Genomic DNA, 144179 nt, shown 5'->3' with positions numbered 1-144179 from the left:
GGGCTGATAGCAAAGTCTCTGTCATGGGCAAAGGAAGAGTCAATATTCTAACAAAGAAGGGGGAGAAGAAATACATCTCAGATGTTTACTTTGTCCCTAGTTTGAAGCATAACCTCATAAGAATTGGACAACTCATGAAAAAGGGCTACAATGTCTTTTTCAAGAATGATGAGTGCACAATTTTGGATAGACCTCCAAGGAGACAGTTGATTGCAAAGGCTTAGATGATAAAAAATAGAATATTTACCCTAAAGATAAGATTTGATTTGAAGGAAGAAGGTGCACAAGGATAACTATCAATGAAGTCACAAGAGGATGGAAGAAAAGATGCAATTGTTACACAAGTAGACTATCAGGGATAGGTCAAAGATGAAAATTGGCTATGGAATTTGAGATTTGGTTATTTCAAATTTGGAGGTTTGAATTTGTTGCATAGAAAAGACATGGTGAAGGGTTTGCCACTTAGAGAAAAACTAAACATCCTATGTGAAGGATGTATCTTGGGCAAGCAACATAGAGAAACATTTCTACCAGGAAAGTCAATAAGAGCAAAGTACCTTTGGAGATTGTCCATTCAGATTTATGTGGACCAATGCAAACACCATCAATTGGTGGCTTCCATTATTTATTGACCTTCATAGATGACTACACAAGGAAGACATGGGTTTATCTTCTAAAAAATAAAAGTGAAGTGGTTGAGAATTTTTTCCAATACAAAGGTCTTGTTGAGAAGCAAAATGGACACTACATCAAAGTCTTGAGGACTAACAGAGGTGGCGAATACATCTGAGATGACTTCCTTCGATTTTTGAGGGAGCATGGAATTCACAAGCAGTTTACAATAAGGTATACAGGTCAGAAAAATGGTGTCGCGGAGAGGAAGAATAGGACCATAATGGAAATGGAAAGGAGTATGTTGAAGTTAAAACATTTGCGAAATAATTATTCGGCTAAATTTGTCGCTTACGCAGTGTATATCATAAATAGATGTCCAACCAAAAGTGTCAAAAATGTGGTTCCTGAATAGGAATGGAGTGGAAGAAAGCATAGTGTCATTCACATGAGAGTGTTTGTATGTGTGCAATATGCACATGTCCCGAATGAGTTGAGGAAGAAGTTGGACAGCAAGGGGTAGAAATGTATATTTGTTGGATATAGTGATGAATCCAAGGCATACAAGCTCTATAATGCATCAACCAAGAAGGTCATAATCAACATAGATGTGTAGTTCATATAAGAAGAAGCACGGGATGGAAGTTTAGAGAAGACAGTAAATGTGAAAGCATGTATACCACATGATGACAAAGAGGAATTAACAATAGCAAGAAATTCCCCGAGAGTGGCTCCCTCTACTCCTATTCAAGTGCATATATTTCGATCTATAATACCTAATGCTCCTTTGAAACCATAGTACCTTTAGTTATTTGAAGATCTCCCCCTACCCTCTCATCTAGATCAGATCCAGTTCTTGGGGTTTGACTACCACTATCTAGATCACATCCAACTGTCGGGGTTTTGTTGTCATACAAGTTAGATTCAATAGTTAAGGTTTTCGTAGTGCAGATCAATCTCTTTGTGCAATGATTATTTTGGATGCCATAGTCCAGATCATATTCTCTTAACACATTCTGTGGTACCAATACCTTGGGGTATTTGTTGCTACATTCCAGGCCTGATTTTCATACGATATTTAGCAGTATCAAGCTTTCTGTAATTTGATAACTATAGTATTGATCAGCTATGAGTAAAACTCCTTTTAAAGTTAAAAAAGAGTGTATGGGGCCATCTCAGGATGCTTGCAAGATACCTAACCCGTAATATTTGGGATGACAAGTTTGTCGTGATGGTATCGTTCACTTGTAAGCCCCTAATTTTCACGCGGTCCCAAATTTTTCCCGACATGGCTTCAAGTAACCCATGTCAGTAGAATCCTGAGCTTACCCTGATTACAAACATACTACTCTTAACGAAGCTTAAAACTTTCCCCATGCTAGTGTATGCTTGGTACCAAGTCTCAAGTTACGGTTGTGGAAAGGGTTGCCGAGAAGGTCAACAACCTCGAGAAAAAATTCAATGACTTGAAGGACTCCATTAAATCCTATCTTGCACAGGCATTGGTTGCTATAAATACACCTTGTGAACCTATGAGGGAATAAAAGAGTGTTGATGCTCACATATATGGAGAACCCAACCATCACATTCATTTCCATGGAGATCACCACTCTTTGAGCTACCTAGACATGTACAAATTTGATGGCTATAAGCCCATAATATGGGTTGCAACAATGGAACAATATTTCCTCCTTAATAGTATCTGGGGGGATGGAAATAAATTACATGTGGGAGCCCTTTACTTGGTCCAAGAGAGATGGAAATGTTGGTAGTGGCATCAGAAATGTTATCAAAGGAGGCCAACTTAGAACATGTTCTCAAAAGCCATTTGTGACTACTTTGATCAAGAATCTCCCTTTTTGGGTCATCTCACTAAGCTCAGGAAAATATGTATATTAAGGGACAACATTGCAGCTATTCAACAATTGGTCATACATTAAGTCCTTGGTTTTCCAAGGTATATATTGTAGTTCATGGTTGCTTGGTAATCCTTTATGCCTAGATTACCCTCTTTTTGATTTATTTTTGTGTTAATTTCTAAAATTTATTATCCAACATGGAAGAAAAAATTCTCCCACTTCACCGTTTGCATAGAATGTAAAATAATCCTCCACTTCCACTAGAGGCTACTCCTGGCCATCATAAAAAGCATAAGAAGACACAAACTACCAAATCAGGAAATTCGCGAACTACTTCTGGTCCTCCTCCTAAATCTAATAAACGAGAATCGTCTTTCCCTTTAAGTACTGAGTCTATGATCACCTCTACTCTAGCTGGTGAATCTGACCTAATCGAAACCGAAGCCCTTGAAACCTTATTGCCTTAGGTTATTGAGTCTGGCTTTCCTGAGTCATATACATAACTTCTTGAGGTTGTTTAACTTGATGAACCTCATCTATCTTCACCTGTTACTTTAGGTCATTCCCCCTCTCTTCCTTTGTCTTGTACAAAACCTCCAACTATATATCTTAGACCCGATGATGAACCTATTCATATGGACTTGTGAGTATTGAATAAATCCTGCAAGAAGAACCTCATCCATCTACTCCTGTTCATTGGAGTGGACTTCATTTTTATCAGAATGATCCTCTTCCTCCTCTTCAAACTCTGACGCAAAATCCTTTACCTGATTCTTTGGACTTACCCACGGATTTTTCAAGGCATTCTTCATTGGTATTGTTAACCATAATTATATTTAATTCGATTTCCCAACCTGTGCCCACCACTATGGTTGAGACACTGAATTTTGTTTCCTCATCCATGTTTGCAACATCACTAAAGGAACATCTATATAGTGGTTTGTCTATCCCACCCAGTTATCAGTCTTTATCTGGTACCTTCTCTAGTGCAACCTCAAGTCCTTGGACCTCTCCCATGTCATCCACTACGGAAATTCCATTTGGTACTTATCTTATGAACACTACACAACCTTCTCCTTCTCCTCCGCCTACACCTACGATTGGAAAACATATTGGCCCTTATGTTAGTGAGAAAGGCTACCTTCAATAGCCTAACTCTCCTTATGTTGGGTAGCCTCCATCTGGATCACAATTGCCTCCATCATCCCCTCCTCTTATGGAAGGGGGGAAACCTATTGTTGGTATGCCTCAAGTTGTTTATAATCCTCCTTATCTTGGAATAGTTGCCAATGTTTTTCAACCTACTTTTCCCATCCAACCTAGTTCATTTTGGGACCAATTGTTGAATTCTCAACCTATGCCATCTTCATCTCAAACTCCTACTCACCCATCTGTACCTCAACAAGTTCAAATACATGTAAGTAAACCTTCATAGGCTATCGTTTCTTCTCAACCTATCCCATCGACAAATGTTGCCCCTCGAGTTCCACTTACCCAGCCTTTACACGGTACCTTATAGTTTTAACCACTTGGGAAAGCTACTCCTCAAATTCTGGTAAGACAAAATGTGTATAGTATGGCACAATCCCAATCGAACCCACCTTATGTCGGGATGATGCAAAATCTCACAGAGCAACAATATAACCTTATCAAGGCATTCCTCAAGTTCCTTCTCAAGGCCCACATATCCAAACTCAACCATTCCAACCTTTACAAGGTTATCCTGGTGCTGGTCAACAAGGTTACACATATGCGGGTTACCAAAATATTCCTTATGTTGGTTCCAAAATTCTTCTTTATCAGAACCTTCCTTATCTGGGAACGCAAGTACCTATTTCTCAGTCTATTCCTTCTTATCCAAGCTATCTTGCACCGAATTTTAACCGAAAATTACCGTTTGTGGAAACTCCCAAATTGTTAGATTCGACTCAGCTTACCAACAAACCGATAGCTCATTTGCCCTGGTGGTCGATAATTTCCACCAACTTGCCATTTGATATTCCAAAATTAAATGGGAATCCTAGAGAAAACACGCCAATGCATATCATGATATATCATCTATGATGTTCTTTGAACTCCCTTAATGATCATTCCATACGATTATGTCTTTTGCAACATACTCTTACACCTACCGCAACTAAATGGTAAATTGAGTTACCTAGAGGTTCATTTCATGATTTTAGTTCATTGGTTACCACCTTCCTTACGCATTTTCAGTTACACTTCTGATACGAAATTGGAATGGAAATTATAACCAACTTCAAACAAACTAAATCCACTCACATTTCAAATCACATTCATGAGTGGTGATGTCATCGCCGGTTGGTTAAGACCTATATTATGGATCAATTTCTAGCGGAATGGTTTATTGAATCCCCATTTCCATCTCTCACACAGGATGTAGTTAAAGGAAGAGTCGTGACTAAAGAAGAAGTAATTGCTCATGCTCAGTATTTTTACCTCATCTATACCTAATCTGGCACACTCTCTGAAAAGATACCAGATGCTCAAAGAAATTCAAATGATATTCCTTCCACTCTTGGTAAAGAATCTCAAGTTTTTGATGGCATCATTGGTTCTTCCAGTTTGTAGACAATGAGAAAGCCATCTGGTAATTCTCTCGTGGTTTTTGCCGAAAACTCTTCGTCCAATCCTCCTACGGCTTCTTCTTTCAAGATAAATGTCGTTTCATCTAAAAAAGGAAAATCTCAATAGAAAACAGGAAGCGAGAAGAAAGGAAAATGTAAAAAGAAGAAAAATCCTTCAGTGTAGGATAAGCAAACAAATGGGTCATCTAATAAGAAAAAGAGCCTCATTACCCATGATTGATCTGTAATGAGGAGCACTTTACTCGTGACTGTCCTCACTACACTGAAGTGAATCAATACTTAAAATATTCCACTTCTCTTTCTATGTTGACCTATCCATTTCCAGATTAGGAGACCCATATGGTTGGTCGGGACCCATCTTCCTCTAACACGGTTTTAATGCTCTCCTCCATGAAGCATAAATCTGATGTTATGGTGGCTACTCGGAACAAGGACTGTGGTAATGTGAATCCCCCAAATGGTCATGCTACTAATCAATCTGCCAATTCAACATCACCTCCATCTAATCCTCCTATGCCCATGATTCCTACGAATTTGAATATTAAGACTCCAAAATGCGTTGTTCAAAAATCTGCCTTCAATCCTCATGCCAGGGCTGCTCAAAATTATAATGTAGTTGAGGAGTTGGCTAAGTATCCATCAACTATGTGGACCCTCAAGGTTTGCAAAACTTACCTTCCAATAAAAAGGCTTTGCTTTTAGCTATTGGATGTGTGGATCCATCGGATTCCAACCTAGTCATTTTCATTCATGAAAACTAACTCCACACCTTCCAACCCAATTAGCTTTTATCATATAGTTCGTCGTCCGTGGTAGTAACATTCATCGCTTTATTATGGACAAGGGAGCCTTGACGTGTATTATGTCTATGTCTTGCTGGAAATCAATTGGTTCACCTCAACTGATGCAGTCACCTACCACATTGAAGGATTTTGATGGGACAACATATAAGCCTTTTGATATTGTAAATTGCTTACAAGTAGAATTAGGGGGAAAAATGTATCCATAGAAGTGGAAGTTATTGACGGACCTATTGATTATAATATTTTATTGGTTTGTATATGGGTTTATGCTATGGACAGTCGTTTCGACTTATTTCCTTATGATCACCTTTTCTCATAAGGGCGGGATTACGGCCATTGACCAACTCAACTTTTTCACCTTCAATTATCATGTTCATGCTACTGATCTACATTCCTATCATCATGTCATGGTTGGATTGTTGAATGACTCCTCACTCATGGGAACCCTTTCTCTTCCTCCTCCTCTTGTCCTTGACAGCTCATCTTTAGCTGCTTACATCAATATCATAACATCTTCTACTTTCTAGGTTGATCCATGGATTGTACCAGATGAAACTTACATCCATAGTTATGGCAACGGAATGTTGCTTATCCCTATTGAACTAGATTATGAAGTTATCTATTTGGCTTGTGTGGCTCAGACCTTTTCTTTGATAAATTGGGTTCATCGATCATTGGATTATGGCACATCTTCTCATCTAATCTCTGGCATATTCTCTACCGATGAGAGCATCATGGATTTCATGATGCGAGATGATTCACAGTGGTACGACCATCACCATTGTTCCTCCTTACCAGATTCCATTAAGGATAATCTCAGTGATGTGTATCTACCCAATTTTGTCAAATCTTTTATGAGTTATGTTTCTATTCACGAAGTCAATTATGAGAATAATCTCTTGAATATCGAAGAGACAATACCTCTTGATATGTCTGTTAAGCTGGGTTTTGTTAAAAATCTACACATTTGTGCATCTTGCTGTCCATCTGAGGTCAAGACTTATAAATCTATTTTTAAGGAATTTTGTGAGGTCTTTGCCCAGACTTATGAAGAAATATTAGGTATCGACCCAAATATCATAGTGCATGAGATCAAAATGTATCCTAATTCCAAACCAGCCTGGTAGCACCTCCGTCCAATCCATTTGAAGAAGGCTGCCGAGATAAATAGTGAAGTTAAAAAAAATCCTTCATGTTGGTTTCATCTACCCCGTTCCTCTCACCAATTTGGTATCAAATATTGTGCATGTCATGAAGAAACAAGGGAAAATACAGGTATGCATCGATTATCGAGATGTGAATCATGCTTGTACAAAGGAAAATTACCCAACCTCATTCATCGAAAATATTGTTGACGACTGTTCCGGTTGTGAAATCTATTTGTTCATGGATGGTTTCTCCAGATATAATCAAATCAACATTCTCCTAGTGGATCAACCTAAGACTGCATTTATTTGTCCCTGGGGTACATTTTCCTACCGAAAACTCCCATTTGGTCTGAAGAATGTTGGGGCCACATTTCAACAGGAAATGGATTATGCTTTTCATGATATTAAACATATCGTGCATCCATATTTGGATAATCTCCCTGCTCATTCCAAGTATCAGACTAATCCCTCGATGCATCTTAGGGCTATTTTCCTACAGTGTAAACACTATAATATTTGACTGAACCCACACAAATGTGTGTTCTACGTTATTTATGGTTTGATTGTCATTTATATTGTTTCAAAACATGGAATTTGTATCAATCCTATGACAGTACAGGCAATCATTGATTTTGTTGCACCTTCTTAACTTGTTCAGTTACAACCACTTCAAGGGAAAGATTACTTCCTGCAACGTTTCATCCTAAGTCATGCTGAGATGACCAAAGGATTCACTCGCTTGCTTAAGAAAGGGGTTCCCTTCCATTGGGATAACACATCTCAGAAAGCGTTTGATTCCCTGAAAGATTTTCTGATTTAGGCATCTATATTATATCCCCTGATTACGAGTGTGACTATTTCCTGTTTCTTGTCACTCCCATCTCTACTATAACATTGGTATTGGTCTAAGATGACAATGTAGGGATAGAAAACCCCATTTATCATTGAATTCATAATCTCAATGATACCGATATCAAGTATACCCACATAGAAAAGTTGGCATTGGCAGTCATTCAAGCCATTCAAAGGTTTCACCATCACATTTTGCTACAGAAAACTACGATAGTTTCAGATTGCAACCTTATGACATACAATTTGTTACGTCAATTTCTGGGGGGAAATAATTTTAATGGAATGTTATCCTATAAGAGTTTTACTTGAAATTCATCAAATCCAAGTCGAAAAAATCCTAGGTTTTCTTAAGCTTATATGTGACTTTCCTTCCCCTAATTCTAAATCAACGTTTGATGATTCCATCCTTGACGAGTCGTTTTTTATTTTTTCATCCGATCCATAGTATGGAGACATTCTGACTTATCCCCAGACCCAGACTTTCCAATCTGAGACCTCTCTCTTTGAGCAATGACATATTCAATACCAAGCCAAGAATTACATCATAATTTGCGACACTATTTATAGTCTCAATATTAATATGATTTTATGAAGGCTCCTCATGCATGAGGATGCCCAAAAAGTCCTGAATGAATGCCAGTTGGGGACATGTGGCGGTCATTTATTTGGCTACGCTACTCTGGAGAAGATCTTACGCACTAGTTACTTTTTCCCTACCATTTTTCGAGACTGTATTCTCACTGTCCAGAAGTGTCATGCGTGCCAAATTTATGATCATAAGACCCATGCTCCGCTTGCTCCATTGCATCTCGTTATCAGCATCGAACTGTTTGTGAAATGGCATCTAAACTTCATGACATGTAACCCTCACTCGGGCAGGGAGCATGGTTATATCATTGTCATAGTATATTATTTTACTAAGTGGGCTAAGGTGATGCCTACATTTAACAACACTGGTGAAACGACTGCATATTTCTTTTTCAATCTCATCATCGCATGGTTTGGTGTTCTGGAATCCATAGTTATAGATCACAGAAAATATTCTTGTAATCATATGATGATCGAATTGACGGCTAAGATGGGAATTTCAAATGAAATTTCCACTCCCCACTATCCTCATGTTAATAGACAAGTTTAGGGTATCAATAAAGTTCTTAAAAATATACTTCAACATATGGTAGGGATGCATAAATTAGACTGGCATTTGCTGCTTTATGCTGCCTTGTGGGCATATTGAACCTTAGTAAGGAATACTACTGGATTTACACCTTTTTAGTTGGTTTATGTCCTAGAATAAATCCTTCCAATTGAATGTGATATTCCATCACTGAAACTAGTTGTCGAACATTTTCCTGCCACTTATGTAGAAGAGGAACATCTTTTACATTTGACCCCATTAGATGAGACACAACGTGATGCCACTATAGCTAATGAATCTCATAAAATACGTATAAAGGCAAAATACCACAAAAGTTTAAAGCCTTGTGTATTCTCATAAGGATACCTTGTTCTTTTATATAACCAAGAACTTGATAAGTTAGGCTCGGGAAAGTTCCAACCTATGTGGTTGGGTCCAAATATTGCCAAGTGTGTCCTTCAAAAAGGGGCATATGAGTTGGTTGCATTAGGGGAATTTTGAGGTCTAAAATCATCCTCCTAAGAAAAATGTACAACCAAAATAAACTTTATAATAACCAATATGATTCAAGATGATGATTTCAACCATGGGGGATAATTCACCATTTTTGGAGTAAAAAAGTAAAAAGATTAAAAAATAATAAAATAGTGAAACTACTTTTTCAACTCATATTTTCAACTTATATCCCTAAGGTTTTACTCAAATTTAAAGGAGTACTTGTTGGATGCAAAATTTAATTCCTCGTCCAAGGAGTACCCATTTAGCATACTTTCGATGGACCCTGATACAAGAAAAATGAGAAATACATGAAAAAACATGATTGCAATCATGCTTTTCATGTATTTCTCATTTTTTGTGTAGTAGGGTCCATCAAAAGTATGCAACATGGTTACTCCTTGTATGAGGAATCAAATTCTGCATCCAACGAGTGTTTCCACTCAAAATTTGAATAAACCCATAGGGAGATAAGTTGAAAGTACGAGTTAAAAAAATAGTTTTTTCTTTTTTCCCTCTAAAATTTGATGATGTAATCAAATATTATTTATTATTTCCACTATTATTTTATAATCTCCGTAGGAGGCCCATTTTATACCTCAAAATTCCCCTAATTATTTCGATGGGATGCCACTGGCGCAACCTAGGAATGGGTTGTACCTTAAAAAATACTATGCTTGATCTCATGCATAATAACACTTTGTACATGTTGTCTATAGGTGTGTTGAGTGTGTTTGTGGTGTTTTTCTTTAGATTCTTCTAATTTTTCTTTTCATTCCTTTTACATTTGGTTTGTAGATGTCAACGTCCCTTGAATCGTATTTTGGTTATGTTTATGGTGCTAGTCGTAGTACTCCGAATCTATCCTCCACATCATGGGATATCTTTGCTCCAAGTGGTGAGTTAGTGAGTCTACAAGGGATTTCTATTGGTCACTCTACCAAAAATACCATTAATTATAACACAATGATTTCTCATTTTATTTCATATGGTATCCATCATTTAGTCGTCATACTTGACTCACAACTCGTGGTACTACAACTTTCTAATATTTGTTCAGTTAGAAGTCCTACCACCTTGTGTATGTTTTTAATGGTTCACCTTCTAGAAAGGCATTTCGATTTCATACAATATCAACAAATTTCTAGAAATATGAATACATTGACAGATGCACTTGCTAATCATGTTTTAGATAGACATTTGCAACAAATGTGAATAAATTTCAATAAACATCACATCATTGAAACTACAATAGGAACATGGAACCCTTGAATATATATATATATATATATATATATATATATATATATATATATAAAGTTTGGTTTTACAAAATTTATGTCCAAGACACATATGACCACATGGCCCATATACAAAACTACATGCAAATATATAAGTACACTAATCAAAGTGCTCATTATAACAAGCCATTGCATGAGCTATCTTATGCAGTAGCTGACCAATATGGTTAGGCACTCTGATGGTGTGTAGCTGAAGTCACAATGGGACCTGTTCGATCGTGGTCTCATCTATATTGTGATTCAATGCCTCCATGTGATACTCTACCTTAGTCAGGATCTTAGTTGCATTTTATTCTCGTAGCAAATCTCGTCGTACTGTAGCAACCTATTCTGGTTCTACTACTGGTTGTGGTTGTTCTGCTGCGTGATGGATATATGAAGTACCTAATAGTAAAACAGGCCCAATATCTATATGACAAATCAATAGTTTAAGTCTTGGAAACATCAAAAAACACAAAAAAAATTGTAAAACTTTCAAAAATTCAAATGGTCAAAATGTCTTACCTTAGAAAGCGCGAGGTCAAGGTCATCGCGAAAATCCATCCCTACGTATAGATAATCATTGGCCATAATGAACAGTGTGCACAACGATCCAAATAAGTCTAGTGAGAACCTAATCGCTGATAGACTTGCATGTCGGTTTATACAATCAATCCACCTCATCATCTATGGTACCCTCATATCAATGAGCTCAAGTGTAATATGTTGAGGCTGAAGTAGTGGAATTTGTTATAGGGCAAAAGAGACTAAGATAGAATTGTCTCCAAAGTTTTTCAACTTTCCCTTTCTTTCTTTAGTAAGTTGCTCTTTCATATTGACCAATACCTCCTCACTCGAGCTGAAGACAAATGGCTCTAAGCACTCCACATCATACTACATGTATGACCTGTTGGCTACATGGAGTGTTGAGCTACCTGCCAATCTGGAAATAATGAACAAGATCATTCTTAAGGGAAAATTGGGTACATATTTTATATTGATCTTTCTGTATCTAGTTGGTTTGGATCAACGTTTGCAATAAGTAATTATATAGTCTTTCATTGTTTCCCCATCCCTTCTCCCAACTAGGAGAGATATGGGGGCACCTCTCCTAGATAAATCGGTCAGGAAATATATCTCATCTATTGTGATATTGAGAAGATGTTCTCCAAACAGGAATGCATGTGCTTTCACATCCTATGCATGAAAAATATATTCTAGTAGCTCCTACCTAGTAGTGACAACACCTGAAATGATCAATCGGATTGAGTGCAATAAGTTGTATAAAATCAAGGGAAAATACTACTCAGAACTCTCTGTTAGCTCTGCTATAAACTTCAGTGCTTAAAATGTCAAATTTAGGACTGATGGTTGGTTTGTGCAGAGAAAGGTGCTCACAGAAGTCACTTCTCTTCCTTTTTCTTAAGTTTCCTCACACTTTCTTACCCTTCATAGTCTTTGTTTCTTCTCTAATAGTCTTCATTCCCCGCTTTCCTCCATTCTCCACTTAATTCCTTTACCCTGCTGCCTTTGTTTTATCTTTATAAACTATGTATAGCTCCTTTTCTTTAAGCCCCAGGCGCTAAACTTATGAGCCCGCGCCCACGTGGCCCACCCCTCCATAACCCTTTGCTGCCTTTTTCACACACGTTAAACATCGTTCTCTTTCCCACTGTTGATCGTGTCTATCGTGAAATCTAACGATAGTCGCAAACCCCGATCGCGCGACTTGCATGCGCGTTAACCCGTGGGGGTGGTGGTTTTTGTCCGCCACGCATCGTGAAACAACTGGATTGCGCTGTTGCATACGGATACTGCCGAGCCTCAGTAGGCGGTGCAGGAAAACCACCTGCCGACTGAAACCGCCTGTCCCCCGGCTGTTAAACTCCGCGCAACTTTCGCTCCCGATCACCATCGGATCTACGCGTCCAGATCTAACGGCCCTCGTTGCTCCATCTACGTGTCCTCCAGATACTCCCTGTCAATTGATCACAGTCATTCATCCTTTCGATTTGACGGCCCACACCGGTTTGACCCGCATCTGCCAGATTTTCCCCTCTGATAGATCCTAGTTGTTGATTTACACAATCCAATGGCTGAGCATTTTCCCCGTCACACTCATGTCTCTGCTATTCTGTTTTTTTTCATAGCTTGGCTTGAGCTCCCGAAGGACGAAGCCACCAGCTACCTGTACCCCGCATAATAAAGTTTCAACAACTGCAATTAACCAGCAACATGGTCAAGAAGGAAACAGGAAAACCTTGAGCAGATAAACGAAGTTATTAGTTATGGAGCTCCTATCAGTCAGTACTCCATTTTCCCGAGAAGGACTGCAGAACACCAGAGAAGGTTGAATTCATGCGCAGACACAGTCAGATCATGGTAGAGGCCCATTCCAAAGAGTTAATATGGTTGTTGGCCCATTATTATCCTTCCTCGTATAACACAGCAGAGTGTTTTTGTAATCAACCTCTATATATATCCAGAAGACAGAACGTAATGGGTTGATGAATGTTATTTTGTTGTAAGCTTCAACTTCTGGAGACTGTAACTACTGTTATACCTGCAACGTCTGGTCTTCATTTTTAGCTAATGAAAGCTTCTTTTGTTGTTAATTGCTCACTTTCCACTTCTTCTTCTTTGTTCCAGGCTGTGCCTGTTATGCATTTATTCATGTGCTGTAGATGTTTAGCATTAGAGGGGTTGTCATCCCACCTATGTGTTAGAATCTAGTGAGTATTATTGAATGTGTATCGTTTCTGTTGTTTTAATGCCAAAGAGCTGTCATCCTGTCTGTGCATTAGGAGATAGATTTGCAGACCTCTTTACTGGTTGCAACTGGCCATCACAGGGTCCTATGCATCTGCTGGTGTGATTAGTATTCTCCATCATCACATTTTCTTTAAACTTTGAGTAATTGGTGGTCTAAATCCTTGTAGTCTAAGGGTGTTCACCCATGTCTAGGGTTAAGCATAGTAGAAGTCGTTATCTGGCTTGAATATACAACATTTCTTTCATTCATCCACCATTTTACCAACATTTTTGTTGAGTTTGTAATGTTTCGGAGCATCTCCGATATACAACCTAGGAGAGTTTCTTGGGGTGATAACATTAATTAGAGCCATTGTCGAGGAGAGGAGAATTGAAGCTCAGCTTCCTTGGGAAAATGACACAGTTACAGATTTTGATGATAGATAAGGTCTGGGCATAGTTTTTGGTTGTAATCATCTACCTGGCGACTCCACATTGAAGTTCTGGCATAGCTGGTGAAGCATGCTTAGAGAAATCCTTAGAAACCATCAGTTGAATGAGTGCCTGATCCTGAGAAGATCGTTCAGCAAAAGGAAATATCACAGTAAGGAGCAGCAGGACTAGGTAAGCCTTAGAAATTCCATATATCTCTGTTAGTGAAAGTCACCCTCAGAGATTCATAAAGCTCCTTAGTTACTCATTTCCCTTTTGGACCTCGGTTCAAAAAAAGCATCCATGTTGTCCATCATATTCCTCTATTTCTGTCATTATTTTCATTGATTCATTCCACTCAGTCTACCAGTATCCTTCCACTTACTTCAGTCATGGCATGCCAGCAAGATCTTACGAAGATAGAAAGAATAGTTGCTGTTATATATGGACCCCTGGTCTTGCCTATCGCTTTGAATGCCATGCCTACAGGAGATTATCAAGAATTTATGCCAAAGTTTACTGGTGCAGAAGGAGTAACAACTGAAGAGCATTTAGAGTCCTTTTATAGCTATGCTGATAACCTGGATATCAATGAAGAGGATGTCTGGATGAGGATTTTTGTCCAAAGTCTAGATGGGGAGGCTGGAAAATGGTTTAGAAATTTACCCCTTAGGCCTATTGCAGACATTGAGGCCTTAGATGATGTATTTTTAAGGCACTGGGGGAATAATAAAGATCTTCTCTATTATCATACTGAATTTGGGAACTTGCAGAGAGAAGATGGTGAGCTGATGTCTGAATTTAACATCAGATTCAATCATAAGTACAGCAGAATGCCAACTGAAGTAAGACCTACCCCTACTTCTACCATACTTACTTATGCTAATACCTTTGATTCTCAGTTCTGCCTGCTGTTAAGAGAAAGACTATTTACTTCTTTGGTTGATATGCAAACTGCAGCCTTTGAAGTAGAATCGAACATTCTAGCTGCAGAAAGACTTGAAGGTGATGTTGAAAAGAGAAGACAGGGAGGTGAATCCTCATCATCCTCAGAGCCTGAGATTGATGAATTAGCCAGGATGATTGAGTTTTTAGCCTCTGAATTTTCCAAACTAAAGGCTGAGTAGTATTTTGAGGAAGCAGGAGCTCATTGTTCCATTTCCTTTTCAACTCCAAATCTATACAGTGGAGCAAATGAGCATTTGTAGATTTTGCAAAGAAATAAAGCTACAAGTGAAGATAAAGGGGTGAAGACCCTTTTACAGAATATAGTCATGGAAGAAGAGCAGCCTGAAGAAGAGGAGGAGGTCCATGGTTTGGAAGGTGCTCCTTTCCTAACTAGAGCTGCATATGAAGAAGCATTATCAAGAGGCACTGCTTGTTAGTTTGTTGTGCCTGCAGAACAACAAGCTTATCAGCAGCAACAATCAGTAGAAGGCACCTTCATCCTCCAAGAATCTGTGCTCGATGCTAGCCCATCTTCACATGGCTATGCAGATCTGCAAATTAGCCAATCTGTTATCATCCCCAGCACAGTGATCAATAAGGGAGAAGAAAGCTCCCCATCATCTTTTGTCCCTTTGTCTACTCAAATGAAATTCCCTCACAGTTGCCCCTTGAACACTGAGGCAGGAAATAGCTCAATTCTCAAGGCTGAGACTGATCACCTCAGTTTTGATTTTCTGAAGCCTGCTCAGGTGGCCTCTACACAGACTGAAAGGGCAGCTTATCAGATAACAGAGGAAGAGGATGCTCAGTTTTGGGAATCCTCCTTGGATGAAGATTGTTCAAAGCAAGATACTGGAGCAGATAATGTTTCTGTGTTCCCTACACATGAACATATTGGTGCACCATTCATATTTATTATGCAGGTCACAGGTGACAAAGATAAGTACACAACAACAGTGGTTATTCAGCTGGTGTACAAAGGCTCCTGTGAAGAACGTCGAAGGAGGAAAATACACAGAGGGGAAATGAAATTTGACCAATATCTACCTCTTAAGCTTAAATGTCCTAAATTGTTTGAGGTAGATGATCAAATCAATCCTGTTTTGCAGCTCTATGATGAAGGGGCTGAGAGCAGGAGAAACAATTTTGATGGCCTATCAGTTGGCCAAATTTTGAGTAATTGTGTTGATTGTCAGCAGTTTCTTTTTCAGGTTTTAGTGTATACTTGGTTTGACTCCATGCCCAATGGATACTAGGCATAATTTTTAAAGCTGGTTTTGTATGAAGGCATTGGTATGCAGGTTCTTGAGACCTCACAGGGAGGATCTCATCCCCAGAAGGAGCCAGTGTTAGCTCTGCTATAAAATTCAGTGCTTAAAAGGTCAAATTCAGGGCTTATGGTTTGTTTGTGCCGAGAAAGGTGCTCACAGCGGTCGCGTCTCCTCCTCTTTCTTTGGTTTCCTCACACTCTCTTACCCTCCGTAGTCTCTATTTCTTCTCTAATAGTCTTCGTTCCTCGCTTTCCTCCATTCTCCGCTTAATTCCTTTACCCCGTTGCCTTTGTTTTATCTTTATAAACTCTATATAGATCCTTTTCTTTAAGCCCCGAGTGCTAAACTTATGAACCCGCGCCCACGTGACCCACCCCTCCATATCCCTTTGTCGCCTTTTTCACGCACGCTAAACATTGTTCTCTTTCCCACTGTTGATCGCATCTATTGCGAAATCTAACGGTAGTTGCAAACCTCGATCACGCGATTTGCGCACGCGTTAACCGTGGGGGGAGGTGGTTTTTGTCCGCCACGTGTCAAGAAACAACTGGATCGCACTGTTGCATACGAATACCGCCGAGCCTCGGTAGGTGATGCGAGGAAGCCACTTGCCAACAAAAACTACTTGTCCCCCAACTGTTAACCTCTACGCGACTTCCACTCCCAATCACTGTCGGATCTACTGCATCCAGATCTGATGACCCTCGTTGCTCCGTCTACGTGTCCTCCCGATACTCCCTGTCAATTGATCGCAGCCGTTCATCCTTGCGATCTGACGGCCCACACCGGTTTGACCTGCTTCTGCCAGATTTTCCCCTCTGATAGATCCTCGCCATTGATTCATGCAATCCAACGGCCGAGCCTTTTCCCCGTCACAGTCATGTCTCTGCTATTCTGTCTCTGTTCATAGCTTTTCTTGAGCTCCCGAAGGACGAAGCCACCAGCTACCTGTACCCTGCATAATAAAGTTTCAACAACTGCAATTAACTAGCAACATGGTCGCGAAGGAAACAAGATAGACTTGAGCAGATAAACGAGGTTATTAGTTATGGAGCTCCTATTAGTCAATACTCCATCTGCCTGAGAAGGACTGTAGAACACCAGAGAAGGTTGAATTCATGTGCAGACACAGTTAGATCATGGCAAAGGCCCATTCCAAAGAGTTAATATGGTTGTTGGCCCATTATTATCCTTCCTCGTATAACACAGCAGAGTGTTTTTGTAATCAACCTCTATATATATCCAGAAGACAAAATGTAATGGGTTGATGAATGTTATTTTTTTGTCAGCTTCAAATTCTAAAGACTGCAACTACTGTGATACCTGCAGCGTCTGGTCTTCATTTTCAGCTAATGCAAGCTTCTTTTGTTGTTAATTTCTCACTTCTCACTTCTTCTTCTTTGTTCCAGGCTGTGCCTGTTATGCATTTATTCATGTGTTGTAGATGTTTAGCATTAGAGGGGCTGTCATCCCACCTCTGTGTTAGAATCTAGTTAGTATTATTGAATGTGTATGCATGTTTCTATTGTTTTAATGCTAGAGAGCTGTCATCCTGTCTGTGCACTAGGAGATAGATTTGCAGACCTCTTTACTGGTTGCAGCTGGCCATCACATGGTCTTGTGCATTTGCTGGTGTGATTAGTATTCTCCATCATCACATTTTCTTTAAACTGTGAGTAATTGGTGGTCTAAAGCCTTGTAGTCTAGGGGTGTTCACCCATGTCTGGGGTTAAGCATAGTAGAAGTGGTTATCTGGCTTGAATATACAACATTTCTTTCATTCATCCACCATTTTACCAACATTTTTATTGAGTTTGTAATGTTCCTGAGCATCTCTGATATACAACCTTGGAGATTTTCTTGGGGTGATAACACTCTCGTTGTTGAAGGTAGATGTGAAATGGTAAATATGAATAGTCATTTTGTATATTTATGGTTGTTTCTTCCATTGTTTTATTCACATTCAATGTTTTTACTTAGTAACAACCTATTTTTACCATGAAATATGTATGTTCAATCCTTTTGTGATGTGCTGAGTAGGTCGACACTTATTTGATGGATATTGCCATGTTTTGAATAGATCATTTTTACCAAGGAGTATAAGTTTATTAGTTTTTCGGAATCCTTAAAATTATGAAAAAGGAACCCCATGGATTCCTCTATTAGCTCTTTTTAGAGTACCAAAATATGAAAATATTGTCGAGCACTTGTCTTTTCGAACTCATAAAAGTAAATGAAAATATTTCTACTCACTATAAGTTTAACCCTTTTCTGGATTGAGATAGACTAGCTATGACAAATGAATACCATAGTTGAGCATGGCTAAGAGGTTCTCTTGGGTATTATTTTCTAGCTTTTTGGACCTAAGGGACTATCTGCGAAAAGGAATATCTAGAGTTTTCTTTTCCTCCTCTTTTTCAAACTCTTTAAACATGAAAAAGATGTTGAGTTTTACCTTCGATGGACTTGTTAAAACATCAAACAATGATGGAATCATTGTTTATGATGGGATCAAACTACTCCTTATCTGGGTTTATTAAATATTCTCATAGGGATTCATTTGAAGGATGAACTTACAAATCAAGCATATGTTATCCTCCTCAATGTTGTTAAAAAATGAAGAGGCACTGACCAGTATGGTTGGCGAAATTAGGGAAATAGGGTACTCCATTTTCATAATGGCAGCAAGTCACTTTTGAACAAGAAACACTTCCACTTCATCTCCATGGCTATTAGATTCATAAATATGCTTGTCATTTGGTTTATCATACCATTTCAAAGTCTGAACTTTTGGTTTAGGGTCAATCTTTCCAACTCCATTCAATGTCACTGCTGTGTTCAAAAGAATTCATCTAGTTAATATCTACTACAATACTCTTAAGCCTTCATTCCATGTCTTCCTTTTCTGATCCAGTTTTGTATCAGCATCATTATGATCATTCTGTCTCAAATCATGATACTTGTTTCATGTCATTGATGGGGGATACATCAAATCCCTCCTACAATAGGTCGCTTCCTACCAAAATCAACTCATTATCTAGGAATATGACCTAGAAACACCCCTTGGTACCTTGGTGCATACATACATCAATGGAAAGTTTCCTCTCCCTTGGCAACAGGTTTACATCATTGGCCTTTGACCAAAATATTTTGTGTGATGTTTGACATCAACTCATTTATTCACACCATACAATTGTACTAGAGTACCTTGAGAGCCATTAACATCATCAGTCGTTTCTCTTTCGTCTATTAACAATTTACATCATTAGCTGGTAATCAAATGGTTTCAACCATGTTTGACTCCAACTCATTGATTCACATGGTTAGACTCATACATTTGTTGGTCACATAAACGAGATAGAATACTCTGGATCTAGTTTCATCCATCTGGGCTGTGATTTCAGGAGTAATACAAAACCACAATGTATGATGGCTATGATCATATAGGCATTCATCCATTCATGGGGCCACCATCAGTCATCTATGAACGTGTAAGTTTACAATTTTACATGTAATGTTAGCTTATGTGCTAAGCATGGGTATGCCTCCCTTAGAAAATATTTCATGATATAAATGTATTGTAACAGAGGATGATCTCGTTGATTATTCTTGATCCCGACATGTCACAAGGTAAAGCACTTTAGTCATCATTTATCATTTCTGACTTTCCACTTTAGGGGGAAATCCATTATAGGCCATTTTGTCACATCTAGTCAATATGCATTCCACTGGATCAATCAACATCCTTTGACCTCCTTCTCCTCATCATAGCACAAATATATAAGAATGACTCATTCTTATCCCTGAGTTTTTGCCTAAAAGCACCTTGTTTCAATCATTTTCAAGACCAACACTCCCTGGCCTCCTATTGGACAGCATAGAAAACTAGGTTTCTCCATTGTGGACTGCATTGATCACCTACAAGTTGCTCCACTGTGAACCTATGTTGGATCAAGAAATTCAGGAAAAGGGAAGAGAATCCCAAATCCTCTTCTTCCAAAAGCTTCCAAGATGTGTTGTAACCATTTATCTCAGATAAAAGTCTTCAATCCTATCCTATCCTACCTTAGATTTTTCATCCATTATCCCTTGATCTCATCCTCCCACCAAGAGTGGATCGCAAGCCCTAATTCGTAAAAGGATAAGAATTCATGAACCACCTCCTTCACCTATATATTTAATGCCATCCATAGTGAAGGGGTTACATTTTAGAGAGTGGTTCTACCCTTATGCTTTTGATGTGAGAGATATTTGCACATGCATTAGGGTGATTAGTGGTCCACTTTGTGACAAGGAAAGGAAAATTCAACTTGGAGGAGACCTTTTATAGGATCAACGCCTATTTTTGGTTGTAACTCACTCCATTTCTATTAATGCAAAGAGTTCCGTTTTCCTATATATGATGTTATGGTTTCATATATTTCAATACCATTTTGATATATTGAATAAAGTGATTAGATGATGCTAGATAGGTTTCGTGGATTATTGGCTTGTGTTATCTGACTGTGCAAGTTCTAATAATAACATTTGGGGCTAGGATTGGAACATTCAAGCCAAAGAAGGAGTGAAGCATACGATGGATCCCAGGTAGGCTTCATCCCATTATCTATTTACTTTAAGGAAAATATTAGTGCCTTTGTCTTTCTATTGTTCTAGGTGAGTCCACCAGGCCTAGGAAAGATACTTCTATCAACGGTCATAGATTACGCATAGTAATAATCTTGTATAAAATATCAATATAATATATAACGTATAAATTTGAATTTCAAATAAGATTATATATATATATATAATTTTTAGTAAATAAATACATATATATTTTAATTTTAAATAATAGATATATTATATACATGAATTTCAATACAATACATGTATTATATATGAGAATGTTAATATATGTACCTATTTATTAAACTTCACTTGAAATCCTGAAAAGTTGTGTTATTAAGCATCGAAAGCTTCAAGGAGAGAGAACCCTGGTCACATCAAAAACACGATGAATTGTTGAGCGTCGAAGTTTATGATCGATTGGGTTTCAGGTGTGGAATGTCTCAAAGGTTAACTGCTATGAAAGGCCTCATGGACTGGTATCATCAACACGTCGGACAGAGTGCAAGACATCCATTTTATTGGAGTCATTGAGGTTATGAAGGGAGTTTTAAAATTCATTGCCACAAATATTTATTCATGTTAATGCGGTTTTAATGATACGTTTCATGCTGTAAGGACTTACACCATTTACATTTTTTATTAATAATTGAGTGGAGTGAATAAGAGGTGAGATACGATGGGTAGGTTTGTTAATTGTTTATTTAATTTTGTTATTTTATCATTTAGTTTTAGCTATTAATTTTTTAATTAACATATGTTTAATTTTTAACTTATTATAATAATAATTGTAACTTATAATTGTAATTATTATTTCAAAAGAAATATTTTGTTGTATTGGCTATAACAACCCTCTAAAAAATTTCATTCGCTTTCTTTTGGAGCCTCCCTCCTCAAAATATTAGCAGCATGTCTTGCATGTATTGCATGTTGTGTTTTGTTAAAGTTTATCTTTCACTTTCCAACTTGTGTTTGCTTACTTGTTATGTTGACCAACCATATGATGACCCCATGATTTGGTTCACATTCATTTCTTCCATTGTCTTGGAAATCTGTGCAATTCCTAGAGGGCAACTAGCCTTGCACTGAGGAATTGTGCAGAGCAACCCGATAGTCAGCCTTGCTCTCTAGAAATGCGCAAAGATGTCCGAAAGATATCCTTGCTCAGAGAAATTTCATAGAACATCCAGAAACTAGGCTTCATCTCAAGAATTTCGTAGACCCAACTGACATCTTGTCTTCAGTTGGGAAATTGCATAGAGCATGAGAGGCAACCAGAGCCATTCAACCCAGCAATTGCACAAAAGAATTCCATCAACTGTTATCCAATGCATGTGCCGAAAAGTTTCCTGGTTTCCTCTATAACTACGCAATGTCCCCATGTACGCATGGTAGCCTTTCTCGAAAAAAAGAAAAAAGAAAAAAGAAAAAAAACATCCCTAAAAAATAGGGGTCTATTTTTAGCACTAGGAGTTACATGCAAGTTGATTTTAGAAACTTCCCGCCACTTGTCACTTTTTTCTAGATTTTTGGTATGTGTGTCATAAACCTTGAATCTACCAAATATATTTAAATGATGCCACATAGCTCATTCTACACATTTCATCTTGGCCCTCTAGAATTCCGAAGGTATTCCAGCACAATCGACACAACTTTTCCGGGTAAGTTTTTCTTTTCAAGCCTTTTGCCATTTTTTCTTTTGCTTTTAGTTCCTTGGCTTGTTTGAGTGCTATTTTGTATGTTTTACTGAATGAAAACTGGCGTTTTACTTTGTTTTAACTTGTAGAAGTCATGTTTCAAGTTTTGCATTGTCTCTCTTAACTGTCGCATGCATAACACCATTTTTTTGCACTAACGGTCATCGTTGCAGTGACCCTCTCCACCAACTTCATTTTTCATCTATTTGACTGATTCTTGCATTGGTTTTGATTACATGAACCATAATTCACTCATATCTACACCATCCTTTTCTCATGAATTCAGATCTACTCATTTTCGAGTTGCCCTTGGGCAGATTTGAGCTACCTTGGCTGAGATATTGCATTGCCCATCATGCACTGTGCATTCTCAGAACCCAAGGCTCTGCCTTGGCTATAGGAATTTCAGAGAGGCTGCCTGTCATTGGCCTCTAGCTGTGCTCTGTGAAGTTCTGGGAGACAGTGCCCAGTCTTTCCAACTAGGATTATGCAATACGCAATCCCAACCAGCAGTCAAGCTGGACGATCTGCATATTGCGTAATTCCAGTCCACAGTCAACCTAGATGGAATGCACTCTGTAAAATTCCAGTCAACAACATGTATCGCTGACAGTTGAGACTGCACAATGCATAGTTCCAAAGGATATTCTCTCAGTCTCTGAGATTCTCTACTACATAATCTTGCCTAGCAGTCACCCAACTTGTTGCATGATCGATCCGTGAAGTGCTTTGCAGTTTTAAATTGACATTTTCTTGTTGTGAGTGTCCACTCTGTCTCCAAGTACATCAGTTGTTGATCAGTCTCTCAGCAGTACAAGCATCACGGTTTCAAAGAGAGTGGGATCAAAGGATATTGTCGAGAGCAGCACTGGAGACGTAGTTGAATAGGTGTCAATGAACTTGCCCATCTATGCAGACACATAGTTGTTCGTAGAGAAGGACATGAAGATCATATGGTAATAAATAAAGGACATATTTGTAGGTAGTTTCACGGAAGATCTGGAAGATCGAAAAGTCTATGTTAACATTCACAAGTTAGGTTTGTAAAATTTCACATGAAGGTACCCCGCCTTCTCGTGTATGGATATGATTCACTGGATTGTCTCACATACTAATCTTGAGACGATGACATTGAGAAATACTAGTGGAACAAAAATTTCCACCTTTAGGTCAAAAAAATATCGTCATATGTATCACTTTCCGTAGCCAATGAACTACATGGATGCACTATTCTTCACTCCCAACAACAACATAAAATTTAGAGATATAATGAAGCGTTGGTTAAAAGAGCCATCGAAGTTCAGGACGACACCCATCCAAGTCTAAAAAACGAAGTCACTCAGGAATGATTACCAACTCTTGGTCATCTTTGCATATCTCCTGTATGGCCAAGAGAGCACGAAGACGTTCCTGCAGAGTTGGGTTATTATGTTAGATCAGTTGGAAAATGAAGGAAGGCCTTTAAACTGGTTAGACATGTTGGCTCTTCTGCTGAAAGTGCACATGTTAAATGCCTGCAGTCCGCCTAAGGATGGACAATAAAGATTCTATATTTTTTTATGCTTTCTTGATGCAATTTGTGCCCAATAGTAGTTCCCTAGCATGGGTTGGACTTGGACACTTGCGGAGGAAGTTGTGAATGTTTATTGCAAGTTTCTCTTTGAGCGCAGCTATTGAGGAGTCATGGCGAGGCTGTCTAACCACTTCATTTCCCCGCTATACACGATGATATTTGAACGGGATCCACCTTGCAGGTCCCAGGAAGCGATGCAGGCATTTCTTAACATTTCATATTGGTATGCCTCACCCGGTGGTGCCTTCATTAGGATGTATGGTGTGAAGAAACCTCTGCATAAGCTACCAGTTTTTGCCATTGAAAATATGGTCATGCAAGAGGTTGCATACCACATCTCCATAGGGTTATCAGTGGGACTCCATAGGAGGAAGAAGGCACCATGGCCTACTCTTCCTTTGTAGATTGGGTTGCATGAGATCCATACCTTGAAAGATGCAGATGTCGAGGTCGAAGACTTGAAGAAGTTTGGGTTTGGCACCAAGAGTTTCAATCCATATGATCATCATCACATATGTAGGAACCACTGTGTGAATGTGTACTTCCCATGGGTCTTGTTACAGGTCTATTTGGGCACATCACTCCCGTCATTCAGATCAGTACCTTTAGGGCTCATCAAACCCTAATTCTGTTGCTACATGCCCTAGAAAATTCATCACATTGAATGGCATTGTCACACGGAATAAGTCGACCTTGCAGACAAGATAGAACTTCCTAGAATCTAAAGAAGACCTAATGACAAGCAAACCAACCAGACACTATCTTTCTCTAAATATTCTTTGATAAACAATAGCAAACAAGTGTTTTTAGGGCCTACCTTAGGTCCAACGCAAGCTTGTGGATGCCCTCACTCCTTTGATCCAAATGAGCTCCTTTTCGCGAATCTGCAAATACAAACAAGGCAAACAAATTAAATAGCACCTGAAAAGCCAATTGCATAAAACATATTTGACATGAAAGTCAAGGAGTCCATGAAACAAATAACATAAGATACTTATTGAGAAAAATGAGTTTGATTGTATTAATTCAAAAGAAGAAGAACCTTACAACCTTTGCCTTGACGCTGTACAAGCTCCTCCCAGGGTCCAGCAAGAAGTCTCCTCTACTTTGACAAGTTTCACTCACTCCCCAATGAAACCAAAAAAGGTATGTGATCTCTCCTCTTTAGGCTTAACTAGGAAGTCTTGATTTCACCAGCATTTACCCTCAAAAAATGTTCAGCTTCTAACCTATCCAGCAACTAGCCCAATGCTTGTATTTATAGTGCAATGGAGGGAGGTTACTAGGTCCTCCTTCAAAGGGATAGATCCTCTCATCAAGGGATTAGCTCCTTCTCTTTTGGGATGCATGAACCACCTCAGAGCGAACAATCCACGTCAAAATTCCTTCTAGAAACCTCTGGAATTAACCCAAAGTGAGTTTTCAAAGATAAAACTTGCGCCTTTTGACTTTCAAAGGGGTCCGCACCTACACCGTTAGGGACAGAGCGGGCAGGTATGCAGCTTTTGTACACAGAAGGTGCGGGACCACAGGTGACCATAAGAGAAAGTGCGGAACCAGAGTTACATTGATTTAAAATGTATTTCTCTCATTTCCAAAGCTTGATTTGAAGAGCTAAGGTCCGAGACTTGCTTAGGAGGACAGTACAAGTGATGATAGACCCATACTGACTGTAAATAATCATGGTGACAATATTTTTGTGTAACAGATTGCCCCCTAAAGTGCGAAGTCTGTAGTAGATGACAATTTCTTATCATTTAGGAAGAGTGAAGTACTTTATCATTTCGAGGATCATCTTGTGGAGAACCCGGTTGGAACCTATAAAAACATTCAATGCAAGATATATATATGAGATCATATCATCGCTGAGGTAGGCATTCCCATACTCAGATAAAAACTGACTAGAAACTAACTACTGTTCTGATACAGGAATGATCTTGTAAAACATCACAAGTATAAATTCATGTGGACACAGTATGGGCGCAGCCATCTGTTTATGAATAGTCCATGATATAATGAATACAAAATTCCTCGCAACCTGGATTGTGGAAACTAGATCCAGGGTCTTCATTTCTACTTCCCGAAACAGTACGATTCTATCCATGCGAATGAATGTGTTGATGTCGAACATGGTAGAAACCACTTGATTACCAGTCAATAATGTAAACTGTTAAAAAGTGTGAGAGAAAGCACCAGTAATGTCAATGGCTCTCAAAGTACCCAGTACAGTCCATGAGATGCGAATAAATGTGTTGATCTCGAGCATGTCACAGAATCCTTTGATCGAAAGTCAATGATGTAAACTGTCGTCAAAGGTGAGAAACCTGCCATTGATGCATGCAGATCTCAAGGTACTGACGATTCCTAGATCATCTTTCTAGATAATGAGCTGATGTCGATAGAAAGCGATCCGTCATAGGCAAGCCCACAACACGAAATCATAGATCAAGTTGAAGAAATTTAGTTGCAAGGACTGACTCAGGGATGGTCAAGATGGATGACAGATATTTTGCAGATGAATGGCTTATTGGCAGTGACCTCTTGAACACATAACGACATGACAGATGGTTTGGTGACAATTGACCCAAAGTTAATACACAGAAATCGGTTGAAGACTTTCAATGTGGTTTGATTAACTGTTAGGCGACGGATTTCCAAACCCAGGTGAATAAAAGTGTCGTGTTCAAGAGTGGTTGCAAAGTATGACAACCAGGCTCATTTTTCTCTCTTTTCCCCCACCATTTCTGGCAAGTACCTCTTTATTTTTGACAAGCTTGAGGAGGATAACATTTGCTTGATTATAAGCTCATCCTTCGGATGAGTCCAACTTATTTTAAATTCGAACCCTAAGAAGGAGTGGTTCGTTCCTGTTTGTAATTGAACAGGTCCTTTACTAGGAAATTTTAACGAGTCCAGTATAGGAGAAACTCGGCATTTTTCAATTTTAGAGAGTCTGAAAAAACTTAAGAAGACTCCAGGGTTGACCTTTTTCGTAAATTTGTGTCTCCCAAGCCCGAAAAAGTATAAAATAATACTTGAGAGAACCGCTTGATCATTACGACCAAGGATTACTTTTCATAATTAGTGCCCTTGATCCGAAAAAGTAAAAAAGCGATCAATGACACGTCGTTTTATAACCAATATCGGATTTGAAACGACAAAAATCCGGCAATCTTTTAATCTTTTTACGGTCAGAAAAAGAGCTGTAAGTGGACCGTCTTTCTAGTTCCGTTTTAACGAGTTTAAAAAGAAAAACTCGGCGATATTTTCATGTTTTAGGAGTCAGAAAAGAGCTTAAAGGTGACTCTACATGTTTTTCTGTCGAAAATGATAGATTTCACCTGAATAATCCTTTATTCTGTGCAAAAACACAAACATTACTCATACCTATTTGAAATGGATAAAAACATCGCAAAATACCTCTTCAAAGTGAAACATAAACAAATTTGTGATTTATTTACTCAAAAAACTTATAAAAAGGGCCTTTGTCAATTCATTTTTACCGTTTGAGTTTGGGTGAGAAAATAGTGCTTTTGCTCAGAAAACTTCCCATGAAGATTGCGGAAAATTCAACTGTCGGAATCGAGCGCCATCTTCTCCAGGTAATCCACATCATCCTACTCTTCATTTTTAACCGTTTAATTTTTTGTTTTAGTCCTTTATTTTCATTTTTGGGAGGGTTTCTAGGCGCAAAACCCGCGCGCAGGGGCCCGCAGGTTTACCATTGCGGGCCTGCGGACCCCAACTTTTTCTCCATTGGGAAAAAGCTCGGGGTCTACACCTTCCGTGTAGACAAAGTGCGGTCCCACACACCGTGTCTAACCTGGAGGGTGCGTACCCCGCCACAAGGGTGTTGAACCCAAAAATTCTCAAAAATGGACCAATCAAAATATTTTCTAGCAATTTAATTAATCTTTATACTTGATGAAGAGAGTACATAATGCTAGATTGGCGTGAACAAGAGCACGAGGACGTGGATGCTGCCGCATGGAATCATCAGCCTTTACTTGATCCTTTGAGGGCGTGCAGACTGTACAAATTCTGGGCCATTCCTGGCATGAGGGCTCAGGTGGATTTCTTACAGTGGCTGGTTGACAGATGGAGCATACAGGACCAATGCTTCTTCATTGGTGGCCACCAGCTCGAAATCGAGTCGGCGGACATATATTTCTCGACTGGTTTGCCTAAGAGAGGCGAAGGCTTGACTCTGCACGGGACTAGGCCAGGTGGCCAGTCTGTCGATAGCCTCCGGCTAGAGTACTGCAACAGCCAGGCTAGAGACAAAGGGATAGACATAAAGACGATATCCCATCCTGAGCTCATGGTGATTGCATTCACTGTCACCAGACTTTGCGGAGCTGCCGCATTACATATTGCCACTGAATCCCAGATGCGTATGGCAGTTGATTGCTTTCGAGGCACCATCTTCAACTGGTGCGATGCCGTGTTGGCCAATGTGAAAGGCCAACTGACCAGGGCCAAGAACGGATGACTAAAGACCTTTGGTTATGGGGCTTTGGTCATGAGCTTTGGCCTGGAGAGGGTTCCTATGCTGATCCCACAACACCTTACTATTGGAGCCTGGCTTCCTCGAGAGCCCAAGCTGATGCGATGGGTCGCAGTCATGGCCCGTCACCCAGACGAGAGGACAGAGGTTGCTCGCTTCAAACCTGAGTATTTCCAATGGCTGGAAAACCAGGTCTTTTCCATTCAGGACTTCCCTTACGCTGGGATAGATTTTCGTGGTGACCCAGACATGGTTCTTCCACCAGGAGAGCAGTGGGACGAGTCAGGTAAAATCCTTTTCAACATTTTTACTATTTTAATTTTTTTGTTATTTTCCCGTCGTCTCAAAACTGATAGTAAAAATTTTAAAATGCAGATGTGGGTCCACAGCGACCAGCCGCTCTCCGGCCTTTCGAGAGGAGGCAACCAGTTGCACCCGTGCCAGCCCCACAGGATGAATCAGCAGAGGTTTTGGCCAAGTTTGAGGGTCATCTAGAGCGCTTGATAGGAGATATTCCTGAGACCACTATAGACGACATTCCTCGTTGACTTCAGTGCTATGTGATTGGGGTCCCGGGACCTTTTAGGAGGTTCCTTTGCAAGGTGGCCCGTGCAGTGATTTCTTATAGAGATCATCACCAGTGATAGGATGATCGCCTATTGTGGGCACATGTGACATTTTTTTTTTTTGTACTTATCATTTTTTCTGATCATAAGGTGTTTTTCAACCTATGATCGAAGACGATGTATTTTTGACACACTCCTATATATATATATAACTATTAGCAACTTATCTTGTTAATCATGTTATGGAATGATTTTAAATTTACATGTATGATTATTGCAAATGTCTATTTAACATTCGAGAAGCAATTGCATCTGCTAATGTATTTAAAGATCTCGGAATATGCTGATATTCAATGTAATCAAATTCACGTTCCAAGAGACGCACTCTCAAAAATAATCTTAATAACACTGGATTTCTAATGGCATACACTCTATTAAGCTGTAATACAATGAGTTCAGAATCTAACCTCACTATCAAACTCTGAATCCCAAATGAAATAGATTCAGACAATAACTCAATCACTGCACTATACTCGGCAATGTTGTTCGTTGTTTGACCGAGGCTTACCCCATGCATAGATACTAACTCGTCACAGGGCGAATAGATAACCCAAGCTGCGGAAGAGATGTTGTGTGTATTACGACAAGCACCATCAGCGAAACCAATGTATGTTTGGAGAGGCATCGACATCTGCAATATCAAGAGTAAAACCAAGATAAGCAGGAATAATGACGAAAAAACACTCTCTAAGCTAAGCACACTGTTTAAACTAAAACACACCAGCTAGAAAGAAAAAATATCCTAACTAAAAATCTCCATACCCATTCTTTTAAGCATAATACCTCTTCAAGTAAAGGCCATTTCTGGGTTTACCCAAAGAGTCCCCATCAAAGTCTACCAATTCATAAGCCCCTTTGGCTAGCTTTCGCTTGACAAAATAGGGACCATGCCACATAGGAACGAATTTTCCAGCGCCTAATTTATCATTAGCTTGATCATAAACTAAGACCAGATCTCCTTCCAAAAAATTTCGAGGGGTCACATTTCGATCATACTGAGCTTTCATGCATTTTGCGTGAGTCTCGATTGCCAATGCAGCATCACGTCGATTCTCATCTAATTGAGCCAAGTATAACAAATGCTTTTCCTCTTCGGGAGTGGCTGGAAGTAATTCGATGGCCATTTGCAGTGACGGGATTTCGCATTCAATGGGTAACTCGGCTTCCAAACCATAGACTAGTTGGAAAGGAGTGAACCCTGTTGATGTTTTTACTGAAGTTCGGTACGCCCAAAGCGCTGAAAATAGCATGTTGTGCCAATTCGACCGATGAATCCCAATGATTCGTCGGATCATGATAACTAAAACTTTGTTGATGGACTCAACCAGACCATTCGCTTGTGGATAATAAGGGGTTGAACTATCGTGACGTAAACCAAGCTGGCCTGTAAGTTTGGTCATCATAACGTTTCGAAAATGACGCCCATGATCAGTGATTATCGCTTGCGAGACACCAAACCTAGCAATTATATGATTGAACATGAGAATTGCAGCTGTCTTGCCGTCTGCCTCGAATGTAGGCATTGCCTCGGCCCACTTAGTAAAATAATCTACCGCAAGGATGATATACGCATGCCCCCCGGCCGAGTGAGGGTTACATGTAATAAAATCGATACCCCATTTGGCAAAAGGACCAACGACAATTATAGGGTGGAGAGGAGCAGGTGGAGCGCACATCTTACGATAAAAAATCTGGCAGTTGTGGCATTTTCAGACCGCCGTGATACAATCTTTAAATAAAGACGGCCAGAAGTAGCCAGCGCGCAATATCTTTTGGGCTGTGGCATACCCAGAAATATGACCGCCACACGCTCCAGAGTGACAGTCATTTAGAACCCTTTCAGCTTCCTCGTGAGTTAAGCAACGTCGAAAAATAGAATCCGCCCCACGGCGATAAAGAGTATCTCCAATAATTCTGAATTGTTGGGACTGGAATCGAATTTTCTGACGTTTTGACCTTGAAATTTCCGGCCGAAAGGATTGGGTCTGGAGATAAACGATGATATCCCCATACCACGGATCTAAAGTGCTGATTAGAAACAAGGATTCGTCCGCAATGGGCTCCTCCGCCACAGTTTCCGTGTCAGCACATGGGAAGTCACACATTAACTCCGCAAAAACTAAAGATTTCTTAGACTTAGATTTTTCAAATTCCAAGTCGAACTCTTGCAGGATAACGATAGAGTACTTGCCCCCTAGCAATTTCTTGGTCAAAATGTAGATCATAGGGTTGCAATCCGAAATTACCGTAGTTTTACATAGTAGAATGTAGTGACGAAAACGTTGGACAGCCTGAACGGCTGCCAATGCCAATTTCTCCACATGTGAGTATTTTAGCTCAGTTGGATTTAGCGTGTGACTGAGGTAATATATCACATGTTCCATTGTGAATTCATCTTCCTGAACTAAGACCATTCCAATGGTGGAATGAGAGGCGGCGAGATACAAGAAGTAATCCTAGTTGTAATTGGGAGGATGCAACAACGGTGCATGGGTCAACGCGTGCTTGAGTGCATCAAAAGATTTCTGAGCTATCTGATCCCAATAGAATTGAGTGTTTTGCTTCAACAACCGGGTAAAACCCTTTGTAACCTTGGCGTAGTTAGGAATGAATCGTCGTAAAAAGTTTGCTTTCCCCTGCAAACTTTGCAGTTGGCGAAGACTCGAAGGAGGAGGCATTTTGATGATAGATTCAACCTTCGAGGGATCAACGCGAATGCCGGCTTTCGAAACTACAAATCCCAGCAATCGACCCGTTTCTATACAGAAGACACATTTGTGTGGGTTCAACTGAATACGATAATGCCTACACCTCATAAAGATTGCTCATAAATGGACGAGGTGATCAGCTCGATGTAATGAATGAGCAGGCAAATCATCGAGATACGGTTGCACAATGTGCTTGATGTCATGAAACGCATAAGACATCGCCCTTTGAAAAGTTGCTCCGACATTCTTAAGCCCAAAAGGTAATTTGCAATAAGCAAATGTCCCCCATGGACAAATGAAAGCCGTTTTTGGTTGATCGGCAGGTAGAATGTTGATTTGATTGTATCCGGAAAAACCGTCCATAAAGGAAAATATTTCGCTGCCGGCACAATCATCAATGATTTGATCGATATAGGGGGTTGGGTAATTGTCCTTTGGACAGGCTCGATTAATGTCCCTATAGTCGATGCATATTCTTATTGTTCCCTGCTTTTTGTTAACCGAACAATATTCGATACCCAATCCGTTAACGGGATCGGATAAATGAAACCTGCTTTCAACAATTTTTCAACTTCTGCTTTAATTGCAGCAGATTTTCGTGGGTGAATCTGACGTAAACGTTGCCGGACGGGTTTAGCGTCCGGGTAAGTCTTGATTTCATGAACAACAATCGCGGGATCAATTCCTAGCATTTCCTCATAGGACCAGGCAAACACGTCGTGGAATTCTTGAAATAGGGCCTTATATATTTGAATTTCATCATTTGTACACGAGGCACCTATATGAATGTTCTCAACAATTCCGGGCTTAACCGAAATGTCAATAGGAATAGTTCGAGATGTTTCCAAAATTTAACTCTGAATCGGGATGTTTCATTGGATTCTGAGGTTCCTTGACATATTCAGTTGTAAAAATTGATGAGAAATCATTTTCAAAACGATCATCCTCAGGTAAAAACGAAGATCTGTGATGGAGATCTTCCCATGGTAAATCATCTACACATAGGATTTCACGAATTCGCTCATGAGAGTGAACAAGTTCAGAAAACGTAGTTAAATCCGAGGTTGATGTGAAAAGTGATTCCTCACGGACCACATTCATTAAGTCATTTTTGGTTGAACACGGGTCAGCAAAAGACTGCACGGCTTCATAGGCAATTTCATATGGACTCCAAGGCATGGAATTGCCAAATGAGTCTATCTCAGATTCAGAAGGGACGATCCAAGGATCACCATAAACAATGGTGTCTGATGTAATCATATGAATGGTTGCGAATGAAGATGATGCATTGATTGGAGGAAAAGGAAAAGTTCCCCGTAAACCGGCATCTTTAACTAGTCCTACTCCAAGATCCTTATATGGGATAGTCGTTTTACCAACATGCTGAATACTCTCCGAAGAGGCTGGGTCGGATGAAAAGTAAGCCAGCTGGTCTATTGTTACGATCTTTCCATTGTGTGGAAACTTTATTACTCGAAAGACCGATGAAACAACCGCTGTCATAGCGTAAGACCAACTTCGACCCAAGAGAAGGTTGTAATCTAGAGGGGCATCAACCACCTCCACATCTAGACTAACGGTTTTTCCTTAAACCCCTATAGGAAAATCCTGTAAAATGCCAAAAGGATGAAACCCACGGCCATCAAAGGACTTTAGAATTGTCGGGGATTGATTTAGCGAAGGAGAACCAAGTGATCTCCAACACTGTATCGACATAATACACGTTGAGGCTCCCTCATCAATTACAGTCCGATGAATAGGCCTGTTTTTTACTATCACTGAAATCTGGAAAGCCATTTGATGAGGCAAACGTGGTGTACTATTTTCTAGATCGAAAATTATTAGGTTCGGGTCCTGAACATCAACAGCTCCTATAGCCGACAAAAGTAATTTACGTTGTGCTGGGCATGATTGCAGCACTTCCAAAGCCGACATTTCCGAGGGTGAAACAGCTAAATCCTCGACAATGTTATAATTCTGAGCCGCTCTCGCATGTGGATTGAAAGTTGACTTTCGAAGTATACCCTTGGCGGGTGGTTTGATTACCAAGTCTGGATTAGGTTTCTCGATCTGTAGTGGATCGGAACCGGGAGCTGAGGTTGATGGATGAGAATGAGAAGATTCTGCTTCTGTACCATCAGAAGTCGCAATCCTAACATGGGACATCATAAGTATGGGTTCTTCATTGGCAGTCGAGGATGAACCTATCATCTTACTGTCTTGAGCCGGAAAAGGATCCTTCAAAACAGCAGGAGTTTGGGAACCCTTGACAATCTTCGCAACCTCTGCACAATGAGGGCAGTCTCTTGTAAAATGTTCATCGTCACAAATGAGACAAGGATAACGAGGTTTGCGCTTTTCGTCATTGGATTCCGCCTTTTCAGGTTTCTCCTTTGAACTTTTGTCTGTTTTATTCTTCTTCTTTCCTTTCTTTTTCCCACCGGATTTTTATTTGGCTGTAGATTACTCTACAACGTGAATATCGGCGGAAATCTCTGCAGAAGAATCTCCTGTTGGGGAATCAGGCAAGGTTATAATAGGGGAAGAATTCTTGGAAGACTTCTTCTTACTTTTAGTGTTAACCGTGCCAATCATACCATCAGCGGCATGAGTTCCCGAAGGAGCTGTAGCGATTTGATTTTGCTTGGGAAGATTGGGAATTTTTTCGTGTAACGTACCCGACTGAGTATAGACCAAGTCAAGGTACTGTGCTTGAGAAATCACTTGCTCCTCAGTAACAACTTTGGCTTTAGCAACATCTTCAGTGATCTTTGGCAACAAAGATTTTACAAACCACTCAGCCAAGATTTGATCCGGAATAAATACCTTCACTAAACGTCGTCGACGTCTCCACTCGTGAATATGATCTGAAATGTAAGTTGATGTTGATTGTTTTAGCGAAGTTAACAATTCGCTGCCATTTTCGTATCGGACTGGCAACTGAAAATGAGTTAAAAATGAGGTAGCTAACTGACTAAAATTATAAAAAGTGCCCCGCGGTAACTCAATGTACCACTTGGCCGCGAGACCAATTAGAGTGCGCTGGAAAAGTCTAAGACGGATTGAATCATCTATGATGGAGTTAGACGCACACCAGAGGTGGTAAGTCATCACATGGTTCGACGGGTCCTCTCCTGATTTACCTTCGAATTTGGGAATGTCACTGGGCAACTTATTCAGCATTGGCGGCCAAAATTGAAGATAATTAATGGGATCGTTCGTTAGGCGCGACAAGTCAGGTAAGTCCAAAGTTGCGATAAACGGTAACTGTCGATTAGGATCCCTAAAAATCTGGGTCATGAGACCAGCCCCAGGAGGAGGATATCCAGGATAACTAGGAATAGGAATCGCGTTCGGGATATTGTATCCTCCCGGAAAACCAGGATTAACCGGACCGTACTGGGGTTGTTGAGGTTGTTGATAAGTGTACCCAGGATACGGTTGATACTGATAAACTGGCTGCTGGACAGCAGGACCGAATTGGTACTGTCCCTGGTACGGTTGATAGGTGAATTGTGGTTGACTTGTGACAACCGTACTTAAACCAGGTTGTCCTACAGGCATCTGAACCGAAGTTTGAATGGTAGATCCAGACGGTGGTAAAGATGTCTGAGGAGTAGATACAGGAACAGTAGAAACCGGAGCTGTCGATACTCCAGAAGTAGGTGGGGTAGATTGAACAGATGTAGCAGCAGTTGTAGCAGTCGTTTGAGGCGGAGTACGAGGTGTACTGGGCCCAGGATGAGAAACTACAGAAGGTACAGAAGTTGGAATGTTAGACTGGACTGGTTGCTGGGGTTGTCCAGTTTGAGATGACAACTGTACACTTGGCTGCAACACCTGTTGGGTTTGCGATGGATCCCACACTATATTCATTCCGGGGTACTGACCCATAACAGGTTGAGAATACTGAGGACCATAATCGGGTTGAGGGTAGGATTGATAATTGAAAGGTACATTTCCCCTTCCTTGAACATACGTTTGACCTTGGGGTGGTTGGAAACCTTGGTTCGAGTATTGACCTTGGGGTTGATACCCTTGAGGCACATACTCATACTGGGGTTGACCTTGAGGTATAAATTGATACTGAGGTTGACCTTGGGGTACATATTGAGTCTGGGGTTGACCTTGAGGAATGTACTGTCCCGTAGGTATGTACTGTCCTTGAGGTTGCCCCCCAGATGCAAATTGTGTACCTTGAGGTTGCCCCCCAGGCGTTAATTGAGGCTGCCCCCCAGGCGGTAACTAGCCACCTTGAGGTTGAGGGTTAGGAATAGAACCTGACATCATAAGAATGTCTTCTATGCTCAATGGCTTTGTACCATTGATTCCAGTTAATAACCCTTGTTCAATGGGTTGAGGAGATGCTCCCAAAAAAGTACCAGAAAGAGACTGATACCCAGAGGGAACAGAAGGATCGCCGTACAAAAAGGATTCAGGCGATTGAGTAAACATGGACGACTGTCCTGCCATATTGACGGGAGTATAAAAACCTCTAGGTGTTGAGTGATAAGGAGCACGAGGTGGTGAAAAACTTAACCCTGAGTTTTCTAAATAATTAGTCAAAGAAAGATACCAAGAACTACTCCTAGGTGGACTGTAAAAAATTGATTCACACTCCCTTAGTTCAATGACAGGTTGATTTTCAGGGATAGGGATGCCTACTTCTTCTTCTTCTAGAGCAAGTTCTTCAATAGAAATAAGTCCAGAAGGAAGATCTTGAGTGATTACTCTTTCTACCCTAGGTGAACCAGGACCACTAAAAGTTGGAGAAACAAACCCCGATGTCGAAGTAGTAGCAAATTCACTTTCAGGCTCGGATATTTCGGGTTCTTCACCTATATCACTAGTAGATGAAAAGCTACCAGCGATTTCGGAGACAGACACTGACTGTGGATTATATTCTGCTACTGGCGTTTGAAAATCAGGATGTACTATCAAAGAAGATTCTCCTTCTTCCGGTGACCCAACTCTAGTGTCTCTAGGAGTTACAAGGACTTTTAAGCCTTCAAGTTGGCTCGGTACTTCCTCAGGAGGTTGGCCCCGAAGTCTACGGGACTTCCTCAGTAACTCAGCCACGTTTATAATATCAGGAGACTGGCCCCGAAGTCTACAGGACTGTCTTGGTATTTCAGCCACAGTTAAAGACTTTTAACTACTTCACACGCAAACAAAGTAAAATCTCAAAGAAAAGCACCTAAAGTCTCTAAAGAACCAAACAAATTTGAATCACACGCCTAAAGAATCTAGGAGATCAAACACACACAAACAATAACTTTCTGGACCGAAAACATTAGTTGGTGATGAAATCCAACGTCGCAGAGTTCAGTACAAAAATGGCGGTTGGAACAGTTACCTCGGAAACCTGCTTAATGAATAGACTGGCACAAGTTCCTCCACTTAACCGTCTCGAGTGAAGTGAACCCCCCAGAAAATCCAAGTGAGTCTAGCCGACGTCTACTCTAGGTATAGTGGGATCTTCCCACCACTGTCACCTCAGGAAGAGTCCTAAAGAATATGGCCACTAAGGTTACCAACTGAGACAAATACACCTGGGGGAACAGTCTACGATCCGATACGCATGCAAGGGCAGAGTAGCAAGCTCAATCCCCTTGAAGGCTCCTTGACATAATCCAAGGTTTACCAACAAGTGACCCCAGGCTCCTCGACAATGGTTAATCCGAGGTTTACCGTTTTTAATACGTGAATATCTGGCGTCGTTCCCAATGAGGAAGGATTGATTCCCACACTGGTTCGGACACGATCTCGTGCTTCTCCTTTAAGAGGAGCTTTCCCAGAGCATAAATGCAACAATTGGATTTATTCCCTACCACAAGATACTGCTACTTGTTTGTTTTTACTGTCTTGGAGAGTTAATTACTCTCCTACTCCAAGACACTAGCCTAAGCTAAGTTGGTGTATCAGAGCCCTAGAAATAAAAATGTTACTAGGTGAATTTTACTTTAAGCGTTAATTTTAGTGGTTTTTGTTTAAGTCCAAAGGTGCGGAGATGAAACTCGTGGTATGAAGACTCGACTCAAAATCACTAAAAATGCACCTAAGATGATCTAAACAATCTTTTTCTCTTCGATGAACTTCTAAACTAAGAAAGAGTTTGAGAATGCAAATACTTTGTAAACACAAATCTTTCTCAATTAAACAAATTAAAAGAAGAGCTTTTCCTTTCCAAAGCACTCAAAACGAGACAACTAATTATTTCACAAAAATTTCCCTTTTTCGTTTCAAAGCACTCAATCACTACAAAAACAAACTTTTTCCAAAAGAGATTTTTATATATTTTTTGCAAAACACTCAAAACTAATGAAAATGACTAACTTTGAGATCTACAAACTATAAAAACCTATTTGAAGTCAAAGCCTACTAAAAGTCTTTTTTAAGGATGTTTTACTCAGCTAGATGCAAGCTAAGGACTAATTCATGCAGAATCACAAATCAGTCAAGAACAACCAATTTTGTTTTCTTTTTGAAAATGAAAATCCAAACTTTCAAATACAAGCTTTTCGAAGTTTTGAAATGAGAAAATACAAAGCGGATTCCTCAACAAGGGGAGATTTCATACATGGTCAGACTCATAAGAAGGCTGGTAGACACTAAGGTGATCTGAAGTCCCTACAACTTCTAAGCTCAGAGCCACTACACAACCAAAATGAAAAACAAACCCAACAAGCAAAACTCCTAGGAATTTCACTTAAAACCCTAACACTAGTGAAATTAACCAAGGAAAGTTTTTGACAGGGTACACACAGGTCTGGGCAATGGCTAAAACCTATAAACAAATTCTAAACTGATAAAAAAGAGAAAAATTTAAAATTTCTCAAAATTTTGACAGGGTACGCAAGCAGCCTGTTTACATAGGTGCATTCACACTCTGTGTACAAAGCAAAAGCGCGTACAGGTACGCACTGTGTTTAACTCAGAGGGTGCGTACTTCTCCCAAAACTATGAAAAATAAAAACTAACTCAAAATTAACTAAATCCACCCAATCCCACAATCATCAAGTCAAAAACAGAAACAAAAAATACAGTTTCTCAGGTCAAAGTATAAACAAGGAAAACAATCAAGTTCCCAGTGGAGTCATTATTTTGTCACACAGAATAAGTCGACCTTGCGGACAAGATAGACCTTCCTAGAATCTAAAGAAGACCTAATGACAAGCAAACCAACCAGACACTATCTTTCTCTAAATATGCTTTGATAAACAATAGCAAACAAGTGTTTTTAGGGCCTACCTTAGGTCCAATGCAAGCTTGTGGATGCCCTCGCTCCTTTGATCCAAATGAGCTCCTTTTCGCGAATCTGCAAACACAAACAAGGCAAACAAATTAAATAGCACCTGAAAAGCCAATTGCATAAAACATATTTAACATGAAAGTCAAGGAGTCCATGAAACAAATAACATAAGATACTTGTTGAGAAAAATGAGTTTGATTGTATTAATGAAAAAGAAGAAGAACCTTACAACCTTTGCCTTGACGCTGTACAAGCTCCTCCCAGGGTCCAGCAAGAAGTCTCCTCTACTTTGACAAGTTTCACTCACTCCCCAATGAAACTAAAAAAGGTATGTGATCTCTCCTCTTTAGGCTTAACTAGGAAGTCTTGATTTCACTAGCATTTACCCTCAAAAAATGTTCAGCTTCTAACCTCTCCAGCAACCAGCCCAATGCCTGTATTTATAGTGTGATGGAGGGAGGTTACTAGGTCCTCCTTCAAAGGGATAAAGCCCTCCTTCAAAGGGATAGCTCCTCTCATCAAGGGATTAGCTCCTTCTCTTTTGGGATGCATGAACCACCTCAAAGCGAACAATCCACGTCAAAATTCCTTCTAGAAACCTCTAGAATTAACCCAAAGTGATTTTTTAAAGATAAAACTTGCGCCTTTTGACTTTCACAGGGGTTCGCACCTACACCGTTAGGGACAGAGCGGGCAGGTACGTAGCTTTTGTACACAGAAGGTGCGGGACCACAGGTGACCATGAGAGAAAGTGCGGAACCAGAGTTACATTGATTTTTAATGTCTTTCTCTCATTTCCAAAGCTTGATTTGAAGAGCTGAGGTCTGAGACATGCTTAGGAGGACAGTACAAGTGATGATAGACCCATACTGACTGCAAATAATCATGGTGACGATATTTTTTGTAACAGGCATTGTTCTTGAGAGTTTCCTAGCCTGAAGACATCCTCAAATGACGCCTTGAGGGACCAGCAAAACCTTGGTCAGGGTAAGTGTGCTACAGAGCACTTAGGCCCATTCAAGCCTACGCTGCAGAGCACCTAGCCCCACTTTGACCTGAACTGGGCGAGATTGAGTGAAATCTTCATAGGGTTCTGGGAATATTCTTCCATTCTAGACCATTCTAGAAGATTCCCACCTTTTATCCTCTCCTATGAGCTTGAAATTGGATAGGGAATGAATCAAATAACCTCCTATCCTCTCATCCCTTCATCCATGGAAACTAACTCCCAAATTGTAAAGCCATTCAATGCCCAATTTATGACAAAACCACCTCCATTTCCTTATAAATTGAGCACTCATCATAGTGATCAGGGGTTGGACTTTGAGAATTTGTTAGGAGATAATGTTGGTTTGAGGTTTGAGATTGTAAGAAAGTATTGTTATGCTGCTGGAGTGTTGTGCTTTTGGTGTGATGAAGGATGGAACTCAAGCTAGATGAGTGACATGGGATCAAACTTCTTGGTTGTAACCCTTCCTTCTACTTGATAAATTTGTTTACACCTTGTCATGCGGAAAGAGTCAATTTTGCGGACAAAACCGACCTCCCTAGAAACTAAGACGTTTTCTAGTGACAAACAAAACAATCAAGCACTATCTTTCCCTAAATATGCATTTAAAATAAAAGCAACCAGGTGTTTAAGGCTTACCTTTAGTCCAACGTTGTTTGTAGCAGCCAAGCCTCTTGGATCCAGATGAGCTCCTCTCCTTGAAACCTGCATACACAAACAAGCAAACGATTACATAGCACCTGAATAACTCATATAATAAAACATATTCATCATAAAGACCAAGGAGTTTATGAAACAAATTATATATAACAACTTGTTGAGAAAAATGAACTTAATTGTATTAATTGGAAACAAAAGAAACCTTACAACCAGTGCCTTGGTGTTGTGCAGGTCCCTCCCACGGTCCAGCAAGAGTTCTCCTCTACTTTGATCAACTCACCCACTTCCAAATGAAGCTAAGAAAGGATTGGGATCTCTCCTCTCAAGCTCTATAAGGGAGTCCTAATTTCAGCAGCATCTACCCTTAGGAATGTTTAGCTTTCAACCTCCCCTCCCTCTGGCCCAATGCCTGTATTTATAATGCTTTGGAGGAAGTTAAACAGGTCCACCATCAATGGGATAAGCTCCTCTTTCAAAGGGATAGCTCCCCTCTTCATGGGATAAGTTCCTCTTTCATTGGGATGCATGAACCATCTGGAGGCGCTCAATCCACGTCAAACCATCTTCTAGAATGCTCTAGAATCGACTGCAAGTAAGTTTTTTGAAGTAAAACTTGCGCCTTTTGACTTTTACAGGGGTACGCACCCACCCCTTTACAGACAAAGCGTACAAGTACGCAGGTATTATGTACTTGAGGTGCGTGCCCGCAGGTAAGAGTAAGAGAAAGTGCGGAACCAGAGTTATATTGATTTTTTAAAGGCTTTCTCTCTTTTTTGGAGTTTGACATGAGGAGCAGAGGTATAAGACTTGCCAAGGAGGACAGTATGGTTATTGATGGAGCCATACTGACTGCAAATAGTCATGGTGACAAATTTTAGTGTAACAGATTGCCCCCTAAAGTGCGAGGTCTGTAGTAGATTAGGGTTTTATATCATCTAGGAAGGGTGAAGCACTTTATCATTTCGAGGATTATCTTGTGGAGAGCCCAGTCGGAACCTGCAAATATTCAACACAAAATACATATATGAGATCATATCATCGCTGAGGTAGACATTCCCATACTCAGATCAAAAACTTAACTAACAAACTAACTACTGCTCTGATATAGGAATGATTTCGCAATACATCATAATCATAGACACATGTAGACACAGTATGGACGCAGCCATCTGTTTATGAATAGTCCACAATATAATGAATACAAAATTCCTCGCAGCCTGGATGGCAGAAACTAGATCCAGGGTCTTCATTTCTGCTTCCCGAAATAGTACGATTCTATCCATGCGAATAAATGAGTTGATGTCGAACATGGTAGAAACCACTTGATTACCAGTCAATGATGTAAACTGTTAACAAGTGTGAGAGAAACCACCAGTGATGTCAATGGCTCTCAAAGTACCCAGTACAATCCGTGAGATGTGAATGAATGTGTTGATGTCGAACATGTCACAGAATCCCTTGATCGAAGGTCATTGATGTAACCTGTCGTCAAAGGCGAGAAACCTGCCATTGAGGCATGCAGATTTCAAGGTACTGATGATTCCTAGATCATCTTTCTAGATAATGTGCTGATGTCGATAGAAAGCGATCCGTCGTAGGCAAGCCCACAACACGAAATCATAGATCAAGTTGAAGAAATTTAGCTGTAAGGACTGACTCAGGGATGGTCAAGATGGATGACAGATATTTTGCAGATGAATGGTTTATTTGCAGTGACCTCTTGAACACATAACGACACAACAGATGGCTTGGTGACAATTGACCCAAAGTTAATACCCAGAAACTGGCTGAAGACTTTCAATGTGGTTTGATCAACTATTAGGCAAAGGATTTCCCAACCCAGGTGAATAAAAAGTGTCGTGTTCAAGAGTGGTGATAAGGTTTTTCCGAGACAGAGTATAACAAATAGGCTCATTTTTCTCTCTTTTCCCCCACCATTTCTGGCAAGTACCTCTTTATTTTTTACAAGCTTGAGGAGGATAACATTTGCTTGATTATAAGCTCATCCTTCGGATGAGTCCAACTTAGTTTAGATTCAAACCCTAAGAAGGAGTGGTCTGTTCCTGTTTGTAATCGAACAAGTCCTTTACTGTGAAATTTTAACGAGTCCAGTATAGGAGAAACTCGGCGTTTTTCAATTTTAGAGAGTCTGAAAAACTTAAGAAGACTCCAGGGTTGACCTTTTTCGTAAATTTGTGTCTCCCAAGCCCGAAAAAGTATAAAATAATACTTGAGAGAACCGCTTGATCTTTACGACCAAGGAGTACTTTCATGATTAGTGTCTCTGATCTGAAAAGTAAAAAGCGATCAAGGACACGTCGTTTTATTTCCAATATCGAATTTGAAACGACAAAAATCCAGCTATCTTTTCATGTTTCTACGGTCAGAAAAGGGCTGTAAGAGGACCGTATTTTTAATTCCGTTTTAACGAGCTAAATAGAAAACTCCGCAATCTTTTCACATTTTAGGAGTCAGAAAAGAGCTTAAAGATGACTCTGATGTTTTTGTTTGTAAAAAATGACAATTTTCCTGAAAATCCTTTATCCTGCACAAAAACCAACACATTACTCATACCTGTTGAAGATAGATAAAAATACTTTGAAAAATACCTTTTCATGGTGAAAAATAAACAAATTTACCATTTATTTACCCAAAAAACCTATAAAAAGGGCTTTTACCAATTCATTTTTACCATTTTACTATTTGAGGAGAGAAAAAGGGCTTTTGGCAAGAAACTTCCCGTGGACATTGCGGAGAATCCGACCGTCGAAATCGAACGCCGTCTCTTCCAGGTAATCTACAACATCCTCCTCTTCAATTTCATCCATTTAGAATTCTTTTTTAGGCCCCAGATTTCATTTTTGGGAGGTTTTGTGGTTTCAAAAACCGCCTCTCGGGGTACGCAGGCACCACACTAGGGACCCGCGTACCCCGACATTTTCTCAGTTGGAAAAATGTCAGGGGCACACACCTTGCCTTTAGGGACCCTGCGTACCCATGCTCTGTTCCTAAAGGCGGGGTGCGTACCCCGCGCAACGAGTTTTTAAACCCTAAATTCTCCAAAATGGACCAATTTTTTTTTATTTTATGGAATCTAATGGATGTTTTATGGTATGTAGATTGTTCACCATGCTTGATTGGCGCGAGAGAGAGCACGAAGATGTTGATTTGGCTGCCATTAATCATCAACCGTCAATTGATGCTTTGAAGGCATGTGGCCTTTATAAATACTGGGCCATACCTGGCATGAGGGCCCAAGTGAGCTTTCTAGAGTGGCTGGTAGAAAGATGGAACGTTCAGGACCAGTGTTTTTATATTGGAGGGCACCAGCTTGAGATGGAGCCGGCAGATATCTACTTTCTCACTGGTTTGCCCAAGAGAGGCGAACACTTGACTCTGTTCGGGACTAGGGCAGGTGGCCAGTCTATCGCTAGTCTCCGACTAGAGTGGTGTAACACTCAGTCTCAGGAGAAGGGGATAGAAATCAAAACTATATCCCGTCCTGAACTTATGGTGATTGCCTTTACAGTTACCAGACTTTGCGGGGCTGCCGCTTTACACATTGCCACTGGATCCCAGATGCGGATGGCAATTGATTGCTATCGAGGTACCATTTTCAACTGGTGTGATGCTGTGTTGGCCAATGTAAAAGGCCAACTGACTAGAGCCAAAAACGGACAGCTAAAGACCTTTGGTTATGGGGCTTTAGTTGTGAGTTTTGGCTTAGAGAGGGTTCTGATGCTGATCCCACAGCAGCTCACTGTTGAGGTTGGGCTTCCTCGAGAGCCCAAATTGATGCGATGGGTTGCGGTTATGGCCCGTCATCCTGATGAGGGGACGGAGGTTGTCCGATTTACTCCGGAGTACTTTCGCTGGTTAGAAGACCAGGTCTTTTCTATACAGGATTTTCCTTATGCCGGAGTTGATTTTCGTGGAGATCCGGACATGGTTCTTCCACCGGGAGAACAATGGGATGATACAGGTAACTTCATTTTTCACAAGTTTTTTAAACTATCTATTATTTTTGTTTGTTTTATATCGTCTCAAAACTGATAGTAATAATTTTCAAAATGCAGATGTAGGCCCACGTCGTCCAGCCAATCTCCGGCCTTACGAGAGGAGACTACCAGCTGCAGCAGCACCAGCCCCACAGGACGAGGCCACAGAGACTTTGGCTGAGTTGGAAAGTGACCTAGAGCGTCTTACAACAGATATACCGGAGACTACCATAGATGACATTCCAATCAGGCTTCAGCGCTATGTAGTCGGGGTCCCAGGACCTTTTAGGAGGTTCTTGTGTAGGGTGGCCCGTGCAGTGGTGTCATATAGAGATCATCACCAGTGATTGGATGGTCGTTTTGTAGACACATGTGACATTTTGGTTTTTTGTACTTATCATTTTTGCCGATCATAAGGTGTTTTTCAACCTATGATCGAAGACGATGTATTTTTTGACACACTCCTATATATATATATATATATATATATATATATATATATATTATTACTTGTAAATCATGTTATGGAATGGTTTTAAATTTACATGTATGATTATTGCAAATGTCTATTTAACATTCGAGAAGCAATTGCATCTGCTAATGTATTTAAAGACCTTGGAATATGCTGATATTCAATGTAATCAAACTCACGTTCCAAGAGACGCACTCTCAAAAATAACCTTAATAACACTGGATTTCTAATGGCATACACTCTATTAAGCTGTAATACAATGAGTTCAGAATCTAACCTCACTATCAAACTCCGAATCCCAAATGAAATAGATTCGGATAATAACTCAATCACTGCACTATACTCGGCAATGTTGTTTGCTGTTTGACCGAGGCTTACCCCATGCATAGAAACTAACTCGTCAGAGGGCGAATAGATAACCCAAGCTGCGGAAGAAATGTTCCGTGTACTACGACAAGCACCATCGGCGAAACCAATGTATGTTTGGAGAGGCATCGACATCTGCAACATCAAGAGTAAAACCAAGATAAGCAGAAATAACGACGAAAACACACTCTCTAAGCTAAGCACACTGTCTAAACTAACAAACACACCAGCTAGAAAGAAAAACTATCCTAAAAATTCTCCATACCCATCTTTTAGGCATAATACCTCTTCAAGTAAAGACCATTTCTGGGTTTACCTAAAGAGTCCCCGTCAAAGTCTACTAACTCATAGGCCCCTTTTGCTAGCTTTCGCTTGACAATATAGGGCCCATGCCACATAGGAACGAATTTTCCAGCACCTAATTTATCATTAGCTTGATCATACAATAACACTAGGTCTCCTTCCGAAAAATTTCGAGGGTTCACATTTCGATCATACTGAGCTTTCATACGTTTTGCGTGAGTCTCGATCGCGAATGCAGCATCACGTCGATTCTCATCTAATTGAGCTAAGTATAATAAACGATTTTCCTCTTCGGAAGTAGCTGGAAGTAACTCGATGGCCATTTGCAGTGACGGGATTTCGCATTCAATGGGTAGCACAGCTCCCAAACCATAAACTAGTTGGAAAGGAGTGAACCCTGTTGATGTTTTCACTGAGGTTCGGTACGCCCAAAGCGCTGAAAATAACATGTTGTGCCAATTCGACCGATGAATACCAATGATTCGTCGGATCATGATAACTAAAAATTTGTTGATGGACTCAACCAGACCATTCGCTTGTGGATAATAAGGAGTTGAACTATCGTGACGCAAACCAAGCTGGCCTGTAAGTTCCGTCATCATAACGTTTCGAAAATGGCGCCCATGGTCAGTGATTATCGCTTGTGGGACACCAAACCTAGCAATTATATGATTGAACACGAAAATTGCAGCTGTCTTGCCGTCTGCCTCGAATGTAGGCATTGCCTCGGCCCACTTAGTAAAATAATCTACCGCAAGGATGATATACGCATGCCCCCCGGCCGAGTGAGGGTTACATGTAATAAAATTGATACCCCATTTGGCAAAAGGACCAACGGCAATTATAGGGTGGAGAGGAGCAGGTGGAGCGCGCATCTTTCGATCAAACACTTGACAGTTGTGGCATTTTCGGACCGCAGTAATACAATCTTTAAACAAGGACGGCCAGAAGTAGCCAGCGCGCAATATCTTTTGGGCTGTGGAATACCCAGACATATGACCGCCACATGCTCCAGAGTGACAGTCATTTAGAACCCTTTCAGCCTCTTCGTGAGTTAAGCAACGTCGAAAAATAGAGTCCGCCCCACGGCGATAAAGAGTATCTCCAATAATTTTGTATTGTTGGGACTGGAATCGAATTTTCCGACGTTCTGACTTTGAAACTTTGGCCGAAAGGATTGGGTCTGGAGATAGACGATGATATCCCCATACCACGGATCTAAAGTGCTGATTAGAAACAAAGATTCGTCCGCAATGGGCTCCTCTGCCACAGTTTCTGTGTCAGCACGCGGGAAGTCACACATTAACTCTGCAAAAACTAAAGATTTCTTAGACTTAGATTTCTCAAACTCCAAGTCGAACTCTTGCAGGATAACAATCCATTTAGAGTACTTGCCCCCTAGCAATTGTTTGGTCAAAATGTAGATCATAGGGTTGCAATCCGAAATGACTGTAGTTTTACGTAGTAAAATGTAGTGACGAAAGCGTTGGACAGCTTGAACGGCTGCCAATGCCAATTTCTCCACATGTGAGTATTTTAGCTCAGTTGGATTTAACGTTCGACTAAGGTAATATATCACATGTTCCGTTCCGAATTCATCTTCCTGAACTAAGACCATTCCAATGGTGGAATGGGAGGCGGCGAGATACAAAAAGTAATCCTGGTTGTAGTTGGGAGGATGCAACAACGGTGCATGGGTCAACGCGTGTTTGAGTGCATCAAAAGATTTCTGAGCTATCTCATCCCAAGAGAATTGAGCGTTCTGTTTCAACAACCGTGTAAAACCCTTTGTAACCTTGGCGTAGTTAGGAATGAATCGTCGTAAAAAGTTTGCTTTCCCCTGCAAACTTTGGAGTTGGCGAAGACTCGAAGGAGGAGGCAAATTGATAATAGCTTCGACCTTCGAGGGATCAACGCGAATGCCGGCTTTCGAAACTACAAATCCCAGTAATCGACCCATTTCTATACAGAAGACACATTTGTGTGGGTTCAACCAAATACGATAATGCCTACACCTCATAAAAATTGCACGTAAGTGGACGAGGTGGTCAGCTCGATGTAATGAATGAGCAGGCAAATCATCGAGATACGGTTGCACAATGTGTTTGATGTCATGAAACGCATAAGACATCGCCCTTTGAAAAGTTGCTTCGGCATTCTTGAGCCCAAAAGGTAATTTGCAATAAGCAAATGTCCCCCATGGACAGATGAAAGCCGTTTTTGGTTGATCGGCAGGTAGAATATTGATTTGATTGTATCCGGAAAAACCGTCCATAAAGGAAAATATTTCGCTGCCGGCACAATCATCAATGATTTGATCGATATAGGGAGTTGGGTAGTTGTCCTTTGGACAAGCTCGATTAATGTCCCTATAATCGATGCATATTCTTATTGTTCCCTGTTTTTTGTTAACCGGAACAATATTCGATACCCAATCCGTTAACGGGATCAGATAAATGAAACCTGCTTTCAACAGTTTCTCAACTTCTGCTTTAATTGCAGCAGCTTTTCGTGGGTGAATCTGACGCAAACGTTGCCGGACGGGTTTAGCATTCGGGTAAGTCTTGATCTCATGAACAACAATTGCGGGATCAATTCCTGGCATTTCCTCATAGGACCAGGCAAACACGTCGCGGAATTCTTGAAATAGGGCCTTGTATGTCTGAATTTCGTCATCTGTACACGAGGCACCTATATGAATGTTCTCAACAATTCCAGGCTTAACCGAAATGTCAATGGGAATAGTTCGAGAGATGTTTCCCAAATTCAACTCTGAATCAGGATGTTTCATGGGATTCTAAGCTTCCTTGACATATTCAGCTGTAAAAATTGATGAGAAATCATTTTCAAAATGATCATCCTAGGGTAAAAACGAAGATCTATGATGGAGATCGTCCCATGGTAAATCATCTATACACAGGACTTCACGAAGTTGCTTGTCAGATGAAACAACTTCGGGAAATGCTATTAACTCCGAGGTTGATGTGAAAAGTGATTCCTCACGGACCACATTCATTAAGTCTTTTTTGGTTGAACACGAGTCGGTAAAAGACTGCATGGCTTCATAGGCAATTTCATATGGACTCAAAGGCATAAAATTACCAAATGAGTCTATTTCAGATTCAGAAGGAACGATCCAAGGATCGTCATAAAAAATAGTGTCTGATGTAATCATATGAATGGTTGCAAATGAAGATGATGCGTTGATTGGAGGAAAAGGAAAAGTTCCCAGTAAACCGGCATCTTTAACTAATCCTACTCCAACATCCTTATATGGGATAGTCGTTTTACTGACATGCTGAATACTCTTTGAAGAGGCTGGGTCGGATGAAAAGTAAGCCAGCTGGTCTATTGTTACGATCTTTCCATTATGTGGGAACTTTATTACTCGGAAGACCGATGAAACGACCGCTGTCATAGCGTAAGACCAACTTCGACCCAATAGAAGGTTGTAGTCTAGAGGGGCATCAACCACCTCCACATCTAGACTAACGGTTTTTCCTTCAACCCCTATAGGCAAATCCTGTAGAATGCCAAAAGGATGAAACCCACGGCCATCAAAGGCCTTAAGAATTGTCGGGGATTGATTTAGTGAAGGAGAACCAAGCGATCTCCAACACTGTATCGACATAATACACATTGAAGCTCCCTCATCAATTACAGTCCGATGAATAGGCCTGTTTTTGACTATCACTGGGATCTGGAAAGCCATTTGATGAGGCAAATGCGGTGTACTATTTTCTAGATCAAAGATTATTAGGTTCGGGTCCTGAACATCAACCTCCTATAGCCGACAAAAGTAATTTACGCTGTGCTGGGCATGATTGCAGCACTTCCAAAGCCGACATTGCTGAGGGTGAAACAGCTAAGTCCTCAACAATGTTATAATTCTGGGCCGCTCTCGCATGTGGATTGAAAGCAGACTTTCGAAGTATACCCTTGGTGGGCGGTTTGATTACCAAGTCTGGATTAGGTTTCTCGATCTGTAGTGGATCGGAACCGGGAGCTGAGGTTGATGGATTAGAATGAGAAGATTCTGCTTCTTTGCCATCAACAGGACTTTTACTACCATAATCTTGCGATCGAGTCGCAATCCTTACATGGGACATCATCAATATGGGTTCTGCATTGGCACTCGAGGAAGAACCTATCATCTTGCTATCTTGATTTGGAAATGGATCCTTCAAAACAGCAGGAGTTTGGGAACCTTTGACGATTTTCGCAACCTCTGCTCGATGAGGGCAGTCTCTTGTAAAGTGTTCCTCTTCACAAATAAGACAAGGATATCGAGGTTTGCGCTTTTCATCATTGGATTCCGCCTTTTCAGATTTCTCTTTTGAACTCTTGTCCGTTTTATTCTTCTTCTTTCCTTTCTTCTTTCCACCGGATTTTGATTTAGTCGTAGATGATTCTACAGCGTGAATATCGGCGGAAACCTCTGCAGAAGAATCTCCTGTCGGGGAATCAGGCAAGGTTATGATAGGAGAAGAATTCTTGGAAGACTTCTTCTTACTTTTAGTGTTAACCGTACCAATCATACCATCAGCGGCATGAGATCCTGAAGGAGCTGCAGCGATTTGATTTGACTTGGGAAGATCAGGGATCTTTTCGTGTAACGTACCTGACTGAGTATAAACTAAGTCAAGGTACTGTGCTTGAGCAATCAATTGCTCCTCAGTAACTACTCCGGCCTTAGCTACGTCTTTAGTAATCTTCGGTAACAATGATTTAACAAACCATTCAGCTAAGATCTGGTCCGGGATAAAAACTTTCACTAACCGCCTTCGACGTCTCCATTCATGAATATGATCGGAAATATAAGTGGATGTCGATTGCTTTAACGAAGTTAGTAACTCCGTGCCATTATCATATCTGACCGGCAACTGAAAATGAGTTAAAAACGAGGTAGCTAACTAGCTAAAATTATAAAAAGAGCCCCGTGGTAACTCAATATACCACTTGGCCGCAAGACCAATGAGAGTGCGCTGGAAAAGACGTAAGCGGATCAAATCATCTGTGATGGAGTTAGACGCACACCAGAGGTGGTAAGTCATCACTTGGTTCGACGGGTCCTCTCCAGATTTACCTTCGAATTTGGGAATGTCACTGGGCAACTTATTCGGCATTGGCGGCCAAAACGGAAGATAATTAATTGGGTCGTTCGTTAGGCACGACAAGTCTGGTAAGTCCAAAGTAGCTGCCGATTAGGATCCCTAAAACTCTGGGTCATGAGACCAGCCCCAGGAGGAGGATATCCAGGATAACTAGGAATAGGAATCGCGTTCGGGATATTGTATCCTCCTGGAAAACCAGGATTAACCGGACCGTACTGGGGTTGTTGAGGTTGTTGATAAGTGTACCCAGGATACGGTTGATACTGATAAACTGGCTGCTGGACAGCAGGACCGAATTGGTACTGTCCCTGGTACGGTTGATAAGTGAATTGTGGTTGACTTGTGACAACCGTACTTAAACCAGGTTGTCCTACAGGCATCTGAACCGTAGTTTGAATCGTGGATCCAGACGATGGTAAAGATGTCTGAGGAGTAGATACAGGAACAATAGAAACCGGAGCTGTCGATACTCCAGAAGTAGGTGGGGTAGATTGAACAGATGTTGTGGCAGTTGCAACAGTCGTTTGAGATGGAGTACTAGGTGCAATAGGCCCAGACTGAGAAACTACCGAAGGTACAGAAGTTTGAATATTAGACTGGACTGGTTGCTGGGGTGAACCAGAAACTAAGGGTTGTCCAGTTTGAGATGACAACTGTACATTTGGCTGCAACACCTGTTGAATTTGCGATGGATCCCACACTATGTTCATTCCGGGGTACTGACCCATAACAGGTTGAGAATATTGAGATCCAAAACCGGGTTGAGGGTAGGATTGATAATTGAAAGGTACATTTCCCATTCCTTGAACATAAGATTGACCTTGGGGTGGTTGGAAACCTTGGTTCGAGTACTGACCTTGGGGTAGATACCCTTGAGGCATGTACTGATACTGGGGTTGACCTTGAGGTATAAATTGATACTGGGGTTGACCTTGGGGTACATATTGAGTCTGGGGTTGACCTTGAGGAACGTAATGTACCGTAGGCACGTACTGTCCTTGAGGTTGCCCCCCAGATGCAAATTGTGTACCTTGAGGTTGCCCCCCAGGCGGTAACTGGCCACCTTGAGGTTGAGAATTGGGAATAGAACCTGACATCATAAGAATGTCTTCTACGCTCAACGGCTTTGCACCATTGCTTCCAGTGAATAACCTTTGTTCAATGGGTTGAGGAGATGCTCCCGAAAAAGTACCAGAAAGTGACAGATACCCAAGGGAACAGAAGGACCGTCGTACAAAAAAGATTCAGGCGATTGAGTAAACATGGACGACTGACCTGACATATTTACGGGAGTATAAAAACCCCTAGGTGGATAAGGAGCGCGAGGTGGTGAAAAACTTAACACTGAGTTGTCCAAATAATTAGTTAAAGAAAGATACCAAGTAGTACTTCTAGGTGGACTGTAAAAAATTGATTCACGCTCCCTTAGATCAATAACAGGTTGATTTTCAGGGATAAGGATGCCTATTTCTTCTTCCGGAGCAAGTTCTTCAATAGCTATCAAACCAGAAGGAAGATTTTCGGTAATTACTCTTTCTACCCTAGGTGAATTAGGAGCACTAGAAGTTGGAGAGACAAACCCCGATGTTGGAGTAACAGGTTCAGATATCTCAGGTTCTTCGCCTATATCACTAGTAGATGAAAAGCTACAAGCAAGTTCGGAAACCGAAATAGCTTCAGGATTATAACCTGTTTCTAGAGTTTGGTAATCAGGATGAACAACCAACGAAGACTCTCCTTCTTCAGGTGACCCTACTTTACTGCCACTAGGAGTTACGAGGACTTTCAAACCTTCGTAATGGCCCGGGACGTCTTCAGGAGGTTGGCCCCGAAGTCTACGGGACTTCCTCAACAAATGAGCCACGGTTACAACCTCAGGAGACTGGCCCCGAAGTCTACGGGACTGTCTTGGTAATTCAGCCATAGCTAAAAACTTTTAACTACTGCACACGCAAACAAAGTAAAATCTCAAAGCAAACCGCCTAAAGTCTCTAAAGAACCAAACAAATTCGAATCACACGCCTAAAGAATCTAGGAGATCAAACACACACAAATAGTAACTTTCCGGACCGAAAACACTAGTTGGTGATGAAATCCAACCTCGCAAAATTCAGTACAGAAATGGCGGTTGGAACAGTTACCCCGGCAACCTGCTTAATGAATAGACTGGACCAAGTTCCTCCACTTAACCGTCTCGAGTGAAGCGAACCCCCCAGAAAATCCAAGTGAGTCTAGCCGACGTCTGCTCCAGGTACAGTGGGATCTTCCCTCCACCGTCACCTTAGGAAGAATCCTAAAGATTATGGTCACTAAGGCTACCAACTGAGACAAATACACCTGGGGGAACAGTCTACGATCCGATACGCACGCAAGGGCAGAGTAGCAAGCTCAATCCCCTTGAAGGCTCCTTGACATAATCCAAGGTTTACCAACAAGTGACCTTAGGCTCCTCGACAATGGTTAATCCGAGGCTTACCGTTTTTAATACGTGAATATCTGGCGTCGTTCCCAATGAGGAAGGATTGATTCCCACACTGGTTCGGACACGATCTCGTGCTTCTCCTTTAAGAGGAGCTTTCCCAGAGCATAAATGCAACAATTGGATTTCTTCCTACCACAAGATATAGCTACTTGTTTGTTTTTACTGTCTTGGAGAGTTAATTACTCTCCTACTCCAAGACACTAGCCTAAGCTAAGTTGGTGTATCAGAGCCCTAGAAATAAAATGTTACTAAGTGAATTTTACTTTAAGCATTAATTTTTATGGCTTTTCTTTAGGACAAAAGGTAGCGGAGATGAAACTTATGATGTGTAGACTCGACTCAAATCCACTAAAAAGATGCACCTAGGATGAAAAAACAATCTTTCCTTTTCAATGAATTCCCTAGCTAAGAGAGTTGGAGAATGCAAAATTTATAAAGACAACTTTCTTAGCAATGAAAATCAAAGAAAAAATCTCTTTATCTTTTCCAAAGCACACAACACAAGACCACTAATTATTTCACGAAAACTTCCTTTCTCTTTTCAAAGACTTCAAACGCTACTAAACAAACTTTCTTCAAAAGAGATTTTGTATTTTTCCTATTTTAACAAAGCATGTAAAACTACTTAACAAAAATCAATTTTAAGATCTATGAAAATCTAAGAGAAATTTATCTAAAAACAAATCCAATGAGGTAAAAGCCTACAAAATATAATTCCAGGTTGTTTTACTCAGTTACAATTTAACCAAGGACTAATTCATGCAGAATCATAAATCAGTCAAAAACAAAAATAAAAAGCTCTTGTTCTTTTTCTTAAGAATGAAATTCACAGCTTAACAAACAAGCCTTCTCGAAATTCCGCAAAAAGACAACACAACGGTAGGTTTTTCAAACAAAGTTGGATTTTATGAATGGTCTAACTCCTAAGAAGACTGAAAAGACCAGGGATATCCAAGGTTCTTACAACTTCTAAATCTAGAGTCACTACAAGACCAATACAAAAATCAAACCTAGGGCTAGAATTTCTATGAACTTAACTAAAACCCTTGATGCTAATGAAACAAGCCTAGATGAAAACTTCTGACAGGTAACCAGTGGATCTGGGTAGCAATAAATAAGCTATAAACAAGATCTAATAAAAAAGAAAACAAAAATTGAAATTTTCTAAACTTTTGACAGGGTACACAGGCAACCCATTTGCACAGGTGCGGCCCCACTCTGTGCGCAAAGTAGAAGTGCATACAGGTACGCACTGTGCTTAACTCAGAGGGTGCGTAGTTCTCTCAAAATCAAGAAAAATAAAAAACTAACTCAATCCTAAGCTATTATACCCAAATTCACAGTCAATCAGTCAAAAACTAGAAAGAAATCAACGTTTCTCAAATCAAAGTATCAATCAAAAGAGAAATCAATCAAATCCATGGATTCCCCAGTGGAGTCGCCATTTTGTCATGCGGAAAGAGTCAATTTTGCGGAAAAAACCGACCTCCCTAGAAACTAAGACGTTTTCTAGTGACAAACAAAACAATCAAGCACTATCTTTCCCTAAATATGCATTTAAAATAAAAGCAACCAGGTGTTTAAGGCTTACCTTTAGTCCAACGCTGTTTGTAGCAGCCAAGCCTCTTGGATCCAGATGAGCTCCTCTCCTTGAAACCGGCATACACAAACAAGCAAACGATTACATAGCACCTGAATAACTCATATAATAAAACATATTCATCATAAAGACCAAGGAGTTTATGAAAAAAATTATATATAACAACTTGTTGAGAAAAATGAACTTAATTGTATTAATTGGAAACAAAAAAAACCTTACAACCAGTGCCTTGGTGTTGTGCAGGTCCCTCCCAGGGTCAAGCAAGAGTTCTCCTCTACTTTGATTAGCTCACTCACTTCCAAATGAAGCTAAGAAAGGATTGGGATCTCTCCTCTCAAGCTCTATAAGGGAGTCCTAATTTCAGTAGCATCTACACTTTGGAATGTTCAGCTTTCAACCTCCCCTCCCTCTGGCCCAATGCCTATATTTATAATGCTTTGGAGGAAGTTAAACAGGTCCACCATCAATGGGATAAGCTCCTCATTCAAAGGGATAGCTCCCCTCTTCATGGGATAAGTTCCTCTTTCATTGGGATGCATGAACCATCTGGAGGCGCTTAATCCACGTCAAACCATCTTCTAGAATGCTCTAGAATCGACCGCAAGTAAGTTTTTGGAAGTAAAACTTGCGCCTTTTGACTTTTACAGGGGTATGCACCCACCCCTTTACAGACAGAGCGTACAAGTACGCAGGTATTATGTACTTGAGGTGTGTGCCCGCAGGTAAGAGTAAGAGAAAGTGCGGAACCAGAGTTATATTGATTTTTTAAAGGCTTTCTCTCTTTTTTGGAGTTTGACATGAGGAGCAGAGGTATAAGACTTGCCAAGGAGGACAATATGGTTATTGATGGAGCCATACTGATTGCAAATAGTCATGGTGACAAATTTTAGTGTAACACACCTCTTCCCATATTCTTGCCTTTATGTATGATGATTATATGTGTAAATGCTTTCGATTCCATTTTCTTATAGTAGATAGATCTCTTGCTTTGATTGGTTTTTGTCCTCTATTTATGATTGCAGGTACTTATCAAGTGAATTTAGTTCAAGAAGGAGTGACAGGAGATATTCAAAGGAGAAAAAGGGAAGCGAAAGATAACAAGTAGGTCCCTTGTCCTATTTTCTTCTATAGAAAAAGGTTAAACTCTTTAGATATTTTGTTCTAGGTGTAGCTGCCCACCTAGGGAAATTGTATTTATCCGTAGATGCAAAATTCCAGATAACAAATTGGCGACTTTGCTGGGGAACAATCATCGTTTCGGGTAGTTTACCTTCATCCTAGTACACCATAGTAGACTTTTCTTCCCTTCATTGATCTTATTTCAGCCTTTTTGAAGTGTTTTTTGGTAAAAATTGTGCTTGAAAGCCCCTAGAATGGCCTCTCTGGCACCAACGCAGGCTTGGTCATGACATAGAGCACTGTAGAGCACCCTTGGCTTGAGGATAGTGCTCTGAAGCGCACTGTCTCCCATTCAAGGCTGCGTTGATCCTCCTTAGGTAAAAAATCCCACTGTTGACTTGATTTTTCCCAAATTTCCTTATGTTTTTGCTTGTTGAAAGATCAATGGTTGTTGTGTCTCTAAGATCAATTTGTGTTTCCTTTCCTAGCCATACTTTGGCCTTGATTGTTTATTGTTTCTTAAATGATTTCTTTATCACTATCAATTCATTGTCATAGTTAGTTTATAGTCGATTAATCTTTTCTCAAAAGAAAGCGTCGTAAAAGTCTTCATTTCTTTCGAAAAGGAACTTTCGTAAAGTCTTCGTTCTTGAAGAAAGATTGATTGATTGTATGTGCATTAGTTTCCTTTTGTTCATTTCAACATTAAGGTATTTGAAAAGAGAAACTTGCATTGTGCATTGAAAAAGTTTGAGTGTGCTTGTAGGAATAGTTTATGGAAATTGCATTAGATGTGCTCTTTGTTCTTTGATTAAAAGAATTTGATTGCTCTATCCCTATTATCTAAGGTTTTCATTGTTCAAATTGAATGAAAATAATGCTTATAATATTAGTTGCATTCTAGGAATTTCAAATACATCACGTGGTGAAACTTGAAAGACAAATTCTTAATCAAGATCAACTTAAAATTAACCTCAATTAACCTAATGTAGCATTGTCACCTAATGCAAAAAATTTGGAGGTTCTAGGCTAGAGACATGTCTTGGCGTTGTAAAAAATAGCAGCTGTCGCTAACTTGTCTGCGATACATTCCGAGGGTGATACCTCATTCCACATATGTGAGTATATCGTAGCTCATCCATGTACCTTCAGGTATATAGGACGATGTTACAGTATGAAAAGTATAAAGGAATGCTCTCAGTTTCACATTAGACAGCGCTAATACGGATTGGGCCTCCATGTACTTTCGGGTATATATGGGAGGAAAAAGCTAGGTTGTAATCCATCCTTAGGTAACCAAGTCAGCTTCCTTGTACACTGTGATACATCGAACATAGCATTCGGGGAGATTGCCTGCCCGTACTTCACAATTTGCCAAGAGGTATTCTGCTGTCCACAGTTGCTTGGTAATCCTTTTGCCTAATTTACCCCTTTTTGTTTTTTTTTTTTTGTAATAAAATCAATCAGAAATCATGCAGGAACATCAACCCTTACCCCATCATTTGCGGAAGACAATGAGTAAACCTCTTGTACAACCCAAAGCTACACCTATCCGGTCAAAGCAGTCTCGTTTGACTAAATCCAGTACATCCAAAACTTTTGGCTCTTCATCTAAATTACCAGAAACACCTATACCATTAAGTACTATGACTGTAGTTACTCCTACAATTACTGGTACATCTGTTACTGAAGTGGAATTTCCACAATTACCTGAGGACACTAGAACTGAATCTAGTGAAACGGTAACCCAAGTTGTTCAACAGGAAGTTGATTCTCAACCCAAAGTTGTTCAACAAGAAATTACTTCTAAACTTGAATCTGTTTAACTAGAAGTTGATCCTAAACCTATCATTGTTCAATCAGAAGTTACTTCTGAACAAAAAGTTGTTCAAGAAGGCCAACCTAAACTTGTTGTTCTTTTACCAGAACACTTGATCTTGAAGTTGAACAATTAGAATTTGTTACCATAGCGGAAGAATATCGACCAATACATCCTCAGACATCCGTAACTGTCGAGACTTCCTCTTTACCTTAGGAGAAAATACCAGAAATATATTATAGACCTGATGGTGAAATCCTTCCACCTGGTTTGATTTCGATAAAAGAGGAACCTGAGGAAGAAACACCCAAAACTCCATTCCATTTTGGAACTAGACTTTATCTTTATCCTCATACTCCTAATTTTACTGTTCCTTTTGATCTTGATTACTTTCAGACACCCATTGATTCGTCAGGAAATTTATTTGGACATTTGACTATGGTAGAGTCAACATCCCAGACTGTACCATCTGTTACAGCTACGGCAGAATCTTCTGTCGCAACCTCTTCTATGTTTACTACGACACCTGAGTCACATTTGTATGGTGTTCCGCCAGTCCCATCAGGTTACCAATCTTTATCTGGAACCCACTTAGGTGTTTCTTCTAGCCCTTGGTATTCACCTATGTCCTCTACAAGAATTTTATCTAGTTCTTCATTAACAGATACTGAATAGCTGGACCCATCAAGTCAATATCAAGCTAGTTCATCTGGTTACCATCTTATGTATTTTCTTTACACTGGACTACACCCATATGGAGAAAAATATGAAAAATCTCCTTATCCTCCATTTTCTAGGGGGAAACCATATGTCAGTATGGCATCGTCTTTAGTTCAGCCTGGAATGACTGTCTGTTAATGGAAACCAACAATGCCCACTTAACTTAGGCTTGTGTATCCATCAAAACCTATGCAATCTATCTCATCCATACCTACAATTCCTGTTGTTATAGCTTTACCATAGTCACAAGCTCAGATTGTTGTATCTCAACCTGTGCAAGCTGGTCCTTCAACCTCAGACCCCCAAGTTTTAGGTTTACAGATTCAGCCTTCTCAGTTAGTTTTACAACAACCACTTGTGCCTGGAGTCCAACAACCTCAAGCTAGTTTACTACTCAGACTTACACTGGTTTAGTGTATTCACAACCTGGTCAAGCTTACATTGGTGGGAAATAACCGTTAAATCAACAGCCATTGTATCAACAACAACAACAATTTCTTCAACAGCCTTGGCAGCCCCAATATCAACAACATCAATTCCAGCAATACCAACCTCATAGTGGACTTGGTCAACAATCCTATACTAGGTTTGGTCAACAACAAGTTTATCCAAGTCCTGGTCAACAAGCCTATGCTGGGTTTGGACAACAACAAATGTATCTTGGTGCTCAATAACCATATACCGTATTTTCTCAACAAACTTACCACTATCAAGGTTACTACCATCAGATGCCTTATGCTGGTATGCAAAGGCCTATTGCCCAGGGAATCCCATCTTACCCTGGATATGCTCAACCTGAACTCAATAGATGGTTGTCTTTTGTTGCAACACTTGAATTACCAAATCTAAATCGGCTCACCAATGATCCAATTCCTTATGCACCTTGGTGGCTGGTGATTCCTCATAAATTACCCCTTGATATTCCGAAATTGAGTGGAAACCCTAGAGAAGACCCATCCAACCATGTCATGACTTTTCATTTATGGTGTTCATCAAACTCCTTGAATCATGATTCAGTTAGACTATGTCTTCTCCAGAGAACGCTTACTAGTCCAGCTGTGAAGTGGTACATTGAGTTACCACGAGCTTCTTTTGATAACTTTACATCTTTAGCTAACATGTTTTTAACCCACTTCCAGTTACCCATACGATATTAAACTGGAATAGAACTACTGACCAACTTTAAACATACTACTGCTACTGATATCTCTGATCATATTCATGAGTGGTGTCGTCGTCATCGAATGGTCAAAACTTATGTTCCTGATCAATGTTTAGCTAAGTGGTTTATAAAATTCTTGTTGCCATATATCACCGAGGATGTGGTGAAAGGTGGAGTTTTCACTAAAGAGAAAGTAATTGCTCGTGCCCAATATTTGGACATGATTTATACACAGTCTGGCACGCTCTATGGAAAGATCCCAAATGCACCCCAACTAGCTTTCATTGTTCCTCCACCACCATCGAGTAAGGACTCTCATGCCGGTGACAGTGTGATTAGTTCTTCGAGCACACAAACGACAAGTAGACCATCTGGCCAAACACTTTCCATTTCCAATCAAACTTCAAATGCATCTGATAACACACTTGCTTCCGAAATTAATGTCGTGTCATATGAAAAAGGCAAGAATTAAAAGCAACCAGGAAGCAAGAAGAAGGGGAAGAACAAGAAGAAACAAAATAATTTCCCTCAAAAGAAATCATCTAATTCCTCTCCTTCTGCTAGGAAACCTTGTTACACATACTTAATTTGTAATGATGAGCACTTTACGTGATATTTTCCTCGCCGCCCTGAAGTCTCAAAGATTCTTAAGACTTCTAGTACATCCACAGCGTTGACTGATCCTTTTTCGAACCTGGAGACACATATGGTTGCTACAGACCATGCTTCCACTTCCCAATTGATTATGCTATCTGCCTCTAAGCCTAAAATTGATGTTTTGGTGTCAACATGAAGTAAATATTATGGAAATCAACCGTCATCGTCGAATAACCAAGCTGATCAACCTAATCCTTCGACTTCAATTTCGTCAAATCCGATTCCACAAGCTATTGCACTAGAGTTAACATTAAAACCACCTAAGGGAGTTGTACATAAATCAACATTTAACCCTCCAGCTCGAGCAGCACAAAACTATAACATAGTAGAAGATTTGGCTCATTCACCTTCTACTATGTTGACGCTTGAGGTGCTTCAAAATTGTCCCTCCCAGAATTAGGATTTGTTGTTGGCAATTGGTGGAATCGATCCAACAGATTCCAACCTTGTGGTTTTCAACCATGCGGGTTATACGCCACAGTTATGAGCACAATTAGCATTCCTGATTCAAGTAAATGCCTTGAATAAACTTATTCACTGAACTATTATTGACAAGGGGGCATCTACTTGTATTATGCCAATGAATCGGTGGAAAACACTTGGCTCATCACCTTTGTCACATTCACCAACAATGTTAAAGGCTTTTGATAGTCACACATATACACCTTGTCGAATCTTGAGTAATCTGCAAATTGAACTAGGGGGAAAAATAGTAACTGTTGAAGTTAATGTTGTTGATGGACCCCTTGACTACAACATTTTGCTATGAAGACCATGGGTTTATGCTATGGCTGTTTGGGTTTCAACATACTTTCGTACGATCGCATTCCCTCATAAAGGCGGAATCATAGTTATCGATCAACTCGCCTTCTTTACCTCTAGTTCATAGGCTACTCGAAGCATTCTGTTAGTTCAAGGACCCCGCTATCTCTTCAAAACATTGGTGTAGGTCTCTTCAAGGATTCTTGCCTAATGGGTATTTTTTCACTACCGTCACCATCAAACATGGCGGAAGTGGAAAAATTTGAGACTTGCCACATGATATCTTCCACTTCATATAATTTAAGGAATATTACCAATAGTTCTGAAGTTGATAGTAGTAATGAAATCATGGCACTAAGCCCCATTGAGCTTTCATAGCAAACAATCTTTCTGTCTTGCGCGGTGAACCCAAATCCATTTTCTCCAATTGTATGGGTAGATCGTTCATTAGAATATGGTACTTCTTCTGATCCTTTTTCACGTATATTTTCTACTGATGAAGGAATCATCCAATCAATGATGATGGAAGAAGAACCATGGGAAGATTATCATCATCGTTCCCATCTTCCAGATCACATAGAAGATTTTTCAAATGAACTTAATCACCCTTCAGTTGTTGATTTTCTTTTGAATTTTGTTTTTATAGATACAGTAGATTCCGAGTGAAACTTGTCAAATATCGAAGAAATTATTTCTATCAATATTTCAACCAAACCTAAAGTTGTAGAAAACATTCATGTTGTAAAATCATCTTCTCCATTAGAACTTGATATTTACTATGCTCTCTTTCGTGAATTCCGAGATAAATTTGCATGGCCATATGAGGAGATGCCAGGTATTGACTCTAGTATAGTTGAACATGAAATTAATATGTATCCTGATGTCAAACCAGTGCGATAACACCTCCATCCTATTCATCCAAAGAAGGCAGTTGCCATTAAAACAGAAGTTCAAAAAATTTTGCATGTTGGTTTCATATACCCTGTTCCTCTTACTGATTGGGTTTCCGATATTGTTCCTATCATGAAGAAACAAGGGACAATATGCGTGTGTTTCAATTATAGGGAAATTAATCAGGCTTGTCCAAAAGGAAATTATCCCACTCCCTTTATCGACCAGATTATTGATGAATGTGCCGGATGTGAAATATTTTCATTTATGGATGGTTTTTCTGGCTATAATCAAATCAATATCCACCCAGAGGACCAATCTAAAACTGCTTTTATTTGTCCATGGGGCACATTTTCTTACAAGAAACTCCCATTTAGTTTGAAGAATGTAGGGGCAACTTTTCAGAGGGACATGAACTATGCCTTCCATGACATCAAACATATTGTTCAACCATACCTTGATGATTTACCTGCTCATTCACGAAAGTGGACTGATCACCCGTAGCATTTGGGAGCTATATTTTTATGGTGATGACACTACAAATATGACTCAATCCACACAAATGTGTGTTTTGTGTTGGTTCTGGTCATTTTCTTGGTTTCATAGTGTCTAAGGAAGGAATTCGACTCAACCCTCTCAAGGTTCAGGAAATTCTTGACTTGCCTCCACCTTCCAATCTACTATAGTTAAAGAGACTCCAAGGGAAGGCTAACTTTATGAGGAGGTTCATTCCCAATTATGTTGAAATGGCTAGAAGATTTACTCATCTTTTGAAAAAGGGGATACCCTTCCATTGGGATCAGGTTGTGCAAGCTTCCTTTGATGCTCTTAAAGATACCTTGATTAGACACTCATTAATGTATTCCCCGAATTATCAAAATGACTACTTCTTGTATCTCGCTGCTGCAGATACAACCATTGGAATTTTTTTAGTCCAAGAAGTAGATGGGATTGAACATCCGATATATTGTTTTAGTCACAATCTCAATGATATAGAAGTTAAGTACTCTTACGTCAAAAAGCTAGCTCTAGCCATTGTTCAAGATGTACAGAGATTTCGCCACTATATCCTACTCCGAAAGACCACTATCATTTTGGATTGCAACCTTATGACATATATTTTGTCACGTCAATTTTTGGGGGACAAATACTCAAAATGGATTGTCATTTTGCAAGAATTTGATTTGGAATTCATCAAATCGAAATCCAATAAATCTCTACTTTTCGCCGAGCTTCTTTGTGACCTTCCCTCGAATACCATTGATTCAACATCAGAACCATCAATTTTGGATGAGTCTATGTTCCTAATTTCGTCATTAGACCTGTGCTACAGAGATATATTGAATTATCTCTAGACCCAAACTTTCTGGCCCGATACTTCTCACTCACAAGAGCAGTGTATCCAATACCAAGCCAAAGATTATCTTATCATTGGCGACACTCTTTACTGTCATGGTATCGATACGATTTTATGGAGGTGCCTCACACATGATGAAGCTAAGAAATTTTTGAATGATTGCCTTTCAGGTGCTTCTAGTGGATACTTATCTGGTTATGCTACTGCACAAAGGATTCTCTGTGCTCGTTACTTCTGGCCTACCATATTCAAAGATTGCATTATTTTTGTCAGAAGCTGTCATGCATGTGAGATCTATTACTATAAATCTAGGTTTCTACCTGCACCACTACATCTTGTTGTCGTTGTTGGACCATTCGCCAAATGGGGCATTGACTCCATGACATGCAACCCTCACTCAGCCGGGGGGGGGGCATGGGTACATTATAGTCGTTGTTGACTATTTCACAAAATGGGCCGAGGCGATGCCTACATTAAACAATGGTGGTGAGACAGCTGCACTTTACTTTTTCAACCATGTGGTTGCCCAGTTTGGTGTACCATAGGCTATAATTACAGATCATGGGTCACATTTTTGCAATCACATGATGACTGAGTTAATTGCCAAGTTAGGACTTTCACATGATAGTTCTACTCCTTATTATCCATAAACTAATGGACAAGTTAAGGCCATCAACAAAGTCCTTAAGAGAATTCTTCAAAGAATGATAGGGGTTCATAAACAAAACTGGAATTTAATCCTATACTCTGCTTTGTGGGCATCCCGAACCTCAGTAAGGAATGTAACTGGATTCACACCCTTCCAATTGGTGTATGGTTTGGAGGTAATCTTGTTGATACAATGTGAAATTTCATCTCTTAAACTCACAATTTACCTGTTACCTAACACTTCTAATGAAGAAGCGCGTTTCTTAGAACTCATCCATCTGGATGAAACTTGTCATGAAGCCACATCAGCTAACGAAGCACATAAGAAAGGAATAAATGCACAATATGACTAAAATATCAAGCCTCATATTTTCTCAGAAGGAGATCTGGTCTTATTTTATGATCAAGAAGCTGATAAACTAGGAGCAGGAAAATTTGAGCCACTATGGATGGGCCCTTATATTGTCAAGCGTGTTTTGGAAAAAGGTGCCTACGAGTTGGTAGATTATGATGGAATTCCATTGTCACAGCCCCGAAATAGGTTGTATCTCAAACGTTACTATACTTAATTGAGTGTAGTAAAATCATTGTATATATGCATGATTTCATGTGTGTGTGTCAGTGTGTCTTTTATATTTTTTATGTGGTTAAGTAATTTTCTTTGCATTTGTTGGAGATGTCGGAATCTTTGGAAGCGTTTGTTGGTTACGCTGTTGGTACTAGTCATAGTATGCAGAACCTATCTTCTGCAGCATGGGCCATTTTCGCTCCAAGTGGCGAGTTAGTGATTTTTCAAGGGATTTATATCAGTCGTTATGCAAAAAATATCACTGAGTATAGTGCATTGATCAAACTTCTCTCTGATGCCATTTCACTTGGCATTTGCTGAATCATCATTAGGCTATAATCACAACTCATCATACTACAAGTTACAAGTGTCTATACCGTCTGAAACTAAACTATTCCTCATATGTTCCTTAGAGTTCATCTTTTGGAAAGACATTTTGAGTAGATTCAATATCAACATATTTCCAGAAACTTTAACACATTAACTGATTCATTAGCGAATTATGTGTTAAACAGACATTTGCGACACATATAAAAGTGAATTTTTCAATTCACATCATTATTTGAATAGGATTGCACATAACCATATATAAGAACTCTGAAAGTAAAATAAATAGATGTTTTAAAGTTTTTACAAAATTTGTGTCCAAGACACGTTTGGTCATCTAACCTAAAAACTCAAAATGCATACAAAAATAATCCTAAATAGACCTAGTGATGCTCATGATAATAGGTCACAACCTGAGCTATCATACACAATAGCCTCATCTAACAACTAGGAACACCAATAATATGGCATTGCAACCTCACAGGTAACTCATTGATTTGGATATCCGGAATACCTAGGGTTAACCCCTATACATGATCCTGCAACTCTGCCAGTGTCTCAGTCAAATCCAAATCCTAGAGAACTGTTCTCCCAACATTTCTCCATGCTGGTCGACCTCCCTCCTGTTGTTGTCCCATAGGTCAAATAGTACCAACATATATATTCATGAGAATGATTTTAGTTTAGTCTTGGAAACATAAAAAACACAAAATCATGTAGAAACTTAAAAATCAAAAACATTTGGTCAAAAACAATTTACCTATAGCACCCCATTGAGTGCCCACTAGTAAACTCAACTCTAGATCTACATGAAAATCCATCCCTGCGTATCGATGCTCCTCCATGAAAATGTGTTTTCGATCAAGCCAACTGAAGAATGCAATAGAAAATGTGATTGATGACTGACCAACATGTCTAGCCATCAATTCGACCCACCTCTACATCTGTGGATCTCTAGGACCAGCTACACCCAATGTTACATGCTGAGGTTGCATCAATGAAATTCTCTCTAAGGTAAAAGTGATTAAGAGATATCCATAGCTAAAATTCTTCGTCTTACCACTCTTTACCTTTGTTATCTGCTCTTTCAGTGAAGAAAGTATGACCTCACACCAGTTGAATACGGTTAGCTCAAGATGCTCAAGAGCATACTGCATGTATGATCTGTTCACTAGATGAAGTGTCACACTGCCTACTTTGTGATGGTGAAAAGGATTGTTCTCAAAGTAAAATCATGTACATCCTTGATGTTTATTTTCTCATCCTTGCTAGGTTGTGTACCTAGCTGACAAAACTCTCGAATATAGTCCCTCACCGATTCACCTCCATGGGCAAATCCTAAAAGAGAAATGGGGGCACCATGTCTCAATAACCTAGTAAGAAAGTAAACATCATTGATCATAATAGGGACCAATTTGTCCCTTATGTGAAAAGTCTGATTTGTTGGATCCCATACATGAACTAAGAATTGTGATAGTTCTAATTGTTCCCTCATCCCGGACAACCTAAAGTATTTGATCAACCCACTATTTCTAAGGACCTCAATAGTACCCAGATCATTTAGGGAAACCATGTCTTGCTCTTCATGCTCTCTTTCTTGCCAAGTAATGGACATTCTGATATGATGAAAGCCTAAAATCAAACCATAAGCTTATTTAGGATCCATTTCATGTAGAAAACTAGAGAAATTTTGGGCCAAACAGGTGAAAGAAATTTGTGAAACTTGCCCAGCATAGCCTAAGCAAGGAGATAGTGCACTGCAGAGTAGCTACCCTTCTATTTGGGTGCTCTGTAGTGCATTTTTCAATGTGGAAGGTTGTGCTGATCCCAGGGAAAAATATGCTAACCCTAGTGACCCTAAAAACCCAAAAAAAATTGCCTGAAATTGTAAAAGAATGACATGAAAAGAAAGAGAAGTGTTATATCTTATACATGGTCCGGATGGCATGAGAAATGATCCATATAATCTCTTGCAATCAACTACTGAAGATTGAGGTAAAAGACTGGTTCAGAGCACAAACTGAATGGTAAATATCAAATGGTGAAAATGACATGGTAAATTCTTGTCTTATGTTTATTTCATGATCATTAAATGAATAAAATTTAGTATTTACCTATTTTTACCAATGAAACAGGTATGTTTGATCCGTTTGGTGTTGCTTTGAAAACATTTACAGCTGACTTACTGAATTTGATGTGCACGATCGTGAATTGTACTTTGACCACAGAGCATACTTTTATCTCTTTTTTTAGCTCTGTTAAACATCGAAAAAGGAACCCCCTTGGAGTCCTCTTTAAGCTCTTTTTAGACTCTCGAAATATGAAAATATTGCCAAGCACTTGTCCTTTTCATCTCATTAATGGATTGGAAATGACATCTACTCAGTATAATTTTAACCCTTTTGCAAACTGGGATAGATTCTTTACGAAAAAGGAATACGTTGATCGAACATGGTCAATAGGTTCTCTCTTGTATTATTTTACATTTTTTCGGACTTGAGAGACAAATCTGTGAAAAGGAACTTGTGGAGTTTTCTTTTTGTCCCTTTTCAAACTCTCTAAACATGAAAAGGACCAAGTTGTCATTGTTGTTAAACTCGTTAAAACATCAAATAGCGACAAACTTGTCCATCATGACAAGACCAAGCTTCACCTTCACTAGACTCGTTAAAACATCACATAGCGATGGATTCACTCGAAGGGTGGAATTATACAACAAGCATACTATATCCTCCTCAAGCTTGATTAAAAATAAAGAGGTAATGGTCAGCAATGACTGGGGAAAATTAGGAAAAGGGCTAAACCACTTTATGGCAGTAGGTTGCTCTTAAACATGACACTTTCACTTTATCTCTATGACTACTTATCTTGGGTTATCTGCTTGATGGTTATCATACCATCCATTACTTTGGTTTTGGGTCAATGCTGCCAATTTATTCAGTGTCACTGAAATTTTCAAGAGAAGTCACTCAGTTAAATTCATCCTTTGCAATACTCATAAACCTTCATTTTCATGATCACCACTCCTGAACCTTGTGTCGCTAGTCACATTTTGTCTCCAAAAATCATTACACTCGTTTTGTGTCATTGATGTGGGATACGTCAAGGCCCTTATGTGACGAGTCACTTCTTATCAACATGAACACATTATCCAAGAAGTTGACTTAGAAACACCCTTTCAGTGCCTTGGGGTTTGCATACATCAATGGCAAGTTTCTTGCTTTTTGCGATAGGTTGACATCATTGGCCTTCAACCAAAAGACTTTGTATCATGTTCAACATCAAAACATCCATTCACACCATGCAGAATGTACTACAGTACCTTGAGGATCATTATCATTATCGGTGATTCCTCCCGCGTCTGTTAACGGCTTACATCATTGGCTGGTAATCAGACTGTGTCTTCCCATGTTCGACTTCAAATCACATATTCACATGGTTAGAGTCGTACTTGAGCGAATGATTAAACGATATAAAAGACACCGGATCTAGTTTCACCCATCTGGGCTGCGATTTCAGGAGAGTACTAAATCATCTGTATGATGGCTTTACACTGATGGTCGTCCCATCATGGGTCTATATCTGTAGACAACTATATATGTACATGCAATGAAAGTTTATACGTTGAGCATTGGTATGCCTTCCCTTAGCAATTCATTAAAAATCCAAAATATCATGATATTATGTATTGTAATTGATGTAAGTCACCATATTCTTCAGAACCTCCTCATCACATCGTAAGGCATATCACTCAACATTATCATTTTCGACTTCATGCTTTAGGGGGGAATTGTTACAGGTCTATTTGGGCACATCACTCCCACCATTCAGATCAATACTTTTAGTGCTCATCAAAGCCTAATTTTGTTGCTACATGCCCTAGACAAGTCATCACATTGAATGCCAACATTCGTGAGAGTTTCCTAGCCTAAAGGCATCCTGAAATGACTCCTTGAGGGACCAGCATGGCCTTGGTCAGCGTTAAGTGTGCTGCAGAGAACTTAGGCCCATTCAATCTTGCTTTGCAGATCACCTAGCCCCACTTTTACTTGCGCTGGGTGAGATTGAGCGAAATATTCATAGGGTTCTGCGAATATTCTTCCATTCTAGACCATTATAGAAAATTTCCACCTCTTATCCTCTCATATGAGCTCGAAATTGGATAGGGAATGAATCAAATAATATCCTATCGTCTCATCCCTTCCTCCATGGAAACTAACTCTCAAATTGGAATGCCATTCAATGCCCAATTTACGACAAATCCACCTCCATTTCTCTATAAATTAAGCACTCATCATAGTGATCAGGGGCTGGACTTTGAGAATTTGTAAGGAGATACTGTTGGTTTTAGGTTTGAGATTGTAAGAAAGTATTGTTATGCTGCCAGAGTTTTGTGATTTTGGTGTAATGAAGGATGGAACTCAAGTTGGATGAGTGACATGGGATCAAACTTCTTGGTTGTAACTCTTCCTTCTACTTAATAAAGTTGTTTACACCTTTTCCCATATTCTTGTCTTTATGTATGATGATTATATGTGTAAATTCTTTCGATTCCATTTTCTTATAGTAGATAGATCTCTTGCTTTGATTGGTTTTTGTCCTCTGTTTATGATTGCAGATACTTATCGAGCGGATTCAGTTCGATCAGGAGCGAAGGGAGCTATTCAAAGGAGACAAAGGGAAGTGAAAGATAACAGGTAGGTCTGTTGTCTTATTTATCTTCTATATAAAAAGGTTAAACTCTTTAAATTTGTTGTTATAGGTGTAGCTACTCACCTAGGGAAATTGTATTTATTCGTAGATGAAAAATTCCACATAACAGGCCACAGGGCATGTCATTGGTCAGATGAAGATCCTTGGAGGTATTGCTAGAACTCCTCTAGGCTCAATGAACCAGTCATCATGGCTATGGAATGGAAAGCAACATTGCAGACAACAACGGTACAGTAAGAAACAACAATAGTAGCAGTGATCAACAAACTGGCACAAGACAAAGGAAAGAGGAAGATTTCCGAGAGTGTGAAGGCTAAGAAAAGCTACAATTTCAAAGAAGATCCACTTGTTGAGAGAGTAGCTTTGGAGCTATATGCAAAGAGGCGATAACATGAAAGGACAATAGCACAGAGAAAGAGGGAGAAGAAAACACTAGAAGAAGTAAAGAGGAAGTTGCAGGAGACGGATATGAAGCCGAAAGCAGAAGAAGACCTCATGAGGAGAGAAAGGGAAGGAAGGCAGAAATAGGAACAGGAATAAGGACAAGATGCACTAATAAAGAAAACTACGGAGATATAGGTTGAGATAGTAGAGCAGCCAAAAAATGATGAATAGGGTGAGCAGGTGCAAGTTCGGGAACTTGCTCAGTAGGTTAAGTAGTTGGTTGATGCAATAGGCATGGAGATGGAATAGGAGCTAGAGGACCAAGACATCATTCTCATGCTGATGGCATTGAAGGTTGTACCACAATCTTTGCTAGCTCCAAAACCACAACCAGTCCCGAGCGAGCATGGAGAACTTGTTCTCCTTGATGATGATCGAGAGACAAATGTGTATAATCATGAATTTGATGAGACACAATAGAGGATTGTATAGGTAACAAGAAATAATATGCCAGATGATCATACATCACCTGTGCACACAAATGAAAGGGTGATTATACCAAATGTTAGAAGACATCTAGTTTCCATGGTCGAGGCTTCTAAGGCTTATACAAAAGCCACAAGTTCAATGGTCAATTTCTTGATAGCAAAAAATGATCGAATGGTGAACAACTTGTAAGAGTTCAGGAAAAGAACAAAGCATTCTGCATGATCCACCATGATAGATATGAAGAAGGAAATAGTGGCAAAGATATCAACTTTGGAGGCCACCATGCGGATGGTGTATAGAAGATTTGTCACCATGCACAAAGCAGTTGTCCATCTATACAACTTTCAGGAGCAGTACATGCACACAACCCAAACTCTCAAAGACATTCACACTGCTATTGGACATGTGCAAGGATGGACAATGAGATACAAGGGAGCCCTGCTTTACTTGCACAAAAGAATAAAGCCAGAGGCTGAGCTAGACCAACCACTGATTCGGATGTAGATATAGAACTATGAGAAGTTGGCCCTACAAATCACTAGCATTGAGGCTTCCTATGGATGGTTGTTCAAGAGTTTAGATGTCATAGTGCGGACACATAAGATCCCTTCCATCGAAACCCTCACCCAGGCCATGAGGAAGAACCAAGTAATGTTGGATGTTGAAAAGTACATAAAGACGTTGATGCACATAGCCACCATCAATGACTTGCAGCTCAATGTAGAGAGCATGAAAAGGTACATCAGTGGTCCAGCCAGACTCAGGACAATGTTGTGCATGCTTCAGGATGAGTTGGACATAGGTTTCAGAGCCATATCCCGGGAGACTATGGAGGCAAGATTCTGCTTCGACAAAGATGTCATCAAACAGTATTGGGACCAATATTAGCTTGGTATCAGTTCTCCACCAAAGATCATTGTGACGAGGTTCCCGAGTTTGTCTTTCCCCAAGACCTTGAGTGATGTTGTTTCTCTTGTTAGGTTGACTCAAGACTATTTTTTCCCACGTGGGTATATGTGGAAATCATATTATTGTAAGTATGTTGTAACTGAACTTTAAAGTGTCACTAGTGGAATGTGAACAATCACTGGTTTAATGTGAAGAGTCATGAGGGTAGTCCAAGAGTCAAAGGGGAATGTCAAGGGTCACCCAACACTTTCCTATATATAGAACCTCATAACTCATATTACAGGATTTTGGGAGCCAATAGTTTGGCTAGGAATTGCTTAAAGAAGGCTTAGACAGTATTGTGACGAGCCTTTTCTTCTCCACAATGTAGAGTGAGTACATCTCTTTGGAGGAGAAGGCAATATTGACTGTAATGTTCTGCTATTGGGGCTAGTGGTTGTCAATGGTGTATGTATGGATGGAACTTTCACTTAATAATATAGAATAGAGCCAACACGTTTTCATGCATATGTTGTTATTTTAGTTGGACTATTCTTGTTTCTTTAGAAATTTATGTTATTTAACTTATGAATTTGTGTACGAACTACATTGTATGCAATTGTATGAATCTTGTTGTAATCGTGTTGTTGGTTAAGCCATCACCTTGGATTGTGGACTACTCATCTTCCAACCTATGATTTCATTTTGCTCATGTGTTCCTTTCAGGTTTTGTATTATTATAGGCTTCTAAGGGACCCACATTGTTTTCCCCTTAGTGTTTTAGAAACCCCATGCATCTCTATTGACTCGCCGCAAGGTCACACACTTGCTTCTGACAAATATATCACACTTATCTATGTGTGTTATCGTAGTCAAAGAATTGCTTTACTACCCACTAATGGGACTCCTACTCCAAACTGTCCAAGGTCTAGTTGGGACTTCTTACCAGGGAGATCCCCTAACATGTTGGCAGATCCAGCACCATAAACCTTTTTGGCACCACAAGGAGGGAAATATGAGAATATTAGTCATCAAAGTTTGTTTTTAATCTTTGCACATTCTTCATGAATCACATTAGAATTAATCCTTCGACATGTCTATCCCACGGATGTGATTTTGAAGTGTCAGAGGATGTCCTTAATGACTTGTCATGTAACACATATGGTGGTGAAGGAGGAGCAACTTTTATTAGTCATGAAGTTTCTTTCATGGGCTTTAGTGAAACGAATGGAATCCATGAGGATAACATTTCTTGCTCATTGTTCACATTCATGTTCTGAGGGCATGCACTGTAATGGCGTGTCAGATTTCCCGTAACCTCCATTCACCCTTATGATAAGCTGACCGGAGAGTTGGCCCATGCTTTCTATCATTACGATCATAAAATCACTTCATAAAAAAATTCTACAATTACGGAAAGCACCTGGTGAATCCCTTATGTGATTTTGGAAATGCTTCCAAAATATCTCTTTTCAAATCCCAGAATATGAAATTGATTGGAAATTTCTTCATGAAATATTTCAGTATCTTCTTCACATATCTGAAAATTGACATGTGTTAGAATCATTTGAATCCCTTCTATCATACCTCAGTGTCAGAGCTTCCAAATATAAGACGGAAAAGCTTGTTGTCACAAGTGACACTCCATCTCCTTCTCATCAAACATCTCTAGATCCAGAGCGTGAGGTGGAGAAGCTGCAAACCCATATGTTGAACTTTCATATCCTCCCACCCCACCCACTCTAGATATCTATGCAAATTTGGCTTTCCATCCTGTTGGTTGTCACATGAACTTGTTCTCTCAACCTCCATCCTCTCGTTTTATTGATCCTCCGGATTATAATGTGTTGTGTTCTCCCGCTCCAGTCTCCACATTTGTTGTTCACAAGGATCAAGTTGTTGACGGGGTTGGTGTTGAAAAGCCAACTTACACCGTCATTTATGATGAGTATGTGTGGTAATCTGAAGAAGAACATGTGGTCAAGGATGACCTCCTTTCATCTGTGCCTCATCTTATTTTTCCTGAAACCTTTCGTGATTCTTTCATTTGTAATTTGTCTTGTGAAAAATCATTCCTGGTTGTTTCTACTTTCGATCATTCACAAAACACACTGGATGTCAGTTTTTCATTGCATTGCAGAGAGGAAATACCTTTCTTTCTAAATCCTCCCAATCTATCATATTTTCTTTCCAAAAACTCAAAGGGTGAACATTCTTTTTTCTCATCAACCCCTCTATATGATTCATCAGATCATGAGGATTTTCATGAACATCTCGAATTTTTTGATTGTGGTTGTCATGATCTCTTTACTTCTTCAGTAGATCACGATGTTGATTCATTCATTTTTTATCTTTATACACCACCAGTCTTTGACGATCTACCTGATGATGAAGTGGAAACCCCTCAAGATGTCGAGGCACTTTAGCCTAAGTCTATGGCTATGTCAGGTCCTCACTATCTTGAGGTCAGTTCCACTTCCTATCAGAGATCTGTTGGAAAAACCCAAGCTCCTCATCACTCTCATGTTTGCATTAAAGATCAATATCATCCACACATTTCACATCCTCCACAATCACATGACCACATTGCTCATGAATTGGAGGAATCATACAAAATGAGAATTCTTGCTAAGTGAAAGTTGTCTTCCTTTTTCGTGTTTTCTCAGTCATCACACTCAAAAGAGTGTACATTCTCATCATCTATGCACATTGTGTTGCAACATAATGGTACGTCTGCAAAGTGTTTGTCTTGCGCTTTTTCTCTTTTCTTTTATGTGTACACTTTTAAACTTCGAGCATGTTGGTCGTCATTTTATTATCTTTTTTGTCCGCTGATTTACTTAAACATATTTCTAGTCAACTATGCCTTCACCAACATGGGCTGACCAATGCACCAGTCGCTGCATTGGAAATGTCACTTTACGTGAGTAGGCCCATCCACTGTTTAGTTTAGGAGTAGGAGTAGTGTTTGATTTCTTGTTTTCTTTTCTTTTTTGCTTTCATTTCTTGCTTTTTTTTCTTTGATTTACTTATGTCCTTTGCTTGTTTGTGTTGTTGCTTGTTATGCACCTGTAGGTTTAGCTTCACATGAAACCATGTTTAGCTCTTGACACAAGAAAGGAAAATTACAAGAGGACTTGTAAAACTATCAACAATTGGTTATCTATTGTCGTCTCTCTTTATGAAGAGATTGTTATCTTCAGTCGATGATACCCTGATGCCAAATATGTTCTCTTCAGAGTGAGTTTTGGTGAAAACACAATGCTTGCACTTTTAACTGGTATCGCCTACTCTAATCAGTTTTTCTATATTCAGTTAACCCTTGTCATATCAGTTAAGTAGAATAAGGTGAAGGGGAAAACCTTAAGAATTATGTTAGAGGTATATATAACATACTGAAGGGACAACCTCTTCTGCTCTCAATAAGTCGGGATCCCTCTTCTGACTCACAAGAATAAATAAGTGCCTTTGCAAAATTCTCAGGAAAAAAAAAATGGTGAAAGAAGAGAAATGCTTCCTACGTAGAGAGGTAATGCAAGTAACTCCGTCGGGGTACTGACTAGGCTTGCTAACAGCGGAGCGATGCTTGTGTTCCTGCGTGACTTCGTCGGGGTACTATCCAGGCCTACTAGTAGCAAAGCAACACCAAAGATTAAACTAAAACTTTGATAGTTATATTACTTGTGCATCAATATACCCCTCTTCACCAATCGAAAGAACTCAGTTGACTTAGCTTGGTTTATGTGTTGACCGATGAAGGGAATGGTGGGGACTATATCTTTAATTCAAGCTAGTGAGGAAACCATGACAATCAAAGAATCAAACAATACTTCCGAAGGAGTTAAACTTGCTTTACACAAAACAAGGTATGTACATAGAGCTAGAATTCTACCAGTGTTTTGCCAATGTTGTAGTGGCTACAACCACAGTCGAAAATTTTTCCTTCACTTTGTTTTGGAGCCTCCCTCCTCAAATCTTAGTAGCATGTCTTGCACTAGTTAAGTACTTTTGTTTCATTCAATTTTATCTTTCACTTTGCAACTTGTGTTAGATTACTTGTTCTTCTAACCAACCATAACTCAACCTGTGACTTGGTTCACATCTTCTTCTTACGTTGTCTTGGTAAACTGTGCAATCCTAGATGGTAACCAAACTTTCTCTCAGGAATTGCGCAGAGCATCCTGACAATCAACCCTTCTCTCCAAAAATTCACAGAGTAGTTTGGTAGACAACCTTGCTAAGATAAATTGTGCAGAACATCTAGACAGTGGGCTTTAGCTCAGAAATTCTGTAGAACCAGCTGATAGCTTGTCTTTGGCTGGAAAATTACACAAATCATGAGAGGTAACTAGAGCCACTTAGCCCAGGAATTGTGTAGAAGCATTCCATCAGCTGTTATTTGATGCATGTGGTGGAAAGTTGCCCAGTTCCCTCTAGAACTACGCAATCTTCCCATTCATTCATGGAAGCCTTTCCCGAAAATAAGAAGTTAAAAAGAAAAAATCAAAAAGCGAAAATCATCCCTAAAAAATAGGGATCTATTTTTAGCACTCAAAGTTACATGCAAGCTAATTTTAGAAACTTCCCACCACTTTTCACTTTTTCCTAGATTTTTGGCATGTGCATCATAAATGGTGAATCTACCAAATCTATTTAAACGATGCCCAAAAGATCATTCTATAAATTCTATCTTGGAGCTCTAGCATTCCCAAGGCATTTAGGAACCTTCGGCATAGTCGACACAACTTTTTCGGGTAAGTTTTGCTTTTCAAGTCTTTTGTTGCTTTTATTGCCTTGGCTTGTGTGAGTGTTGTTTTGTATGTTTACTGAACAAACACTGACGTTTTTTTTTTTTTTTTTTTAACTCTAGAAGTGGTGTTTCAAGTTTTAAATTGTCTTTCTCAAGTGTCGCATGCATAACATTGTTTTTTGCACTAATGGTCATCGTTACAGCAACCCTCTCCACCAGCTTTGTTGTTCGTCTGTTTGACTAATTCCTACATTGGTTTTGATTGCATCCATGATCATTCACTCCTATCTGCACCATCCTTAATTCATGCCTTCAGATCTACTTGTTGGGTCTTGAAATTGTTATTCACTTCCATTACACTTTCACTATCATGTCCATTATATCACCTCCATTTCACCTTCATTTCACTACCATGTCATTACATTCATCTCAGTTTCATCATTATTGGGTCACATTTATGTTTTTCCAAACTTTATTAATTATTAGCATTTTTAAGTGAATTTGTGGTTAAAAATTAGAAAATAATGTGCATATGCTTATACCTAACAAGTGGGATGAGATTGTTGACATGTGTAGGTCAAAAGGAAGCTTCTAGAAGACCTTTATGTGGCATCCTAAGGCCAAATTCGAATTTGAGTGGAGAGGATCATGGGATCATGAGGATATGTGTCACATTTCCTATTTGTATTGAAACTCTAAGAAGACATGTGTCTTATCATTTCCTATTTTGATTATAACTCTAGAGGTATAGGGAGAGATTCATGGACTCTCATTAATGAGATGACTTCTCATCTTTTTGTATAAATAGGAGATCTCTCTCCTTCATTTGAAGAGCTTTGTAAACTTTGTTAGCTCAACTTGTCATTACTTTGTACTTTGTAATTTTAAAGAATTTGAATAAAGCTTCAAAGTTCCTAATATGGAAGGAGATGTGAAGTAGGAGATGTCATGGAGCATATTGGAATGTAAGGTAGAGTAGACTTTATTTTGTAGTTCTGCTTTGATTTCATTCAAGTATGTCATTTTATTTTTATGATTGTTTTTAAGTTTAATAGTTTAGATTTCCCATTCATGCAAGTTTAATTCATGCAAGTGTGTTCAACTAGTTGATTATAGATCTATCTAACTATGTAATCTATGCTTAACAAAATAGTCCAAGAAAGTAGTCCTCCTATTTTCCAATTGGTGCTTGGAGCATTAGAGCACACAGTAGATTTGATGTTAGTTTAATAACTCATGTTGTAAGTGAATATTTCTGAAAGCCCTTTCAGTTGATGGTTCATCTTAAAACTAAGTGGTGAAGTATTTCATTTATGAATGAGTCTTTCTCTACATTTTTATGTTTACTTTTTCTTAGAACAATGAAGTATTGGATCCCTCCAAATGCTATCACAAGGAGGTACTTCTCCAAAATTGTATAGCAGAGTGATAAAACACTTCATTTTGCTGTTATAGTAAATTAGTTGCAATTTCACTTTCAGTCTTAGTCTTTCATTTAAATTTCATTTTCAGTTTTAGAACAATGAAGTATGAAGTCCCTCAAAATGCTATCACAAGGAGGTAGTTCTCCCAAAATTGTATAGCAGAGTGATAAAACACTTCATTTAGTTGTTATCATTTTTTCTTTCATTTCATAGACATTTTGCCGGCTAGATTAATTTAACTATTCAAAGTTTTGATTTGTTTTTATCTAATGTTCATTTGTTTTTTTCCCTTCTTTAGAAATTAGATTTTAACATTAAAAGTCATTATATTTAGTTGTCCATTAACATTTAGAGATTTACATCTAGAAGCATAGCTTTTCTTTCTTAGATTAATTTCCTTAAGCATAAGAAATAAAACCCCCAAAAACAACATAAACAATAAAACAACGAAGTAAGAAAAATGTTAACTATGCACATATAGTGCACCACACTTCATCAGTTTACGATACCCAGATTGATAATTTGTGTAGAGCAATTTAGGACACTGAATTGACTATACATTTTGGTGTTGTTGCCAGGGAAGTGTAATTAGGAGACCTTATTTCTTACATCTAAAAAAAATAAAAAAAATTTCTCGAGTATGCTCTCCTCTTGCACTTTGTGTGATCTGGAGGATCAGAAAAATAATTTTTATGTTAAAAAAAATAAAATTCATCATTTCATTTGATTCAATGAAAAACTTTAATTTCAATAAATTGTTTTGTTCAATATATATATATATATATATAATATTAATAACAAATCATTTTTAAAAAAAAATTATTGTTTTGTTTAATGAAATATATATGTATATTTTTAATTTTTTTGAAAGTATAACATATAATTTTATTAACAAATCAATTAAAAAAAAAAAAAAAAAAAAAAAAAACCAACGAATAATACATATCACCACTGCAGCCGAGGAGAAGGTCCATAAAACATTGCCCACACGAAGAGAGAAAAAACCGTAAAAAAAATAAAGCTATATGAAGAATCTCTTGCACGTTTTCAAGGAGGGTCGCCATACATATACCCATTGTATGGGTTGGGTGAACTACCTCAGAGATTTGCACATCTTAGTGCTGTCTATGGAGGTTGCTCGTGCAATTTGTGTAATGAGCCACCCCATCCCAAACACAAATGACTCCCAATCAGTACAGATAATTATGCCTCAGAAGCAACTTGGACGCAAGTCTGACATGTATGTATTTTGTTGTTCTTATTCACATAATGTTGCTCCCAAAGGGAAGTACATTGCTTTTGTTTCGGCTGAGGCAGAAACAGATCAACCAGAGGTAGAATTGCAATCGGGAATAGCTCTTCTTGGACCTGTTGATGAGATGTTCTTTGAAACATATGATGAAATAGTCCACCAGTGCGCCTGCTAATCCATACACCATTTCCAGAAAACGCAAGTGTTCAGATCACCGAGAGCCTTACTTGTAGAGGCTATATCACCAAGAACACACCATTGGTTGGTTCATCTACTGGTGCTATTGTCTATGCTATGATTGCATCTGGAGAAAATTCAAAATTGATTTTTTTTACAGAAGACATAATTGACAGAAAACGCAGAACTAAAAAAATGTCAAATTTTAAACGCAAATTCCAGCCAAATGAAAATGAATTTAGAAAAACCCAAACATGGCTTTTTTCAGGAAGAGGGTCAATTAGATAACCCAAAAACAGTTTTGATAATTTCACAACATTTTGGGAGCATTTTCCGGTTCTTTGAAGCCCCATTTGGCATGTTGCGTGAGGAAAAAATGAATTTCATTAAATAAACAGAGCACTGTTTGAACACGGCACGTTCCAGGAAGAAAAATTCAAATTAAAGACTAATCATGTTGTGGCATTCAATCCATATGTAAAATCTAAGAGTCCAATTTGATTTAGACTGATTACACCACGCCTTCCATCTTCAATTCCAAATGGTCTAATGATGCAATCTCTGTTTTTGACTCGTGCTTAACCGGACTTCTCCCGCACACCTGTCAAACGGTTTTTCGTGCATACAAACACTTTGTGACCTTGTACAAACAGTGACTATGTTTTCATATCCTCTGTGTATAATAATCACTCAAGTTGTCTTTCACCACGTTACATGTTTGAAGAACCGAAGAAAAGCGAGAAAATATCTATTTCATCTTCTCTGGGTAAAAGTTCTGGTGCTGATTTTGGTCAGGGTGGATTAAATTGGTTGAAATTTGAGCTTTTATGGAGGGACTTCTTTAGATTCATTAACAAGAAATATGCTTTAGCTAATAAAATACAAGATGCTTCACTAGCCACAACTTGTATAGGTGCTTTTGTTGTCCAGTAGAGTTTCGATGGTGTCAGAGTATTCTGATACTAAATGATTGTTTCTTTCAAATGCAAGTTTCTATATAATATGAAATTATGCCAGCAATGTCATTAATCATAACTATGTATCTCATGTCAAAAACATGTATCTATTTACATTTGTTGTGGTAGATTATATTAGAATGAACAGATCAATAGGACAAACAATTAACACAGTTAAGTTCATTTATTAGATCTGTTCAACTCCTATAGTTTTTCATCCTAGTGGTATCAATAGCTTGATACTTCTACCATGTTATACTATGGAGAAGCATTCTGGATTCTTTAGGGCTCTTGATTGCATGCACTTTTAATGGTGTTATTATACTGGATTATGATATTAAAAAAAAAAAAATTGAATCAATGAAATAAGTAGACTATTTACTCACTTTTCTGAAAGGTATTGATTAAGTTTGGACTAATGATGAAAAATGGATAGTTAACTTTCTGTTCAAAATTTTTAGCTACAGAAACTGTGCGCATTCTGCAGCTAAAGCCATTCCACAGCTAAACATCAATTCTGCAGCTGAAAAACCTTACTATTCAAATCAGTCTAACTTTCTCATAAGAAATCGGAATTTGATGATTCTAGTGTCGTTGGAAAGATATCGACGAGATCTACACAATGATAAATCCAATATTAGAGTTTGAAACAGTCAAGAATGAAGAAATTTCTCAAAAGATATAACAGTTAACTTGAGGAACTATTTCCGAAGCAGGTATAAATTCTTTTGGTTTTCCTTTGTGAACTTGTTTCATTAATACGAATTCTTAGTTTTGTGTGTAAATATCATAACTAGAGAGATTGATCACCTCTCTCTTTTGATAGTCTTACATTCCATTGCAGAAGAAGTATTAGTTTTTTTGCACGTCCTCGGAGGAAGGACAAATCACTACAAGTGAATAGTGTCTCTCTTAGAGACCAATTTGTTTCATAAGAGGATGATCAACAACAAAGAAGAAACATCAATGCATGAGCACATGCTAATGAAAAATCAGATCGAAGCACTTGCAAAACTTTTAGATACTATTGTCTCCATTACATCCATACTTCATAATAAACCATTCACCTCATTTCCCTTCATATTTTCCATTTACATTCACATACACTTTCCATTATTTTTTGTCCACTCATAACCCACAAATAAAAGAAAGCGGCTCAATTACATGCTTATTGCCCATTTCCATCTCCCATTTTCATTTTCCCTTTCCTATCATTTTCATTTCGAAAATAAACCCTGCTTCAATACAAATTATTGAGTCCATAGTCCTTTGAGTCTAAATTCCTTGCAAAAACACCTTGAGGCTTGCATTCCTTAATGGCAAGTTCTCATGCCGACAAACAATGGGAATACATTAATGTCCCTTGTTCATCAGATCTTCTAGGTGACTCAACATCAGCAAATTTATTCGTACCTAGCAAGATGTGTTTGGGCATCTTGACTCTCATTGTCATCAATGGTGAGAGTTCTCGTGTTGACTAGTGGCATCCATTAATGGCCACTAAGTCAACAATTTCCTGCTATGTTTGACATTAGAACATCTATTCACATAGTAGGAATTGTGCTAATGAGTTTTGAAGACATGAAGATTATTATTTTCAGCATTTTGGAGTAGATTCAGTAAGTTTTAGTAGAAGCAATAAAAAGTCATCTTGACTCTTTTATCCATGACTCTTTTTGTCCAGCCACTTGAAGAATATTATGATCAGAATTTTGTAGCCACCACACATACAACTCATCCATTTCCAAAGGGTAAGTTAAGGTACATCATTTTCTAACTTTTTACCATAGAATTCCATAAAAAGCTAGAATGATAATTGTTGGAAAATCATTTCTCTTCCTCATTTCATAAAATTGCCAATACCATCAGTTTGGCGGGGGGGAATACATTCATATTCATATCTTTTCATGTTCCTATCATATTCAGAAGCCCACATACTTCCAAAATATATTAACTATTACATTATTATTATGAGCATACAATGGCTTTTCAAAAGTGCTTAAAGGATAATTGGATACAAACATAATCACGGTTGTCACACAAGAACCAACCATGATGCAATCCAATAAAGATATACTTTACAACAACAATTAAATTATCATTATGCAAAGTTTGAAGATCAAAATAGAATGCAACAACAAAATATGGTTGTAACACAAGAACCAACCATGTTGCAATTCAAGTAAAACACTTTGCAGAAGTATGAAGTTATCAAATGATATCATGCAAAGTTAAGCCAAAGCTCAAGGATCAAAAGAATTAATGTAATATATATTGCATGAGGACATGCAATAGCTTTAGTTGGGGGGTATGTTGGGTCTTGAAATTGTCATTCACTTCCATTACACTTTCACTATCATGTCCATTATATCACCTCCATTTCACCTTCATTTCACTACCATGTCACTACATTCATCTCACTTTCATCATTATTGGGTCACATTTATGTTTTTCCAAACTTTATTAATTCTTAACATTTTTAAGTGAATTTGTGGTTAAAAATTAGAAAATAATGTGCATATGCTTATACCTAACAAGTGGGATGAGATTGTTGACATGTTTATGTCAAAAGGAAGCTTGTAGAAGACCTTTATGTGGCATCCTAAAGCCAAATTCGAATTTGAGTGGAGAGGAACATGGGATCATGAGGATATGTGTCACATTTCCTATTTGTATTGAAACTCTAAGAAGACATGTATCTTATGATTTCCTATTTTGATTATAAATCTAGAGGTATAGGGAGAGATTCATGGACTCTCATTAATGAGATGACTTCTCATCTTTTTGTATAATTAGGAGATCTCTCTCCTTCATTTGAAGAGCTTTGTAAACTTTGTTAGCTCAAATTGTCATTACTTTGTACTTTGTAATTTTGAAGAATTTGAAAAAAATTTCGAAGTTCCCAACATGGAAGGAGATGTGAAGTAGGAGATGTCATAGAGCATATTAGAATGTGAGGTAGAGTAGATTTTATTTTGTAGTTTTGCTTTGATTTCATTCAAGTATGTCATTTTATTTTTATGATTGTTTTCAAGTTTAATAGTTTAGATTTCCCATTCATGCAAGGTTAATTCATGTATGTGTGTTCAACCGATTGATTGTAGATCTATCTAACTATGTAATCTATGCTTAACAAAATAGTCCAAGAAAGTAGTCCTCCTATTTTCCAATTGGTGCTTGGAGCATTAGAGCACACAGTAGATTTGATGTTAGTTTAATAACTCATGTTGTAAGTGAATATTTCTGAAAGCCCTTTTAGTTGATTGTTCATCTTAAAACTAAGTGTTGAAGTATTTCATTTATGAATGAGTCTTTCTCTACATTTTTATGTTTAGTTTTTCTTAGAACAATGAAATATTGGATCTCTCCAAATGCCATCACAAGGAGGTAGTTCTCCCAAAATTATATAGCAAATTGATAAAACACTTCCTTTAGCTGTTATAGTAGATTAGTTGCAATTTCACTTTCAGTATTAGTCTTTCATTCAAATTTCGTTTTCAGTTTTAGAATAATGAAGTATGGAGTCCCTCAAAATGCTACCACAAGGAGGTAGTTCTTCCAAAATTGTATAGCAGAGTAATAAAACACTTCATTTAGCTGTTATCATTTTTTCTTTCATTTCATAGACATTTTGCCAGCTAGATTAATCTAACTGTTCAAAGTTTTGATTTGTTTTTATCTAATGTTCATTTCTTTTTTTCCCTTTTTTAGAAATTAGATTTTAACATTAAAAGTCATTAGATTTAGTTGTCCATTAACATTTAAAGATTTTCATACAGAAGCATAACTTTTCTTTCTTAGATTAATTTCCTTAAGCATAAGAAACAAAAGCCCCCAAAAACAACATAAACTATAAAACAATGAAGTAAGAAAAAGGTTAACTAAGCATATATAGTGCACCACACTTCATCAGTTTACGATACCTGAATTGATAATTTATGTAGAGCAATTTAGGACACTAAATTAACTAGACATTACTCATTTTCAAGTTTCCCTTGAGCAGATCTGGGTTGCCTTGGCTCATATATTGCTTTGCCTTGCATGCACTGCGCATTCCTGAAACTCAAGGCTCTTCCTTCGCTCTAGGAATTGTGTGTAGGTTGCCTGTCACTAGCCTCTAGCTATGGTCTATACAGTTCTGGAAGACAGTGCCAATTCTTTAGTTGAATTTTCTAAGTTTATCCATTAGAAAATTAATTTGTATTCTACTGGTTTATTTCTTCTACTTGTTTAAATTTGAACAAGTTATTTAATTCATTTAAATACAGAAATAAACACAATACAATCACAACATCTACATATCATCAACTGAAATAGAACAAGCACGCAAGTGGAACCGTTATTTTTGGACAAATGTCCCTAGGAAAACCCAATGCGAGAAAATCAGTGCACAGAGGATTATATTATTATGCAGTTTATCTAAGTACAACTAGGTGCCTAACTAGCCCATGTGACAGAGAAAAATACACAACAATAATACCTCTATATCCTGAAACAAGTATTCAGAAAACCTGTCCCATGAAACCCTCTCTACCATAATTGAAGTTTAGTGCTGGCCCTTTTGGCTTCTACGTCAGCGTTCTACTGACCTGCATCAACCCTAGGACCCTCTGCGTGAGCCCTCTGAGGCACTACACAGCCTATGGGACCCTCTGTGTCACTCTAGCAACCTATGCATGGATGACACAGTACCTCTGGCATCTGTGTTGTCTCTGTTGGGCGCTGCATAGCCTGGACTGGCTCCTGCTCTCACTCTCTTTGCTTCTACATCGGTCTCTCATTATTGTCTCTACCTCTCTACCTTGTACTCACTGCCCCGTTACTAATCACTGATTAAACTCTGCTTAGCAACCCTACTCTAGAAAAATGAATGACTAATCACTTTAGTGTGTTCTCCAACTGACCCTCATGCCTCTTCTTATACTTTTCTTGTTGGTCCTTCAATGGCTGAGATTAAATCTCTAATCAACAACTAAGATTAGGTTTGTCTTGATCCATGACTTTTGGAACCTTCTAACCCAGTTTTATATTAATACACATTAATATTTTATTTTTCCTAAGTTTAGACTTATGAACTCCATTAAAAATATTAATTATTTTAATATTTTCCAAACCGGGTACGATATGTTCAAACCATTTCTGGGTCTTGAATATATCATGAGCTTTAGCCTCACCACTAATTTTCATGGTTAGAGTACATTTGATGATACCCCAAATCAACACTCCCCCTTAGTGGGGATTGTGCTCTAGTAATACTCCTCACTCAGTATCACACTGATTATCCGGCACCAGTACCTCTGTGGATTCTAGGCCTCCCTGCCCAACATCCTTTGCACTATTGCATCCTATATGCATTCCATGGCTCTGCCACTACCAATGTTACATCTCTACGACAGCTCCCTCTACATGCATGTTGTTGCTGGCCCATCCTCCCAATAATGCATCCGCACTGCATCCCCTTCTCATCATCCTGCATCGTGCTACTGCATACTGCTACTTCACTGTAACTTAGTTATGGAGAAGTAAGTAACTGATCCACCCAACTTTTGACATCCCTGTCAGCTAGAAATACTCCCAGTGTTGAAGCTCCCTCTGTCGCTAACAAGTGCTCCCTCTACTGACCTCTGCACTGCTGCAAAAACTCCCTGCATCTCGCACAGTTGCACACCTCTTTGTGCCATCTTGCACTCGTGCAACACTCTTGTGCCTCTCGCACTATTGCATCCTGCTAGCCTTGCCTTGCCCCGGGAACTCTTGCACTTTAGCACTCCCCGCCGCTTCATCCACATTCATCTCTACCGATGTCTGCCAATCCCCCTACTCCTCTTCGGGGCTCTCGTAGCAAGGTATAATACAAGAGGTTGGGTACCTCAAGGATCCTGCCCCTCATTGCCTGTATTCCTCCTAACTACAGCTCAATGTCTCCCCACTTCTTCTCAAGTGGCACATGAGTACTCATGGCACAATCATCATCCTCCTCGACTTCTTTCTCTGTCATCATTGGTGTTGCCTTCAAGTTAGAAGCCTCTCCCTTACTCTTCTTCCTCGAACATTGATTCGCATAGTGACCCAATTCCCCACAATGGAAGCACTTGACCTTGGAGAGGTCCTTCTTCTTCCTCTTCTCCTGCTTTCCCGCAGATGCTAGAGCCGCATCCTCTTCCTCCTCCTTCTTGATCCTGACCCCTTTTCCACTAATTCCCACCTTGGTCAGCCGTCTGATCTCTTCTTGATGAAGAGCCACCCACAATTCTTCCCAATTTGGGAGACTCATCCTACCCAGTATGCTCTAGACAAATGTATACCAATCCTCGAAGACTGTGTTAAGTGTGGTCCTTACCATAAACTCCTGATCCGGGATGGTCCCTATGGAAGTTAAGTTGTCACGGATCTCCTTCAACCAACCGATGAAGACATCTATCTTCTCTCCCTTCTGCATCTGGTATGACCTTAGCTGATTCTCCAGGAGCATTTTCCTCTGCACGGAAGTATGCTGGTACAATATCTTCAAGGTGTCCCACATCTCCTTTATTTTTTCCTTCTCGGCAATATCTAGGACCACATGATCCCTGACTCCATCAAGGATGATACATATTTCCTTAGCCATTGCCTCCTCGTACCTTTCATTAGCTACTGGGTCAACTAGGATAGCCATCACTCTCAAGGCAAAGACTTGATATGATGTCTTTCTAGAATGGACAAGATCCTGGCCTTCTAGACCATAAAGTTTGACACTTCGCCCAGACTATTCTGATCTCTCAACCCATTCACGACCATCTCGCTACTCTTCTATCGACTCCTCCAAGTCTCTCTACTTCCCGCCTGGAAGTTCTCGGTTCAACTCCTGCTGATTCTCTCTACTTCCCATCTGGAAGTTCTCTTTTGGACTCCCTCGGAGTCCCAATTTCCCTCCTAGAAATCCTTCTTCCAATTGTTAAGTTTCTCCTCTCTCATCATTTGTGCAATTGCAACACTGATTTGGATTCCTTGGCTAGAAATCGACCTCTGCAGGAACTCCCTCTACCTTGGTCTTGTTTTGTTAGGTATTGTTTTAACCATAGTACCCCACCATCTTTTCTCCCATAAATTGCCCACATCTTCCTTTTCCCCAGCAACTGAAGGATTGAGCCTCTTGGCTCTACGCAATCCCGACACGAGCAAATCAGCTCCCCTAGCCAACTACATCAGCCCTCTTGCCCTCTATATGGTTTGCGTGAGCCTCTCTCTACCCTCCTCAGCCTTTGCACTAGCCTCTCCCGGCATCTATGTGGTTCTGTGTGAGCCTCTCTCTGCCCTCCTTAGCCTCTGCGCTGGCCTCTCCCTGGCCTAGACTGATGATGCAATCCCTCTGCGTCAATGCTTCCTCTGTTGTTTCTGCAAGGATCAACTACTATAACTCAGGACAACTAATTCTGCTGGGAATGCTCTACTCAACTAATGCCTTAAGTTCTCCTTTGATTTGCAACCACCCTCTGATACCATGTTGAATTTTATAAGTCTATCCGTTAGAAAATTAATTTGTATTATGTTCATTTATTTCTTCTACTTGCTTGAATTTGAACAAGTTATTTAATTCATTTAGGTACTAAATTAAACACAATACAATCACAACATCTAGAGCTCATCAATTGAAAGAAAACAAGCACACAAGTGACACCATTATTTTTGGACAAATGTCCCCAGTAAAACCCAATGCAGTCAAACCGATGCAGCTATTAATAGGATTATATTATTATGCAGTTGTTGACAATGCTGGACCCACCGACATGTCAAGAGGATCTCCCCGATAAGAAGTCCCAGTTAGACCCCAGACCGTTTGGTGTAGGAGTCCCAGCAGTGGGTCGTAAGGTAATGCCTTGACTACAATGTCGCACAGAGGCAAGTAGGATAACTCTATCAGTAGCAAGGGTGTGACTATTGCAGTGAGTCAAGGAAGATGTATGAGAGGTTATAACACAAAAGGGGGAGAAAAGGGTGAAGGTGTGTTCCAGGTTGAAAGGGATTAGTCCCAACTCTGTTAGGAACACACAACACAAAATGACATATACATCTTCTGGTGGAGCAATCCACTCAGATGCGGTAGTCACAACATATAAGGTAAGATAACACGTACAACACTCACAGATCAGTCCGAACGAGTGCAATAGTTGTTACAGGAAGGTTTGTGTGAAAGGCCTATTTAGTATCCAACAGAGAAGTTGACATGAATGGTGACAACATTAACAACATATACAACACATTTGCAACAAGATTCATATAATTGCATGTGAATAATTTTATACACAAATACGTAAGTTAAACAACATATATCATTAAAGAAACCGAGCAGTCCAACTACAATAACAACATATGCATGAAAATGTGTTGCCTCTTATTATATAAAAGCGTAAGTTCCAATCATACAATACATCCATGTAAACCTACTAGCTCCATTAATGAAATGTCACAACCACATCTGCCTGCTCCTCCAAAGAGATGTACTAGATTCATGCAGTGGAGAAGCCAAGCCGAGTTACAATACTATCCAAACCTTCTTCAAGATAGTCTTAGTAGAAGCTTGGCTGACTAAAAGCCTATACAATGAGTCATGAGGGACTATTTATAGCAAAGGGTGGGGTGACCCTTGACATTCCCCTTTGTGATAGTTCAACTACCCTCATGACTCTTCACCTACTCTATGAGTGTTACCTCCAACTATTGACACTTGACTTACAATTGACACGACTCAACATTACAATGCACATGTACTCATGTGAGACAACATTGCTTGAGCAAGCCTTGCAAGACATCACTGACACTCGGTCTGTTGTGATGAGACCAACTCTTTGACATGCTTGTGATGGTGAAGGTGGTGAGCTGATGCCAAGCTTAGTCATCCATAATGGTATGCATGCACCTCATGATGACATCTTGTTGAAGCGAACTCTTGCCTCCGTTGCAACCGATGCATTGGTTCAGCCCCTTCATCCAACTCATCTGCTAACATGCACATGGTATTCTTTGGTATGGTTGAACATATAACACACTGATGCATAGTGTCTATGCTGATATTCAAGTGTGTGCTGGTGGTCATGCACATCAACTTGCCAAAGTACATGTTCAGCCCTAGTTGGACTTGCTTCTTGTCTTCGCCTTGGTTAGTGTGTTTAATGGGTTGGCTTGCATGCGTGCACTCAACGACATGCATGCTACTGAATCCATTTCATGCAATCAACAATACTGCTCACCATGTCTGTTGTGTGTCAACTGCTAGGATGGATCCTTAACTTGTACGAGTGAAGTTTCATTCATGAGTGCATGTTGCGCCCATTGTTGTTCCTGTTACTATTGCAAATTGTTCATCTGTTTTTGTAGCTTCATCTACTTTAGCACATGCAACTCCTTCTTTGTTCCATCTTCTGCCTTCACACGATCTTCATGTCGCGCCATCATTTCATATCCAGAGTCTCCAAAGTTGCTTTCATCATTAATGGACATGCTTGAGCTTGCAACCTTGTTCCACCTCCATGTTGTCAACAACCCTCCTCTTACATTCGTTGCATTTGGTATCTTAAGCTACTATTCATGATGTTGCTCGCTATGATGCTACTACTACCATATCTTTATGTCCTTGTCTACGAACAACTTGATGTCTTCATTGGTAGGAAATTCCATGGACACTTGATCGACTGCATCTCCAAGTGTGCTTTGAACAGTGTCTTCGTCTCTGCTCTCCTAGAAACCATTGTACCTGTACTACTGAGAGGTAGATGAACACATGGGATACCTGGGGACATGGAAACACTCATGGCAAGCAATCTGTTAGTTAAAAACCAAAATGAACATGAGAACTGACTTGCAACATACTTGGGTGCATGATCATGAAGGTTGCGCAATTTCAGCCCGGAGTTCGGGACACCGACTACCAAGACTGCACAAGGCACAATCTGGGCTGTTGGGAGACTGTATGACTACGAGAACTACACAATGCACAGTCCAATCTATCTATTGACTGTTGGGATTGCGTAATGCGCAATTCTAGCTAGGAAGGATTGCTGGCCTAGGGACAGATTTGCACAATTTCTTGGGCCAAGAAGCCACTGTCCTCCAAAAATATGCAAAATAGTCTTGGAGGCCAAATTTTGGGTAGGAATATGAAAATTTGGAGAGGAAGGTGAGCCTTCCTTCCCTAGATTGTGTAATGCAGCCTTGGTGAAGGCAGAGTCTCGACCAAGGTTGGCCCGACTCACCCGTAATAAAGAATGGTATCAAAGCCAAGTTGCATCTTGTTTGAGCATATCTCTTTGAGTTCATTGATATCTTGAATAGGTCTGTAATCCGTTATGCCGCATGGATGGCGCTTGAAGACGTTGAAAGACTTGGATGTAGAACTTGAACTTTTGTTCTAAGAGGAAGCTACAAAACCAGCTCTATTTGCGATCATATTTCCAGTGATAATTGGTATTTACTTTCGAGATTCACAGTACTCTGTTTCGCGCAAGTTATTTTTAATCCGCTGCATATATCTATCACTCTGTATAAGTTTCATATTATGGATTCTCGTCCTTCTACTAGTTCTCATCATGAATTTGGTGATAAATCATTTGAAGAAATTTTAAAGGAACATGAAGATGCAGATATTGAAAGACAAAATTCTGTTACACATGCATCTGTTATACAAGAAAAGTCTGTTAATTTATTTTATGAACTTGTTCCTTCTAGATCTTGGTCTCTTCCAAAGATAGATCCAAAAATTGTTTATAAGAATTTAGGATTACTGGACACTATCTAGTTTTGGAGATATAAGGTGAAAGAGGAAGTCCTGCAAACTACCTCTAACAATACTATCCTTTATTCTTTAAACATTATCAACCAAGCTGAATTTGACGTTGCCCGAAAAGCAGGTTATAATTTCGCCCACTTTGGACATGTCCAAGTGGGAATTCAACCTCTACACAGGAAAGGACAAGATGTGGCCTTCTTTTCCTGTATATTTGATCGACAATGGAGAGCTTTTCCAAAAGCTCTCATTGATGGTTGCCAAGGTACTCTTGCCTATGGCCCTGCATCATGGTCATGTGTCCTTGACTTTTCCATATCCCTGTCAGATCCCAATGCAATCAATTCTCTTATGCTTAGATTGCAGACACATGGATATGATGACTTTGATGATGATAGCAAAAATATTCCCATCTGGTGGTCCTCTGTGGTAAAACTTTGCAAAAAAACTACTCCTTCAGTTATTAAATCTGTTTCCTCATAGTCAGAATTCACAACATTAATCACTCATGATTATGGAATGAATCTCATAGCACTGCAGATGATTCCCAAAGCTACCTTAAAACCCCCTGTAGAGTGGGTTACAAAATGGGAATCTATTAGAAAACCTACCAGATCATCACCTGTAAATTCCTCCACAATTTTTACTTCTAAAGATGGAAATGTTCATACCATCTTCCCAGAGTCACGATCTGAGCATGGTGGACCATCTATATCCATTTCCAACTCTGTACATACTATGCCTCACATTTACTCAGTAGACCCCGCATTTTTAGAATCAATTAAAACTCTAGTTATGAATCATGGTGCCTCATCTAGCAACCCTTTAGTTGTTGTTTGTGACCATCCTCACTGTTCCAAAACATACTGTTAGTTTTCTTCACAGCCACCTACCCCGCATGGAGATAATCAAGAAGACAAAAATAGGATAAACATGATTACTTTTATACAAGATAAAAGTAAATCTAAAGAGGGCTATACCAAAACTTGTCTCTTCAATATTCATGAAGAAATAATAATACAATCAGTACAGCAGAATACTCATAATGGCCTAGGATTTAATGATGGATCTGAAATCCCATCATACAGGAAAAATCCTATGAATAAAATTCGAAATAGTGTGGAAATTCCTTCAGATAATGAGATCATTGCATTCTTGAAGATCTTTAAAGGAATTAGTCTGTACGATCCAGATGATATGTGGAAGAAGAAAATGTTCAATTGGGACATTTTCACACACAAGTCAGAAAACAAATATGTTGAAGAACTGAATCTTATTCCCAAAGCTGAAAAGAAAGGTTTCAATAAACAAAAGAATGAGGAATGGAGAAATTGGATGAAATCTAATAACTAGTGGATTTCTTTTTATGAATGGTATTACCCTTCCTCGAATTAGATAGAAGAATCCTTAAGAAAGCAGTTCAAAAATTAGGCAAAACAAAAAAGGATTCTTGATGTTGATAATTTCATTAAAGGAAATATGGAATCTAATGCTGTCGTAATTCCATCTCCTTTAGTAAGTCCTGACTTTTCTCCAAAAATATAGAAAATGCTGTCTAAACCAAACCTGCCCAAAAATCTGCAGGTCATAAGGATAAAAGGATAAAAATTGGTGAAAGAAATTTGCAGCAGTCTGCAAATAAACATGATTAGATCTGGTTCCCCTCCAAAACACAAATGGGAACTTTTTGATGGACAGATCTATCAAACAGAAAATGATTTTCCACCATGGAAAAACTTTGTTATCAGACAATAGGATGGAAAAATTTATAAACTGTCTCCAGTTCAAACAGAAGATTCAACCAAAGAATCTGTCTTAGCTACAAACTGGACGAACCTTTCTCTTTCTAGTTTGGAAAAAATTCTAAGAACACAACATAAGTCTATTGAGGACATGAATAATACTCTAAAAGAAATGATGATTAGAATGCTTTAGAAACATGAATTTGCTACTATATGCTTAAATGAGAATGTCAAGGCTATTGCAGAAAATGATAAACATATAGCTGAAAGCCTAGATAACCTCAAGTTATCCACAGAAAAGAAAATTCAAGATGTAACAATTATCCGAGGAGAATTTGTTAAGGTTGATTCTAGCCTTGACATACTCAAGAGGCAAGTCTCGAATGTCTCTATTTCTGTTGATTCACTCAAAAAGAGACATCCTTTAGATTCATACACATATGCCACTCTTTTTAGTGAACCTCACTCTCAAATGACTTATACTATTTCATCCTCTGTCTCTAGTCTCATAAGACAGCTAGCATAGATTGAGTTTCCAAAACCAGGGATTTCATATTCTTATGCACCTTTTGCTGCACCTAGTTTCTTTGGCCATCTAAAGCCAAATCCCTGTGTTTCTTCAAAAATAGATCCATCAGCTAGCTCTTATTTCACATAATGGATAAAGGAAAATGCTTCAGATGATGAAGAATACAAAGAAGAAAATAAATGGTATGAAAACTTAGAAGAAGACAAAGAGATAGGATTGAACACACTTGAAATAAACAATGATGAGCCTTCACTAGAAAGTCTTGAGGAATTTGTATAGAATTTTTCTATTCAAGATAAAGTTCATTTAATATTCCAAATGAAGAAGCAGTTCATGCAACTACTTCTAGGTCCACATGGAATTCCACTTGGTCCCCTGCTCCAGACAGAAGGGATATGATGAAATTCGAGTATCACAAAGATTAGTCAGCGTCCTCGACATATTATTGGAATATTGACAACTGCACAGAAGAAGAAGTATTATCGGTCATGCACTCCATTTTAGTATGCTACAGGACCTATCTAGCTGATGATATTGGACCCATAAATTCTACAAGAAGAATCATTGGTGGGTTTGAAGGATCTTTAGATTCTTGGCTGAAAGCAGAAACGATCAAAGATCCCCTATTGCTGACTAATTGAGAGAATTCACAGGTAAAGAATGCCAACGGAAGTACTTACATGGATCCGTTTACCTCACTTCCAGTAAACAATATGATTGGTTGTTTACTTTATGGCGTTACTGTTAACTTTATTGGCTTCCCACAGATAAATAATGATATGACTGATATTACTCTTGTTGCTATGAAACTTCATAATATGAAGCATTTTGATGAATACTTTAATGAGTTCTTGCATAGATTGCATACTTTGTCACTAGAATTCATTCTTGAACCCAAATGGAAGGAAATATTTGTTTCATCATTACCATTATGGGTGTCAACAGCAATATTCAGAAAATTGCCAGGAAGCATTGGTGACTACAAATTTGGAGTAATTAGGCAGGTAGTCAAAGCCATAATTATTGAACTTTTCTCCCAATTGAAGATAGCCAGAGCAGCCATGAATCCAAAGAAGCCGCATGGTTACCAGCAACTGTGTAAGTAATGGCACCTTTCTGCTCCAAAAAATTTAGAGGGGAGAGATGTGCGTGCTTACAGGAAAAATAAGCATGCAACAAATAATTTTTCAGGCAAAAAGATCATCCACCAAAAGAATCCGAAAGATTAGAAACAGACATAGCTATTTACAAGAAAAAGGAAGTTCAATGTTACCACTACAACAAAAAAGGACACATTTCTGCAAACTTTCCAGATTTGGGGAAGGAAAAAAAAAGAAACCAAAGAAAGGTAAGAAGAAACTGTTTTGCAAAAATAAATATGGTAAAGTAAATTGTTTAAATCTTCCTAATAGTTGTGAGGAAATAACAAGTGAAGAAGAATCAGATTACATCAATAAATTTAATTCTGATTCTAAGACTTCTGACTCAGAAGAAGAATATTGCAATGATCCACATTGTGCAGAATGCTTCAAAGATAATTGTAAATACAGTGACCTAGATGTCTGCCAGTGTCATTCCTTGAATATGATGAAGAATGGCGAATATGATGAATAGGCTAGAAATCTTTTCACGCAAATGATGGCAGCAACAAACCCACAATTAAAAGATATGTATAAAGAGTTGTTAATCAATCACTTAAATTCTAAGACAACCAAGCAAAGCAATCCTAAATGAAGATATGTTCCTCCAGCTTCTCTTTTCTCAGTAGAAGCCTTGACCAGGCAATTTCGGTAGGAAGATTTTGGAGAAGATCTTCCCCAGACTTTGCCCAGTATCCATCAGGCAATAAAAGATCTAAGGAAGACAATAAAAGAAAATAGAAGGCTTTGTATTGAAAGTCACCAAGATTTCCAACTCAGGAAAATGAAAGCAGAACAACCTTCAACTTCTGTACAGACACAAAATTGTACATTCCATCAGAAACCCTTTCCAGGTATACAGATTCAAGAACCCAACATTGATGAAGAGAATGATGATGAAAGGGTAGGATTAGGTTGCAATCAGATTAATGGAGATGTAATGTATTGCATCAAATTAAAAGTCAGAATTGGTTCCAAAGTGGAATACTGGAAACTCCTTATGGATATTGGTTCAAGATTAAATATTGTAAATAATACAGTAGTTGATACTCATCTTAGAAGGCCAACTACTTGTCCAAAGGTTACAACAGCCAGTGGAGATATCATCACTACTTCAGAGGTTCCAATTGATATTTTCCTAACTGATTCGATTGGAATAAATGTGGTTTACCAAATTGTTACAGGGATGGATTACACAGTGTAATTAGGAACACCTTTCTTCCAGAATTTCCAAAAGCATGGACCGAAATTTGATCAGCAAATAATGAGATATGGTTATTTTCTTGAACTGGAAGGTAAAGAGCTGTTTTATCCTTTTATAAATTCCAGCTCACCAATAGAATTAGAAGGATCGAACAACTAGAAACCTTACTGTCAAAAATGGAAAAGAAGAAGGAGATTTTAAAAATTGATGAAAACATTGAACAAGGAAAGTTTGATAGGGAGATAACCAATCTGAAAAAAAAAAAAAAAAAAAAAAAAAATTGGAATGTTGCTCTGAAGACCCAAATGCCTTTTGGCATGTGCATAAGCATGATGTTGAGTTACCATTGAAAAATGACTTTAGTGGTAAATTAAGAAGATCGAAAGTTGTTCCGATGAACCACGAATAGATGTTTCATTGTAAAGAAGAGATCAAGAGTCTTTTACAAAAAGTCCTAATCAGAAAAATCAAAAGTCCAATAACCTACTTTGCTTTTTATGTAAACAAACATGCAGAGGTTGCTAGAGGAAAACCAAGGTTGGTGGTAAACTACAAACCATTGAATAATCTATTGGATTATGATTCTTATCCCCTTCCAAAGCCCTCCACAATCCTAACACAAATCTCAAAATCAAACATTTTCTCAAAATTTGATTTGAAATCATGATTTTGGCAGGTAGGCATCAAGGAATCTGATAAATGGAAAACAAATTTCTTTGTTCCTAAAGGTCATTTTGAGTGGAACATAATGCCATTTGTACTCATCAATGCTCCATCAGCCTTCCAGTGCATAATGGATGTGACATTTGAAGGTATGGAGGAATTTATAAAAAAATACATTGATGATATTCTTGTACATTCTGATGATATACCATCTCATATTAAGCTTCTGAAACTATTTTTGCAGAGGATAAAATAAAAAGGGATAGTCCTCTCTGAAACTAAGATGAAATTGTTCAAAACTATGATAGATTTTCTTGGATATAATATCCAGTATGGTTCATATCAAGTAACCCAAAGAAGTCTAGATTTCATAGATAATTTTCCTGATGAAATTTTGGACAAAACACAGTTGCAAAGATTCTTAGGGAGCTTAAATTATGTCTCCAAATTTCTTCATCATTGTGCACAAGAAAGGAAATTACTGAATAAGAGATTATAGAAAGATCCCATTCCTTGGAATGAAGATTGCACAAATGCAATCAAGAAAATCAAGGATAGGATTTGCGGAATTTAGCCTCTGTGTCCGATCCAAGAACAATGGAAGAAATTAATTATGACAGATGCCAATAATATTAGATGGGGAGCTGTTCTTTGTCAAGAAGATCCAGAGGCAACATATTTGTTTCGATTGAGGTTGAGGGGTATATAGGTGCACAAGCAATATAGTCGTCGGAGTCTTAGTTTCATCTATGGTGTTTCTCCATTGCCAGTAGGCCTGGAAAGTACCCTGGTGTAGTCGCATAGGAACACAAGCATGGCCCTGCTACTAGCAAGCTTGGTCAGTACCCCGACAGAGTTACTTGCATCACCTCCCTGCATAGGAAGCCTTTCTCTTCTTTCGCCTTATTCATTTTTCATTTTTCATTTTTGACTTTTCATTTTTTCATTTTTCATTGTGCATAACACTTATTCATTTCAGAGGTAGAAGAGGGATCCCAACTTATTGAGAGAAGAAGAGGTTTTTCCATCAGAGAAATAATTTATTATAGCTTTGATGTGCCTATTAAGGTTTTCCCCCTTACCTTACTCTACTTGACTGAGCTGACAAGGGTTAACCCAAAAACAATCGACTAGAGAACGTGACACTAGTTAGCGTGCAAGCATTGTGTTTACACCAAGGTTCCCTTTGAACAATATGTATTTTCCTTTGACGTATCATGGAATAAAAGTAACAAACTCATCATACAGAGGCAAGATGACAGATAGCCAAGTAGTGATAGATGTACAAGCCCTCTTGTACTTTACCCAATTCGCTTCAAGAGTCATACATGGTTTCACGCAAAACTAACCTATGAACGAAACAAGCGAATGAACTAACAATTGAAAAAGAAAAGCAATAGCAGAAGGAACAATGAAAGTGAAGCAAGTAAACAAACAAGTGAACAAACAAGAAAACAAAGCACATAAGAAAACAAGCATGCAAGCAAACAACTGAAAGAAAACACTACTCCTACTCATACACTAATGGTACCTGGGCCTGATCACGTGAAGTGATACTTCCAATGCAGCCACTGGTGCATTGGTAGACCGATGTTGGTGAAGCATTGGTCTGTGATAAACCCAGTTGTGCAAACCAGTAAACAAGAAAGATATAACAATGAAGACAACCACACTTCGTGATTCAAGGTGCCCACGGGACATAAGTGAGTGCATGTGCATGACAGGAAGTCCATAGACTTATCATGGTGCTGTGTGACACTACATGCAACTTTGAATCATAAGCACACACTTGAATCTTACATGCAAGCAAACAAAAGAAACAAAGATAACTTGCATCGTGCGCGAGTGATAGAAATGTAAGACTCCTCCAATGCATGAGAAATGGGATCGTGTAGTTGGAGTGGAGGAAGTAAAATCTGAGTGTTAGATTGATATTGAGTGCATACAGATGAGTGATGAAGATCCTTGAGTGTTTGAAAAATTTCCTAATCAAAAGAGAAACCAACCTCAGGATAGCAAGGGCCTGACATAACCATCATCTCGGGCTGAAGTGCCTCGACAGTCTGTGGGGTTTCAACTTCATTGACAGATGGATCTTCATAGACTAGTGGCTTACATGGGTTAACAACAAGTGAATCAACATCATGATCAGATGATGAGGTGAAGAGATCACGACAACCAAGATCATAAAATTCAAGATGTTGGTTGGCATCCTCATGGTTTGATGGATCACATAGAGGGGTAGATGAGGAGGAAGGATGTTCACCCTTTGTGTTTCGGAAAAAGCAGATGAAATATCAAGTGGATTTCCAATGAATGATTGGTACTATCCACTATTGGATGATGGGCTAATATATAGTGTGTCCTATGAAAGATCAACAATAAGTGCATCCATGGACGAAGACACACATGAAAAATCATGGATGGCAGGTTCACCAACGATGTTAGGAAAGAATGAAGGGGGCTCAGATGGAAGGGATTCATCCTTCACCTAGTGTTGATGCTAAAGCACCCACTCATACTCTTCATGAATGGCAGCGCATGTTGGTTGTGCAACACCAACTCCGTCAGTGGGTTGTTCCTCGTTCACAACAAGTGAAGAGTCTAGAATGGACGAACACAAGACAACATCATCCGAAGGAACACCCGGGTGCGAAGACAAAGGTCGTAGAAAAGAATGCATATGAGGACTTGAAGGACTCACAACCAAATCTGTGTGAAAATTGAGTGAATTGATGTTGGGAGGGTGTGAAGGATGAAGATGTGTGTGAGCATGATCCTCAAGATCACTGAGCAGTGGTGGATGTGTTGAATAAGAGGAAGGCGGACAGTGAGTTGAGATAGTGCCCACTTCCACATGATGTTGCATAGCTCCATCAACGAAGAATGTTGAGTGAGGCTTGATCTAAAACTTTCTCTTGGGATGGGTAGATTTCTTAAGGAAGTATTTGAACCGGTACCAAACATAAGAAAATTTCATCTAGCTCTTCAAAGCTTGAAACTGCAAATCACGAAAGCGCTACCAAAAATCAATAACAGATTCATGCGGAGCACTCTGTTTCTGTAATAGTTTCTGGTCAAAATGGTCTAGATCAAAATGATAGAACATGTCTTCAATAAGATCACAAAAGTCCTCAAATGAGTGCACAATGTCAGCCAATCGGCTGAGCAACCAACGAAATGGAGATTCATGAAGTGTGTATGCAAGCAACAAACCAACCTGTTTGTCAGAAAAATGATATTCCTCATGAATCATGGAAAGAAAGTTATCTAAGTGCTTAGGCCAGACCACTTCGCCTTCACCGTCATACGTGTGAGTGGACAAGAGATTGAAAAGCTTCCCTGAGATGGAGACATCTTCACGATGCCAAAAACACCTCGGGGGAAGAAGAGTGAAAGACTCCATGAAAGATATGCAAAGGTTAAAAACTAGATGAGAGGACACAGCTTGTCATCAAGCCCTCCTTCTAGCACCAGAAATGCTGACGATGCTGGATCAGCCAACATGTCAAGGGGATCTCCCTAGAAAGACGTCCCAATTAGACCTCAAACCATTTGGAGTAGGATTCTGAGCAGTTAGGATAACTCTGTCAGTAGCAAGTGTGTGACTGTTGCAGTGAGTCTAGGAAGATGTATGAGAGGTTCTAACACAAAAAGGGGAGAAAAGGGTGAAGGTGCTTTACAAGTTGAAATGTATCACTCCCAACTCGACTAGGAACACACAACACAAAAGGACATACACAGCTTACGACAGAGCAATCCACTTGGATGTGGTAGTCACAATATACAAGGTAAGATAACACGTACAACACTCTCAGATCAATCCAAACGGGTGCAACCATTGTTACAACAAGGTTCATGTGAAAGGTATGTCTGGTGTCCGACAGAGCAGTCGACATGGAGGTGACATCATTAACAGCATATACAACACATTTGCAACAATATTTGTATAATTGCATGTGAATTAGTTCATACACAAATACATAAGTTAAACAACATATATCATTAAAGCAACCGAGCAGTCCAACTACAATAACAACATATCCATGAAAATGTTCTGGCTCTTATTATATAAAAGTGTAAGTTTCAATCGTACACTACATCCATGTAAACCTGCTAGCCCCATTAGTGAAACGTCACACCCACATCCGCCTGCTCCTCCAAAGAGATGTACTAGCTTCGTGTAGTGGAGAAGCCAAGGCGCGTTACAATACTGTCCAAGCCTTCTTGAAGATAGTCTTAGTAGAAGCTTGGCTGACCAAAAGCCTATACAATGAGTTATGAGGGACTATTTATAGCAAAGGGTGGGGTGACCCATGACATTCCCCTTTGTAACAGTTCAACTACCCTCATGACTCTTCACCTACTCTATGATTGTTACGTCCAACTATTGACACTTGACTTACACTTGACATGACTCAACATTACAATGCACATGTACTCATGTGAGACAACATGGCTTGAGCAAGCCTTGAAAGACATCACTGACACTCAGTCTGATGTGATGAGACCAACTCTTTGACATGCTTGTGATGGTGAAGGTGGTGAGCTGATGCCAAGCTTGGTCGTCCATGATGGTGTGCATGCACCTCATGGTGACATCTTGCTGAAGCGAACTCTTGCCTCAATTGCAACTGGTGCATTGGTTCGGCCCCTTCATCCAAGTCATCTTCTAACATGCGCATGGTCTTGGGTATGGTTGAAGTGGCAACACACTAATGCATGGTGTCCGTGATGATCTTCACGTGTGTGTTGGTGGTCATGCACATCAACTTGCTGAAGTCCATGTTTAGCCCCAGTTGGATGTGCTTCTTGTCTTCACCTTGGTGAGTGTGTTGAATGGGTTGGATTGCATGCATGCGCTCAACGACATGGATGTTGCTGAATCCCTTGCATGCAATCAACAACACTACTCACCATGTCTACTCTATGTTAGCTGTTGGGATGGATCCTTAAATTGTACAGGCGCAATTTCATTCATGAGTGCATGTTGCACCCACTGTTGTTCCTATTCCTATTCCTGTTGCAACTCATTTTTTTTTCTGTGTAGCTTCATGTCCTTCCAGAGTTTTTGCTTGAGCACATGCAAATCCTTCTTTTTTCCAACTTCTGCCTTTGCACGATCTTCATGTCTCTTCACCACTTCATAGTTGGAGTCTCCAAAGTTTCTTTAATCATCAATGGACCTTCTTGAGCTTGCAACCTTGTTCCACCTCCGTGTTCTCAACAACCCTCCCCTTGCATTTGTTGCATTTGGTACGTAGTCTTTAGCTGTTGTTCATGATTTTGCTCGTTATGATGCTACTGCTGCCATATCTTGATGTCCTTATCTACAAACAACTTGATGTCTTCGTGGGTAGGAAAGACCATGGACACTTGATCGACTGCATCCCCAAGTGTGCTCTGAATGGTGTCTTCATCTCTGCTATCCTAGAAACCATTGTACCTATACTGTTGAGAGGCAAATGAACACCTGGGATACTTGGAGACTTGGCAACACTCATGGCAAGCAATCTGTCAGGCAAAACCTAAAAATGAACATGAGAACCGACTTGCAACATACTTGGGTGCATGATCATGAAGGTTATGTAGTTTTGGTCGGGAGGTCAGGAGATCGACTGCCAAGACTGCACAAGGCACAGTCTGGGTTGTTGGGAGACTGTTTGACTGCTGGAACTCCGCACTGCACAGTCCATTCTAGATGCTGACTGTTGGGATTCTGCAATGTGCAATTCCAATTGGGAAGGACTCCTAGCCTAGGGATAGATTTGCACAATTTCTTGGGCCAACCAGCCATTATCCTCCAGAAATGCGCAAAACAGTCCTGGAGGCCAGTGTTGGGTAGGAATGCACAAATCTGGAGAGGAAGGTGAGCCTTCCTTCCCCAGATTGCACAATGCAGCCTTGGTGAAGGTAGAGTCCGGGCCAAAGTTGGCCTGATTCACTGATGGGAAACTGAAAGAAACTAAGGCAGTAAATGCATGGCGACATTAAGTGATAAAAAAAGTGATTGATAGTGCATGCAAAATATGAATGATAGATTCAACAAATAGATCAACATGCATGTGGGTGAGGAAGTTCGTTGGTTGGGCGAACGTTCATGCAAAATAGTTTCATGCATGTGACAGTGGTGAGATAGCAAAGAAAACTAAAACATAGATAGGACAAGCTAGTATATATGTAAATGACAACAAGTGTTCAAAGAAGTCAAGCAAACAATACTCCCACAAGAAAAAACACAAAAAGGGACAGAAATGCAGCACAAGGCATGGGAAGCGGGCTTACTCCAAAACAGCTGAGCTAAATGTGCCAACTACTCCTAGATGTGATGTGAGATCTCAGAGCTACAAGGTTGATGTGAGGAATGAGCTCTGAAGCATCCAGTTGATGAGTTTTGATAACATCAAGGTTGTGATGGGCATACCACGAATCTAGGAGAAGCGACACTTGGTGGGAGGTTTCGAAATTTCTCCTTGCATGTAACCTCCAACTGCTAAACATAGGTCCCTAAAACAAGGGATGCCTTTTCATGCTACCTTGGGAGAAGAAGCCCATGCATGCAAGTCTATTTTTCTCAATCCCAGAGGGAACCAGTCAACTCAGCTAAACATGCAAGAGACTGTTCGACTGCTGGAGAAAACATGCACATTTCTGGCTGGGAGTTGGGCTAGTTGCCTAGGAGGTTTGCGCAATTTCTAGGTAGAGCAATTGACTCCTGCCTAGATTTGCTCAAATTTTGGGCTGAGCAGCCTTGCTAAGGAAATTTGCGCAAGTCCTACTAGGAGTGTTGGTAGGCAGGATTGTGCAATCCTGGAGCCCAGCAGGCTAACAAAGAGAATTGTGAAATTTCTAGAGGGAAGGCTAGTTGCCCTCCAGAAATGCACAATTTTCAAAGGGAAGCTACTCAGCCTATAGCTGGACCAAGTCCGGGTGAACAACCTATGAGGGGAATGGATCAAGCTGTGACTGATTAGCTGCCTTTGTGCAAGCAAGACACTGAAGCTTGTGAACTTGACGAAGCAAGGCAAGTTACTGTGAAGGTTGGAAGGGAGGCTCTAAAATGAGGCTAATGCAAAATTTTGGAGGTTGGTTGTAGTTGCTACACCAGCAGTCTATTTGACTACAAATTAGTGCCTAAGCACCTCACCCAATAGAGAAAAATACACGACAACAATACCTCTATATTCGGAACTAGGTATTTAGAAAACCTGTACCACGAAACCCTCTACAGCACAACTAAAGCTTAGTTCTAGCCCTTCTGGCCTATGATTCCACCTTCTGCTGACCCACGTCAACCCCAGGACCCTCTTTGTCAGTCCTCTAAGGCACTGTGCAGCCTCTCGGACCCTTTGCATCACTCCAGTGGCCTCTGCATGGATGATGCAGTCCCTCTAGCCTCTGCGCTGTCTCTACTAGGCTCTGTGTAGCGTGGACTGGTTGCTACTCTCGCTCTTCCTGCTTCTGTGCTAGTCTCTTAGTATTGTCTCTACCTCTCTGCCTCGTACTCACTGCCCCTCACTGCTAATCATTGATGCAACTTTTCTTAGCGACCCCACTCTAACAAAATGAATGACTTATCACTTTGGTGTGTTCTCCAACTGACCTTCAAGTCTCTTCTTATACTTTTCTCGTTGGTCCTTCAATGGCTAAGATTAAATCTCTAATAAATAGCTAAGATTAGATTTGGCTTGACCCATGACTTTTTGAACATTCTAACACAGTTTTATATTAATGCCCATTAATATTTTATTTTTCCTAAGTTTAGATTTAGGAACTCCATTAAAAATATTGATTATTTTAATATCTCCCAAATCAGGTACAATCTATCCAAACCATTTCTAGGTCTTGGAGATCTCATGCGCTTTAGCCTCTCCACGAATTTTCATGGCTAGAGTACATCTGATGCTATGCCAAATCAACACTCCCTCTTAGCGAGGATTATGCTCTAGTAATACTCCTCACTGAGTATCACACTAATTATCCATCACCGGTACCTCTACTAATGTTAGGCCTCCTTGCCTAATTTCCTTTGAAATATTGCATCATGTATTGCTTCCTATGGCTCTACCACTGCCACTGCTACATCTGTACGGCAACTCCCTGTGCATCCATGCTGCTTCTGGTCCATCCTCCCAACAATGCATCTGCATTGCATCCCCTTCTCATCATGCTGCATCGTGCTACTACATATTGCTACTACACTGTAACTTAGTTACTGAGAAGTAAGTAACTAATCCACCCAAGTTCTAACCTCCTTATCAGGCTAGAAATACTCTCGATGCTTAAGCTCCCTCTGTCACTAACAAGGGCTCTTTCTATTGACCTATGCACTGCTACAACAACTCCCTGCATCTTGCACCATTGCAAACCTCTTTGTGTCATCCTGTGTTGGTGCAACACTCCCATGCCCCTCGCATTATTGCATCCTACTAGCTTCGCACTACCCCATGAACTCCTACATAGTAGCACTCTTTGCCGCTTCATCCACATCCATCTCTACCGACATCCGCCAGTGTTTCTACTCCTCTTCGGGGCTCCCATAGCAAGGTATAATCCAAGAGGTTGGGTACCTCAAGGATCCCACCCCTCATTACTTGTAGTCCTCCTGAATACAACTCAATGTCTCCCCACATCTTCTCAAGTGGCACATGAGCACTCATGGCACAATCATCATCCTCCTCGACTTCTTTCTCTGCCCTCACTAGGACTACCTTCGTGATAGAAGCCTCTCCCTCACTCTTCTTCCTCAGACACTGGTTCGCATAGTGACCCAGTTCCCCAAAATGGAAGCAATTGACCTTGGAGAGGTCCTTCTTCTTCCTCTTCTCTTGCTTTCCTGCAAATGCTAGAGTTTCATCCTCTTCCTCCTCCTTCTTGATCTTGACCCCCTTTTCACTACTTCCCACCTTGTTTAGCTATCTAATCTATTCTTGAGAAAGAGCCAGCCACAGTTCTTCCCAATCCAGAAGACTCGTCCTACCCAGTATGTTATGGATAAATGTCTCCCAATACTTGGATATTGCATTAAGTGTTGTCCTTATCATCAACTCCAGATCCAACGTGGCCCCTATGGAAGTTATTTGGTCACGGATCTACTTCAACCGAACAAGGAAGACATCTGTCTTCTCTCCCTTTTACATCTGGTATGACCTTAGCTAATTCTCTAGGAGCATCTTCCTTTGCATGGAAGTATGTTGGTACAATCTCTTCAAAGTGTCCCACATCTCCTTTGTCGTTTCCTTCTCAGCAATATCTGGGACCACATGATCCTTGACCCCATTAAGGATGATACACCTTTCCTTAGCCATTTCCTCCTCATAATGTTCATTAGCTACTGGGTCAACTGGGATAGCTATCACTCTCAAAGCAATGACCTTGATATGATTTTTGTCTAGAATGAACAAGATCCTAGCCTTCCAGACCACAAATTTGGACGCTTCGTCTAGTTTTTCTTGATCTCTCAGCCGTTCACAGCCATCTCATTGCTCTTCTATTGACTCCTCTGAGTCTCTCTACTTCCCACCTGAAAGTTCTCAATTCAACTCTTATTTAGTCTCTCTACTTCCCATCTGGAAGTTCTCTTTCGGACTCCCTTTGAGTCCCGATTTCACTCCTATAGATCCTTCTACCAACTGCTAAGTTGCTCCTCTTCAATCTTCTATGCAACTGCAACACTAATCTGGATACCTTGGTTAGAAATTTGCCTCGGCAGCAACTCCCTCTACCTTGGTCTTGCCCTGTTAGGTACTGTTGTAACCACAGTACCCCCCATATTTTCTCCCACAAACTTCCCACATCTTCCTTTTCCCTAGCAACTGAAGGATTGAGCCTCTTGGCTCTATGCAGTCTCGACACTGACAAACCATTTCCCTCAGCCAACTGTGTCAGCCCTCCTGGCCTCTACGTGGCTCTGTGTGAGCCTTTCTTTGCCCTCCTCAACCTCTACGCTAGTCTCTCCCTGGCCTAGACTGATGATGCTATCCCTCTGCATCAACCCTTCCTCTATCACTTCTACAAGGATCAACTACTGTCACTCAGGAGAGCTAATTCTATTGCAAATGATCTACTCATTTGATTCCTTCAGTTCTCCTATGATCTGCAACCACCCTATAATACCATGTTGAATTTTCTAAGTATATCTGTTAAAAAATTAATTTGTATTTTTCTATTTTATTTCTTCTACTTTTTTAATTTCAAACGATTTATTTAATTCATTTAAACAACAAATTAAACAAAATACAATCACAACATCTACGGATCATCAACTGAAATTAAAAAAGCACACAAGTGACACCGTTATTTTTTGACAAATGTCCCTAGAAAAACCCAATGTGGGAAAGCCGGTGCAACTATTCATAGGGTTATATTATTATGCAGTCTATGTGAGTAAAACTGGGTGCCTAACCGGCTCACCCGACAGAGAAAAATACATGACAACAATACCTCTATCTCTAGAAATAGGCATTCAGAAAACCTGTCCCACGAAACCCTTTCCGACACAATTGAAGCTCAATGTTGGCCCTTATGGCCTCTGCCTTAGCCTTCTGCTGACCTGCATCAACCCCAGGACCCTCTGTGTCAGCCCTCTGAGGCACTACGCAGCCTCTGGGACCCTCTGCATCACTCCTACAACATCTGCATGGATGATGCAATCCCTCTTGCCTCAGCATTGTTTCTGCTAAGCTCTGCGTAGCTTGTACTTGATGCTTCTCTCACTCTCTCAGCCTCTACATTGGTCTCTTAGTAATGTCGCTACCTCTATGCCTCATACTCACTGCCCCTTGTTGCTGATCATTGATTCAACTTTTCTTAGCAACCCCGCTCTAGCAAAATGAATCACTGATCACTCTAGTGTGTTCTCCAACTGACTCTAAAGCCTCTTCTTATACTTTTCTCATTGTTCCTTCAACGGTCGAGACTAAATCTCTAATCAATGGCTAATATTATATTTGGCTTGATCCATGACTTTTGGAACCTTCTAACACAGTTTTATATTAATACCCATTAATATTTTATTTTTCCTAGGTTTATACTTAGGAACTCCATTAAAAATATTAATTATTTTATTATCTCCCAAACCGGGTACAATCTATCCAAACCATTTATGGGTCTTGGATATCTCATGTTCTTTAGCCTCTCCACCAATTTTCATGGCTAGATCACATTCGATGATACCCCAAATCAACATCTTTCCCACTTAGATTACATAATGTGTAGTCCCAACCAACAGTCAAGTCAAACTGAACTATTGATTAAGCAGTTCCGGTCCACAGTCAACCCAGATGGACTACACTTTTTGTTGTTCTAGTCAACAACAAGTCTCACTAGCAGCTAAGAATGCGCAATGCATAATTCTCTCTGATAGTGTCCCAGACTCTAAGAGTCACTACTATGCAATCTTACGAAGCAGTCACCCAACTTGTTGCATAATCAATCCTTGAAGTGCTTTGTGTTTTTAAACTGACATATTCTTGCCATGAGTGTCCAATATGTCTCCAGGTACATCAGTTGTTGAGCATTCTCTCAACAGTACAGGCATCATGGCTTCCATGAGATCTGGATCAAGGGACATTGTCGAGAGCAACACTGGAGACGTGGTTGAAGAGGTGGCAATGAACTTTCCCATCTATGAAAACATGCAACTATTCATAGAGAAGGACATGAAGATCACATGGAAATAAATAAAGGACATATGTGCAGGAACTTTCAAGGAAGATCTGGAAGATCGACAAGTCTATGTCAACATTCACAAGTCAATCTTATACAGGGTTGCATGCAGATACCCTGCCTTCTCGTGCGCAAATATCATTCACTGGTTTTTCTCACATACCGATCCTGAGACGATGACATTGAGAAATACCAGTCGAGCACAATTTTCCACCTTCAGGTCAAAAAACTATCATCAGATGTATCACTTCCTACATTCAGTGAACTAAATGGATGCACTTTTCTTCACTCCCAATAGGAATGTAAACTATGGATATATCATGAAGCATTGGGTAAAATAGATATCGAAGTTTAGGATGACACCCAACCAGTTCTACAAGATGAAGTCACTAAGGAAGGCTTACCAAATCCTGGTCATCTTTGCATGTCACTTGTATGGCCAAGAGAACACAGAGACCTTCCTACAGGATTAGTTTGTTATATTAGATCAGCTGGAAAATGAAGGAAGGCCTTTCAACTAGTCGGACATGTTGGCTCTTCAACTGAGAGTTCATGTGTCGAATGCCCGGAATTTGCCTAAGGATGGACACAAAATCTTCTATATGTTTGCATACCTACTTCATGCAATCTATGCCCAACAACAGTTCCCTAGCATGGGTTGGACATGGACACCATCAGAGGAAGCTGTGAATGTTTATTGCAAGTTGATCTCTGAGTGCACCTACCGAGGAGTCATGGAAAGTTTTTTTGACCACTTCATTTCCCCATTGTACAAGATGATATTTGAATAGGATCCACCTTGCAGGTCCCAGGAAGTGATGCAAGCTTCACATTGTAGATTAGTATGCCTCACCTGGTGGCACCTTCATCAGGATGTTTGGCACATAGGGGCCTCTGCATGAGCTACCGAGGTTTTCCATGGAAAATATTTTCATGCAAGAGGTTGAAAACACATCTCCACAAGGTTATCAACAAGAATGCATAGGAGGAAGAAAGAACCATGGCGTACTCTTCCTTTTTGGATTAGGTTGTACAAATTTTGTCCCTTGAAATATGAAAATGTCGAGGCCAAAGACTTGAAGAAGTTTGGGTTCAGTACCAAGAGTTTCAATCCATATGATCCTCACTTCATATGTAAGAACCACTGTGTGAAGGTGTACTTCCCATTGGTCCATGACGCATGTGATTAGCAAGAGGAAGATCCTTAGATGTATTGCTACGACTCCTCTAGGCTCAATGAACTGGTCACCGTGGCTATATAATGGAAAGAAAAACTATAGGAAGCAACAACAACAACAATAGTGAGCAGGCAAACCAGCCCAAGGCAAAGGCAAGAGGAAGATTTCTAAGAGCGCAGTGGCTGAGCAAAGCTACAAGCTCAAAGAGGATCCACCTGTTGAGAGAGTAGCTTTGGAGATAGATTCAAAGAGGTGCCATCATGAAAGGAGAGTAGCGCAGAGAAAGAGGGAGAAGAAAAAACTCGAAGAAGTAGAGAGGAAGTTGCAGGAGATGAATAAGAAGCTGAAAGTAGAACAAGAACTCAGGAGGAGAGAAAGGGAAGAAAGGTAGAAATAGGAACAGGAAGAACAACAAGGTGCACTGACAGAGAAAACTGCATAGATACAAGTTGAGACAATAGAGCAGCCAACAGATGATGAACAGGGTGAGCAAGTGCAGGTTCAAGAACTTGCTGAGGAGATTGAGTAGTTGGTTGAGGCAATGACATGGAGATGGAATAGGATCTAGAGGACCAAGACATCAATCTCATGTCGAGGGCATATGAGGTCATACCACAATTCTACAACCTCCAGAACCACAACCAATCTTGAGAACATGAAAATGTACATTAGTGGTCTAGCCACACTCAGGACAATGTTACGCATGCTTCAAGATGAGTTGGAGAGAGATTTCAGAACCATATACTCGAAATCCATGGAGTTAAGAGTCTGTTTCGACAAAGATGTCATCAAAATATATGGCGACATAATAGTGTATCAACAAGGTTGGTATCAGTTCATGACCAAATATCACCACAAGGAGGTTACCGAGTTGGTCTTCCCCAAGACCTCGTGTGATGTTATTTGCCTTATCTTGCTGACTCAAGCCTATTTTTATCCCACATGGGTATATTTGGAAATTATTATAAGTGAAATTCTAACTGTCACTAGTGGAATGTGAATAGTCACTGTTGTAATGTGAAGAGTCATGAGGGTAGTCCAAGAGTCAAAGGGGAATTTCAAGGGTCAGCCCACCCTTTTCTATATATAGCACCTCATAACTCATATTACAGGCTTTTGGGAGCCAAGATTTTGGCTAGGCATTCCTTAGACTAGGCATGGAGAGTGTTGTGATGAGCCTTGGCTTCTCCACAGTGTAGAGTGAGTACATCTCTTTGGAGGAGGAGGTGGTATTGACTGTAATGTTATGCTATTGGTGCTAGTGGTTGTCAATGGTGTATGTATGGATGGAGCTTTCACTTAATAATATATAATAGAGCCAACACGTTTTCATGCATATGATGTTATTTTATTTGGACTATTCTAGTTTCTTTAGAAATGTATGTTATTTAACTTACACATTTGTGTATGAACTTCTTTGTATGAAATTGTATGAATCTTTTTGTAATAGTGTTGTTGGTTTAACCCATCACCTTGGATTTTGGACTACTCCACTTCTAGCTCATCATGTCATTCTACTTGTGTGTTTCTTTTAGGATGCGTACTATTACAAGATCCTAAGTGACGCATTTTCTTTTCCCCTTCATGTGTTAGAAACCCCATGCATCTCTCTTGACTCACCGCAAGGTAACACACTTGCTTCCGACAAAGATATCACACTTTCCTTTGTGCGCTACCGCAATCAAGGCATTTCTTTACTAACCACTATTGGGACTCCTACTCCAAATAGTCTAAGGACTAGTTGGGACTTCTTACTTGGGAGATCCCTTGACATGTTGGTGGTCCAACACCGTCAACAGATTTTAATCTTTTATTTAATATAATATTGATTTTCTTACAAGTTACAATGATTATCAAACAATATACTTGATGCAGGGAAAACATGAAAATTCAAGGGAGAAATTTTTTATCACGATAAAATGAGAGGAAGACATATAGCGAGGGAGACACAAGAAGAAACTGATAGAAAGAAACGAAAACTAATTGAGGTCAAATTGGTGACAACATATCTTCAAAAATTAAATTTCAAACACTTTAATCGTGATGATGAAACTTTATTTTTCAATAAACTAGGCAAATTTGTTTTTTATCTTGTGGTATATGTAGAGGATACAGTGATAACAGAAAAGAGAAAATTATATTGCAACCATGTTTTCATTGTGATCAACACCCTCCAAAAATTTTCCTACACTTGAATTTTGGAGCTTGTTGATGATCTCATGATCTATCGTTCCGTAGTCACTTCATGGTCGATTGATGTTTTTCTAAATGTTTGGGTCTTCTTCTCAGACTCCAAGTATCAAAGTCACTTTCTCACACATTTTGTGTGCTTGATGATTGTGTGAGTGCACATTTCTTCTGTAAGCTTAGCCATCCAATGGGAAACTCTGGAAATAAAGGCTTAAGTGTAATGCACTACAAAAATTATGGTTGACAATCAATGCAAACCCTTCATTAACATTCTTCCTCTCACTTTCAGTTGCATTCATCTCATTATTTTGGTAAGTTTTCTAAATTGTCACTTTTGTGCATCTTTTCTTTCACAAGTATCGCTTTTATGTTCGTGTTATAGAGATATTTGGGCACTACAAACCCAATCACATATGTCCATAAACCAAGGGCTTCTAAACCCCTAAAAGTGTTGTTTCATACCCTAAAGGAACAAGGTTAGCTGATTACATCATTTCCCAGAAGTTCTCCCTGAAAAACTACTCAAAACTGGTCAAAACTAGACCATACACACTGCTCCATGCTGAGGGTGTGATGCATCTCACCTGTTACACACGGGGGGTGCGATGCATACTGGAAAGCCCTTCTGTAGGGTGCAATGAGACAGAGCAGACAAATGGCAGAAGCAGTTTTCTAGGTGGAAACTCAAAGAATCTTCTAGAAACTGCTCATATGACACTTGCCTCTCTAAATTCACCCAGGGATGAGTAAGAGATCATGAAATCTCCAAGTGGAACCAAGAACTATCAGTGAAATGACATTAATCAAAATCCCAGAAGCTGACTCACTCTCCTACAAACATTTATATATGGATCCCTCATCTTAGAGATCCAGGGGCTGGAATTTTGTAATTTGTAAGGAAGTGTTGTTGGTTTCCCTTTGAGACATTGTATTGTTGGGTGATCTTGCTTTGTATGAGGTGAAGAGGGCTTTCATGCTAGGAGGATGATGCTGGATCAGACAACTTGGTTGTAATCCTCTCTTCTACTACTTCTATCAATAAAGTTATTTGAGTTTTCCTCCATATGCTTGTATATCTTTGAATCTTGTATTTGTATATGCATTTATATGGTTAATGTACATCTGATCCTACATTGTTTATGGTTATAGATCTCTATGATTTGATGGTATTTTGCTACTTTGACTCTATAGGTTTTCTTTGAAGTGAGACAAGTGAGAAAGGAGTGGCGAAAGCTCTATCAAAGGAGAGAGGAACAAGTAAGGAGACTAGCGGAAGACTAAGGTTGGTACTCTTTGCTTCTCTCTCATCTATCTCTCATAAAGGAAAACACAAGTAACTTTAGTTTGTTTATTTCTAAGATAGCTACCCATCTTAGTGGGACTAGCAGCTCTGAATGGACACTAGTTTTCCTGATAACAAAATGGTGACTCTGCTGAGGAACAAATAGTTTGTTTGTTTTGTTACTGTTGTTTGCTTTATAAACCACAGACGGAGCCTTAAGTTAAGCCAGCTAGCCTTCGAACTGCTTTTGCTATGCAATTGCAAAGTAGATCAACGCTGCTTTAGTCAATCTCCGGGTTGGTTTATGAACTAAACACCTAATTTGCAAACATCCTAAGTGCCCTAGTGGTAGCTCAAATAACCTTATTAGATCAGCCCTTATACTTTGTGTTTACTGGCTATCATTAGCTTAGCTTAAATCCCTGAACTTAGCTGCAAACTGTGAGTGAAAACCAAGCTTAGTCTTGTCCCTGGACCATCGCACTGCCTCTCATTGGCAATCTGGATGCATTGCACCTCCCATGTGTTGCAGGTGAGATGCATCCCAGTTTCCCTGTGTTAAAGGTGCGATGATTGAGTGAGACTGTTTCTGCCTCTAGATTTTGGTTTTTTCCTCATTATCTTCAACTTTATTCAGTAGTTTTGTTGTCTATGATCATTATATCATTGTTGAAACCTTCTTCCTTTGCATTATTTCAGCCTCCATCAGAAGGAATTGTGAATTTTTTTTTGTATTTGTCATCATTTACACTTCTCGTTAGCAAATAGTAGCTTAATCGAACTATCGTCTTTTGATTTGAAAGTGTCGCAAGTGTTGTTTTCAGTCAAGGAAAAGAGTGTCGTAAAGCATTCCTCTTTTAGATAGTCGATTACACTTTTGCCATTGTATTTGATTTGAATTAATAGTATTTCAAGTTTCGAAAGCAATTTTAAATTCGAAATCGCAAAGTGTCGTCTTAGTCTTCCTTTCATTCTTTTGAATTTGAAATCGTGAAGTGTCATCTTAGCCTTCCTTTCATTTTTTGGAAAAGAAAATTATTAGCACAGTTGCTTTGAAAGAAGATAGTTCAGATCTGTACTTAGTTTTCTTTTGTCATTCTCACATTAAGGAAACTAAAAAACAATACATGCATGTGCATTTGCATTTAGACTGCATGCTGAAATTGATTTAGGAAAAGTGCATCTAGTGTGTGCTCTTTGCTCTATGTTGAAAGAATTTCATTTCTCTTTCCTTAGTTGTAGGCTTTAACCCTGTACAGAAATTACCTGCATAGGAATTCTAAAACACAAATAATGCGAGAGCAGAACACATAAAACACATATACATAGAAATTTTCCCCTGGATCCCAAAACGGGGACTACCAGCTTGATTTTTCATTATGTTCCTTTCAATGTTATAATACATATTTATACATGTTGAAGCATCCAATACCATGGACCTAAAACCATCATGTCCAATACCATGGACCGAAAAACCATCGCATCCAAAAAACATGTGTGAAAATCATCCACAAAACCATAGGTGGGTCTACCCAACATAACATAGGGTCCAAAACCAAAATTTTCCAGGGTGTTGCCCTGGACCCCATAAAGTGGGGTTACGGGTGCCCCTCAAACACCTTATTAACTACATGGAAAGAATATAACACAACCCAACATTCTCCCACTTGTTGTTTTCTTTCCACAGGGGGCCACAAGAGAGCTTAGTCATTTTTCCAACCCTGAAATGCCCATTGTCTCTCTACACCAAGAGAACTTCTCAAAGCTCACAGATTTTTTCAATGCATCTGCAGTATTCTTCAAAGTGTCCACCTTTACCAGCAACACCTTTTTGTCTTCTATCATATCCCTCACAAAGTGATACTGAACATCAATGTTCTTTGTCTTTGAATGATATGCGGGGTTCTTTGCCAAGAAAATTGCACTTTGGCTGTCACAGTCTATCCTTATAGCTTCCTGTACTAACCCCATACTTGAACACAATCTTTGAAACCAAACTTCTTCCTTGCTTGCATGAGTGGCTGCCATGTATTCTGCCTCTGTAGTTGATAGTGCCACTACAGATTGTTTCTTACTCATCCAACTAACTGCACCTCCAAATAGGTTAAGCACATACCCACTTGTAGATCTTCTCTGATCTAGATCTCCAACCCAGTCTGCATCAACAAAGCCATGAATATCCAACACTATGTCCAATCTTGGTCTTCCTTGGTAGCACAAACCATAATCACTAGTGCCACGCAAATACCTGAAAACGCGCTTCACTGCTGTCTAGTGCTCCTTCCTTGGTTTTGACATAAACATGCTCAATACTCCCATTGCATGTGCAATGTCTGGTCTAATACAGACCATTGCATACATCAGGCTACTGACTGCACTTGCATATGGAACACGGGACATGTCCTCTTCCTCTTCTTGTGTCTTGGGACACTGTTCAGCAGATAACCTCACACCTACAGGAATAGGAACCTTCACTAGTTTACTATCCTGCATATTAAACCTCTGCAATATTGTCTCGACATACTTCCTTTGGTTTAACCAGAGCTTCCTCTTTGCCTAATATCTTTTAATTTCCATGCCCAAAATATAGTTTGCAGCACCAAGATCTTTCATGTCGAATTTGGAGAACAATTGGGTCTTCAAATCCTAGATAACTTCTTTGTCATTTCCAGCCAACAACATATCATCCACATACAAGACCAGATAAATAACATGGTCACCAATTAATTTAAATACAAATAGTGATCTACCTTGCTTCTAGTGAAGCCAAGTCCCCGTATAAATGTATCAAATTTCTGATACCACATCCTTGGTGACTGTTTTAACCCATACATAGATTTCCTTAACTTGCATACTAGTTCTTTCTTACCCTTCACTGCAAAGCCTTCAGGTTGCTTCATGTAGATCTTCTCTTCTAGATCCCTGTGAAGAAATGTTGTCTTCACATCCATCTTTTCTACCTCAAAATCAAAAGTAGCAGCAACAGATAAAAATTGTCTAATAGAAGTTACCTTGGCAACAGGAGAAAAACTATCACCAAAATCAATTCCCGGCACCTAGGAATAACCTTTTGTTACCAACCGAGCTTTGTATTTCTCCACTTTTCCTTTTGCATTTATCTTCTTTTTGAACACCCATTTGCTGCCAATGGGTTTCCTTCCAGCCGGCAACTCCAGCAGATCCCAAGCCTCATTTTTGTGCAAAGATGCCATTTCATCAACCATGGCCTCTTTCCAGAGATTTCCATCCTCTGAATCCAATGCTTCCTTCACAGTTCTGGGATCATCATCAGTAATAGACAAAGAAAAATTTGAACAAAAAGCAAATGGAATATACCTTTCTGGCTACCTTCTTTCTCGAACTAATCTTCTCACAGCCGGAGTTTGTGGCAGGGAAAATTTTAAGAACCCCCCCAAATTTATAAATATAATAAATGGGTGAATCTCCATGGTATATAGGAAAAATGGAAGGCGATTTTATCAATAATATAATATGTATATATAATTTTTTGGCAAATCTGTCACCAGGCATGGCGAATATTTTACTCAATTATAAAATCTTGTAAGATCTTGGCGAGTCTTTCACTAAATAATAAAACTTTGTAAAGTCCTAGTGAATCTTAGCATAGGCTACATGCTGGTTTAATTCCCCCATTTAAATAGGCTACCTTCCAGGTGAATACCATGGGTCAATACCATGTGCCATTTTGGTGAATACCATGGGTCAATACCATGTGCCATTTTTATTTTTATTAATTCTAATATTAGGGTTAATAATGGTTTTTTGCATGGTATTAATAACAATCTAGTCCATGGTATTTGTCCCATAGTATTTTGGCCATAGGTTTCACCTAAATATAACCCATTTGTTGAGTGTTCGTCAATATAAGGTGACTTATGGAGTAAATATAAAAAAATGTTTTATTTGTTTACCATACCTCTTGTTTATTTATATTTTTATTAATTTACCATACCTCTTTTACAAATATGGTATTTCGCCCATAGGATTCACTTAAATAAAACCTCTTTCCCTTCATAAATAGAACGAGGGTTATGGACTAAATATAAAAAGAGGTTTTATTTATTTACAATACTTCTAGTTTATTTATTTTTATTTATTTACCATACCTTTTGAGTAAGTATAAAAATGTTTTATTTATTTACCATACCTCTACTTTACTTATATTTTTATTTGTTTACACCCTTACATCTATATAAGGTGACTTATGGAGTAAATATAAAAAATGTTATATTTATTTACCATACCTCTCATTTATTTATATTTTTATTAATTTACCATACCTCTTTTATAAATATCGTATTTGGCCCATAGGATTCACTTAAATAAAACCTATTCTTGAAAATGGGCGAAGGAAGGTTGTAAGTCCTAATTTCAAGGGCTAAATTTACCTTTTTTACCCTCTTCCTTAAAATAAGGTGGGCTATTTGAGGTGATTTGTAAAAATGTACTATGATACAAAATATTCGCCCTCTAAAAATTTAAAACCCCTTAATTTCGCCAAAGGGCGAACATTCGCCCCTAAAATTATCCTTGGTTTGTGGCTCTTCATCTTCTGATTCCTCCTCTGCTATAGAGTCTGATTCTTCCTCCTTTAGCTCAAACTCTATCTTCTCAGGTTCCTTTGGTTGGACTTCATGTTTAATAACATCTTTCACCTCTCTGAACACCATATCTTGGCTGTACACAACCTTCCTTGTTACTGGGTTCCAAAGCTTATAACCCTTTAAACCATCTTTATACCCAAAAAAGATGCACTTTTGAGATTTACTATCCAACTTGGTTCTTTTCTCCTTTGGAACATGTACATATGCATCACATCCAAATACCCTTAGATGTGAAATAGAGGGTTTCTTACCAGTCCATACCTCTTGTGGAGTCTTATCCTCCAATGTTGATGAAGGTGACCTGTTGACCAGGTAACATGTATTATCCACCGCCTCTGCCCAGAATTCCTTTCCTAACCCGGCACCACTGAGCATGCTTCTTGACCTTTCCATCAACGTCTTGTTCATTCTTTCTGCAACTCCATTTTGATGAGGTGTATATGGAGTAGTCTTCTGTCGTGATATACCACACTTCTTACAGAATTCTTCAAATTCCTTGCCGCAAAACTCTCCACCATTATCTGTCCTCAACACTTTTATCTTCTTCTATGTTTGGTTTTCCACCATAGCCTTAAATCCTTTAAACCTATCAAAGAATTTAGATTTCTTCTTAAGGAAATATATCCATGTATTCCTTGAGAAGTCATCTATAAATGATACATAGTACATAGACTTACCTAGTGATGGAACCTTCACAGGTCCAAACACATCACTGTGCACAAGCTCTAATATCTGTTTCGCCCTCTTACCACCATAGGGGAAACTCACCCGATTCTGCTTCCCATATACACAATTTTCACAGAAATAAAAATCCAAAGAGCTATTACTCATACCTTTTACCATACCTTTACCATGAAGTATTCGAAGGCCCTTCTCTCCAATATGTCCAAGCCTTTGATGTCACAACATGGTCTTCTCTCTAGAGACCACTAGATTTTCTGCTCCACTATCAGGAACCATAGAACTATTGCACCCATCAATAACAGTGCTACCTTGCAGCTTGTATGGAGTTCCAATATGAACTCCCCACATCAATACCAGTGCTCCCCGAACCATTTTGCAAGTATCCTTCTCGAGACACTGGTTTTACACTTGCATCATCCAGCTTGCTTACAGAAATTAGATTTCTAGCTAATGCTGGAATTTGTAGAACACCTGGAAGCGTTCTAATCCTTCCACATTGCAACTTCAACTTTACTTTTCCACGACCAATTATTCTACCCTTCCTGTCATCCCCCAAGAAGACATTACCACCATCATATTTCTCATACTCGCAGAACCACTCTCTATGGGGAGTGAAGTGAAAGGATGCACCTGAGTCGATGAACCATGCCTCATGATCTACATGTGTACTTGAAGAAGCCAAGTACACATCCCCACCTTCATCTGAGGTGGTTTTCGCCTTTGCAGAAGGAGCCTCAGTAGATCCCTTTCCTTTGTCAGGAGCTTTAGATTTATAGTCCCTTTTGAAGTGGCCTTCCTTTCCTCATTTCCAGCACACCACCTTTACAAGTTTTCCTGTGGATTTATATCTCCCTTCAGATTTAGATCTCCCACTTGATGACTTATTTTTGTTTCTATTCTAGGACCGCCCTCATATAGACAAGGCATCACCATTTTGGATCTCCATATTTTTCTGTCTCATCTCCTCTGTCAACAAGGCTGAGACTATTTCATCTAACTGCAAGGCAGTTGCATTGCTATCTATTTCAATAACCAGACTATCCCACGAATCTGGTAGAGAACACAACAAACTAATGCACTTATCTTCATCTGAAATTTTAATATCAACAGATGCTAACTGACTTACCACAATATTAAATGAGTTCAGATGCTCTGTCACTGAGTCTCCATCTTTCATCCTTAGGTTATACAACTTTTTCCGCAGGAACAATTTATTCACCAGAGACTTAGATTGGTACAAAGTCCCTAACTTGTCCCACAAAGCCTTTGATGTAGCTTCACCTGATACATTCAGCAATATTGAATTTGAGACACACAATCGTATTATGCCCTTTGCCTTCTAATCCAACTTCTTCCATTCTTCATCGAACACTCCCGTTGGTTTAGTACCTTGATCTACTGTGATCCACTGATCTTTATCCACCAACAGGTCCTCCATCTTGAGTTTCCACAACTCAAAACTCTGACCATTAGATTTCTCGATCTCTATCTTTCCACTGCTCGCCATCTTCTTTCACCACTAGAATCGATCTCGTAGATCTCCCACTGAACAAGGTCTACCATAGGCCCGAGTGAAACTCCTCAGCAACAAAGGCGTCCCCTTGAAGCCAAATCTGCTCTGATACCAAATGTAGGTTTTAACCCCGTACAGCAATTACCTGCATACGAATTCTAAAACACAGAAAATAAATAAAGTGAGGGAAGAACACATAAAACACATATACACTGAGATTTTCCCCTGGATCCCAAAATTGGGACTACAAGCTTGATTTTTCATTATGTTCCTTTCAATGTTATAATACATATTTATACACGTCGAAGCATCTAATACGATGGACCGAAAACCATCGTGTCCAATACCATGGACCAAAAAACCATTGCGTCCAAAAAACATATGAGAAAATCATGCACAAAACCATAGGTGGCTATGCCCAACCTAACATAGGGTCCAAAACCAAAATTTTCTGGGGCGCTGCCTCGGACACCATAAAGTGGGGTTACGGGTGCCCCTCAAACCCCCTATTATCTACGTGGAAAGAATATAACACAAACCAACATAAGTAGCTAGAATTTTCATTGCAAAAAGAAAGTAAGTGATTGTTTATCATCTTAGATTGCATATTTAGGAATTGTATATCTACATCACGGGGTGAACCTTAAAGGCAAACTTCTTAAGAAAGATCAATTGTAAAATAAACCTCAATGAACATAAAAATTCTTTGGAACCTAATGTACAACATTTAGAAGTGTAGGCTAGAGACGTATTCCGGCGTCGTAAAGCCTGGTAACTATCGCTTTCATCGTAGGTTGGGTGATTCCATGTCTTTGAGACGATAAGTGCCAGTATGGACTTGTGCTCCCATATACCGTCGAGTATATATTGGGAGACGACAATAGGCTACATCGTTTATCCTTAGGAAGCCATGTCTTTCGCCCTATCGATCGCAATGCAATAAACACAACATTCACGAAGATTGACTTTCGTACCGTAAAAAGTATTCTACAGTTTTGTGGTTGGTTTGATAATCCCTTTGTATAGATCTCTAGAGAAGTCACTTTTGTTCCTTTTAAGACTCTTTAAAGGAAAAGGTCCATTTGAGAACTTGTCATTTTAGGCTCATTAAAAATCGAAGGTGACTAGAGTCATCTTTAGCTTTTTCTTGACTCTTAAAAATTGAAAAAGTAAGTTCTGTTAAAGCGTCATAAAATTTATTTTAATTGGAATAATGTCACTATTCCCTCGTTGGTCTTAGTTTGAGAAAATGGAGTCTACTGATAAAGGATTTCCCCTTTGCGGAAATCCTAGTCCCTTCTCCTCTTGGGGAGATGTTGGTGCTCCACACATGGCTACATTGTCCCTTACAGGACTCATAATTGGCTTGCCAGTATGGCTTTTCTCAACCTCTGTTGTTCAAAACACTATAATTCCTTAGCAATCAAATCAGAAACAAAATTCTATTGAAGTTTCTCCCCCACCTTCTACTTCATTTTTTTCTCCCTCTCCTTCTTCCTCTTCGCTTGGTGAAGCTAGTAACACTAAAAACCAAGTAACTGAGAAGAAGAAGAAAAGGAAGGAGAAGAAGAATAAGAAGCCAACGGCGAAAGGGGGCAACCATGCATCGTCTGGTGAAAATCCACACACTACACAGTCCAATCCTAAATCTCCATGTGTCATTGCAAGGGAGACCACTATCATCGAGATTGTCCCTGCATCCCACAGATTTTGAGGGACTAGTCTCCCCGCTTACACAATCCGGTGTCTTCAACCTCTAACGATCATGTTGAGTGTACACCATCAACTAGTGAAAATGAAGTCAATGGACAGAAAGGAAGATCTAGATTTCCTTGTAGGTTGTGTGAAGGCAATCAGGCCCTCCACCGTTGTCCCTTCTTGGATGAAGCTAAAAGAGTCTTGGATAATCTTCATGCTTCACCGTAGCGACTTCCTCCTGGATACAAGCAACTCTTGCCAAGTCCATCACTAGTTGAAAATCCGACTGACACACCTCAGTTGTTGGTCGAAGCACCTATTATTGAAGATAAACCCTCTGAGTCCACACCAAACCAAAGTCAACAGGTCGAGAGGGCAGTCGACCCAGTCTTGTCTTAAGAAGGTTCACCTTCAGATGATACTGTCACTAAAGAGGATGAGAACGACACCGTTCAAATTCTATTCGTTAACACAGAATCTGATGAACATAGGGAAATCTACCCATTCCTTTATCGCAGGAAGGAAGTTCGTTAGAGATTTATCCAGCTGTTTATTCGGTCCCACCTCCAAGCAATCTAGTCGTTTCCTTTGATTGGAATCTACTAGGGAGACCCCGCCTACCATCTAATGTACCATTCCAAATCATAGTACAGGCTTACAAAATGATCATGGTTGGTACTATCATAGATGAAGGGGCTTCGATGAGTATCCTTTCCTCAACTGCTTCGAAAGCGCTTGATTTGAAATCTGACAAGCTTCAACAAAGGAACCAGTTGACCGTTAGGGATCCTTTCGAGTGATGTGTTTTCTGCATTAAGGCAGAATGGTCCACCTAGTTGACCAGCTTTCATTCCCTGGTTCAAACACAACTATTAGTCAAATGCCACCCCTAACTGGTCTTTTTGCACAAGGAATGTGTCATCAATCTCCAGTCCGTCCACCTAATGAGTGCAAGTGATTCGGTGATTGTGACTGAAACCCAGGAGGCATGTTCCCTGGTATACTTCGGTAGGAAAACCCCATATATAAGGTAGGCTTCGACGTAGGATATATGACTAGTCTAATACCCCTGTCCATTTAGGAAAATGGATTTAGACTGGAAAAGGATTTCCCCGTCAAAGGTTATGTGATTAGCACTGACAATAGTCACCTTTTTCCATTTCGATGGACATCACCAAGGAAGTGTTTTGTCTACTACGCAGATGGAACATTCTTGCTAATGCAAGAACTTCCATATGGTAACCTGGAAACTCTACTTATACTTGGGGGCATGCAAACCTTTTTGCATGCAAGTGAAAAACGACCTTTTATTTTCTTAATTTGTAGGCTCTCAACCCTTTAAACTCGTAGGTTGGTCGTTCCTAGCTTGCATATGAAAGGCTCCGGAGAAAAGTTTTGAATGGGGCAAGCTCCCTATGAAATGAACCTATCGATGAGACATCCTTATTATACGACTAGTATGAGCAACTTTACGTGAATTTCAATCTCGTTAAAAAATAAACCTAGTTATGAGCATATGTTCCCCCAGAGTTCAAGCTCATTAAAAAATGAACCCACCTTCGGTAAATAACCTTTGTGATTGCATAACTATCATCTTTTGAACCTTGGTTGTGTTCTTACCATCACCTCCACTCTCTTTTAGCCGATCATACACCTCCATTTGATTTTTACCCTTTTGAGGAACAATTGTGACGAGTGATTCTATTAGCCACCTTCTTCGCACTGTTGTGATTGAAAAGTTCCAAACCTTACCTGGAACTAGTTGCTATCCAAAAACAGCACTCGTTCCTCAAAAAACAAGTCTCCTTTAAGCTCTTTACATCTGACTCGTAAAATATGAAAAGATTTTCGAGCAATTGGCCTCTCCAACTCGTTAAAGTGATTGGAAGTGCCATCCCTCCTCTAGATTTTAATATTTTTGGGCCTGAGGGATCATTACACAAAAATACCGAGCACTTGTCTTGTTCGGCTCGTTAAAACTATCGAAAAGTCATCCCTTTCGTATTATTTTATACTTTTTCAGACTTAAGGGATTATATTACGAAAGAGAACTACTAGAGTTGCCTTTACGTCTCTTTTTAGACTCTCTAAAATTGAAAAGTACCGAGTTATCTTTGTTGTTAAACTCGTTAAAACAATAGCAACAAACTTTTCCATGCAGACAAGAGCGAGTTTCACTGTCGCTAGACTTGTTAAAACATAGTGATAGGTTTGCCTGAAGGGAAAATTATAGAACAAGCATAGGTTATCCTCCTCAAGCTTGAAAAAAATATAGAGGTACTGGTCAGCAATGACTAGGGAAAAAGGGAAGAAAACTTGAATAACTTCATTGGTAGCAGGTCGCTCTTGAACATGACACTTTCACTCTGTCACCATGATTGAGTCGGGTTGGGTTATTCCGTTCACCGATCATATCACCATTGGTCCGCCATACCATCCATTTTGGGGTTAACGCTACCAATCCATTTCAGTGTCGCCGATATGTTCAAGAGAAGTCACTCAGAGAATTCACCAACCCAGCTAATGCCTCATCCGCTGCAATACCTTCACTCTCCATTTTTCATGACCGCCACCCTGAACCTTGTATCATTAGATCATTTTCACCTCCACAAAATCATTTGCTCTGTTCCGTGTCGTAGATGTGGGATTCATTAAGGCCCTCCTACGAAAGGTCACTTCTTTTTGACATCAGCTCATTATGCAAGAGGTTGACTTAGGAACAACCCTTTCACTACTTTGAAGCTTGCATGTCTCAATGGCAAGTTTCTCACTTCCAATGATAGGTTTACATCAATGGACTTTGACCGAAAGATTTTGCGTGGTGTTTGACATCGACTCATGTATTCACACCACGTGAATTGTACTGCAGTACCTTGAGGGTCATTATCATTATCGTTGATTCCTCTCACGCCTGTTAACAGCTTACATCATTGGCTGGTAATCAGGTGATGTCTTTCCATGTTCGACATCAGAACATCTTTTCACATGGATCAACTTGTACTTCGGGTGAATATTGAACAAGTTTGAAGACCCCGAACCTAGTTTCATCCATACGGGCTGCAATATATATTCAGGAAAATAAAAACATCAAATGTAGATCACAACTGCATAGATAATCATCCAAACTAAGGGATGATGACTCTACCAGAATCATCCGTCTGCCACACAAACGATTGTCTGTCTTATGTACATGAAAATGAATTTATAAAGCTGAGCATGGGAATGCCCGCCTCAGCTAGATCGTGAAAATATTATGAAGATAATGTATTGTATTGTGTCTTATTACAGATCACCTTCCAGTTCGAAAAACCTCGGATCCTCATGATAAAGCATTTCACCCGACATCATAAGATTTATGACCTCATGCTTTAGGGGGCAATTGTTATAGACATATTTGGGCACTGCAACCCCAATCACATATGTACATAAACCAAGGGATTCTAAACCCCTAAAAATGTTGTTTCATACCCTAAAGGAACAAGGTCAGTTGATTACATCATTTCCCAGAAGTTCTCCCTGAAAAACTACTCAGAACTGGTCAAAACTGGACCATACAGACTGTTACACATAGGGGGTGCGATGCGTCTCACCTGTTACACACAGGGTGTGCGATGCATACTGGAAGGCCCTTCTATAGGGTGTGATGATCATCACTTGGAACATCTAATGGATCTCCCTGGGCCTCATTATTGAACATTTCTTTCAACATTTTTCACATTGGATTTCCAATAGCAGATGGTTGGTCAATAAAGCCACTAATCACATCATCCTTAGTCTACCTTTTAAAAGTAAGAAATTCATCTAAAGTAAGAGGAGGACGCAGATTTTCTTCCTGATATTTTGGAGGTGATGGTTGATAATTATTAATTTATAGACTACGTCTAGTGGGTGGATATACAATGAGGTTTTGAACAACAATCCCTTTTTCAATTGTCATGTTTCCTATTCGGCACCGGATATACACATCTTCAGTTTCCAGACATGGCCTTCCTAGTATTAGAGGGTGTCCATCCAACTGATTTATGGGGTTGATGACCAGGAAGTATACTAGGTATTCCCAAGAATCTACAGAGATGATAATGTAATCGATAGTGCCTTCTTGTGTGACTATCGATCTATCGGGCAATTCCAACATAATGGTGGTTGGTTTAAATTTTGTAATCCTAAGGATCCCACAACTTTCTACACTCAAGATATTTATTGTAGCTCCTAAGTCCATAAGGGTGTTAGGGAAGTTATGCCCCTAGATCTGAACTGTAACTTTTTGGTTTCCAATATCATCATAATTAACAGGTATTTGCTTCCCTAAGATAAGGTTAGAAAGTGTTCCTAACACATGGACTGTAGGAGGGTATTTTGGTTTTTTTCAAGACTTTTTAACACATAGTTCCTTAATAGTCTTGGCATAAATTGGAACGTCTCAGATAACCTCGAGAAAAGGAATTTTAATACATAAATTTCTCAATTTCCCTACGAGATCAAAATTAGAATAAATTGATGGTTTAATTATAGTAAGTCTCTCGAGGTGTGGTGGAGCAGCATCCATAGTTGTAGCAGAATCTTTTTGTTTCGCTAATTCATTAGGCGTTTCCATTTTAGTGATAACTAGGGGTGATGGAGAGTGTTCTGTTAAAGGCTACCCTTTGGTAAGGTTTTCATTGTCTACTTGCCCATGTTTCCCTATATCATCTTCCGGGAAGATCATATGTCTAGATCTTAATCGCATCTCATTACATTCGAAGCAACTGGAGTCATACTGTGGATTTTCGACAATTTCCAAATACGGGATGGGTCTATTGTTAAGATTAGGATTTTCCAAGGAAGGTAGGTGACAACACATTGGAGGTGGAACATTTGGAGAGTTTTTAATGGTTCTTGTGATTGAGGCAATGACCCAACAAATAGATTGACTAGTCCCATAGGGCGTTGCCAATTTGGAGACAACATTGGTCCCTATGTCGAGGAACTTACCGAATGGGACACGGTATAGGTTATTTGAATAATTTTACCATGGGGGTGTAGAATATTGTTCAATAGGCCAAATCAGTTGCTTTTCCCATGGCGGTGTAGACTATGATTGGTATTTCCATGCCGTATTAAAAGGTTGTTGCCACTAGGATCAAAGAATCTATTGTTAGGTATAATGTCCAGAATAAAGCAAAGAAGGATCTTGGATCATACCTGGAGGGTGTGTCTACCATTTTCATTGTTGAGCCATAAGGTACGCTAGCTGAGGATCTTCCTCCACCTCCTTGAACAAAAATTTTAGTTTTGGGAGCAAGGGACAGTGTTCTGTGGAGTGATCTTTGGCACACATGGCACATATTTCGACTGTCTCCAGTCGGCACTCTTTGTGGTTATGATTCTTTTGGAATCAAGGGAAGAAAATGGCTAAAGCCTGTTCTTATTCTACTTGTTTTTGTTTCACCTTCAAGACATCTAGTTGTGTAGTTAACGTACTCAAAATATCATTTAAATTCTTCTAGGATATTACCAATTTCTGTGCGAGTCACATGTCCTCTTGTAGTTCGGTCGGTTCTACTGAGAGCTTCACGAATCCTAGATTTGGTTCATGTACTTCCTTGCGAGCACCTGATACATAGTTTTACAATGTCATCATATTCTTCCTTAGAATATCACCTTGTCCCATTAAATTAATTGTTTCTAACCATTCATCTTTCAATCTTCTAATCAAAGCAATTTTCAGTGTTTCTCTAGGTAAAATGGTATAAGGTGATATTTGCAGGTTATATTGGAATCTTTCGACGTATTCTTCTAAAGTTTCATCTTCTTTGCACATCATTTTAAATATTTCTTCTTTCAAATCCCTAGACCAATAATAGTCCTGGTATTTAGTGAGCAAGGTATTTTTCATCTGATCCCATGAAGTTATGGTACCACCCCAATCCCATAAACCAATGTAGAGTTGCTCCCTTTAAAGTGGAAGGAAACAATTTCAGTTTTTGCAGTTCAATGGTATAGTCATAACCTCGACATAAGACATCCAACATCAAGGCCCTCAAAAACCATTCCATGAAAATTTGGAATATTTTGTATTGGGATAGATTTCATTGGTGCATTTACATGTGGGTCAACAATAGGGTACTCTATGGTCGAATTTTGTGCTTCTGGTGCAGCATTTTCCATTTGGTCAAAAATATGCCAGTAATCCTTAGGGATCTCGTGGTCATGGGATATTATCTTAAGAACAATGTGTTGGATAAGTTTGGGTTTCGAGTAGGTCTTACAATGCTATTCAGATTAGGAATTCCAGATTCTCCCTTTGCAACAGTTGTTGTTGGAAATTCATATGATTGTAGGTGTGACTCACTTGTTTCACCTCCTCCCTCTCTTAGGTTATAAAAATTCCCCTCCCTTTTACTGGAAGACCTGGGATTATTAATAATTGTAACTTGGGAACTCTTATCGGACCTCACATTGTTATCGTGAATCTCAGTGTGAGCTACAGATGATGATCCTGCCGCTTGAGAGGCAACAATAGAACCCTTCCAAGATGTTGTTTGGGGATCTACTGACTGTAGAGTCCAAGAACTACTTTATCTTGACCTCCTTTTTGTCCATATTTACCTCCTTTTTCCTACTACTATCTTCCAAATAAATGCAATAAACATAAGGTTTTGATAAGGTAAACATTCATATGTCCTCTTTTTCATATTTGGACAATATGCCTTATTTTTCTATTAAAGTTTACATGCAACTACAGAATTGACCTGAATCTGTAGCTAATCCATAGATCTCTAGCTACTTCCATTGTTGACAGGGTTCTAGTGTGCCATCTCAACAAAGGAGTATATGGGTAGACAGGGAATGATCCTCTCATGGATTTCTTCCTATTTACTCGAGCTAATTCCCCAGCAGATCCGCACTATAACACAGTCAACCATGGTGGTCAACAACATGATAGTGTGATGGAACAAAGTATAAATTTTAAGAGATTTCATTGATTTTATTTTTCAATAGCAAATCGAAAAATAAGCGATATGATTTAGTTTTAATAAGGATTATAGTGAAGTCTTGTAGGCTTAAATTTCTCATATTGTTAATAAGAATTCTATAGAAATACTAGCAACTCTGTGTAATGTGTGTGCCACCGTTTGTAATTTGAACATCCTGTAGAACTCTTTTTTGCTTAATACAAATTTATTGTTTCATATATTTTATGTGTTTTTGATTTAACGAGGCCGACTGCCTCGTGGAGGGCCCGTGTGCACAGATCAGGTCCTTGATTCGCAATAATTAGATTTTCTTTTTTTTCATAGATTTAATTCATGGATGCCCTGATTTCATGTTTTTAAGATGAAGTTCAATGACGTTCGTGACTCGGTTCACTTGATTGATATTTGTATCGTTCATTTCGTTTGCTTAATACCTAGCATAAACTCAGTAATTTCATTTCATATGTTTGCCTAGCATAGCTTAGTGATTTCATAGCTCAATAATCTCGTTTCTGTTTTGATTTTTGCATTGAAATAAAGTTGCAGTATATAAGAGTGGCAGTCTTTCTCGGCTTTTGAATTCAAGCACATTTCATTTCAAAGTTGATAAATTAGGATTTTATTTATGTCATTTCATTCTTTCATAATTAGTTTTGTTTAGCTGAAGAATAAAAATCCAAAAACAATTGATAAGTTAAAAAGAAGATTAACATAACATATTCATTGAAAAGAGTTAAAATAATTATCTGATCATTCTAAAAACTCAATTGAATCAGAACTAATTCTAGATATAACATTTAGGATAATCAATTAACAATAAAATCTTAGAAATAACATCCTAGTATATATAATAACATCATCTCAACACTAATTCTAGAGTTTGACATTAACTTAGATAACGATAACATAATTGCCTTAACAACATAAAAGACATTTAGCACATACAAAGCACTTGCACTTCATCAGTTTATTTGCCCTAATCGATAATTTATGATTACAATTTAAGAGCAATAAATTGACTAAACATTTTGGTGTTGTTGTCGGGGAAGTGAAAATAGAAGTTACAAAAAAAAATCAAATAAAAAAATTATACGCATAGGAAAGAGACTCTAGAGGTAGATTTGTAGGTCGAGGAAGAAGCTTAATTCCCACAAATCTGCTCACTCCACAACAAATTCGAAGTTCCACACCACCCATTGAAACTCGAATTCCATCCATAGGCCAACAAAGACTTCCTGAAGTCTTAAGATCTAAAATCCAATCTATAACTTCTCCTACTTCATCTACTGAGGCAATAATCGAAGAAGATCCTACATCCCCAACTACAGAAGTAGTTTTTCTATCATCCACTGGTGAACAAATTCTAGGAGAAGAATTAGAAATTCCCAGTGAAGAAAAGGAACAAGAAACTCATCTTGATTATCCTTTCATAGAGGAACCAGATACTAAAGAAGTCGTCATGGTTGAGGAAGGAGATGGAGAAGTACACAAGGTCAATGGTGAACAACCTAGGATTGGAGAAGGAAGTAGAGGTAGAGGAGGTGGTGGAGATAGAGGAAAAGGAGGAGGTAGAGGTAGAGGAGATCAAGATCCTTTTGGATTTCCTATCTTTGATGAGGATATAACCCTCACAATGAAAAAAAAATCACCTTCTATTCTTCCTAATTTCCATCGAAAAAGAAGTGAAGACCCAGTGACATTTCTCTTTGAATTTGAAGTATTATTCCGATCATATGATTATCTACATGATGCTCAAAAATTAAAATTGTTCCATGCTACCTTAAATAATTCAGCATTGAAATGGTTCATGAGTCTACGAATGACTACTATAAGGACATGGGACCAAATTAAATAAGCATTCTTAGAGAAATATAGGGACTATTGTATGCCGCACAACATTAGGGATGAAGTCTTCAAAATGACACAGAAAGAAGATGAGAATCTTGAAGACTTAGTTGAGAGATTTGTTTATAATATTAAAAGGGAAAAAATGGATAGTCTGGATGAGGAAAATTTGAAAGCCCTCCTACTCAAATTTATCAAAGATGAGTGGATTGATCTCCTTAACTTGATAGGAAAAAGAGATATTTCTCAATTACCATTTGCAGATATTTGTGATCTATGTGTACATATCTCAAGGGGTAAAGCACGAGTTGGAAAAAGTCCTAGGGATCCTCTCTTATCAAGAATTAATAAATTTGCAGATAGGACAGTCAGTAGGGCATAATTAGGAAGATTTCTTGATACTTTAAGACAAATATTTTAGGGAGTCTTAGTGGAAAATTGACACCCTTAAAATACAAAACAAGCAAAAGTCCAAAAATGCTGCATTATCCATCTTTTGTCCCAGATGTAGAAAGAAGCATGCTCTAAGAGAATGTCCTTTAGACTTAAAAAACATAGAAACTTGTGCCATATGTGCAGATAACCATGATACTAAAGAATTTCCTTCTCTACTAGGACTTAAGGATGTATTTAATGATGAAGGAATACCATAAAAAGTAGACCCTCTTTATTTTATTGCCAAAATACCATGGCAAAACTCTCAAGCAAATCAACCACAAGGCTTAAATCACAACAATTTTCTCAGTTTTCACAAAATAATTGGAATCCATCTTGGCAGCCTTGGGCTCAGGCAAAATCACAATTTTGGAATCAAGGACGGAAAAATCCTTATGGGACTTATGCTCAATATCAACAATATTCACCGTCCTATCCTAATTTCCCACCACAATTCTTACCTCAATATAATCAAATTCCTCAAGCTAATCAATTACCTCAAGTTCAAATCCAAAATCAAAATCCACATCTCTCCCTACCATTTGCATAAAAACCAAATCAATTACCTACTCAACCACTTGCGAATCCAAATAATAAAATGTCACAACCTATTTACAATATGGAAGGGAAAAATCCTCAAACCTATGTAATAACTCCACTAGATCTAAATAATGTTCAATTAAGATCTGGTAGAGTATTACAAAGAAAACCACATGTTGTCATTCAGGAAGCAAGGACAAATCTTCAAAAAGATAAAAATCAATCTGAAGAAGGAGAAATCTCTCTTCCTCAGAAAGAAAATAACCAAACAGAGAATGTTCCTATAAATTTTGATGATACTCCTATTATAGAACAACCCTCAGTATCCATTAAACCACCTTTTCCTGAATGGTTGAAAATTGATGAAGGAGTAGAAAAACAAATCACATTTCCTGATTATAATATGTTGGATGAATTAAGAAATGTTTGTATAAAAATTCCTTTATTGCAAGCTATAAAAGAAATACCAATTTTTGCAAAAAAAATCAAGGAATTGAGTACTCAAAGATCAGGAAGAAAAAGAAAAGACATAAAAAGAATTCAATTAGTTGGGAAAATTGCAAACATCATGATGGGGAAAGCAACAATACAAAAATATCTAGATCTAGGGAGCCCCATTGTGAAAATTCACATCAAGGGAACTGAAATAGCAAACACACTAATTGATCAAGGAGTAACCATAAACATAATGAGTAAACAAATCATGGATTCACTAAGGCTTCCTAATATTCAATACACACCAACATTGTTGCAATCAACAGATAGGTTTATAATTAAACCTGATGGTGTATTAGAAGATGTTTGTGTATCCTTAGATTATTGGGAATATCCTGTCGACTTCATGGTTTTAACACCCAAGAATAATTTAGGAGGACATCCATTAATCCTAAGAAGACCCTGGTTAGCTATGGCTGATGCTTTCATTGGTTGTAGATCAGGTGACATGTTTATCTCACATAGAAGTTATACAAATAAATTTACATTGTATCCACCTACAAAAAACAACAATAGAAATAAAGAGTGAGGAATAGATATATGATGATGATGATATACAACATGTTTTCACTACTGAACATGTAAGTGAGGAGGACCAAATTTTAATTCTAATGGAAAATAATGAACCCTCCTCACATTATGACCGTATTCGAATCGAATATCTATCATCTAGACAAATGTCTTTACACTCTATGGAAAAGTTTGGAAATTATTTAATAGAAATTTTTCCAGCAAAACTTTGAACGCTAATGAAAACATGGAAGAATTATAGAAAAATCATTTAGTAGAAATTTTACAAAAACACTCTTCTGCTTATGCATGGGAATACACTGATATAAGAGGAATTAATCCTAAAACTTGCATGCATCATATCGAGACCAGTTAGACAACCACAAAGAAGAATGAATCCAAATATGAAAGACATTGTGAAGGAGGAATTACAAAAACTGCTAAATGTAAACTTCATCTATCCAATACCAAACAGTCAGTGGGTTTCACCCTTAGTAATCATTCCTAATAAAAATGGGAAATGGAGAGTATGTATCGATTACAGGGAATTGAATAAAGCAATATTAAAATACCACTTTCCACTTCCTTTCATAGATCAAGTTTTAGACACATTAGCAAGGAAAAAGCATTTTTCATTTTTGGACAGTTTTAGTGGATACAATCAAATTCAGGTAGCACCTGAGGATCAAGATAAAACCACATTTACCTGTCCATGGGGAACTTATGCTTACCGAGTACTTCCTTTTGGATTATGCAATTCTTCGGCAACATTCCAAAGAGAAGTCCTCGGAATTTTCTCTCATCTTATTCATGATTGTTTGGAAGTATATATGGATGATTTCATAGTTTATGAAGATTCTTTTGAAGAAGCACTAGAAAATTTAGAAAAGGTTCTAATAAGATGTGGAGAAACAAATCTTTAGTCAATTCATGAGAAATGTTTTATGATGTTTAATGATGGAATTATTTTAGGTCACCATATTTCAGGGGATGGAATTCAGGTAGACTCATCTAAAGTAGAGGTCATTTCTATATTATCAGTGCCAAATTGTCAAAGAGATGTTAGGAGTTTTCTTGGTTTTAATAGATACTATATAAGATTCATAGAAAACTTCACAGAAATTGCATCTCCACTCTTCAAACTACTTACCAAAGACTGTGAATTCAGTTGGGATTCTGATTGTTAAAATGCCTTGAAACTTTGAAAAAGAAAATCTCTGAAGCACCTATTTTAAAAGGACCTAATTGGAAATTTCCTTTCCATATATCAACTGATGCTTCAGACACAACCTTAGGAGTTGTGTTAGGACAAAAATACCTTACTCCTTATGCAATCTATTATACCAGTAAAAATTTAAATCCAACAGAGCTAAATTATATTGTAATTGAGATGGATTTTTTAGCTGTAGTTCATGCCATTAATAAATTCAGACATTATATAATTGGCTATGAAAATTTCATTCACACAGACCATTTTGCCATTAGATATCTAATGAATAAACCAATCACTAATGGAAGAATAACCAGATGGCCCTTACTATTGTAAGAATTCAACACCACCATTATAGATTGACTCGAAAACAAAATACAATTGTTGAATTTTTATCTAGAATTAAGAATGATAATAATGATAAACTCGTGGAGGATAAATTTCCCAATGAATATATTTTCACAGTATATACTAAATCACCTTGGTATGCATATATTGCTAATTTTTTAGCTACTGGGAAATTACCATTTCATTTTTCTCTTAGAGAAAAGAGGAGGATAATTCATTACAACACATCTTACTCATGGATAAACGAAGAATTGTACAAAACAGGACCAGATCTCATCATCAAAAGATGTGTTCGAGAAGACGATATACCAGAAATACTTAAAGCATGCCATGATGAACCATGTGGAGGAAATTTCTCTGACATAAGAACTGCTTATAAGATCCTTCTCTTAGGATATTATTGACCTTCCATTTTCAAGAATACCTAGGAATATGTTAAGAGATGTGACAGTTGTCAAAGGATGGGGAAACCTACTCTTTCAAATGAAATTCCATTACAACCTCAGGTACTCATTGAACCTTTTGAGAAATGGGTGCTAGATTTTGTTGGTCCAATCAATCCACCTTCAAAACAAAAAAGGTATATTATGGTATCTACTAATTATGTCACTAAATGGGTAGAATCTAAAGCACTTCCTTTTGCTACTGAAAATGTTGTAGTTTCATTTCTTTCTGAGGATATTTTTACCGGTTTTGGTGTCCCAAGAGAAATTGTAATAGATCACGGAACACAATTTACATCCAAATTAGTATAGAAGCTCGTGGAATAGTATAAAAATAAGCATCAGAAATATACCCCATACCATATACAAGCCAATGGACAAGTTGAGTCTACAAACTAGGTGATTGAAGCAATTCTCACAAAGACTGTACACTTACATAGGAAGGACTGGGTAGAAAAGCTTCCAGAAGCTTTATGGGCTTATAGAACTACATGGAGAAGCAATACAGGACATACTCCCTATGAACTTGTTTATGCAAACCAAGTCTTACTTCCAATAGAGTTCCAGATCCAAACCTATAAAAGAAAATTCTAATTGGATCTTTACTTATCAGAGGCACAAAAACAAAGGATTGGACAACTCAATAAGCTTGATGAAATAAGACAAGATGCCTTCCATAAGACTAGACTAGTTCAACAACAGAGATCTCGATGGCATGAGAAATACATCAAAGAAAGAAAATTTCATCCAGGATATTGGACATTACTTTTTTATTCAAAGTTCAAGAATTTCCAAGGAAAATTTCTTTGAAAATGGTGTAGTCAGAATCAAGACTACTGATGAAAAGAAAATTCCTCTTTTAGTGAATGGACATTGACTTAGACTTTATCAAAAGCCATTGACAAAAGAAGAACTTGTCAAAAATTTCCAAGATAACTCAAAATTGAAGATGGTTGAGAGGAATTCTTCTTCGTTTCCGCCTTAGAAATTTTATTTTTCTTGTTTCATAATGAAAAAAAAATGTATAAACATGAAAACCAACAAGTTGTTGGCATGCTTATACATAAAATTTAAATTGAAAACTAACTATTGTTGGCACCTTAAATTTTCTCTTAATATTTTTTCTAAAAATCCCTTTCTTGAAAAAAATTTGCTACAGAATTAGTGACTTTTTGTAGCTCTGATAAGGTTTTTGTAGCCAATCTAACAAGGACACTTTGTGGCTCAAATTGAAGAAATTATTAACTCCTTTCAAAGTGTTAGAAAATTATGTATTACAGAGCAATGGAACACATAAAATATATTGCAGAAATATAAACACATAAAACAAGGGAGACACAGATATACGTGGTTCACCCAATTTGGGCTACGTCCACGAAGAAATAGCCAATCCTTCCTTTTATATTATCTAGCAAACTGAAGAGATACAGCCTATAACAGACCTGTTGTAATTCCCTCTTCCCTCTCACACAATCTCCTCTATCTTTCGCACTCATAATACAGATCTACATAGACGCAATGCAACTCCCTCATATATAGCGAGGGGTTGCCTTCTAGGGCAAAAAAACCTAAATTAAACATAACTTCTACCGTCAAATCTCCACCTAATGAATGGCCCAGATTGATTACGAAATTGCAGCATTTTAAAAGTCAATTTTACATCTATTTTTAGCTTCAGGGGCATTGCCCTCGATCCCCTACTAGTGGGGGGCTCCCAAAAATCGCAGCCGACCCCCCTGGACCCCCCTTGCAGTGCACATTTTATGGGCGACGTTGCTACCACATTACAAAATAGGGTCCAATGTGGCAATACCTATGAATAAGGAAGATAATTAGGCTCCACACCCAAAAATCTCCCACTTGGAGACTAATTATAGCAACTCAACCGCTGTTTCATTTGTTGGACAATGACTCCACTTTGGACCTGGTTGTTTCTCATCTTTTTCATACTTGAAGACCTATTCAAACTTAGTAGAATCTCAGATTCTCCCTGGTTACAACTTTTGTTAACATATCTGCAAGATTCTGGCTAGTGTGTATCATTTCCAGCTTCAACTTTCCCTCTTCCAATGCTGATCGTATGAAATGGTATTGAGTTGAATATGTTTAGTCTTGGAATGAAATGCAGAGTTTTTTAAAAGATGTATGGCACTCTGCCTATCACTGTATAACCTGCTTAAGTCCTTCTTACCAATTTCATCCAAAAACCTTTGTAACCAAATGATTTATTTACTAGCCTCTATAGTAGCAACATACTCTGCTTCTGTTGCTGAGAGTGCAACAACACTTTGCAATTTTGAAACCAAACAGACAATTGTTCCACCTATAGTATACACGTACCCTGTGGTGCTCCTCCTGTTATCTCTATCACCCGCCATATCTGCATCAACATATCCCTGTAAAGCAATGTTTGAACCACCAAAACATAATGCTTGATTTGTGGTACCTCTGAAATACCTGAGAGTCCACTTCATCACCATCCAATGTTCTTTCCATGGATTTTTCATGTACCTATTTACAACTCCCACTGCATGTGCAATATCAGGCCTTGTGCAGACAATCGCATACATTAAGCTTCCCACTGATGATGCATATGGAAATTTAGACATATAATCCATTTCTTCCTGAGTCTTGGGACACATTTCCTTACTTAGTTTGAAATGGCTAGCCAAAGGTATACTAACTACTTTTGCATTCTACATATTAAACATTTTCAACATCTTTTGTATATACTGACTCTAAGACAATGTTAATTTGTGATTCTTCCTATCTCTAGTTATTCTCATACCAAGGATTTGTTTTGCAGCACCCAAATCCTTCATTTCAAATGAGTTTTCCAATTTTCTTTTGAGCACATTTATTTCCTACATGTTAGAACCTGCAACAAGCATGTCATCTAGATAAAATAACAATATAATATAGCTTCCATCATTTTTCATTTTGAGATAAACACAATGATCAGAGTGGCATCTAGTATAACCTTGTTCAGACATAAGCCTGTCAAATTTTAGATACCACTACATTGGATCCTATTTTAAGCCATACAAGCTCTTCTTCAACTTGCACACTAGTTTCTCATTCCCTTTTACCTCATATCCTTGTGGCTGCTGCATATATATCTCTTCCTCCAAATCCCCATGGAGAAAGGTTGTCTTTACATCTAACTACTCAAGATGCAAATCTTCAACTTCTACTAGACTTAAAATAGTTCTGATTGAAGCCATTTTAAGAACAGGAGAAAATATCTCATCAAATTCTATAGCCTTTTTTTGTGCAAACCCCTTCACCACAAGTTTAGCTTTATACATTTTTCTACCTCCATCTTCTTCCTTCAAGCTATAAACCCATTTATTCTGTAATGTGGTTTACTTGAAGGCAACCTGACTAAGTCCCAAGTCTGGTTATGTGCTAAGGAGTCCATGTCTTCGTTCATGGCTTGCTCCCAGTTCTTCCTAGTTTCTACCTGCACTACTTCTTCATAACATTCTGGTTCACTAGAATCAGTCAACAATACATAATATAATGAAGAAGAGTATCGTTCAGGGGGTCTACTTATCTTGGTACATTTTCTAACACCACTTTCAGGTGTTTGAGGTGCTTGTTGCTGTTATGGTCGTTGTTGTTGTTCTAGCTGTTGATCATTATAATTTTCAGGCACCTTCACTTTTTCTGTGATCTCATCAAGCACCATGTATTCTCTGTTTTCTTTTTCCTGCATCTGATCCTTATATGAAACCTTTTCATTGAATATGAAATCTATGCTCCTAATGATTTTTTGTTTTTCATAATCATAAAAGAAATAACCAAAATCATTAACACCATATCCAATAAAGGTACATTTCTTTGATTTTGCCTCAAGCTTTGTTATGTTTTCTTTATTAATGTGGACAAAGGCTTCACAACCAAAAGTATTTAAGCATGAGTATTTTACCTTTTTACATGTCCATGCCTCCTCTGAAATACCACCATCCAAGGAACTTGAAGGCCCTCTATTTATTAGATAAACAGTAGCATCTACAACATCTACCCAAAATTGTAAAGGAAATCCTACATGGAATCTCATGCACCTTGCACGCTCCATGATCGTCCTGTTCATCCTTTCTGACACACCATTTTCTTGTGGTGTTAATGGAATTGTCTTCTCTCTTCGAATTCCATTCTCTGAACAATACCTATCAAACTCTTTGTTGCAATATTCACCTCCATTCTCTGATCTGAGACACTTCAACCTTTTTCCTATCTCATTTTCAACCAAAGCTTTCCATTTCTTGAAAGTATCAAATACATCAGATTTATTTCGAATACAATGAATCTAGGTTTTTAGGGTTGCATCATCAATAAAAGTAACATAATAATGAGAGCCACCGAGAGATGATACCTGAGCAGGTCCCCATACATCTATATGCACAAGCTCTATTTTTTCACTCTTCTTTTCTTTCCCAACTCTAAGGAATCTGACTCTCTTCTGTTTTCCATAAACACAATTCTCACAAAATTTTAAATCAACGTGCTTCAAACCTGGCAACAAATTTCTTGAGTGAAGAATCTGCATCCCCTTCTCACTCATGTGCCCGAGCCTATGATGCCTATCGAGCCTGTCCAAAATCGGCTTGAACATAATCATGAAAATATTTCCTATCAGGTGTGCCATGGAATGAGGCCCTTCAATCTACCACCCAGGCATCAATAACATTTTCTAATGAAGGAATCAAAGCATCTTGCAACACATCACCTATCACATTCACTTCATTATTGTTTTCTTGTTGTGCGTATCCTTCATTTCCCTTCTGAGACTTGTAGTCTTTCTTCATGTGTCCTTTCTTCCCGCATTTCTAGCACACTATCAATGCTTTGGACTTGGATCTGCGTTTCCTTGACTTACTGCAATATCCTGGGCTCTTTCCTCTTTCCATTTTTCTTCCTCTCGTCTCTGCAGTCAAAGCATTACCTGATGTCTCACCGGAGCTTTTCTGTCACATTTTCTTGCTAAGGATTGCATCGACAACATCATCAAACTTTAAAGTACTAAATCTAGAGACAGAGTTACTAATGGCCATAACTAAACCATTCCAACTTTTTGGTAATGAGCACAGAAATAATAGAGCCCTAACTTCAACATCAAAAGTTACCCCTATATAAATTAACTGAATGGTAAGTATATTAAATTCATTTAAATGATCAGCAATAGATCCACCTTCTGATATCTTGATATTAAATAAATGCTTCATAAGAAATACCTTATTTGAGGCTAAAGGTTTTTCATATAGTTTGGCCAATGCCGACATTAAACCCTTTATTTTCATTTCCTTTCGAATATTAAAGGCTACCGATGCCACTAGGCATAGCCGTATTGTTCCAAGTGCCTTTCTCTCGAGAATATCCCGTTTTGTGTTTGTCATACTCATCAGCTTCATTGTCTTTCCACTTAATGGTAGGTATAGATCTTTCTAATACAGATAATCTTCCATCAATATCTTCCATAGCTGGTATTTTTTACTGTTAAATTTTTCAACCCTAAACATACCATCTTCTGCCATTGCTCCCACTTGAGCCAGGAATCCTTATCTCCTGTGAGTTTATCAACCAAATAGACCTTCAGCTCTAATACTAGTTGTTAGAAAATTATATATTACAGAGCAATGGAACACATAAAATATATTGTAGAAATATAAACACATAAAACACATAAAACAAGAGAGACACACATATAAGTGGTTCACCCAATTTGGGCTATGTCCACTGAGAAACAGCCAATCCTTCCTTTTATATTATCCAGCAAACTAAAGAGATACAACCTACAACAGATCTGCGGCAATTCCCTCTTCACTCTCACATAATCTCCTTTCTCTTTCTCACTCACAATACATATCTGCATAGACGCAATAAAATTCCATCATATATAGCGAGGGGTTGCCTTCTAGGGAAAAAAACCCTAAATTAAACATAACTTCTAACGTCAAATCTCCGCCTAATGAATGGCCCAAATTGACTACGAAATTACAATATTTTACAAGGCAATTTTACATCTATATTTAGCTTCAGGGGGGCTTCCCCTGATACCCTGCCACGGGCGGGCTCCCAAAGATCGCAGCCGTCCCCCCGGACCCTGCTTGTAGCGTACATTTTTACAGGCAGCGTTGCTGCCACATTATGAAATGGGGTCCAATGCAGCAATACCTATGAATAAGGAAGATAATCAGGCTCCACACCCAACACAAAGTGAAAAGTACCTGCAAATGACATCAAGGACAAATAAAGGTTAGCAAATAAATCTCAGGTATGTAACACTTTAATTTTACAATGGGGGTTAACATATTGCATATATGAATTATGTGGACATAACATTACAAAAAAACCAAAATCATTGTAGTTCATGGATGATAGTCCCTTGTCAAATCCATTATAATCCGCCACCATTTTAACTCCTATCCCATACTCATTTCGGATCCATCGATTTGATTGCCAAATCATTGAATTAAATGCATTCAAATGACTAACTCATCCTTGTGAACCTTCATTATACTTACCCATTCTCTCATTCTTTCAATACATATAGTCTCTCCATCTTAGAGTGAACCCTTACTAACTATTTTCCTTGTCAAGTAAAATAGTTCTTGAGATGAAACATCTCTCAACATGGGCGTTATTGTTTGAATAGAACCAACAGGATGAATTTTTTTCGAAGGATACCCCCAGACTAGAGAATTGTTACAAAAAACTTAGTGGTTATATTTCATAGAAAAGTTTGATGGTTTCCACAAGGAGGTGAAAAAAACCTTTGCATGATCTTTTGATGGAACATAAGTTGAAATAGGTGATGGCAAGTTCACAATGACAGAGTCCTTGATTGTAGAAGCCATCGAACTGCCTAGAGTTGGAGAAAAGTGGTTCAAGAACAGAGTAATCAAAGGGGAAGACTGGAAAATTTTCTTAAAAACACAAGCATGGATACTTATGTCTTCAGAAAAGTTATTCCTAGCTCTGCCCTCAAAAGTAAATGGATAAATTTGCTCCTTATACTTTAGAAATCTGTTACTTGTGAAGGTCGATTTGGGTGTATGTTTTTCTATCACATTAGGTTATTGATGAATTTCCTTGAAGACCATCAAATGAATCTTCCATACTTTATGTTTCATAGCCTTGAGAAAATGTCAGTAAATGTTCAGAAGAAAATCCATCTTATAGACAACACAATATACCATCATGGGTTAATAAATTTTTTGATTGAGTTTCATCTTCAAAGCATAGGTGATAATTGGGAAGATTTTCTAGTGAGAAATCACTTTGAAGATAAAAGCCCTGAACAACCAGGTGGTAGAAAAACCCTAAGGGGAAGAAAGAGAAAAATTGAGACAGTAATAGAATAGGAACCAAAACATCAACAAGATTTTTCAGAGGATGATCTACTAATTGTAGAAATTTTGTCGAAAATGAACATAGAAAGTCTTAGAAAAAGAATGCCATCAAGAAAATAGAGGTTTTATCCCAAATAAAAACCCTACCTTAGAAAGAAATTCTAAAAGTTAAGGAAAAGAAGATTCAAAGGTTGCTAACCACAGGTTTGAGAAGAAGCACTAGATTGAACACAATGAAAGAAGAAGCCTCAGAAGTTATAGAGCATATTGATCTTGAATCAAAAGAGAAATTTGAAGATCTCAAGGACTCTCCAAGAGAATCACTAAGACTGTCACCAAGGGTATCACCACCTCCCTTCATTTCACCTCCAAAGAGTCCAGTACAAAGCCCAGGTATTGATCATGTACAACAAGAAATCTATGATTACATAGAATGATTAGAGAGAAAGGAAGTAGCAGCCAAAGGATCAATTTAGAGCCTAGAAGAAGGAATCAACTAGTTTAATGAGCCACAAGAACCTTCAGCATCTAATGTCTTGAAATAAGAAATTTTTGTGTTGGAGACATTAAACAGGTACCTCGAAACTGAAAATCAAACGCTAAAGGCACCAAATGGAATTCAAATTACCAAAGTGATAACCTCATTCTTCACTTAAGTCTATGGTATAAAAAGAATAAGAAAATTAAGAAAGAAAACAAGTCCAATAAAAGAGAAATGATTCAACTGAAGTACAAGATCCTTATGAGGAAAGCAAGGATGGCAGTAACTGCCAAGAAGATGAAGAAAGTGAAATCTGGATGTGTTGGCAAAGGTATCTAAAGACATACCAAAAAATGACAATTTTGTGTTGTATGAGGACACACAAAACCTCCAGTGTGGGGGAATGTAGAGTCCAAGAACTGCGTTATCTTTACCTCCCTTTTGTCCATATTTACCTCCTTTTTCCTATTTCTATCATCCAAATAAATGCAGTAAACATAAGGTTTTTATAAGGTAAACTTTCATATGTCCTCTTTTTCATATTTTGAAAATATGCCTTATTGTTCTATTAATGTTTAGATGCAGCTACAAAATTGACCTAATTCTGTAGCTAATCCACAGATCTGTGGCTACTTCCATTGTTGACAGGGTTCGAGTGTGCCAACTCAACAAAGGACTATACGGGTAGATAGGGAATTATCCTCTCATCTATTTCTTCCTATTTACTCGAGCTAATTCACCGGGAGATCTGCACAATAACATTATCAACCATGGTGTTCAACAATAGGACAGTGCACTGGAACAGAGTCCAAATTTTAAGAGATTTCATAGATTTGCTTTTTCAATAGAAAATCAACAAATAAGAAATATGATTTATTTTTGATAAGGATTATAGTGAAGTCTTGCAGGCCTAAATTTCTCATATTGTTAATAAGAATTCTATAAAAACACTAGCAACTTTGTGTAATGGATGCGCCACCATATGTAATTTGAGCATCCTATAAAACTCTTTTTTGCTTAATAAAAAGTTCATGCTTCATATATTTTATGTGTTGTTGATTTAAGGCAAATGACTTCTTCGTGGAGGGCCCCTACACGTAGATCAGGTCTTTGATTTACAATAATTATATTTTCTTTTGTTTCATAGATTTAATTTGTGGATGCCTTGTTTTCATGTTTTTAAGATGCAGTTCAATGAAGTTCGTGACTAGGTTCACTTGATTGATCTCTGTATCGTTCCTTTCATTTGCTTAATACCTAACATAAAATCAGTAAGTTCATTTGCTTAATAACTAGCATAAACTCAGTAATTTCATTTCATTGATTTTCCTAGCATAACTTAGTGATTTCATAGCTCAATAATCTTGTTTCAATTTTTCTTTTTGCATTGAAATAAAGTTGTAGTAGATAAGAGTGGCAGTCTTTCTTAGCTTCTAAATTCAAGCACATTTCATCTTCAATTTGATAAATTAGGATTTTATTTATGTCATTTCATGCTTTCATAATTATCTTTGTTTAGCTACAACATAAAGGTCCAACAACAATTGATAAGTTGAAAAGAAGATTAACATAACATATTCATTGAAAAGAGTTAAAGTCATTATCCAATCATTCTAAAAACTCAATTCAATTAAAACAAATTCTAGAGATAACATTTAGGATAATAAATTAACAACAAAATCTTAGAAATAACATCCTAGTATAGATAATAACGTCATCTCAACAATAATTCTAGAGTTTGACATTAACTTAGATAACGATAAGATAATCACCTTAACGACATAAAAGACTTCTAGCACATATAGTGCACTTGCACTTCACCAGTTTACTGGCCCTGGTCAATAATTTATGCTTAAAATTTAAGAACATTAAACTGACTAAACACCGACGCTCAAGATTCCTAATGAAAAATGATTTAGTTTAGAAAGGTCTTTCTTCCAAGGCCAAAGTGACCTTGAGTTTTGGTGGTTCTCGAAATAGGTTTTGAATCTATAACTTATTGATTTATGATACTATTGTTTTTTCTAATCATGCACACTAAAAAATTCTAAAAGTATTAGCTGAGGCTAGGCACTGACACAAGATTTTTACTTGGTGCGTGTGTAGGTTATTACCTTTTGTCTTTAATACCCAACCCTACAGGGATATAACTAACACTCTTTTGACAACCTCCTCGGCAATGATGCCAAAACATTGGGTTCCTTAGTTGTTCCTTAAAAAGACCAACAGACATTTGAACATTAAATGGTCAACCCATAACTCATCTATTTACTTCAAGGTTGTCCATACTGTATGTGCAAAGAATAATGTTTATGTAACCTGATCTGTCTAGTCCTATTGAATGGTAAATGCATGAAAGCACAAGAAACAATTAGGATTTCCTAAAAGAACAAATTTACTCACAAATTCATGAATTCAAACAATCAAAGCTTATTTAAGATCATTGAAGCAT

The sequence above is a fragment of the Pinus tabuliformis genome, chromosome 3_1 (assembly GCF_031772625.1).
Source record: "Pinus tabuliformis cultivar Carrire ecotype Pingquan chromosome 3_1, CPIR1, whole genome shotgun sequence".
Classification (NCBI taxonomy): Eukaryota; Viridiplantae; Streptophyta; class Pinopsida; order Pinales; family Pinaceae; genus Pinus; species Pinus tabuliformis.
The sequence above is the reverse complement of the archived record's forward strand: the minus strand, read 5'-3'. Positions refer to the sequence as shown.